The 144,179-nt window shown below is 40.9% G+C and overlaps 8 protein-coding genes, 2 long non-coding RNA genes and 4 pseudogenes across 12 annotated transcripts; 8 read left to right on the forward strand and 6 right to left on the reverse strand.

Annotated features, from left to right (window-relative positions):
• Nucleotides 1-1,666: 1,666 nt before the first annotated feature.
• LOC143586535 (uncharacterized) lies at nt 1,667-2,514 on the reverse strand. The gene is made up of 3 exons (XR_013144724.1): nt 2,503-2,514; nt 1,798-1,893; nt 1,667-1,705 (listed from the first exon to the last, which is right to left on the reverse strand). It is a non-coding gene; the product is annotated as an uncharacterized LOC143586535 (long non-coding RNA).
• Nucleotides 2,515-2,622: 108 nt separating this feature from the next.
• LOC143586528 (uncharacterized) lies at nt 2,623-7,673 on the forward strand. The gene is made up of 13 exons (XM_077068059.1): nt 2,623-2,676; nt 3,319-3,372; nt 3,453-3,533; nt 3,598-3,664; nt 4,352-4,429; nt 4,497-4,561; nt 4,664-4,732; nt 4,872-4,951; nt 5,037-5,214; nt 5,336-5,391; nt 6,348-6,470; nt 6,909-7,092; nt 7,327-7,673. The coding sequence occupies exons 1-13, from the start codon at nt 2,623-2,625 to the stop codon at nt 7,450-7,452; spliced, it is 1,215 nt and encodes a 404-aa protein (XP_076924174.1). The 3' UTR covers nt 7,453-7,673.
• Nucleotides 7,674-9,017: 1,344 nt separating this feature from the next.
• LOC143586536 (F-box/kelch-repeat protein At3g23880-like) lies at nt 9,018-10,172 on the forward strand (annotated as a pseudogene).
• Nucleotides 10,173-11,974: 1,802 nt separating this feature from the next.
• On the forward strand, nt 11,975-14,915 carry LOC143586529 (uncharacterized). The gene is made up of 7 exons (XM_077068060.1): nt 11,975-13,351; nt 13,428-13,514; nt 13,603-13,755; nt 13,839-14,002; nt 14,090-14,360; nt 14,435-14,522; nt 14,617-14,915. Exons 1-7 carry the CDS (start codon nt 11,975-11,977, stop codon nt 14,835-14,837), a joined length of 2,361 nt encoding a protein of 786 aa, XP_076924175.1. The 3' UTR covers nt 14,838-14,915.
• A 2,024-nt stretch (nt 14,916-16,939) lies between these two features.
• LOC143586530 (adenylate isopentenyltransferase pseudogene) lies at nt 16,940-17,860 on the forward strand (annotated as a pseudogene).
• A 5,501-nt stretch (nt 17,861-23,361) lies between these two features.
• On the forward strand, nt 23,362-25,617 carry LOC143586532 (uncharacterized). The gene is made up of 3 exons (XM_077068061.1): nt 23,362-24,799; nt 25,156-25,545; nt 25,605-25,617. Exons 1-3 carry the CDS (start codon nt 23,514-23,516, stop codon nt 25,615-25,617), a joined length of 1,689 nt encoding a protein of 562 aa, XP_076924176.1. The 5' UTR covers nt 23,362-23,513.
• A 5,783-nt stretch (nt 25,618-31,400) lies between these two features.
• LOC143586533 (7-hydroxymethyl chlorophyll a reductase, chloroplastic-like) lies at nt 31,401-46,745 on the forward strand. The gene is made up of 18 exons (XM_077068062.1): nt 31,401-31,485; nt 44,013-44,112; nt 44,198-44,282; nt 44,397-44,508; nt 44,579-44,663; nt 44,750-44,870; nt 44,944-44,995; nt 45,070-45,132; nt 45,240-45,337; nt 45,421-45,456; nt 45,528-45,589; nt 45,666-45,693; nt 45,772-45,851; nt 45,933-46,002; nt 46,069-46,126; nt 46,203-46,267; nt 46,338-46,432; nt 46,508-46,745. Exons 1-18 carry the CDS (start codon nt 31,401-31,403, stop codon nt 46,596-46,598), a joined length of 1,386 nt encoding a protein of 461 aa, XP_076924177.1. The 3' UTR covers nt 46,599-46,745.
• A 137-nt stretch (nt 46,746-46,882) lies between these two features.
• Nucleotides 46,883-53,850, reverse strand: LOC143586525 (myosin-6-like; annotated as a pseudogene).
• Nucleotides 53,851-64,519: 10,669 nt separating this feature from the next.
• LOC143586526 (uncharacterized) lies at nt 64,520-65,335 on the forward strand. Its single transcript, XM_077068058.1, has 2 exons — nt 64,520-65,010; nt 65,108-65,335. The coding sequence occupies exons 1-2, from the start codon at nt 64,686-64,688 to the stop codon at nt 65,314-65,316; spliced, it is 534 nt and encodes a 177-aa protein (XP_076924173.1). The 5' UTR covers nt 64,520-64,685; the 3' UTR covers nt 65,317-65,335.
• A 472-nt stretch (nt 65,336-65,807) lies between these two features.
• On the reverse strand, nt 65,808-69,293 carry LOC143586534 (uncharacterized). Its single transcript, XM_077068063.1, has 15 exons — nt 69,201-69,293; nt 69,041-69,105; nt 68,855-68,936; nt 68,700-68,767; nt 68,473-68,624; nt 68,321-68,385; nt 67,399-68,253; nt 67,270-67,332; nt 67,148-67,194; nt 67,032-67,077; nt 66,797-66,876; nt 66,558-66,674; nt 66,404-66,485; nt 66,006-66,134; nt 65,808-65,933 (listed from the first exon to the last, which is right to left on the reverse strand). Exons 1-15 carry the CDS (start codon nt 69,291-69,293, stop codon nt 65,808-65,810), a joined length of 2,070 nt encoding a protein of 689 aa, XP_076924178.1.
• A 761-nt stretch (nt 69,294-70,054) lies between these two features.
• LOC143586537 (uncharacterized) lies at nt 70,055-76,029 on the reverse strand (annotated as a pseudogene).
• A 537-nt stretch (nt 76,030-76,566) lies between these two features.
• Nucleotides 76,567-78,507, reverse strand: LOC143586539 (uncharacterized). Its single transcript, XM_077068066.1, has 9 exons — nt 78,399-78,507; nt 78,229-78,321; nt 78,031-78,114; nt 77,440-77,538; nt 77,273-77,329; nt 77,149-77,179; nt 76,986-77,032; nt 76,845-76,903; nt 76,567-76,767 (listed from the first exon to the last, which is right to left on the reverse strand). The coding sequence occupies exons 3-9, from the start codon at nt 78,091-78,093 to the stop codon at nt 76,569-76,571; spliced, it is 555 nt and encodes a 184-aa protein (XP_076924181.1). The 5' UTR covers nt 78,094-78,114; nt 78,229-78,321; nt 78,399-78,507; the 3' UTR covers nt 76,567-76,568.
• A 12-nt stretch (nt 78,508-78,519) lies between these two features.
• LOC143586538 (uncharacterized) lies at nt 78,520-79,714 on the reverse strand. 2 transcript variants are annotated; one of them, XM_077068065.1, is made up of 4 exons: nt 79,495-79,714; nt 79,260-79,428; nt 78,752-79,190; nt 78,520-78,673 (listed from the first exon to the last, which is right to left on the reverse strand). In XM_077068065.1, exons 1-4 carry the CDS (start codon nt 79,543-79,545, stop codon nt 78,535-78,537), a joined length of 798 nt encoding a protein of 265 aa, XP_076924180.1. In that variant the 5' UTR covers nt 79,546-79,714; the 3' UTR covers nt 78,520-78,534. The 2 variants fall into 2 exon arrangements, with proteins under 2 accessions (XP_076924180.1, XP_076924179.1); XM_077068064.1 differs by having other exon boundaries at nt 78,752-79,428.
• A 1,554-nt stretch (nt 79,715-81,268) lies between these two features.
• Nucleotides 81,269-94,885, forward strand: LOC143586527 (uncharacterized). Of its 2 annotated transcripts, none has more exons than XR_013144722.1 (2): nt 81,269-81,543; nt 94,787-94,885. It is a non-coding gene; the product is annotated as an uncharacterized LOC143586527 (long non-coding RNA). The 2 variants fall into 2 exon arrangements; XR_013144721.1 differs by lacking the exon at nt 81,269-81,543 and adding an exon at nt 94,385-94,553.
• Nucleotides 94,886-144,179: the final 49,294 nt, after the last annotated feature.

Below are 144,179 nucleotides of genomic sequence, written 5' to 3' on the forward strand. Positions count from 1 at the left end.
TAAACAAAAAAGGGTATTTTTTTGTGGGTTCAAACGGGTCGTTTTGGTTTGTCCCCAATACACGTTTTTGTCCAAAAACTAAAATCTCTTATACATTACTAGTAACAAAAGTAATTCATGTTTCAATGAATAATCTATTTTTATTGGATAAATTAATTAGATATATTATGCACTAAATACATCTTTGGGACACTTCGTCCAGTTTAAACCTTCCCATTTTCTTTGTTAAGCTGTATCTTTATTTACCCATTTCACCCGTTAGACATACAAAAAATCAACCCATTCATATGTGAACGGGTCAATTATGGCCACTTTGAACGGCATTTAGTGAAAGCAAAGTCAACAGAGTAAGAAAGTACAATGTATTCTGGAGCATCAGTTTGCTGGCACATAACCCATGGAACACCAGCTCCAAGTCCAACAGCCATTTTTTGCAGCCCATTTTACATAGTCTTTTCCTTTTGGCCATAAGAGTCTTCAATATTTCCATACCTCATTTTCAATCTGATACAAAACTCATGTCATAAAAATCCTATGATAAACAATACCAAAAAAAAAGAGAATAAACATTTATAGTTCTAGAACAACTTGTCCCAAGTGTTTAAAAGATTTCACAAAGGCCACACAAGTATCAAAATGTTTTACAGGGTAATGTTTATGCCAGTTCCAGCAAAAAAATAAAAAAATAAAAAACTTGCAAAAAATTGTAAATGACAAATATGTCCCTGGCTTTAGAACTTTAGCTATATCTTGACTCCATATTTGTATGATGACAAAAACGCCAACAAAATTTACTCAAAAACAATCAAACCTACATAGGTTAGCAAAAAATATTTTGAGTGGATTCAGGGGAGTTATGTCAACTTACAACTCTAGAAACGACATAAGTTTAAAAGCTATTCATTGTCTTCTTATTTTGTTGTTGTTGCTATATTCAACAATTTTTTTGGCTAGAGTTTGCAAAACCAAACTGATATCTAGGTGGCATGTTATGCTGTTTTGATATTTGAGTGTCCTTTTTAATATATAGGTGGCATATGATAAAATATCCCTAAACTTAAAACAACCTGTAGCATGATGATTGGACCACCTTGCCAAGAGAAGAGAGATTCTTCTCGCATCACATCTACTATCTTTTTAACAAAGCGTTTCATCTCTTCCTGCAACAAAATGGTGTGTGCCATTATTAGTGACAATCCATAACACAAAAGAAATTAACATAACCCTCAGAAAGGCAGTCCATCGTCTCAAGTGGTGGTGTTATTTCAAATATGGTGGTTTCTTAAGAAAATATCATAATAAATGTAACACAATAAAGAGGCCAAACGGCATCACTTTAAAATGCAGACTGAATTAAGGAAACACAACTGAATGAACAAAGATATGCATAAACTATCTGGTGTAGTTGTACCTTGAAGGGTTCGTTGTCTGTACGGAAATACAATTCCAGGAATATCACGAAGCCACACAGGAAAGCCACTGCAATGTCATGAACTTGATATTAATGCATATTGATTCGCCAACAAGTGTTACAAACAAAGGCTGACGCTGATTGTAAAATGTCAAATAGAATAGGGGAAATGTTGAGACCCGAAAGTTCCACTCTGCGCAAACATATGGACCGATTCGGAGATGTAGATAAAGGCCACTGGCTCCCACCAATTTTTACAAACTTGACGAGATCATATCTCCCCTCGAAATTATACTGAAAGCAGAATGATAAAAGAAAATAATAAAAACAATACATGAAGAGAATTGGCAAATAATAAAGTAATTAATTAGTTGGAAAGTAGCTACCTGTCCTCTTTGTGGCTCATGGCCACTCCAGAATACATAAGTTTGAATGACATCAGCTCCACCTTCTTTGCTCTTGGCAATCAAATCAGGCCACATCTAAAATTGATAGCACATATGAACAACATTGAACATCCATTACATGTTTAGTAAAAAGTGATCATAATACTCGGATGCAAATTGATGCAAGGTTTTTCTAATTATTATTGTTTCTATGTTAAAGGTGTTTATGGTATCAATATAGTTTGTCTATTGGAGTGCAAATGAGCCGCTCGGATCGATAAAAAGCACGAAACTCCTCAAAGAAGTTTCGTTTAGTTATCGAGCTCGAGATTTGTGTATATTTTTGTAAAAACAAGTTTTTTGGACTTGTATGTATGAATTTTACACTGCACAATCGAGTTCGAGGTGAGCTTTAGCTAGTTTAAGGTTTCTCTCAAAAGAGTATATAAATTAATAAATATCAAACGAGAGGTTGAGAAAACAAGACACGAGGCGAACTCATGTTTGAGGCTAAATGGAAAGTAGATGATCAATTATTTACTTATTTAATTCTAATAATAATAATAATAATAATAATAATAATAATAATAATGTTTGTATCTCCAATTTACTTACTTAGGATGATGCTAATAATAGAAAGAAATTGAAGAAGAAATAAGTAGTTGCGTTGTGAAGTGTAAAAAATGATTGATAACATTAACATACGTTGGGTGTGGCCTGGGATAGTGAATTCCTGCGGATATAAGCATTCTCCGTTGTCCATCGATTATTAGGGCTCTGTGATCGTAGCTGACATTGAACGCCTTAAAATACTCCTCGCCACCGATGACCACGGTCAACGCCGTAGCCAGCAGCAAGCAATATAAGAAGAGGTGTTATGTTAGCTGTACAGGAGGAGATTAACTGACTGACTGACTGACTGACTTTACACAGTGCTAGTAGTCTGTCTGTATGTATGATGAATTGATCATCGGTTGTGGGATAATAATGGTTGACGTTGCTTTTGCTTCTTCCTTCTTATCGCTTCCCCTTTGCTTATTAATTTGACCAAGTCAACCTGCCATGTCACCAAACCATTACATCCGCCAAAAAACACATTACACCTAAACAACAACTTGTACGCAAACTTTGATTGATACTTAACTTCTTGAAGTATTACAATAGCAGGAGAGTACGTGGTGAAGGGCACCTGATGACGTGTATTTGAAAAAATAATTGTTTATATGTTGCGATTGTGGATGCATTTTCATGGCTTATTGTGTTTGTTTTTATTGTGACACTATATCCAACCAACGCCACCGTATATGTATGTATGTATGTATATCTATTGCGTGCAAGTCTTTTTGCGATCATTGTATGGGGCCGTCCTGCAACCTTTTGACACGTGCAAGAAAGACAAATGACTCAGGAGTTGGAACTAATAAAAATTAAAAAAAAAACACAATAACATGGAAAATGAAATTGATAATAGGCTTTGTGAGTCATTTTATGATCATGTTAATATAAATACTATATTGACAGCAAACAAACAAACAAACAAACAATGGGAGATCCAACACTGTTGGCGATTCAGAGGTATATCTATCTATGTATGTATGTATTTCTCAAAAACCAAACCCTAGCACACTCATTTCTTATTATCATTTCATTTGCAGTCGAATCGAACAACTGGAAGCAGCAATTGCTGTGCTTCGGATGAGGAAGTATTGCTCAGAGAATGCGTATTACAGCTTCAGGTCACTTGCCTCAACCAATTTCTTTTATTATCATTTACTTACTTGCTTACCTTTGTTTGTTTAGGGTCAATTTAGTCAGATTATTGGAGAATACTCGGATGATGTCTCTTCCTTACAACCTCAGGATAAAGGTATATGTATCTATATATATATATATCACTTTTCTTTTGTTAACCGACAACCTTTCGCTTCACCAACACCTAACCAAATCATAAATTCTTATTCATTAACGAAATGAACTTGTTTACCAATGCTTCACCAACACAAAAAATGTTTTACTTCATTTGCCTTACCCAGAATGCTCAGTGTTGCTGTTCATATTCATTCATATTTTAATTTAGTCACATAATAATACTCATATATTTCTTAATGTTTTGTAGTTAACTGTTTTGCTTAAACGTGTATGATGAGATTACAAAAGTCATTAAAAAATATCAAAAACCTTTAATGGACGACAAATATCAACATACAAACGTTTACCGACACATTATCGAACGTTCACGTACACAATTGAATGAATATGGCTTGTATTCATGATCGTTCTTTATTAAATGTGAACCTCCGTCGAATGTTTGGTTCATTTACAGCCTTGCCAACTGATACAATCATTGAAAATGAAATAAAAAAGGATCAGCTGGATTTGAATTCTCTTTTTTTTAGCTCAGGCTAAAGTGTGGTGTTATTTGAATCCTCACGAGGGAAAATGTGGTACTATTTACACCCGTCGTGTTTGTTATGGTTACAATAATGTAAGTTTATTATCAATTGAACCGTTTGACATTTGTTTACATAGACACGTATTTGGAGAATCTGAAAAGGGGAGCTTTCCTCTCAAAAGGCCGAAAATGCCAAGCTTTCTGATGAAGTTGGTAATCTTACCGCAGCTTACTTTGAAGGTGAGAAAATATATTAAAGATGCATTGAATGTTGTTTTGGCTTTATAATAATGCATTTGGATTGCAGACTTTATCCGATTACAGAGTAAAATTGAGGAACAAAAGGCTTCACTAGAGTTCATTCAGTCACAAGTAAGTTGCCACCAACTCATCTATTTACTGTATGACTTCATTTACCTTACAGAACAGATCGATAACCTCACATTATTCTTTGTGTAAAATCTTATGTTCAAGGGCCTTAAAACAAACAGTGAAGAATATCAACTAGAATCTGAGGGTGCACATAACGCTTCCAAGTTTAAGGTTTGACAATGTGGCCTTTTGGCATGCAATAGCCATGATAAGATATGTTTTATGTAGCTTGTATTGTTTATGCTTTTTCCTATGTAATTACTGTCTACTGATTGGTTTATTCAATGGTTTCATTTTTTCTTCTCTAAAGATTTTAGAGCTCAATGGCCAGATTGAGAAGGGAAAAAGAATTCTAGCATCTTTGGAAAACCTTGATTACGCTAGAAAAAGGTACTGCGAGGATAATTGGAGTTGCAAGTGGTTTTAACTTTTCTTCGACTGCTATTAATTATATTCTTTTACCTAAAACACGCAGATTTGAAGGTCTTGTAAAGATGGAGGATGCGTTGACTGGACTTAAAGTCATTGAATATGATGGAAACCGAATCAGTTTGTCTATAAGAACATATCTTCCTGAAGTAGAAATGGCTGAGCAGAATCATGAGTTGGCTATAGAACTTTTGGATGACACATTGGAACTAAAGAATGCTGAGGTATTATTGTTTGTGTGTTTAATAAGTGAAATGGTGCTTTACAGACTTTTTCAAAATTGCTAATGTTAATTTTTATATACCATTTCATGCTTCTAACTTATGACACTCTACATCTTTTTAGATTTTTCCAAATGATGTGTACATTGGTGAAATTATTGGTGCTGCGCAGTCAATGGCGTAAGTTAATTCAACTTTTACTTTTGTTTTTAGTTTTCATATCAACTTTGTGATGATGATCATATTGTATATCAGACACAATGCTTATGTGGATCTTAATCATGTTGCAAATACTCAAAATAGATGCTCATCTAACAAGCATTGCCACATAAGGAAATACTTTTTTTAGCAGCCATAGCACCACTTTGCTTTAAATTTTATCATATTTATGCCAGAGGTGAGACCCGTTTGTATAATTCGGGTAGTATTTTATTGGTAACAGGTAAAATTCAATATTCTTAGCTAATAACAAAGACGGGCCAACTGTTGTGTAATGTTTGTTCAAGTGCTTACAATGTCCCAATTGTTTTAGTAACAGAAAACATAGTGTTATTTTAGATATCCATTATTGTAGTTTTTGATCATATATAATACATTAACTATGCGTAACATAAAACGAAAGGACGGAAAAGTGTTGGTGGGTTGGCATGACTTGACCACACATAAAAGTTACCCGTTTTGATCCAAGGCGGCAGTGTCAACCTCTATGGACAGGAATGTGTCAATTCGGGTAGTATATTAGTGCATGCTTTTAACTGATAGTGGAATTAGTTAAATGTGCCAAAACTCACCATCCTGACACTGTTTTAAATGGGTTTACGTAACCGAAGTTATACTTTTTCACTTGCATGGTTTTTGTAATCTAATCTAGGACACTAACTTCATACAGAAATTGTAGAGAAAGGACAAAACACCATCGGTAGGTTGGCCCACATATAGAATTGACCTGTTTTGACCCAAATCTATTTTACCTGTTACCCAATCCTACCTTCAGTCTTCATCTCCCTTTTGGCCATTTCTGCACTCTACATTTGATGGGCTCAACTACGTGTTATTTGTGTGGTGAAATGTAGCTTTATTTTGCATCCACGTTTGCATTTATTGAAATTTTGATTATTTTATTCTTACAATTACAGGCACCAGTTTTCTCTTCTTCCAATTTCTGAGAACTCACTGGGATTCTTTGTACAAAGAGTTCAAGAGAAAATTGTTTTAAGCACCTTGAGGAAATCTTTGGTTAAAGCTGCAAGCAAGTCAAGGTGAGATTTCGGGCAAAACTTGTAGTTCATTTTAGGAAAATTGTTGAAAAAATTCCTGTGGACTTTTGTTGAATTCTAAAATAAGGCCCTAGAGTTTAGTTTTACGTTTCTCGACTTATAAAACTTCCCTGCCTTTTGTTATGAAAATAAAAGTTTGTAATCCTTTGCATGACTAAAATTCATAAAACTTTTTAAGTCCTAAACAAAACTTATTTTTTTTGCACGATTAAGTCTAAAGATTGTTAGGGCTCTTCTTGTCAAGTTTTAAAAGTCTATGGACTTTAAGTTCAGAGATTTATGTGCAAAATCAATGAAACTCTACAGTTTTTTACCCGATCATTGCTCTTTACTTTTAATATACTTGTTTTACCAGATGTCTTGTAGCTGTTTTTTTTTTCGTTTTCGTTATATTACTTAAATGTGTTTGTTTGGATATAGACACTTCATTGAGTATGCTGACAAAGATGAGATAATAATAGCTCATCTGGTGGATGGAGTTGAAGCTTGTATAAAAGTATCACCAGGGTGGCCTATTACCAGTTCTCCCTTAAAGCTACTATCCTTAAAGGCTTCAAGTCAATCTTCAAAGGAGGTTACTTTCAGCTTTCTTTGCAAAGTTGAGGTCAGTTATGCATATCTCATGTATTTTTAACTTCCTCATATAAGGAATTATCTAATAGTAAAAACGGGTTATAAACTGTCTCTAACGGAGTAATAGTGCGTTAGTTAGTAGGTATTTATAAACCTAAAAATAGGACATAAGTGTTGAAATGTCATATTTGAAGTATCATATCTTGGTTTCAAATTTTATAACAGAAAATTAACTCTAGCTGGCTAATAATCTTTGTTCTTTCAGGAAAGGGTGAATTCCTTAGACGGACAAGTATGCCAGAACCTTTCTACATTTGTGGATGCAATTGAAGAAATTTACACACAAAGAATGCGTATCGAAATCCAATCCGATAGCAGCAATAACAAATGATGTATGTTCCATATCATTTTATAAAATTTAAAATTGATCTGCCCAAGACTAGTTGCTACTTAATATGTAACAAATGAATTAACCTTGATGGTTTTTTAATTCTGTAAAGGTTGGTGTGTTTAGGTTTCATATTCGTTTGTTCGCAGATAACCATAGGTTGCTAGGGGTGGGGTGGCAGCTCATGTCAGGTTTCAGGCTGACCCGAACACGGACCCAACCCAAATTTGATCACAATGGTTTGATGGATGTTGTACTAACATAGTAACATGTTGATGTTGCTATCCATTAGAAGTGTAGTGGAATTTTGGTTTCCTATTTTATATTAGGGACAATAAATTAAAAAAATATAAAAATGCTTAAATTTAATAAATAAATGTACAAAAAAATTTCATAAACAACATATACAAACGAATATGAATGAACACATTACCGAACGTTCATAAACATAATTGAACAAACGGGGCTATGTTCATGTTTATTTGTTTAACTAATTGAACATAATTTTTTTGTGTATGTTTGTTCATATATTAAACAAACAAACATAAACGGACTTTCCATATAGTACCCCTCAGGCCCCTCAACTTCCATTCAGTTACACCATTAACCCCATAACTTTTTTAAATGGTACACCCTCAAGTATAATTAACTACACAACTAATCTCACCACCTTTTAATGTTGGACAAAATGCATACAGTAACGAGTCGAACAAGTACCTCCCAAGTTCTCATCATTCACGTCTCTGCCACAACATGCGGATTTTAAGCTTTGCTAATTGATAATATGTTGGCTTGATATCATAATGTTTGATGCATGTGTATTATCATGTATTTATTCAAGAAACATCCTCAAACTTGAGGTTATTTATTTATTAAAGAGATTCAAGTTAAGTTTTATGAAAACTAGGCAAATACAAGAGGATTTATGAAAAGGGGGTATTGAATTTTAATACTCAAAACTAAAGGCTATTGGTCGATAATAATTCCAACTAAGTTTATTATCACAAGTGATTCTAAATTTAACAAAATTGGCTCTCAGTGGTTCTAGTTAAAAAAATTTAATGGCGTTAACTTTTTTCCCCTAATTTTAAACTGATTTTTAGAGCTTTTGATCGAAAGTAGGATATGAGTCCATTAATGTAATCTTAGCTCGAAACGATGCTTCAAACGACTTAATTAGTATTTCAAATCGGGTGTTTTGAACATCCAATTAACAAACATTAAGCCGTTTGTAGCATCATAAGTTTTACATCAATCGACTCGTATCATCCGTCTGATAAAAAAACCTTAAAAATCAGTTTGAATTTCAGAAAAAAACAAGTTATCGCTCTTAAGTTTTTTTATTTAACGGGAAGCATTGAGAGCCAGTAATATGGGTGCTCGCACCGGTAACGATAAACTCACTTGGGATTATTATTAACCTGTCATGAAAACTACAAGGAGTTTAATTGTAAATAAATATGCAGAAAAGCATATATTAACAACTACTGATCATCATAAGAATATTATTATACGGTATTTTCTTTTTCCCCAAATCAATTCAATTCAATCACGTAAGAACCCTAGAAATGTCAATTGAAAGCAGCAGCAATCAGAAGCAACAAAAGACATCAGACGATGATCCACCTACGCTTCTGCAGGAAATCATCGTCGAAATCCTCTCAAGACTCCCCGTCGAATCGCTGCTGCGTTGCACCTCCGTTTGCAAATCATGGTACTCTTTAATCTCCGATCCTCATTTCATCAAATCTCACCTCAATTTATCAAAAAGTAACAAACTTTATGCTCATCATAGACTCATTTACAGCACTGTGCCCAAAATTAACCTCAAAAGCTGTAATCTTTATCATCTCTTGTATCCTCATACTTCCGTTAATAATAATTCCGTTGAGCTTGATTACCCGATGAAACACCCTAGGAAGTCTGTTTGGATTGTCGGTTCGTGTAACGGGTTGGTGTGTGTCGCCATTGAGGAGGGATACTTTGTTTTATTTGGAACCCGAGTACTAGGCGCTCGAGTAGGTTACCGTATTGTGGACGGAAAGCGCAGCCGGGGGTGTTATGTGTTGTACGGGTTTGGGTATGATGCGTCGGGTGATGATTATAAGGTGGTTGAGATTTCGTGTGTGTTTAAAGACAGGGCAAAGTATTTTACTTCGGTTAGGGTGTGTACTCGTTGAGACGTGGGAATTGGAATAAGATTGGCGCGTTTCCGCATGGGATTCCGTTGGATGATTCGGGTAAGTTTGCGAGTGGGGGTGTTGCATTGGGCGGCTAGTAAGGATTTCGGGTCGACATATTCGTGGATGATTGTTTCTTTGGATTTGGCGACGGAGACGTATGGTGAAGTGTTGCAGCCTGTGTATGGTGAAGGTGAGAAGGATTTGACGTTGGGGGCGTTGGGGTGAAGGTTTGTGTGTGCTTTGTAATTATCGTGGGAGTCGAGCGGAGTTATGGGTGATGAAGGTTTATGGGGTGAGAGATTCGTGACTAAGTTGGTGTCCATCCCGTATTTGACGGATCCCGGGAGGGATCAGTTTTCTGTGCCTTTTGTTGTTTCGAAAGACGGGAAGATGTTGTTGCAGTTCGGGTCGAAGTTGATTGTGTATGATTCCAAGAATAGTGAATCCTCGGTGATTCAGAATGTGGATGAATGTCTCGAAGCGTTGTACTGTTGTTGAGAGTTTGGTTTCGCCCGAAGCCCCAACAGGCCTTGGAGATAGGTGAACATTGCTCTTCTTTCACTTTTTTTCTTAGCTGTAGTTAATTGTATGTTGTCTACTGTTAGAAGTTTGCATGCAGATTACGTGTTTTGACTTCTGAATAGAGGGATAATTTGTGTACTAGACTCATTTGGTGTAGTGAAAGTTCTTGCAATGTTAACATGTTATTGGGCCATTTAATGTGCTTCTAACTCGACAAAATGAGAGGAATAAGAATTTGCATTTTATTCAAGAGCCGGGCTGAATAATTATAATGTTACATGTAGTGCTAATATTTGTAATGATTACGTTGAACTTATATGTAGCCTTAGCTGCCAAAGTAAGAACTTTCCCGGATTGTTGTCCCTGGCTTGAATATGCTAGGAAATAGGACCCAAGCGGACTCTATCTTAGGTGAACAAATTTAAAGTGCGATAAGGATATGAATACTTGAGTAAATAAGTTTTCTTTTTCTTTCTCTATTAATACAGATTGCAATGGCCCCTAGCTTGAACGGATGGTCAATGGGTTTCGTTGTTGGCAGTATAAATAACCAAGAAAGGGGATGATGACCATTACTGCGAGCTAATCTTGGTGGTAGTGCAGGAATCTGTGTTTGTGCATTTGAGAAGCTCTTTTATATCTTTTGCTATTCTTGTATGTTTGTTCTGACTTGTGTTTTCAGACGCTTGTTATTCAAAAGCCAACTTTGTGTTTTTTTTAGTATGATGTTGTTTTCAAAATGGAGCATAAGCCAAGAAAACCATATGGTTCAACAATAAGCACATGATGTTAATTTAACCACATGTACACCAACTGTTACAAAATCACAGCCCTATGTAGTTGATGAAAAACTGTGATCTCATAAAATTCACCAACCAAACAAATTGATAGATCTTGGAGTCATAACATTACTATGAATAACCCTTTGGACTTGGCTAAGTAGCTCAACAACTTCAGGTGTGAGGGTGTGAGGAAACCAAAAGTGTCAAATGCAAAAGGTATAAATACCAATACAAACCTTCTCATGTTTAGTCACATTCGGCATCCTGTCTAGCTGTAAAGCCACTACTCCCCAAACCCATTAGAGAGAAAACCTGGTTAAATCCACACACATGTTTCCTTCACTCAATCCAAAGATCAAAATATCAGCTGAGCAAACACCAAAATTTCAACTAATAAAATTTTCCAACAATATATTCATTTCTATATTAAAATGACAATAATTTGTGCATACTACTCTACTCAATTGTCTAAACCTGAGGTTGCCAATTCATTCACATCTGATATTATATTTATTTAAAACTTGTGCTATAGATGCTTTTAAATTTATGTATATCCTTTTTAAACAATTAATTTAATTTCTTGTAAAGAAAGTATTTTAGGATGAGCTATTAGTTTAAAAATAGTTGATAAACAATTGGTATGCTTTTGCCAAGATAGATAGATGTTGATGGTTTAGAATGAAAGTATAAAAAATTTTGATGGTCAAAAATAAAATAGAAAACAACACCAACTAATTAACCTCCTAAACATATTAGATTTTTGTTTCTTGATTTGTAGCCAGCAGCCTCTAAACATCAACAATGCCAATGGCATTGGCTGCCCCTCCTCCTTTATTATTTGGTACGTAATTGTGATGCCCGCGATGAACTTTCTTCGTGTAATTATATTTTGTTGGTAGGACTAGGATGAATGAATGTCCATCCAAATGATGTTCATAATTGTATGGTTGTATGCAGGATTTGCATAGAGGTGAATCTGCAAATGGCTTCTATAATTAATTAAACCCTGGCTCATGTTACATAAGTATTGAGACAATTATGACACCAGGTAGTTCTGTCGTTCGACATGCGAATGACATAGATGTATACTCTTGCATACGCAATGTTTCCGTTCAGACAGGTGAAGAGTTTTCCCCTGAGTTTCTCCGCGAACGCAAGCCTAGATTAGAGCGCCAACCCACCGACGAATCATTTCACGAGTATCACCATACAACGTACGCAACAACAGACCAGAATCAACAATATTATGTTCCAATAGTGGTGGAGAAAAACACATATAATGATCATCATCGTCAGCCATACCCGTGTTATAATAGAAATAACTCGTTTTCGGGGAAATTAAAATTTTTATGCAGTTTTGGTGGGAAGATATTGCCAAGGCCAAGTGATGGGAAGCTTAGGTATGTGGGAGGTGAGACCAGGATTAAATCTATTAACAAAAACCTTAGTTATCAACAACTCATCAAGAAAACATTTTCCATATCGAACCAACCTCATATAATCAAGTACCAGCTTCCCGACGAAGACCTTGATGCGCTTATATCCGTGTGTTCCAATGAGGATTTGCAGCATATGATTGAGGAATATGATGAGCTGGATAAATCTTCTCAAAGGTTGAGAATATTTCTCGCGCCTTTAAACGAGCCCGAGAGTCTCTCTTCGTATGACTCAAGATCCGTTGAGCAAAGCGAGAGTGACTACGAGTATGTAATTTCGGTAAATGGCATGACAAGGCCAAGCCTTAGTAAGAGTTCTAGTAAAGACTTAGATAACCTTGAAGGGGGTAGAATGGACTTTTTGACACCGAATGTACAGTCAGCGTCACCTAGCATGCCAACTCGAATGATAGAGCAAGTGAACCAGCAACCAACGTACGAAAATGGACAACAACTAGGCAGGTATTCAGGAGAACTTGGAGGTGGAAATCATTCGGATATTAGCAAGCAGTACGTTGTATGGGAAGAGGATATGATAACATGGACCGAGCCGCAGAATTTAAACTTTTGCTCTGATTCAAGGGGAGCACTAGAAACTCAATATGCAAATCATTCTATTAGTAGGACACCAAGCAGTGATTTAATGTCTGTATCATCTTCAAGATTGCAGCATATTACGTCTCAGGACAATGTCATGCTAAGCTCAAACTTGAACGGAAGAAATCATTGTAGCAATGATTTAGAAACTCTAAATTATAACATTTTCTCTCCAGTTAGTAGCGGTGTCGAGAGCTTTGAAGTTAGTCTTGGTGGCAAAAGCCTATCATCACATAACTCAAACTGTGATTTGCCCGAATTTCCTGTTTTGGTTGAAGATGTAACTAATAATCTGCCACATGGCATCCCGTCATCGACGAAAGCGGTGCCATGTATACTAGAAGAACCCAATTCTGCAGTTGCTTCCCAGTTTGCCAGTGCGGTAATTTAGTTGTGAATGCTTGTGTTTATCAGTTAATATTTGTTTCCTAAAATTAATATTGTTTCGCCTTTTTTAGGATGTCGTGCATGAGAATAGACTGAATGTTGAGCTCGTTAGCGGTAAGGTAATAGCTGAAGTGGAAGCAGGGATACATGGTCTGCAGGTAATGTTGTTGTTGTTATTATTATTATTATCATTATTATTATTGTTACAGTTATAATTTGTTAATATAACCAAGATAAGCTGTGCAGATAATAGAAAATAGTGATCTTGAAGAACTTCGTGAGCTAGGATCGGGTACGTTTGGAACTGTTTATCACGGGAAATGGAGAGGAACGGATGTTGCTATCAAGAGGATAAGAAAAAGCTGTTTTGCAGGGAAATCATCGGAACAAGAACGCTTGGTAATTGTTTGATCTATTTGTGACAACAGTAAAAGAATACTTTTAACACATTTGAAAGAAATACATGATTTATTTTTTGACAGACCAAAGACTTTTGGAGGGAAGCCCAAATGCTGTCAAATCTTCATCACCCAAATGTGGTGGCATTATACGGTGTGGTGCCAGATGGGCCTGGGGGTACACTATCTACTGTTACCGAGTACATGACTAACGGGTCACTTAAGCATGTTCTGTTAAAAAACAACAGGTGGTGACTTATCAATTACTTACTTGCTTTTTGATTGAAATATATATTATTAAGCTTATATAAAGAATATATTTATTGTTGTTGTAGAGCGCTTGATTGGCGGAAGAAGCTGATTATCGCACAAGATGCTGCAATTGGCATGGAGTACCTGCATTTGAAGAAAATTATTCATTTTGATCTGAAATGTGTAAACCTGCTTGTGAGTCTTGGAGATCCTCATAGACCTATATGCAAGGTTGGTGATTTTGGTTTATCAAGAATTAAACGAAACACATTTGTTTCTGGTGGTGTAAGGGGAACACTTCCATGGATGGCTCCAGAGCTTCTAAACAGTAGCAGTACTCGCGTTTCTGAAAAAGTAAGGACAGCATTATAAATAGAAGCTACATGCTTTAATTATTATATTTGTGGTGTAACTATAAGTTGTGGCAGGTAGATGTATTCTCATTCGGGATTGCAATGTGGGAAATTTTAACCGAAGAAGAGCCTTACGCAGATATGCATTGTGGTGCCATCATAGGTAATAAATAGTTCCCTCGAGTTATTTTTAAAAATAGAATATAAATTATTAAGTACATATATATATATGTGTGTGTGTGTGTGTGTGTTTTAAGGGGGGATTGTGAGCAATATGCTGCGACCGACTATCCCGGATCAATGCGACGAGAGATGGAAAGGTTTAATGGAGGAGTGCTGGTCACATGATCCAACAGACAGGCCCACATTCACAGAGATAACAAACAGGCTGCAACTAATTATATCAATGGCTTCACATTCAAAAAGACAAAACAATAGTAATGTTGCTGCAAAAGATTTGATGGTCAAAATATTATAAACACATATACATAATACATGCTATGCTGTTGTTGATGTTGTTGATGTTCCTGGCAAGAATCGCCTAATATTATTAAATACTGATAATGTGTAACTTACATAGAGTTTAGTCACTAGTGTGTTATATATAAAAAGATTCATGTGAAATTGAGATATCTATATGTATAACAATGTGAAAGTTTAGTGACCAATAAATTTTGTTTAAACCCAACATAAATTTATTATGTGTGAACAAAACAAAGCAATATTCATTTAAATTCAAGCTTTATTTTCTATCTATATTCTATTATTGTATTAAGTTGGGAAACTCAATCTTGATATGTTCGCTATCTTGGCATTGTGAACATATTGAAGAATAGTAAAGCTAATTACTTGTGTAGATAGTGAAGAAGGTGATCGCTTCCTTTAAAGAGGGTGAGACAATGGTATCGGTGATCCCTAATGTTTATGAAGATGATAATGACGAAAACTCATGATTAGTGGATCAAGGAGAGGGAGTACGGTCCGTTAGTTAACATGCACTTGAATCTCTATTAATTTGGTTGTGTCATCTCAATCCCTAAATTATTTACTTATATGCACAGAATTAACAATATGTGTAGGCAATTTGTGATACCACATACGCAGTACATTAATAAACCTACACATAACAATAGATACTTTTTTTTTTATTTTACAAATAAAACTAAATATAATACATGACAAAAAATTTTAATAACATACATTTGTAACATTTCCGTATACACATTCAAAATGTCACCAACACACTATATGAATTTGTGTAGGCTATACACGAGTCTGGTATTTGACGAATTTAATGAATTATAAAGAAAATATTATTTTATTTTATTTATAATACTTTTAATTAAAAATAAATTAATAAAAAAATATTGATTTCAAATTTTAAGTTAATTTGTAATAAATGTCAATTAAATGTTAATGATAACTCCATTTTAACTTTATAAAAACCTGCACGACAAAAGTATCCTTTACATTAAAATCCTGATAAATAATATTTTTGTTAATTACAAGTTTATCATTTAATTTTAGACCATTGATTACAATTAATTAAATGTAAGATTCACTTCTCGCACTAATATCATTTGGCCTAATCCATCCCCTATATATATAATCACACATATTAAACATTATTACTTAAGACAGTTATTATATATGATATTATTTTTTTTAGTTAACAATTATATGATATCATTTTTCAAAAGTTATACTAGCCTACATCTCACCTTATTAAAACTCTATCAACAGCTTTGCTGTGAATGAGAGTTTACGGGGATATGATTGTTGTTGTTTATTTACAAAAGAGAAATTGCACTAATTTTGACGTTATTTTACTAATCTCGTGAAAATAACGTTAAAAGTGACGGACGGTTAATCAGGCATCATGTAGTGGCGTTGATAGCCGAAAGACAAGGGTACATGCACCGATCAGCCGGTGTCCCGATGATTGAGTGCTATGTGCCTTATGTCCAAGGCTTGATGCAAAACTACTATCGAGCCGGGGGTCTCACCGGAAGCAGCCTCTCTATCCTTATGGGGTAGAGGTAATTACCCTCCTCAGACCCTACTATAGCTTTGCTATTGGTGGGATATACCGAGTACGATGATGATGATGAATTATTTTCCAAAAGTTAAATAACAAATAAACAAAAGCCTAACTAACCAAGATAAATAACTATTTGATTTTAAAGAAACTTTATAAAAATTCATTAATACATGTGACATTAAATAGCAAAAGGGGAACATAATCAACTTAAATGAATATAAAATCATGATTATTGATATCATTAATATTAATTACCTTTTTGACATTAAATAACAATTAAATGATATCAAATTAATTAACTTAACTAACTAAGATAATTAATTATATATATTAATTTTTAAAGAAATTTAATAAAAATTCATTTATATTTGTAACGTCAAATAAGGAACATAATTAACTAAAATTTAATACTAATGATTTCATATACAAAACGTTTGTATTTTAAATGCTATAAAAACATGCTTACTAACAATAAACCATAACCAATACCCAACGTTCTCTTCTCTTCGTGATCAATATATATCACAGTCACGTTGAAGATGGAACGTGACAATAAGCCAAAAATTGTCGTAATTATGGGATCAACCGGCACTGGAAAATCACGTCTCTCAATCGATCTAGCTAGTCGATTTTTCGACAACTCTGAGATTATCAACTGTGATAAGATGCAAGTATATAACGGACTTGATGTTACCACCAACAAAGTCACAGTGCAAGAACAATCCGGTGTTCCACATCACCTTCTTGGCGGTATTGACCCGACCAAGTTCATCTTCATTGCTTCAGAATTTCGAAAAGTTGCATCCGAAATCATTTCTGAAATCAAATCCCGTCATGGGTTACCTGTTGTTGTTGGAGGGTCAAGTTCGTTAATTTACTCACTTGTTCAAAATCACTATGACCCGAATATGGACGTCTTGTTTAACGTGCATGGAATGGATCCAAGTACTTTGGAGTTTCGTTACGATTGTTGTTTCATATGGATCGACGTAAACTTACCTGTTTTGAACAAGTATTTATCAAAACGGGTAGATGAAATGTTGGAGTCAGGTATGTTCAAGGAGTTACAAGAGTTCTTTCGCTCAGGGGAACATATGAACGTGAAACGGTCCGGTTTAGGCCAGTCGATCGGAGTACCTGAGTTCGAGGCCTATTTTAAGAAGTTTTCAAGTGACTGCATTGGGTCCGAGGGGCAAAAGGAAGCGTACAATGAGGCTGTGGGAAGGATTAAGAAAAACACACATCAACTTGCGAAAAAAACAAGTGACTAAGATCCTAAGGCTTAGGGAGTTAGGGTGGGATGTAAAGAGAATCGATGCAACAGAAGCGTTTAGAGCAGCAATCGTGGTGGATACCGATAGAGAAAAGGTGGAAGATATTTGGGAGAAACATGTGGTGTTGCCTTCCATGAAGATTGTTAAGCACTTCTTGGATGAGTATTAATTGGGAGATGCTATTAAGGCACCCTTTAACCCTTTAAAGAGGGTATACGTAAAAGATAAAACGTGTCTAAAATGGGTGTCTGAATAGACAAACCCAATTAATTTCCTTTTTTTTTACCTTGTTACTCCCAAGGGTTTATGTAGGTCATCGCATGGGTACCCGATCGGCCAACTTTTATTTAATAAGAACCCTTTTATTGATTTATCTGGATGAAAATTCTATCGGTAACGTTCTTTAGTAATGCAAATCTTAGTTTGTTTGCTAAAAACAACAAACAAAAGGAATTGTTAAGTTTCTATAAATAGCCAACGTTGTACCCATGAGAAATCTCAGACCTATAAACGTCCAACTCTCTGTATTTCAGAACGTGGATGAATTAAATCCGTACAGGCTCGACCATGTCCTTTATATCTCGAATGATATGGTATGCGATTCCAAGGTAGATAATGATGTACAGTAGAGGGATTTTAATCGTGTGAAATTACCACTCTTGTTCATTGTTGTTGGAAGCATTTAGAGATCGAGGGTTGTATCGCCAAGTCTCTAGGATGCTTTATATTTTATAATAGCTAGTCATGTTCAAGATAGTAACACTATGTGGTTTGATGTTAATTAGAAGCCAAAGTGAATCAGTTAAAATGATATTGATGAAATGACTTGGCATATGATTGATTTCTATTTGAAATTTTGTACAATTGTTGTATATGATTTGATATTTTGAATAACAAGTTGCCATGAAACCTGTAAGAAAGAATGATAAACTACTATATAAGGTATACCTTCTTCCGTTATACAAACAAGTACTTTAATTAGTATATTGTTATTGTTTATATATAGTTATTATCAAATACGTACTAACTATGATATTATAATTATATATTGCATCACTACATATATATTAATATGCCAGTCACAACATGATCCCTGGCTACAAGTACGTACGTAGTGATGATAACATTTTATAACATCATCCATTACAATGTATATATATATATATATATATATATATATATGTTGGTCTAATCCGTTCGAACATGAGACATACATACATACGTTTATATAATTATATGAAACTTGTTTCGTAAAGAACAAGGGGAAGGGTTGACTAGGTAGCTACGTTAATTAAGTTTTCTCTTCTTTTCATGCACACTCACCGAACTCTGAAACCATGCAAGTATGCAACTCAACAACACTAATTAATTAAGCATCTCATTAATTAATTTGCAACTGTCCACCACCATTCTTTTTCTCTATAAAATCCCACCACCAGTATTCTAATTCGTGTGTGATTAATTAAATTAAAATAATTTGATGATGAAGTCTTTCTTTGTAGCATTGTGTGTTTGTGCATTTGTACTACTCTTTGTGCAAACCAATGCAAGAGACATACCAACTACTACCGTAACTCCGACCACCGCGGTACCAGCTGCCAATGTTAAAGACGAAAAGAATTTCATCGCCTTCGGTGGTGTTGGCGGTTTTGCTGGTGTAGGACATCCGGGCGTGCTTCCAGTACTTGGTGGTGTTGGTGGTGCAAGTGGGCTTGGTGGCATTGGTGGTGCTAGTGGTCTAGGTGGCCTTGGTGGTGCAAGTGGGCTAGGTGGGTTGGGTGGTATTGGCGGTATTGGTGCTGTGCATGGCGGTGGAATCGGTGGTGGTATCATTCATCCTTGAATTGGTTAAGTTATTTCGGGTAGCAAGAATGGCATGCATGCATGGTCTGTTTTTGTATTTGAACTTTTATTATTATTATTATGATGATGATGATGATGTCATCCTTTAATTTATGTTTTTGATGTTTTAAGTTGTTATGGTGTTGTACTTTGTTCTACTATGCATTTCCAAGATAATTTTATGTTTCTAGCTAGTCTTGTCTTATTATTATAAAAATAAACTTATCTATATCTCTTTCTATATAGCTATTATTAGTTTTGGTAACTTCCATTGCTCCACAAATGATTTTCTCACATTAAAAGGCTAGCTTTTCGATCTATGATATATCTAGATGACCATAATCATAAACATGTATGCGCACATAAAGAGAGAGCTAATTAAGCAAGTTGAGGCTTGAGAGGTTAAGTTTTGTTATATAAGAAAGTAATTAAGTAACTAAGAGCATTCACATTCTCAGGGTTCTCTCGGCTTTCATTTTTAACTATATTTGAAGGATCAACCTTTTAATAGTTCCTCCATGAAGAGAAAACACAAAACCACTTAGGAAAAAAAATCACTAGTTAACGCATCAAAACAACGTTAAACAATTGCTATTGTTTTCTTTTATTCTAAATTATAAAATGTATATATTTTAACTATATTATTATAACATTTATATCTTGATTACATTGTCTTTGTAATTATCATTATTATAATAACTATTGTGACTATGAGATTTTGATTGTTATGGATGAATATGGAGGTTAATAAAGCATAAAGTAAAGGTTATAGGGGTTGAACGTAATTTACTAGTTAAAAATTGCGGGAAAAAATCAAACTTCCAAATTACATTGCATACATACACAAAATAAGAAGTTAATTGCATGATTGGTTCATATGATATATAATTTTTACACTTTTGGTCCTCATAGTTCAATAGTTAAACTGCTGGTTGAAAAAATGTTCACAAATGAGCCCGAGAGTTTCGTTTTCAATTTTCATAACATAAATGATTCTTAGCAGCTAACATCTAAACCCTAATATGCCGACGTTCAACTGCAATACCATCGACTATACTTTTGTATGCCACAGACTATTTTAGTTCGGTCGCCAAGTTTGTTGGCTAGATTTTGATTAAATGTGTGGACGTTTTTTAAGAATCTAGTTAACTTTTATTTCGAATTGCAATTCAAGTTGTGAATGGCTGAATGCCATTGACTTATTTTAAAAGTAGTGACAAAAAGTGGTAAGATTCAAATGGTGCCATGGTGGTTGTGGGCGTGTAACTTTTACGAGAGAGAGAGAGAGAGAGAGAAAGGACGGGCCCATTATTCTTGTAATAATTAATTTATTGAATATTTTTAACATGAATGATAGTTTAATAACTTTATTTGTATGTAACTGAAAAATTTAACGACGTTAATCGTTAAGGACCATCTATGTTATGTAAACGTAACTCTCGTATTTAGGAGTGCAAAAAATTTAATAATTATATACTTTTTTATAATTATATATTAATATAGGGGGAATTATATATATAGTTAATAATTATTAATTGATATATATAATTTTATGAAAAAATAACTAAATAACATGTATTATTTTATATATTATAAATATATAAAAAATAATTAATAAGTATTAAACGAGCCGAGCTCGAGTTTTATAAATAAAGATCAAAACGAGCTCGGCTCGACTCGTTTTAGGTCATATCCAACCATTGAGATAAAATGCGTAATTATTTAACCATGAGGACCAACTATGCAATTAATAACTCTAAAAAGAAACAAATCGGCGGGAAAGTGAGTGAGGCAGAAGAGAAGAGAAGAGAAGAGAAGAGTAGAGGAGAGGAGAATGAAGAGAACGAGTTGTACGGAAAAGGACCTCGTGAGCTTGCTCGACTCCATTAAAGCTTCAGATGTATGCTTTCATTTTCCCCTTATTTCTTTATCTATTTGAGCTAACTACCTAGGTTAGGGTTTCATTTTCTTCCTAATTAATTAACCGACGGATGGATTGATTGTTTCTTCAAATTCAAATAGATGTATGCATGTGTGTTTAGGAAGTCGTAGTCACTATTATTATAATCCTTAATTATTTAGGATATAAGTAAGATTCATTTAATTCTACTCTTCCTGTTGGTTTCAATTATACCAACTGTGACTGTGAGTTTGCTCTATGACTCCATTTCATTTATTGGCTACATACAGGTGGTCGAGACGCGTACTCAACTCATTTCTCAGCTTGGAGGAGGAGACCTAGATCTTACTCATAATCAAATCCATTCTGTTCTCCAATGTTTAACGGTATTATGATTCCTCAAGCCTCTACACAAAGCCAGCTAGTATGAAATATATAGGATGATGTTTCTATTTTTGACTTGTTGATAAACAATTGAATGTTTTGTGTGTCTCCAGACATGTTACCAGTTTTATGAAAGATTATTACTATTCACCATGGTTGTTACCAACTTACCATCACTCTCATGTTTTCATAACTTTTGATTTTTGCATGTTCTGTCATCCATACTCGTTCTTCCATGAGAGAAATATTATATTATATTATATTCTGAATACTCGTTCCTGCCAATATGTAGCAAGCTGCTTATTGTATTCTATGTCTTTGATCGCTCTGTTTTTCTTAATTGTTATCTTATTAACTCTATGGTAGACATTATGGGAAGACTTCACCTGTTTGGATGTATCTCAGTGCATGCTTAACAAAACCATATTGCAAGTGGCTACTACATACCTAGACTCAGATATATCCACTCAATTGCTTGCTTTAGGAACCAAGGTACAGTTGACCTTTTTTTCTTTTCATTCATGTAGTTATTTTATATACCAATTACTCAGTTTATTTTGTAAACTAAATTTGCATTTTTAACTGTATACAAGGCAAGCATATGGTGTAGAAAACATATGAAGATGACACTCATGTCAAACGATGATTCTCAAGAAGAAGAACATTACAGCCTCTTTTTCCAGGTCAACCTTTCTTGTTTCTAGTTAACTTTTCATACCTTTCTATGACCTTAATGCTGTAAAAGTTAAATTTAAAGAAATCGATGTATGTTTTCAGGTTCTTTTGGACATGTTAAGCCATTCTGTTGCTGTTTTAAAAGCTTTGACAAAACTTCCAGTTTCAACAGATAAGGAATTAATGTCCTTAATCGAAACGTTCATCATGGAGCTCTTTAATCTGACAAAAGACTTGATATTAGAGAGTAAGGTGACTACTTTCCCATTTTTACTTATTCACTTGTGTAAGTCATATTTATTTTATAATACATGCACGCTGTGTGTGTATTATTGGGAACTTTCTGTATTAGAAAGTACGGGTGCTTCTAACTTCTATGTATTGATGCTTTGAACATGGTTTGACCAAGGGTATGGGACTGGGGATACGGTCAGTAAGATGTAAAAAGAGGAAAACCGAGATGACATCTCGTTACTTTTTTTTTTCAGTGTTGACTAGTATGAACACTCTAAACAAAATTAAAAGTGTTTTATAGGTGATGTTTTACCATCGAATGGTTTTACCTTGTTTGTTTATAAGTATCATAGAGCTTAAGGTTAGGGATGCCAGTGTTTTATTTATCAAATTAGGTCTTGTTACTTTTTATAACCGGAGATTCACCTATCTGGAATCAGGCCTACTATTTTAATTTTACTATCCCAGATTCTCGGTTCTTATCATATTCTTATCCTCATACTCATATCCCCGCAACAAAAGTTGCCTTGTAAAATTTAGTGGTAATTATATGGAACTGAAATTGTCTGCTACTTATGACAGAAAATTCATACATTTGGCCCAGAAGTATTAAAGGCGTCACAAATGGCTCTTGAAGCTGTCGTAAGTCTATGCAGTGCATATTGCAACAATGTGGATGCGAATTATGATGCTACAACTGAAAAAGATGATGTGAATCACATTATTAATATAGCAAAATGTGCAGTTGAAAATTTGGTTAATGTGGGGGTCATCGCTGCTAATGCTGGGGGAGATCTAGTCGGTATGCTGAATTTATCATGGAAAGGAGTTGTTACTTTGCTTCAACAATGCAGAGGGAGTCTAGCAGTAAAAATGAATATATCAGAGATTATTCTGTCTCTTATTTCCTTGGCCAAAGGATCTTTGAGTTGTGCAGGACAAACATGGTCAACACTGACGGAATCAGTCTCTATGGATGAAGCGAGAAGGATATTCGTTCCTGTTAAATTTTACTTGATAAATGCTGCCAGAATAATCTCTCACTACCCATCTCAAGCATTTTCAGTTTTTAAAGATATTACACTTTGCATTCTTATAGTATTAACTTTTCGAATCTTTTTGGGTCAACAAAAGTATCTTAAAACTGCAAGTGAAACTTTGGCTGACCTTTTAGAACCAACATCAATTCATCTTCTCAAGTCCTTGTTAAATTCAGCTCAACTGGAACACAATCATAAATGCCAAATGATTGATTGGCTATTTAGTGATATCCCCATTTCAAATTTAGATGAAAAATCAACTAGTGAGATCTTTTCTTCGTCCTGTGGGTCAAAAACATTGCAACTTGGTCAACTTTCTTTGTATGTTAATCTTCTGAGAAGTGGCCCTGATCTGGAAGATGATGTGAGGTTTGAGATTGCTAAAAAGCTGAATTGGTTATTGAATATTTTAATCGAGGAAAATGTTTATTCATCTATTCTTGCTTTTCCAGTACCTTTATTGCATAAATCTGGTCATCAGAGTATGTTTTCTTCTGTTATTCATGCATTAAAGACTTTTATGCTTGTAGTCTCGTCAACTTCAGTTTGGGTAGAAATCGAGTCGTTTTTGGTTGAAAATCTCTTCCATCCACATCATCTTTGTTGGGAGATTATTATGGAACTTTGGTGCTTTTTAATTCGACATGCTGAGTCTGACATGGGGAATGACATCATCTTTAAACTCTGCACAGTATTAAAAACTCCAGCTTCTTGGGAATCAGTATTATATCCTGATAGCGTTCTTCGTAAACTTGCTAAATCAATCTGCATGATTCTTAAAAATGGTTCACAGTCAATGGCAGATACGGTTTTTAACTTCATCATCAGCAATGATTTATCAAAGTTATCGTCTGCTATGTACATAGCATTGCTCATGGAAGGATTCCCTTTAAATTTTCTTTCCGATAAGGTCAGAAGTGTTGCCAAACAAAGATTAGTGACTGATTATTTTTGCTTCTTGGATGCGTTTGATGATGAGCCATCAAGGAAAGAAGGAAATGGAATGTTTGGTGCACCAGTTTTTGCATTATCTGCTGCTCTTCAATCTCTGTAAGTATCACTAAATTTTGGCACATTTTCATAGCTTAAAATGCTGATGATGTGGCAGCTTATATGACATTTTAGTGTATGTATATGCCTTGTGGCATCTGATGGGACATTTAGTGATTATTTTTAAATCGAACTTGGAAAATGAGATCATGTTTTCAAACATGTAAATACTTTTTTTCCCCTTCACATATCTATATTTTCCATGTGGCATTTGGCAAAAATGTTGAAGCTTGATTACCTTTAAATGCAATGAGCCCTTTTAACAATAGTATCATAGCTATACTGTTCTTATTTATGATATCTGTTACTCTTGATTACCGTTTAATTTTATATTTCTTTTCTCGTGTGGTGTGTAGGCAAGTGAACATTTCAGACACAGAAATGAAAACAATAAAGCTATCAACCGCCACAATTAATAGATACAACATTACTAGTGACAATTCTAAGGACAAGTATCTTAAGCTTCTGAGTGAAACTTTAGGGATTATATCTAGCATGAAGCATATATATTCATGTGATGAAATGGGAAAACTTCTGTTAGACCTTCAGAATCTTTTTATCTCAAGTTCCGGTATGGAGTTGACAAAATGCAAACCAAATCTAGCTGCTTTCGTGGCAGGACTTGGTGACATGGAATTTGAAGAAAGCGATAATAATTCAAAGGCTTCAGCTGCATGGGAACTGTTTCACATGTTATTACAAGAACGCCATTGGGCTTTAGCCCATTTAGCAATTACAGCATTTGGGTACTTTTCTGCGCGTACTAGTTGTAACGAACTATGGAGATTCGTACCAAAAGATGCAGCACTGTCATTTGATTTGGAGTCTGGTAAAGATACAAACGAGGAGAGGTTTATGTCCGAGTTTAAGGTCTTTCTTGACAAGGAAGCGGCTAATGTGAAATCTAGCCCTGTTGGTGAAAATGAAGTCGCCTTGCTTGCGAAAGAAGGTTTGATTTTAAAAGACATTGTGGTAAAGATGATAAACAATGATATTGATGGGATGGAGGTAGATGAAATAACAAGGGTTAATAAGAAAAGAAAGTTTCCAGATGGAATAAGCGAAGGTGTTTCGTTGTTGCAGAATGGGTTGAGGGTAATTGCTAATGGGATTACTTTATGGAAGCAAAACCGATTAGATTATTCGGATATTAATGGTGACTTTTTAACTCAGTTTTCCCATCTTGAAGAGGCTGTTGTACACATGGCTGCAAGCATTGAGTAAGTTTCTGTCTTTCCCGATCTTATAATGAAAGAATTTCTTCACTAGCAATCAAATCTTGTAAGTATCAGTACTTGTCTTTTAATATTTTTTCCTCATTTACTTAAAAAGAACCCGAAACATATCACTGATACCACTGAAGCAAAGCTAAGTCGACAGTTTGTTTATTTGGGTCTAACGGGTACTTGACAAAAATGAGAAGGGCTCAAACAGGTTGTGCATTCAAATTCATGAACATCTTAGATTGGTATATTATTATGGTATCTACATTAATCGTTCATATATATCTTTTTTAAAAAAAAATAGACAACAGAAGTGTTTTGTCTTTTAGTTATAGTGGGACAAAATAATAATTAGTAGATAGATGTATAAAAGAAAAAGTAGATTTGAAGAGGTCAAATTTTCACTATTTAGTAATGTGGTAGTTTTTAAATATAGTGGAGGGGAGGGCCAAAGTTAACAGATATGAACATAACACACACACACGAGTCACAGATGACAAATGACAAAACATTGAGTTGATTGGCGTACGGATTAAAAGATGACAAAATTCATGGTTGAGCTTAACCAAAACAGAATATTCTCTGAGGGTATGCTTATCTTTCTTTTGCATGCCTTATTTATTTTCTGTTTATTCATTATCAAAATTAACTTGGATAGTTAAAAAAACTGTGTGGGTGCACGCCTTGCACATCACTCCATCACCGATTCTTAACCTTCATTGCCCTTAGACCATCACCAACGCACGCTTTAGGAAGCGCCATTAGCTTAGGTGGAGCAAACCTTATTAGGGGTGATTTTGGAGTTACATGCGTTTGGAAATGATATCCTTGGAATGTATTGCTATATACAAAAGTTGGCGTGGCCTAAAATCCTGAATGAGACATTAGTGACTTGTACATCATATGCTTTAGTAATTTGTACATGACATTTATTTTTCATTTCCAGTTATTTTAAATGTGTAGTTGAGTAAAACAAAAAGAATATGTAACGTTATTATTTCATGAATGGTACTTCTAAAAAAGTTTAATGCAAAAGTTAATTTAAAAAAAAAAGTTAGTTTTTCAAACTAAAAACTCAATGGGCAAATGTGCTCAGACGATTCCTAATGCCGGTTATAGGGGTATGCATGAATCGGTTTACGCCTCAAAATGAACCAACAATGCGACCTGTTTTGCGTTGGAACTATAGCTAACGATATGTTTTTTTCTTCATATTCTATTAAAGTAAATGTTATATAACAATTATTTTGCATTAGCTTTGTGATAGAAATAAAAAAAAAAAACAGGCTAACAGCAAACATGAAAAGTTTGTCTTTATTGTTTAATTTTTTTTTTGAAGGCGACAACATTATCTCTCCCAAATTGTCATAACACTTTTCATACATTGTTACCGAAGTTTGAATCTCCCTTACAGTGGTGCTACCTACCATATTTCATTTAGAGCGTGTACATAAGCCGTGATTCGAACCTAGGACCCCTCTTGCAGAAGAACGAAATCCTCATGACCACCCCACCAAAGTGGTGATTGCCTTTCAATAGTTTTCACCACTTTTATGTTATCCCTTTGACATACTATTATTCCTATATATAGCCCATCACCTCCTTCCATTAGTACAACTCGATCTCCTCATTATTCATATGTAATCAATCTCCTTAGAATATTAAAAAATCAAAACTCCAAATGAAAAAATGGCAAATATTTTTGCTTCTCTTGTTGGTTTCATACATAGTTTTCATGCACCACCCAGCTGAATACCTATCCATCCATGGTATCACATACCAAATTCGTGTTGTTAACGGTTTCAGCAACAACTCATCTCTCCCTCTTGTCATCTGGTGTGCCTCAAGAGATGGTGATATAGGCGGCCGAGCTCTTCAAGAAGGGGACGACTAAGCTTGGGACACCAGCCTAAGTATCTGGAGCCCCAGCCCGGCTTACTCGTGCACCATGAAATGGGCCGCAACTAGGAAAAAGTTTGAAGCTTTTGATAGACCAAGGTGTGGAAGTCTTAGGAAATGTTCATGGTTGGTTAAGGAAGACGGGTTCTATTTCAGCAACGACGAGTTTAACTGGGTTAAGGATTTTTCATGGCCATAGTACCTACGTTAATGTCAGTCAGTTTTCTACGAAAACAAGATTTTGTTATGGGTGTAGTTATTTTGCGGTATGTTTAGAGTTAAACTAGCTAGTACGTTATAATAAATAAAAGTGTGGTACTAAGTATCCTGATCAGTGATTTGATATAATTAAAGTTATTACTGTTGATGAAATAGTAGTAATCCTGAAAGAAAGAATTAAATCATTAATGTCATTGTCTGGTGTGAGTGGCTCATGATAAAAAAGCTAGCCAGGTTTGTTGATAGTGAATGTTTGATGGTGTTTCTTCATGTGCTACATAGTAGAGCCATAGAATATTTTCATCATATTTTTACACTAATTATCAACCTAAAGAAGGAATATAACCATTAAACCGAACAAAAACTAAAAATAGACATAAAAACGTTGAACCATCCACGCACGTTAATTCCTTAAATTTAGACCAAAACGTAAAACATAGAAAAAAAATTACTAAGTCGAAACGGTAAATAACATAACATAGGCTACAAAGCTTAAGAAAAGTAACATGTTGCGATTGTCTCTCAAGAAAGTTTTAACAATATCGTTTCGTGATAGTGTATGGTATGAAGTAATGAAACATGAAATGATTTATTTTATTTTCTTGTTCATTCCATTATCAGACATGTCACCCCTTAATCTTCTTTTTAATTTAAGTTTACTTGAACCCATAATAATAATATTAAATGTGCTTTAGAAACAAGAAAACTTATTGTCATTTGGTGGATTTCAAGCACCAAGTCTCCTTTATACAACCCATTTAGTGATTATTTATTAATATCTTCCCCTTTTAATATTAACAAACAAGACAATTTAAAATATCAAGTGGGATAAAAAAAAGACTACGTTAAAAAATGAGAGAGATCTTTTATCATATCATTAATATTAGCTAGCTAGCTATAACAATTAAGAAGAATCTGTGACAAATGATTCTTAGTAATCAAATATATGATTTTTATAAGTGGGTGAAGTTAGAACAAAAAGAGAGTGTTTTCTGGTGTAATATTTTAGGAGGACATGCATGTCTCGTATTAACATGAAATGAAATCAAAATATATTGAATCAACCAAGCAATCTTAAAAAAACGTTTGTTTAGATATGAAGCCGTAAAGTTTGTAAACCATGATATAATTACAATACACTTAAAAAGGTTTGGAGTGGGAATGAATATAAAATTGTAAATGCAAAGCACTTTAACAAGTTGGCCAACATATTGATAAACTATTTAATTATTAGATATGATCCAAGTACCATCACCTAATTCCTTTTTTGATCTTGAAATCATATCATATATACTAATAATAATACACAATATGGTGTTTGTTACCTTTTCATTCCCACTTGTTTCTATCACCACATATCGAAAATCCATTTGCAAGCTTTTTATAAGTGTGTGTTTGTTGTCTTGTTGCTTGAATTTTGTATTTTGATGGGGACATGGAGACACATATGGCAAATATCTCATCTAAATCTTAATGAACAATCTTTTCATCTCATTCTTAATGGGCTTTAATCAATCTAGATAATGGGGTAATCATTTGGTTTCACAAGAAACACACAATCATGAAATTCAAGATTATCAGACATATAAGATAATGTTTTCATCGAGAGATACTATCTTATTGCAATCAAGTAACACATCTGTTGTAATACTTTATCTTAATATTTTATGCAAATCCTATTTGGTCGTGGTCAAGAGAGTTGTTGAGTTCCTAAGTAATATCTAACTTCTAATATCACTCACTAACACATTTTGAAAACAATGATTGCGGATGAGAGAAGGGATTTTACGGTTAACTAAGTGTGCTTGGTTGATATAAGTGGCCGCATTTTACATTTATAACTTATTCACACACAAAGTTTACTTTATAAATTACAACTATTATTATTAATAAATTTAATAAAAAGTCATTGCTTGATAGATTCAAGAAAGTTTACCTGATAGACTTGTCTTTTGTGTGGTGTATGTGTATATGATGAATGGGCTCGTCAACTAGACCAGGGTCAAGTTTTGAGTGGGACAACAACCAACAAGCATAATATCTAGTAAAATCGTGAATATTGGTAATTCTAGTCACGCATATCTAGTAAAATCGTGTCTCATACCTGGCCCAATAACAATCGGTCATTTTTAGGTAATTACATGTCAGGTATCGACCAACTAAGTAAAATCACATAACATATTAACATTTTATAATTTAAAAAAAATTATACTCAATTTAAAAGAAATAAAATGCTTATTTTTATGGTGTAATTAATTTTTTTTTAAATTATTAGTATGTGAAAAGGTTATGGTCATTAAAAAGTCGTATGAGTAGTTGGTTTTGAATAACAAGTAATGTGTAACTATTTTAAAAATAACAAAAGTTGATTAAAGATTTTTTTTTTTTTGGGGGGGGGGGGGGGGAGGGGGGGAGGATTATGTAAGAGTGTGAGTGAAAAGTCATGAATACCCCTTGAAATTTAAAATATTTATGCAACTAAGTTTCTATCTAATTAAAGAGCTAATCAATAAGGTAGAAAAATTATCTACTAACGAAAACCTAGAGGCTATTGCCGCAAAGATCATTAAGGATATCTTCGGAAGTTAAACTTCAAAAGCTAGAACTAAACACACTAAAATCTTTAATGAAAAAGGAAGATTTCAAAAATATTCTTTTCCTATAGGAAATCCGTCATTAAGAAGTTCCAAATGTCCAAATGCTTTAAAATGACATTTTGGTACAAAAGAACAATAAACAATTCCTCGAGAATTGTAAATATCCCGACAAAAATAGTCTACATCCACATGATAACATTTAAGAGCCATATGACGTGAGTTCCTTGATATTTAAAATATTTATGCAACTAAGTTTCTACCTTAAGCAACAACAAAAGTTGTACTTGTTTCTTTTGATTTGGTTTGTATAAATAAATATATATCTAAGGATTATTATTTAAGTTTAAGTTGAGTTGAAAGTATATATAAAAAATGCATGGTATAATAATCAAAGTTTTTCAGCCAATCATGGGGCCTGGGATTTAAGAAGTTATTAGTAAGGTAATAAGAGTCGGGGTGAGGCAGTAACGATTGAAAGAGTAAGTTAGTATTATAATAAGTGACACTTATTACTTAATTACTATAAGTCTAGTCTATTGCTGGTAGTACAAGCAGCATTAGCAGAGATACGATACGACGTCGTGTAGGGTGAAGAATATATATATATATTATGTGGCGGAAAATGAATGAATGAATTAATAATAGTTTGTTTAGTTGGGTGCCATGGGTGCCTTGTTCCAATCATCATCCGTTCTTCTTAATCTTAATGTTGTTTCTGCTTCTTCTTCTTCTTCTTCTTCATCTAAAGGTTCTGCTGCTGTTATTCTTCTTCTTCTTGCTGTTGGTGTTTGAAGAAACACTAAGTGAACCCTGGACAGATTATAGATAATCTGGGGGTTAAGTAATGTTTCCCACGGATGAGATCTAGCTGAGAAGGTTGTTCTTCAGGAGACCTGCAAAACAGACACCGTAAGCTCGTCACTGAGAAGGGGGGGTTCCTCCTTGTGACCACCCTCCGGCGTGAGAATCAGACTAGATTGCTCTGAATATAAGAGTATATTAAGAGATTGCTAGATAAGATTGAGATATCAGATGATGATCCTTACCATTCCAAGGTGTTGGAGTATTTATAGCCGAAGGTAGGTTTCCAAGCAGGTACAGCCGGCTGAATAGTATTCCTGTTCTACCAACAGTGGATCACGCACAAGCCATACTGGTTGGTGGATAGGTTACGGCCAACAGTAATAAGGTCGGCTGTATACTGTTCCTTTTACTGCCGGCTGCGCACTGTTCCACCAACTGTAGGCTGCGCACGTCCCATCGTAAGGGTTGGTGAGTAGGCAGCGGCTAATAGTGACGAACAGTACTAGAGGGTGCTCCTCCTCGTATTGTTGTCGGTGAGCTGTTACCCTGTGATTAGTTCATGGGCTGCTCTGGTCAAACTGTCTGTTCCGCCCATACCTTAGTAGGTATAGTACGGAAGACCTTCCAGAAGCATACGGACTGGCTCATTTAGGCGGGAGTGTTCCCGCCTTGCTCATTCCTTCATGTGACTACTGAACGAATGCCTTGTGCGTGTAGCCTTGCTGTTAGTGCGGGTAGCCTTCCCTGATGGCTTGTATCCGCAGCTGCGGGAACAGGCGGGGTACTTCACCATTGGGAGGCTTTCCCTGCGGGTACAGCTGGCGTACTGCGCGTAAGGTTCTTTGAGCATGGTGTCCTGCTGGAGCAGTTGGTTATTGCGCAGACGTCCCTGTTCAAGGTGAGTCTTGCGGGTCCAACTGGACTCTGCTGGGACCTACCTCTTCAAGTCCCCCCAGTCCAATGTTCTTCTCATGAATGTTTAATGAAGTGAGGTGAACTTTTGGACTTAGCAAGGGGTTTTGAAAAGGGTATAGTTTTTCGGTTTTCCGTGGTGATTCATCCCGCGGTTTTCCTGATGTCACGCAGAAATTCCCGACTTTTCTGCTTGATCTTTGGGTGTGAAGCGGGTAGGTTTGTAACCTCCTCGCGCGTTAGGAGCGTTGAGTCCCAATTGTGTGGATTCTCCATGGGGTTTTGGTGGTTTTCGATATAGTGATCATTTATGCTGAAACCACCAATTCCATCTTGGAGTTTCAAACAATATAGCTCTCGACGTTCCAATCGTGCGGGAATGTTATTCACGTTTCCGCAAGCATGGCCCAGAAGATCCTTCTTGGTTTGAATTCCCTGCAGAGTGCTAAGTACGTGAAGGGTTTTGCCTTGACACTGTACCCGCACTCGTCTTACGGTTACTTTACTTCCAAGGTATTCTTAGCTTCAATTCCCTGCGGGTGCTAGGTATGTGAAGGGTTTTGCCTTGACACTGTACCCGCATCCGTCTGACGGTTACTTGGTTGCCAAGTTATTCCTGGCTTCAATTTCCTGCGGGTGCTAGGTATGTGAAGGGTTTTGCCTTAACACTGTACCCGCGTCCGTCTTACGGTTACTTGGTTGCCAAGTTATTCCTGGCTTCAATTCCCTGCGGGTGCTAGGTATGTGAAGGGTTTTGCCTTAACACTGTACCCGCGTCCGTCTTACGGTTACTTGGTTGCCAAGGTAAGGGGTATTTTCCCGCTCACTTGAATCTTTTTGAATTTTGAAATTCGAAGAGTTGGTGAAAGGATAAGAACAGTCCAAACCTCAAACGTCGTGCGACGGTTTCTTCTGACTTTGTCAGGACGTGCAGGAAGTTATGGTGACGTGACAGTACATGGTCATTCCAGTCGCTTTTTCAGGCGCGTGGTCGCTTTTTTTCGGGCGCGTGGCCTCGAAATTAATGGTATGCGTCCTGTCAACAGCTGTTGCCAGCTTGCTTTTTGCCACGTGTCATAGTTTCATTGCACCTTTGTTTTCTCTCTCTTCCGCATTAATTTCATCGCATTAATTGCGATTAGTATATAAAGGGGGAGAGGGTTATTTGTAATTCACACTTTCACTCTTCTTCATCTTTTTTGCGATTTCCGGCGAATACTTATCCTTTTCAGGCAAGCATTCTCCCGAAATCGTTTTCTTCCTTTACAAGATGTCTCGTGATATCGATTCTACAGCTGACGACAGGAGTACTGCTGGTGAGTGACAGTGTGCTCTTCCTGGCGATCTGTACCGGTATGTTGTCAGGAAGTTCATGCTCGAGTCTCTCGAGCCTGAGTTTCCTGAACCCCATCAGACCGTGTACGATGCCCCCCGAGGCAAGATCGGGGTTTATGCAGCATTCTTTGTCTATGGGAATCTTAGGTTCCCACTGACAATGTTTGTTTACCGTGTCCTCGAGAGGCATGGTGTTCATTTGACCGAGTTGCACCCCATGGCGATCGCCAAGATTCGCCATTTTGAGTGGGTGTGCCGGATACTGGGCGTTGAGCCCTATGTTGACCGCCTGATGACCTTCTACACTTGGAGGTGCATCCAGGGGTGGTAAACGTTGACGACCCGGATTAAGGGTTTAAAGATCTGTGCGACCGAGCGCAGTCTTCGCGCGTGGAAGAGGGAGTTTTTCTTCATATCCGCCCGCGCCATCCCCATTGCTATGAAATTCAAGAATGGGCAGGCACTTCCCAGCCTTCACGCCTCCAGCTACCAGGAGGCGGAATGGTTTGCCAAGATATCTCGGGTCCAATCTCCGGTTTACCGGTTTGCGGAGTCCGGGATGGTGATGCTGGGGATGAGCCGGGTGTGGAAGGAGGCTGATGCGCGCAAGATTCCAATCGTCCTCGAATACGGTTCGAACTCTGTTCCTTACGGTATGCCTTTCTCCCTTTTGTTGATTTTGAATTTCTTCTAACTTTTTTCCTGTTTTATTTCAGAGGGGAACGACCTGCAGTCGCTCCTGAACCCGCGGGAGGCTGACGGTCCCGCACGGATGGGTACTCGCGCTCTAGATGAGAACGAGTTGCCCATCCTCGAACAAACCGCGGATCGGTTCGTGGAGGTCTATCCGCTAGGCCATGACATCCTCAGCGCCCGTCGGCCAGGTAAGGCGCTCTTCGACCCTCGACCCCTCAATGTTGAAACCTCTGCTGGAATTCCTCTAATCGTATGTTCTGATGAGGAATCCGCAGATGGTCCTCCGTTGGTGCGGAAGAAGAAGGCTGCCGGCGGGAAGGGGAAAGAGAAGGCCTCCACTGCCGATCCAGCGCCTCGGTCTGATTCGGAGACCGAGAGCGAAGAGGTGGCGGGGAATCCCGGTGGCGATAAGACCACTGCTCCGGAGGTTGCAACTGTCATTTCCGGAGAGCCAAAGAAGACGATGGTTACCGGCGCAAAGAGGCCGGCTCCATCGGGTCCGTCCCCGCCTCTCCGTACCTTTAGGCTCAAGAAAACCCGTAAGTACAACTTTCCTTTAGCTTTTATCTTCATAGCTTAATCCTTAGTCTTTTAACACTTTTCTTCTTTTACGCAGGCGTGGATGTTGGCGCATTCCAGGGTGAAGGGCCGAGTATTACCTCTTCGCCAATGACGGTAGGCTTGGTCAGCCTACCTGAGGCGTCGACCCAGGCGCCTGCGCCTGCTTCCGCTGGATCAGTTGCTCACTCCTTTGAGCCGACTGTTCCAGCCGAGATGACGTCACCGCCGGCTGTGAGTGCGATTTTTACAGCATCCTTCACAGAGCCGGCGGTTACGATTGCTGCGGATTCTGCGGCAGCGACCACGGCGGCTGCAAGCATGCCCCCACCATCGGCAACGACGGCCGGTCCATCAGGTACGCGTGGGGCTTCTCGCATCTCTCCGCCACCTTCCCATCTGCCTGACCTCTTGGATGGATTTCCATTGGGTTCAGGTGATGGGTTCGGCGGCTATCGGCCTGTAATTGACCCTACAGGTGCGTAGGGTTTTTCTGGCCCATTTTATACATATATATTTTATCATCTTTTCCTAACTGCTTTTTGTTTTTTGCAGTGTCGGATTCCAATGAAGTGTATGTTCCACGATGGAACATCCGCCGAGGAACAACCCTTCGTACCCCTGTGGAGTGCGTGGAATGGGCTCGCCACGCTGCTCCCCATGGTGCGTTGGGGGAAGCCATGGCTAGCTACCAGGAGGGTAGGCTAACCAACGAGCTTCGGGTTCTCCAGGCCCGGATGCAGCCGCGCGTCGAGCTGCTTTGTCGTGAAAACGACAAGTTAAAAGCAGCTCGCGCCAAGGAAGTATCTCAAGCGCGGGCTCTTCGGGAGGAGAACCAAAAGCTGTCCGCAGCTGCTGCGGAGAAGGAGAAGGCCTTCAAGGCCCTCGAGGTTGAGGTTCAAGCGCGACTCGAGGCCCGCTCCAAGGCTGCCCAAGCTGTTAACGAACAGCTTCGGCTGGCTAAGGAGACTGCGAGGAACGCAACCGAGAGGGCTACCAAGGCTGAAGCCGTTGCTGAGCCTTTACGCGTGGAGAATGAGGAGCTCAAGGCCAAATTAGAGGCTCTCCAACGTGCTCATGATGCCTTGGCGATGGAAGATGCCAAGAAGCTCCAGGAGATCTTGGACCAGAGGGGCGTGCTTGACCATACCGAGCGGAAGCTTAAGGGCGTCGAAGAGGCTGCCGCAAAGGAAGTGCTACTTGCCAACCTTAACAAAAGCGAAGCCGAACGTGCCTTAACCCAAGCTCAAGCCGCCCTTCAAGAAGCTCTGGTTGCCAAGGAATGGCTTCTTCGAGAAGCGTTGTCTCAGGTAAGTCTATCTTCATGTCTTCACGCTTTTCTTTGTAAATAGGGTGTTGACACTTGTATATTTTCTTTAGGTTGTGCATCGGGTCTTCTCAGAGACATCTTACGACGATGCTATGAGCGCAGCCCTCAACGCTTCTCACGAGGATGGGGAACGGGTCGGCTTCTTGCTTGGTCTAGGGTTTGTTGAGAAAGGCGTCCCGCCATCCAACTTCCCTTTGTACAATGTAGATACTGAAGCCATATATGACCAAGCAGTAAATCAATACGCCGCCTTCCCGCATCCGGTGGTGGAGAAGGTGAATGAAATTGCTGCTGCTGATGATGGGCTACCTATCCTTAAGGCTTTCCTTGAACAGCCACGCTCTACTGACGGCGCTGGTCCAAGTGGAAGTGGCCCTGAAGCCTGATCCTGAAGATCCCTTCCCGCTGCTAGGATAGATTTAGTTTGTATAGATTTACTTTCTTGTAGGCGGGTAGTTACCCGGCCATTCTTGTAACGAATATTTATGAAATGTAAATCTTTGTGCGGCTAAGACCGCTTGATTCATTGGATTCCTTGCTTTATAAACGTTATGACACATACTTTAGTTTAAATTAGCAATTTTCCAAGTGTTTAGAATAAGTTAACCTTTGAACGTGGTAGATAGGTGTGAAGTTTTGCTTCCTCTTCCGTGATTGTGCGGGTAGGACCGTCACTTGCACGTAGTAGGATGGCTAAACTTTACCATCTGACCTGCGTGTAGGTTTTCCTCATCTTTGAGGATAAGTTAACCTTTGAACGTGGTAGATAATAGGTGTGAAGTTTTGCTTCCTCTTTCGTGATTGTGCGGGTATGACCGTCACTTGCACTTAGTAGGATGGCTAAACTTTACCCATATCTGACCTGCGTGTAGGTTTTCCTTATCCTTTAGGATAACCTTTGAACGTGGTAGATGATAGGTTGAAGTTTTGCTTCCTTGTTCGTGATTGTGCGGGTAAGACCGTCACTTGCACTTACAAGGATGGCTAAACTTTACTTACATCTGACCTGCGTGTAGGTTTCCCTTATTTTTAACGTTGTGTTTATGCGGGTTTTGCCGCCTTCCACACGTAACGACTTACTTCTTCCCTCATTTATGCGGTGAATACCGGCACCAGTGGGAAGTTCATAAGTATAAAGGTAAACACATTATGAGAGGAGAATCATTTCCATTAGAAGTGGCTCTAGGCCTTTTCTTTACAAGTTTTGGAATTGATCTACATATAACATTTGCGTAATTGAGCTCCATTCCATGTTCTTGGGATGGGAGTGCCATCGAGCCTTTCGAGCCTGTATGCGCCCTTTCCCAGGACTTCTTTGATAATGTATGGCCCTTCCCAGACCGGGGCCAGCTTTCCCGGGCGCTCTTGGTTTGAAGCCTCGTTGTTACGCAGTATGTAGTCTCCTATATTGAAGTTGCAGAGTTTTACCCGCGTGTTGTAGTATTTTTGCATTTGTCGTTTGTAGTTCTCTTCACGCACTGCGGCTAAGTCTCTGCGTTCCTCGGTTAGCATAAGATCCAACCGTCTTTCCGCATCATTGTCTTCTGGCTGAATCAAGACCCTTGGTGAGGGTAGACCAATTTCGACCGGGACCATGGCTTCAGTGCCATAGGTGAGGCTGAACGGGGTTTCTCCCGTACTGGCCTTCTTCAGCGTTCTGTTTGCCCAAAGGACGTGCGGAAGCTCGTCTACCCAGCCGGATCTGTGTTCCAATAGTCTCTTCTTGATGCCTTCGACGATGCTCTTATTTGCTCTTTCCACCTCACCATTACCTTGCGGGTGTGCCACTGAGGTAAAGGTGTGGGTGATTTGAAGCTCTTTCAGCCACTGTTGTAGCTTCTTGTCAGCAAAGTTGGTGCCGTTATCGCTCACCAAATTCTGTGGAAGTCCAAAACGACAAATAATAAATTCCCAAATAAATTTTTTGATATGTTTCGCGGTTGTTTGGGCTAAAGGTTTTGCTTCTATCCACTTGGTGAAGTAGTCGATGGCTACCACTAGGAACTGAACATTTCCTGCTGCCGTAGGAAATGGGCCTGTCACGTCGATGGCCCACTTCTGAAATGGCCATGAAGAAGTGACTGGAACAAGTTCGTTCTTCGGGCGGTGCGTGTTGGGTGCGTAAAGCTGGCAAGATCTGCATTTTCTGATGTATGCCTGTGCATCCGTATGCATCCCCGGCCAAAAGTATCCCGCGTTGTTTAGCTTGGCTACAACAGCGCGGGGTCCTACGTGTACTCCACAGATGCCTTCGTGTACTTCCCTTAGGAGGTAGTCAGCATCTTGGTTGTCCACGCATCTTAAGAGTGGGCCAAGAAAGTTACGTCTGTAAAGGATGTCATTGACGAGTTGATAATTCAGTGCTTTACAGCGTAGTTTTCTTGCCTGCGTTTTTGACTCTGGTAGTGTTCCTGCTGCAAGGTAATTTATTATAGGTGTCATCCACGTTTCTGTACCGGTTTGGATGACACAAATTTCCTTGTGCGGGACTGATGGTGCTTCGAGGAGTTCAATGCGGATGTCCTTTCCCAAGTGGGTGAAGGCTAGTGATGCAAGCTTGCTTAACGCATCCGCAGATTTGTTTTCGCTGCGCTTGACGTGTATGACTTTACAATCATTAAAATCACGCATAAGGGTTTTTGCCTGGGCGAGGTACAGGGCCATTGTGTCGTTCACAGCCGTGTACGTCCCATTTATTTGGTTGGCCACCAGCATGGAATCCACGTGGGCTTCCAAGTTTTTCACTCCCATCTTACGCGCAATTCTCAATCCGGCCAAGAATGCTTCATATTCGGCTTCGTTATTCGTACTTGGAAAATCCAACCGAATAGCGTAAGTATATTCTTGGCCTGCTGGGTTGGTTAATTTTAACCCTGCGCCTGAACCCTCGTTACTGGTTGCTCCATCAGTGTAGAGTCGCCAGACATCATTGATGTCCTGTGCTGGGGAGGGTTGAGCCTCCCCCTGGCACTCTTTCTCCCGCGAAGCGGGGACTTCTGCAATAAAATCGGCCAGGACCTGGCCTTTTATGGCTGGTCTTGGCTTGTATTTAATTGCATATTCTCCCAATTCAATTGCCCATTTGGCTAGACGTCCCGATAATTCGGGTTTGCCTAGAACGTTTGAGAGTTTGAAGTTGGTGAGAATGGTGATTGGGTGGCCCTGGAAATATCGTCTTAACCTGCGTGAAGCGTGTATAATTGCTAAGACTAATTTTTTGAGGGTAGAGTACCGGGTTTCTACGTCTGTTAGGACACGGCTAACATAGTAGATTGGCATCTGGATGCCTTTTCGTTCTACTAACAGGACTGCCCCGGTTGCTCTATCTGTTGCGGAAAGGTATAGGATTAACTCCTCTCCCGTTTGTGGTGCTGTAAGTGTTGGGAGTTCGATCAGTCGTGACCGAATCTCCTGAAAAGCTGCTTCCGCTTCTGGTGTCCAGCGGAAGTGCGTTTTCTTTAAGCAGTTTCTCAATGTTGACACGAAAGGAAACGACTTATCCGCATGGTTTGCCAAAAAGCGATTAAGTGCGACTAGTCGTCCATTCAGTGTCTGAGCCTGTTTGATGGTGGTAGGTGATTCCATTTTAACAATGGCTTCGACCTTTTCAGGGTTCGCTCTGAAGCCATCTTTAGTAACAATGACTCCCAAGAACTTCCCTTCTTCCATCCCAAATGAACACTTGCTCGGGTTGAGCTTCATGTTTATCTTTCTGAGCGTGTTGAAAGTTTCTTCAATGTCTTTCAACATCGCTTCTGGCTCGGGGCTTTTGATGACCAAATCATCCATATAAACTTCCAAGTTTCTCCCGATTTGGGCATGAAACTCTTTGTCCATCAGTCGTTGGTACGTGGACCCTGCATTCTTAAGTCCGAATGGCATCATTTTATAACAAAATGTACCATCGGGCGTCCGAAATGCGGTTTTGTCCTGGTCATCTACGGCCATGTGGATTTGATGGTACCCCTTATATGCATCCAAGAAGCATTTAAGGCGAAATGGTGCCAACGAATCCACCTTAAGATCAATTTCTGGTAACGGATAACAATCTTTGGGGCATGCTTTGTTCAAATCTTTGAAATCTATGCACATGCGCCATTGTTTGTCATTCTTCGGTACCATTACGGGATTTGCAACCCATGTTTGATATCTACTAACGCGTACGATGCCTGCGTCAAGGAGTTCCTTGACTTGGGTTCTACACGCGTTAGTTTGTTCAGGCCCCATTACTCTGCGCTTTTGTACGACTGGCGTAACAGCCGGATCGCACTTGAGCTTATGCTCCGCCTTACTTCGGGGTACACCAGTCATGTCAGCTGGTGCCCACGCAAAGATGTCAGCGTTTTTCTGCAGTAAGCGTTTGAGTAAGGTGCGGGTGGGATCAACGATTGTTGGTCCAATGGTAACGGCCTGGTCGGGGTATTTGCCATTGAAGGGCCATTTTTCCGGTTCGGTGATGGTTGGTTTAGCCATTTTCGGTTTGGGTTTAGATGAGACAGATGCGATGCATACCTGGGGAATGCCAGTGATCATTGCTACACCCTCAGCTGTTGGCCATCCCATCATGCCGTGGACTGAAGATACCACGGCGTTGAATCTTGCCATCCCGTCTCTTCCGAATAGGATGTCGTACGTGTGGTGTGGCTTTTTCATCACGACAAAATCCACGTCTTCTGTGCGTGAATGATTCCCATCGGTAAGAGTAACGGGGAAAGATAGGATACCCAGGGGGGTTTCTGTACTGCCGTCAAACCCTTCCATTGAAGCGTAGACCGTTTCCAAGCGTTCTTTGTCTTCATCATCCAGCTTGTCAAAGAACTGCCTGTACATCACTGTCGACGAAGCGCCGTTGTCAGCAAGAGTGCGGGAAGTGATGTAATGCCCCAGCTGGCTTTTGATGACGATGGGGCCTTCTTTGCTGGGGCCTCCTGGCACTCGCGGGAAGCGCACCTCAGCTTCCTTCCACGCGCATGGTTCTGTCACTCGTCTTTTTCTTCCTCTGACCTTGCCATGAACCATGTTGATGCTGATGTCGACGGGCTTTCGTCCGTTACCTCTGTACCGGTTGTCATTCCTTCCTCCCTTCTTGATTGATGCCACGAGATGTGCAAGTCTTCCATCCTTGACAAATGTCTCAACAATATCCTTCAAGGATGTGCACTCTTCAGTACCATGACCCTTTGTCCCGTGGAAATCACAGGATTTGCTTTGATCCGCATTAGGTTTCTGCCGGATCAATGGGGCTTTTGGCCATGGCAATTTTTCCGTGGCAAATATCTCCGTGACGCTCTTGGTGAGTGGCGTCCACCGGTGTTTTCGGTTTGAAGGGTGTGTGTTGTCCCTTCCGCCAACAAGAGGGCGAGAGCTGGATGAGGTGTCAAAGTTTACCCTTGACTGCCAAATACCTAGCCGCCTCTTTTTGTTTTGCCGGGCGGTCCTAACGTTGTTCTTCCTTGTCCTCTGCGTGTAGAGGTGTGTACTCTGGTGAAGATCTCTTCCCAGCTGCTTCTCCGTCTCGGCAAAGCGCTTGGCTGCCGTCATGATGGCATCCCATGTGGATGGCATGCCGTCCTTACCCGTCAATGTGCGGATAAGCTCTGGGTACTCGGCGCCCTGGATGAAAGCGGCGCGAACAAGATCTTCACTTATGTTGCCCAGACTCAGCTTCTTGGAGTTGAAGCGGGTGATGAAGTCTAGTAAAGATTCATCCTCTTCTCTAACGCAGTTGAGGATCGTCCACTGCTCTTCAGTATACTTCCTCTGCTGGCTGAACTTGTTCTGAAAGTCCGCCCAGTCATATATGTGGTGGACCGGTAAACGATCGAACCATGCCCTGGCTGCTCCGACCAGAGTCATCTGGAACATGTAACACCACGTGGGTTCCGTCCAGTTACTGACGGTAGCCCCCGCAATGAACCTGTTCAAATGGTCGTCTGGGTCGGATAGACCATCATAAGTGCCAATGTTGGACATTTGTTTGGCACTTCTCGGGGCGATTGCTTCCGCAATGTCCCTTGCAAATTTTGACTTTCCTGCATTCGTAGCAGTTGGTCTAAAGGTTTTGGAGAAGTCACGCGGGTTTCTCTCCGCATTTGTTGGTTTAAAGGCTTCCCCAAAATTCCTTTTTGGCTGGGAGTCCGTTTCCTTACGCTTCCCTTTCGCCTTATGGCGAGGGTTTGCGTCGGTATCGGACTCCTCTCTCTCGTCGTCTGAGTACTCGCCCTCGCTGTTCATAATGAGGTGCTGGCGAGTACTGCCGAATTCGTCTGCCTGTTGAACTGAACGCAAGCGTTCGTCCAATTCAGCTTGGAACTCTTTCTGACGTGCTTCGGCCCACGCCTTCACTTGATATAGTGTTTGGCGAGGGACCCTCGTTCGTTTTTCCAGCTGGGTATCGGTGAACCCCAGTGGAATATTTACTGCACTTGCCCCGGCTTGGGTAGTCGGGGTAGTGTTCGTAAGGATTGTATAACCGCCGGTGTTCCCCCCAGTTGCTGGGGTTGTTACCGGGGTTTCTTGGTCGGTTACTGGCCTTTGGACCGGAGTAACGTTAACCATTTCTTCAGAAAATTTGAAAAAACTAAATTAGTTCTAGCTTTTATGCACGGATGGCGCCAATGAAGAAACACTAAGTGAACCCTGGACAGATTATAGATAATATGGGGGTTAAGTAATGTTTCCCACGGATGAGATCTAGCTGAGAAGGTTGTTCTTCAGGAGACCTGCAAAACAGACACCGTAAGCTCGTCACTGAGAAGGGGGGGTTCCTCCTTGTGACCACCCTCCGGCGTGAGAATCAGACTAGATTGCTCTGAATATAAGAGTATATTAAGAGATTGCTAGATAAGATTGAGATATCAGATGATGATCCTTACCATTCCAAGGTGTTGGAGTATTTATAGCCGAAGGTAGGTTTCCAAGCAGGTACAGCCGGCTGAATAGTATTCCTGTTCTACCAACAGTGGATCACGCACAAGCCATACTGGTTGGTGGATAGGTTACGGCCAACAGTAATAAGGTCGGCTGTATACTGTTCCTTTTACTGCCGGCTGCGCACTGTTCCACCAACTGTAGGCTGCGCACGTCCCATCGTAAGGGTTGGTGAGTAGGCAGCGGCTAATAGTGACGAACAGTACTAGAGGGTGCTCCTCCTCGTATTGTTGTCGGTGAGCTGTCACCCTGTGATTAGTTCATGGGCTGCTCTGGTCAAACTGTCTGTTCCGCCCATACCTTAGTAGGTATAGTACGGAAGACCTTCCAGAAGCATACGGACTGGCTCATTTAGGCTGGAGTGTTCCCGCCTTGCTCATTCCTTCATGTGACTACTGAACGAATGCCTTGTGCGTGTAGCTTTGCTGTTAGTGCGGGTAGCCTTCCCTGATGGCTTGTATCCGCAGCTGCGGGAACAGGCGGGGTACTTCACCATTGGGAGGCTTTCCCTGCGGGTACAGCTGGCGTACTGCGCGTAAGGTTCTTTGAGCATGGTGTCCTGCTGGAGCAGTTGGTTATTGCGCAGACGTCCCTGTTCAAGGTGAGTCTTGCGGGTCCAACTGGACTCTGCTGGGACCTACCTCTTCGGTGTTTAACCTAATTAATTAACTAATTCATATTATTATTATTATTATTATAATAATCAATAGATGCAAATGTTGTGAAGAAGAAGCAATTGAGAGAGGATTGGCGGCAGCGCTCCAAAGCAATACCTCCTGGAGCCACCTATCCAGCTAAAGACCACTGCAGGCAGGCAACTCACTCACACACTTTCTAATATTAATTATTATTATTATTATTAAGTGTGTTAGTTAAGTAAGTGTTGTGATTGCAGTAAGTGTGGTCTGTGTGATAGTTACTACATTGCTCATGCCAACAATGCCTGTGCTTTCTTAGGAGACGGAATGTCCAGGATTCAAGTCACTCATTCACTCACTCACTCACTGTATTATTATTATTATTATTATTATTATTATTATTATTATTTAACAATCCATCAATCAATCCTATCCATCTCATGTTCATGTTCTCAGGGTCTAGAACAAGTGGTTCATGGTAGAGGCCGAAACCCTGATTCTTTAGATGAAACATACTTCGGGGTCTACGAGGACCTTCTCTATGCTCGCAAGATTAACCCTCTTCAAGGTACCATTACTAACAAAACAAAACAAAACTTACTTTCATTTTCTGAAATCTTCTTGTTCTATTTGTTTAGGAGCTCAATGGACTGGGATTGTCACAACTATTGCTATTGAAATGTTAAAATCAGGCATGGTTGAAGCCGTTGTTTGTGTTCAAAGGTACCCTCCAATCAATCGACCCTATTACTATTACTATACATATGCTTCCTTTTTAATTATTATTATTATTGTTTTACGCTTTGCAGTGATCCAGATGATCGACTCTCCCCTAGACCTGTTTTGGCCAGGACCCCCGAGGAAGTTTTAGCAGCCAAAGGTGTTAAGCCCACATTGTCTCCTAACCTTAATACACTTGCTTTAGTTGAGGTACATACTTACCTAATTAACATCAATCATCATCCTAGGTTTTCCATTTTTACAACACTGACTGCTAAAACAGGCTGCAGGTGTAAAACGCCTACTCTTCTGTGGCGTCGGATGCCAAGTACAAGGTATGCCATCTATTACTATTATTAGTTTCATTTCTTCATTGTTATAATGCAGACTAGTTTCTTCATATATGCAGCACTAAGATCAGTTGAGCAGTATTTGAACTTGGACAAACTCTATGTCTTAGGGACTAATTGTGGTAACCTTCTATTTAGTACTCATTGTTACATGGATTGGTGATATAATATCAGTTGCTTTCCATTTGCGTTTAATTTAAAAGCGACTCCTAAATTTTGGGCTTCATAGTGGACAACGGAACACGAGACGGGTTAGATAAGTTTCTAAAAGCTGCTAGCAAAGACCCAGAAACAGTTGTTCACTATGAGTTTATGCAAGATTACAAGGTATTTGAAACTGGACAAATATTCTTGCTTTCTTTCTTGTATTATATTATGGACTTATGGTTATGTTGTTTCATGTTTAATAGGTCCATTTGAAGCATCTGGATGGTCATATAGAAGAGGTAAATCTTGTCATGTGTTAGTGTCATTAACATTTTGCTGTCATGACACCGTTAAATTGAAGTAAACACAGGTTCCATATTTCTCTCTGCCAGCAAATGATTTAGTTGACGTTATAGCGCCATCCTGCTACAGGTAATTGTTGTACAAATTTCTTGAGCTCTTAAACAGAGTAAAGATCTGATGTATCTTTTATGTTTGTTGGCTGCAGCTGTTTTGACTACACAAACGAGTTGGCTGTAAGTTAATTTCTTTTTTTTTTCTTTTCTTTTCCCAAGTGGGCATGGATGTTGTAGTTGAGATTTGATTTTGTTCAGGATTTGGTGGTGGGATACATGGGGGTTCCCAAATATTCTGGAGTGAGCATGACACAACATCCACAATATGTGACAGTGAGGTGAGTTAAAGAACCTTTTTATAAATAATGTTGTACCCGTGTTGTCATGTTTAATTTTTTTTTTCTCTTTTTAATGACTAGAAATGAACGCGGGAGAGAAATGTTGAATTTGGTGAAAAGTCTATTAGAGATCACGCCTACAATATCTGGAGTATAGCTCTAATCTCTTTCTTGTTTTTATATCATATTTTGATAACCGGAGAGTTATTTACTTCAGGGAGAGAGGCGTCCTTTTGTTATGGAAACTGTCAAGGCAGATGATAATGCTAAGCTTGGTATCTCTCCTTTTTCTTTTCTTTTTTTTTTCTCTTATTGTTATAAATTTGTAAATATTTGTTTGTATATTTTCAGGAAAGGGCCCTGCTCAGCCTGCTCCAAAGTTGATCGGCAACATTATTGCGTTTATACTAAATCTAGTAAGAGTTGTTATTATACATTGACAGTAATAATAAGAATTATACTAAGTTTGGTTTCGTTTCCTATCAGATTGGGCCAAAAGGTCTGGAATTTGCGCGCTATTCATTGGATTACCATACCATCAGAAACTATCTATATGTGAATCGCACATGGGGAAAAGAAAGGTATTCTTTTATTTACTGTCTTAAAACTTAGTAAATGAAATTCGTAACATGTTACGTTTGATTTAATAATAACAGAGCTGACAGACACATGCCATCATATGCGAAGAAACTTGTGTCATTGTATAATGACAACGGTGAGATTGATCGGATCCTTTCGAACAAATGATTGAGTCTCCATGTAATCCTAGCCTCTTAGTTAAAACAAACAAATATAGTTGGCCTCTTCTTTCTCTTAATAGTTAGTTATTATAAAAGAAATCCATTGTATGTATGTTGTCCAAAAGTAGCAATTAATTAAGTGTGCTAAACTTTCCTTTCTTTTGTACAAAATACATCTCCCGTTACATACCCTACACATATCTAACCCTAACATTACACTAAAGGCAACAAGTAGTAACCTAGCTGAACCTATAAATATATTAAAAAAACAAAAAAACAAAAGTGTTGGGCCTACTCCACTAAAAAATGGAAAGCTGGATTTTCAAGCAGTGGACCTTTTGGTTTTACATCTGCAAAATCCTTCTCATTGAAACACTGAGTAATCTCATCTGTCGAGAAAGGAACACTGCAAACATAATAATAATAATATTAATATTAATAATAATCACCTTGTGCTTGTTTTCTATTCTTACAAAAATAACTATGTATGTTTATCATATACATACCTACAGTTACCAACCAGCAAATAAGAGCTTTTCTCATTATCAGCAAAGACTTTGAGCTTGGAAATAACCTGTTTGTTTCAAACTGAGATTATTGGTGGAACTTTGAATCAAACTAAAAGCAACTAACTATGCTTATTAGTTTCTTACTTCTGGGGTTACACTTCCTGTACCGTGATCATCCGTGTAGAGCGTGCAGAGTCTGTAATGCTGATGAACACCTAGAACCTAATCAAAACAGAAATACGTTAATGTTAAGTTTACTTTATTATTTTACCGGATTCTCCAAATTGCATGCAGAGAGACTTACAGGACATAGCTTGGTTGTGAGTTCATCATAGCCAATTTTAGGTTTCTGCTGTATAACCTGCACAAAACGCAAAGACGTTAGGTCAAACTCACAGCGTTAAATAAACACTTGGCTTTAGAAGCATACCAGAAATCCAACTGCTTGCCTCGTGTGTTGAAGTTCATCTAGCGATTAGCCTACATACTGATTTAATTAAATGGTTAGACCTACCAACACCAATTAATTAATATTATTTGAGGTTATTGATTACCTACCTCACTTGAGGTCCGACCGCACCAATGCTCTAGCTCAACTAACCCTGCTTGCACATATTCCCCGTTTCTGTACGTGCAACATTCTTGGTACAAAAGAAAGCTGTGTGTATAAACGAGAGAAAATATGAATGAATGGGACATGCAACATAAAAGAAGGCTGCCTGCATGCATACCTGTTAAAAATCTGTGCATTGATGTTCGAGAAGGCTTCAATGATTATCTTTTGAATTAGAAGTGATGGTACCTGAAGTAAGTAAGTAATTAATTAGGTCGGTCAGCGTATGAATGGACAGACCGACATGTTACTTTTGCATAATAACATAATGCATACATAGTTTTCCTTCAATGTAGCGAGCGTGCCATTTAGGCATTCAATGACAATTCCCCAGTGCGTAGGTGGAGGCGGGTGATCTCGTGATGTTCTAGCTGCCTGAACCGTTGGGATAATATAAATTAGTGCCTTGTTTTGCCTGTTATTAGGACTAGACTTCATAAGAAAGCTATTATCTCGTTTAGATTAATTTAAGACGCTATTTGGTTGCACACACTATTATTTATTATTTGATAAAAGGATGTTTAAAGCAAGCAACCCATATCTCGTTTAGATTAAGATGCTCTTTGTGATTGATCTAAAATAACAAGGAATGTACAGGCTTTTGAAGTCGCATAAACACACCTGAATACAATAAGAGAGAAGTGATGATACGTCCTTCTTAAGATTGTGACGGAGAATTGCAAAGATTTTTTCAACGTAAGCCGTTAATTGTTGCTCAAAAAGCAAAGCTGGGTACTTGCCCTCCACATGTTGTACTAAGTCCTTAGATGATTTACTAAATCCCTGCAATTCAAATCATGATATTTTATATATATATATATATATATATATATATATATATATATAAAACATGCATGAAATGAAATAAAGTAACCATATTTACCTGTGTCATCCTTCCAAATAATGACGGTTTTGGTGATTTATGACCTGCTGCGGTTAAACTCTTCTGAATCAAAAATAGCAATGTGGATGTGGTAGAGAGCCAATAAGCCATATGCTTATTATCATTCTCTTTCTGGAAAACATTGTCTGAATGTTACGTGTCCGTATACACACAAATATATGTATATAACACTTGTTTGGATATAATTAACATACCTCTATTGAAGAACTGATCACCTGAATAAGACGATCAAATACACTCGTTTTTTCAGCTTCAAAATATTTCCATTGTAAAAGGCTTTTGTATATAATATATGTAGCAACCGGTTTTCCTTTACTGAACCCAAGATCATGTTTAATAGCTACCAGAAGGGCGTCAGCATTCTCCTGTAGCATCACATCACATATAAATTGAAAAAAAAATCATATCATCATCATCATAATTATTAGTATAAGTTGATGTTTACATTCTGCTTATCGGTGCCAGAAAGCTTCATGCTGCCATCTAATGTCTTTACATCTGGACTTCCAAGCTGCCCATTTTGTTGATCCTGAAATTGAATATTACATATTTTCTTTCAAATTAAGTCACAAGTATATATATATGTAATGTGGCATGTTAACTAACCTAAGTTGGCGTGTGACTAGGATGCATCATCACTTGCTGGCGCAGAAACTGTTCCTCAGATTCAATATCAGCAAGTTTTTCTTGAAGGCTACATAACCAAGGAACAAAATTACTAGTTTACCCTTGAATATCATGGTAAGTAAAAAAATATAATAAAATAAAAAAGTCAATCTAACATTGGTGTAACCTTTGCATTGAGGTCTTCAACTCAATTACCATTGACTCTGCATCCCTAGCCTGCTGTGACCGCTCTTCACACAGTTTTTGTGCCTCGTCGAATTTCCACTGAAGCGAGTTAACTGCATACTGCAAGTGTTCCAAAAAGGAATGATTTGATCACTCATGAAATAACATTGATGTTTATTTCAACTACCTTGAGTTTGACATTTTCAGCTGTAAGTTTATCGATTGTCTCGTTTCCGGTAACAGGTATCTCTTCAGGTTTAGGAAGTTGACCAGTTGGTATGTCCTTTGCCCCTTCTTCCTCTACTGAATATTCTGTAATTTCTTTCAAAAATGTCCGTAATTTTGCAATTTCCTTGTCTTTAGCTTCCAATTGGCTGGTCAAGTCTTTTATTTGTTCTTCCAGTTTGCCTGTTGACTTTGCAGCCTGCATTATAAAATTGGATATGGTCGGCATTATAATATATTAAGCCGAGTAAAAGATTATTATGTTCAAGATATAGTCACCAATCTAAGATTTGTTAGTTTCCCGTGTGCTAAATCCCTTCTGCAAACAGTCTGAGTGAGTATTGCTGCTTCCCTTGCCTTTAAAAAATAATTCCGTGTCAAATCATGTCGGCATTGAGTCTACAAGAAGAAATATCAGTTTTAAAAATAATAATAATAATAATAATAATAATAATAATAATAATAATAATAATAATAATAATAATAATAATAATAATTGGCACTTGTAAAAGAGAGCCACACATACTTGCAAAGCAACTGCAGCATCATTTTGCATTTGTTGAAGATGCAAATTAGATGCAGCCATCCCACGAATATTGGCCTGGAGTCTAATTACCGAACAATATAAGGCCCTGTAACCTTTCATCACTATATACATGCGTGCACATTTTTGGATAAACAGACATGCCACTTCTCTCCTTCGGCGCTCATACCAACTACGCGCCACTTGTCCTGCATCCATAGGTTTTAATTTCCTGTAACTATTATAAAGGATACAATATATATACATATATACCTCTGATAATAGTTTGTATTGGTATTGCTGAAGTGCGTAACAAGACGTATTTCTTCTTAGCAGCATATGAGAGATATTTTGCTTGAATTTTGGTTGCTGATTTCCCTAAAATCTCAGCTCTGCAAGCATCTAGTTCTGCCATTTGACCGGCTCGCAAAAAATTTTTGTTTTACCAATCTGTAACAGTTAATTTTATTAGTTAACTTGTCCTAATCAGGGTTTATTATTATTATTATTATTATTATTATTATTATTATTATTATTATTATTATTATTATTATTATTATGTATATTTTGGTGGTGTTGAAAAAGTACCTGATAACCTTTAAGGTTTGCTTTCTCTAATAGAATCACTGAACACTTGATTTCATCATCACTACAGTTGAAAATGAGAATGAAACTGAAAATCAACATATATTATATTATCAACTACTTTACAGTTAACACAATTACCATTTCTTGACAGCGTCAGGAGCAAGGATTTTGAACCGCTCTATAAAATCACGGAACGGTTTACGGGTAGGAAAACCAGCACAACTGATTCTGATTGCCTCCATAACTCCCTGAAAATAATATGAATTAATATTATTTGAAAACTATCTTCATAATGAAATTATTCAACGTACCCCACACCGAAGTTGTTGCAATATATTTTGATTCTCAAATATATCAGGTTTCAGAAGATTGTTAGGTTTGACACAACGGACATAATGCGGTTCTGTATGACTGAGTGTCTCAAGCAAAGATTGCAGTTGTTGCTGCGAAGACGACATGCATGAGTCACAGCTGGCATTGGGTGGATTAGAACAACAAATTATAAAAAAAGAAAACAATTAAACCTTGAATTTAGAACCTATTGATGAAAACTTTGATGATTTAGTTTCTTCAGCCACGGGTGGGAATAGGTTCGATACAAATGAGCATTTTGAAGCGTTTAAGAGTGCTTGATGCTCTGCAACAACATAGTCCTTGTTCTTGTCCAAAAAAAACTCGCTTTGATAAGTCACCTGAAATCATTTAGTGTACGTAGGTTTATCAACTTGCAATGAACATATGTAGAATTTAAGAAATTAGAACTGCATGCATCACCGGCATAGTGACAAATAGTGAAATCTGTTTTCGCCAGCTTCGGTTTATTAAACCGTTTATGATTAGTGAATGTTTGGTAGAGCTTTTCTGCAAATGTTTCATGTGTAGATCTTGGAAACATGCTGCATAATATTCAAATTTCATCATTATTTTCTTCAGAGTAGAGGCAAAGACATATATGTGCACAGAATTATAACTAATATTAAATACTTTCTGCAAAAAAAAAAAAAAAAAAATCCCAAACATTGATACATTGATTATATAAGAAAAAGAGACGAAAGTAGTTATTTTTCACATACCAAGCCTCATCCAAAAGAGCAAGGATCCCCCCAGGTTTCTGAAGTAAAAAAAACCGTGTAAAAATTTGAAGCACGATAAACGAAAGCAAAATACAGAAAATAAATATTAGAGACCTTTTCAATGAGATCTAAAATATCTTGATTATCTTCAAACTCTATGTAACTCCAGTCTATTTCCTCCTTAGTATACTCTTCTTGCTCCATCTTAAAAACATGCTGGCAAAGATATTATAATATAAGCATTTATTGTTTGATCAAATAATTACATCTGTACTGATGGATAAAATTTCACAGACCTGATTAAAATGTTGCTGCAGTTTCTCCTTAGTAAGATTAATGCAAAACTGCTCGAAACTGCAACGGGCCGATTTGAATAATTTATGTTAAACAAGAATAATAGGCAACAACAATGAAATAACCCTAGTCTAAATGATGAAACCAAAGGCGTACCAGTTAAGCACCTGTTTGTCTTAAAACTTTCAAATCCATAAATATCCAGAACCCCAATGAAGAATTTTGAGTCGGCATCTTGACCGATGGTTTTATTAATTTTGCTCACAAGCCTGGATCAGTCGTTGAACAGTGATTCAGAAACACATGAATTTAATAACACAGAATATATATTAATATTAATAACCTACCAGTCAAATATTTGTAAATAAACTATTTTAGCAAATGCATCTCTACAGATAGCTGCAGCAGCTGGATCAAGGCACTTTTTGATGCTTTCGCCACGAGTTACAATCACACGTGTGCAAAAAGAATCTTCAAGAGCGGTCTTATCGCACCTAAAGTAACATAAGTAGTTGCATCAACCAGCTGCTGATTCATAAAACATGCTATTTATTATGAATAAATAAATAATTAATTACATGAAAAGCTCAGCTGCAGTCTCTAGATGAAATCGAGATTGATCGTCTTTGGGTTGAGAGGAATCTGGTTCACTCCCTTTAGTGAATTCAATGTTACCTAAGTGAAGAATCGCAGCAACAACACGAAATATAGCGTCCTGTTCATCAGAGCTGATTCCAACAACTTCCATAGCTTTCTTTGTAGCAAGATACTCCTGAGACTCGTCTACGCCGCTCAGTTCAAAAAAGTTTGATTGATTAAGGTAATGAAACTTTCTTGGATTTCTAACTTTGTACTTTTCAGACTCCTCAGGTGGTGCAGCACATAGCATGTAAAAACAATGATAATTTCTCTCAGGGTCAGAAACTTGACAGACGCGTGATCTTTCAAGCAAATAAGTTCTTATAGCAGCACCAGAGATTCTTCCTTTTTCATTAAATTGGATCTCGACAAACTTACCAAAACGACTGTCACAAAGCCACATTTTTTATATATATTTCTTTAAAAAAGAGTTAATCAACTTAAAAGAAGAATCATTAATTATATATTCTCTGGTACCTTGAATTATTGTTTCTGACAGTCTTTGCATTGCCAAATGCTTCAAGAACCGGATTAGACTGCCAAATAGAAATGAATTTGTAAAATAAAAACAAATCACTAGTCAATAGTAAGTAACCAAGTTTCATCAATATATAGTATATATACTTCTAGAACTTGCTGTTCGACACTTCGTTTGCCCTCAGATGAAGGGCCACCGCCCATATACGCAAGATACTGCATAAGATTCTTTGTGCTTTCCGTTTTACCAGCACCACTTTCTCCACTAACAAGAATGGATTGACTTATTTCTTCATTGACCATCTGCTTGTAAGCAGCGTGTGCGATAGCATAAGGATGTGGACTGAATTCCCCAAGGGCTGCGCCTTTGTATTTTGCCATGACTTCAGTAGAATAGTAATGAGGCAATCTTTTGAAAGGGTTGACAGCGATTAAAATATTACCGGTGTATGTCTGCAATGCAAGTAATGATGAATGAGTTTCCGGTGTATGTATTAAAAGGCATGTGTATGTATATATATATACTTACGTATATTTCATCTTGATCATATCTACATTTTAAATTTTGTAAAACCCCAGGCTCATGAAGATAAGCCAACTTGGTCATATCATCAACTCCAAGTTCAGGGAACTCGGGATCTTTAGCATGCACACTCGATGCGTTTATAACTACCTGTCAACAAATGATTATGAGATGATATATTCTTATAATAATAATAATAATAATAATAATAAAGGATGAATTACTTGTTTTCCTGTTGATAATAGAACAGTGAGTTGTTGATCGTTGATCTCGGATACTTCACCATCAATCCAAAGGACCTCGGGATCTTCAAGCCAAACTTGAGATCCAACGACTTTGGAGACACCAGCCTAATCAAAATGAATCAATTTATATATTACACTTAATAATTAGCTAGCTAGCTAGGAGCTAGGTTATTTAATTATGATTATTGATCATATATATATATATATGGAAACAACATACATATATAATATAAATGATTGATTGATTTATATATGCATGCATGCAAGTGGTGATGAGTTGATTGAATTAAAAGCAAGCTATCTTACCATGGTATGAAAACCCTAAACAAAAAGCCACCCCGGCCTAATTCACAATTTGTATCATGGCTGTCAAATCAATTCCAATTCCAATTCCAATTCCAATTCCAATTCCAATCCAGTATTATTTATTCATCGATCTCATAGGTAGCATTTGCATTTGCAATTGTTTGTTTGTTTGTTTTCAGCGTCAAAGGAGATCGATCCAAGGAAGAATAACGCACAAACCAAACGTTAATTCGTTTGTCCTTTTTTCTATTGTACCCCCTCAATTCATCATTCTAATTAAATCATATGCAACCAAAACAAAAACCCGAAGGTTTATGAAGAGGTAGGCCCAGCAGAGCCCAGTTGGACCCGCAAGACTCACCTCAAATAGGGACGTCTGCGCAGTTGAACCCGCAAGACTCACCTTCAACAGGGACGTATGCGCAAAGGCTAAACTCGCAAGACTCACCTTGAAGAGAGACGTCTGCGCAGAAACCAACTGGATCCGCAGGACCCACCATGCTCAGAGACGTGACGTCCTTACGCGCAGTACGCAAGCTGTTCCCGCAGGAAAAGCCTCCCAATGGTCGACGTACTCCGCCTGTTCCCGCAGCAACGGATACTAGCCATCAGGAAAGGCTACCCGCGCAGCAAGGCTACACGCACAAGGCACTTAACTCTTAAATAATTCAGTAATGTCACCTGAAGAAGGAGTGAGCAAGCCGGGAATACTCCCGCACAAAGCTGGGAAAACTCCCGCCCAAATGGGCCAGTCCGTACGATACTGGAGGATCTTTTGTACTGTACCTGACGAGGTATGGACAAAAGATCTGACCAAAGATACGACAGCTCACTGACAACAGTTTGACGAGCAGCACGCTCTTGTACTGTATGTCACTATCAGCCGCTGCCTACTCACCAACCTGTCGGAGGACGTGCATAGCCTGCAGTTGGTGGAACAGGAATAGTACACAGCCGGCCTGGTCACTATCAGTCGCTGCCTACCCACCAACCACCAGCATGGCATGTGCGTAGCCCACAATTGGCAGAACAGGAATACTATTCAACCGGCTGTACCTTCTTGGAAACCTACCTTCGGCTATAAATACTCCAACACCTTGGAACGGTATTATCATCTTATCTCATACCATCATATCTGCTCTAGCAATCTCTTAATATACACTTATATTCAAGAGCAATCTAGTCTGATTCTCACGCCAGAGGGTGATCACAAGGAGGTACCCCCCCTTCTCAGTGACGAGCTCACGGTGTCTGTTTTGCAGGTCATCAGAAGAACCATCTTTGCCGGACCTAACCCCTCATGGGAAACATCTATTTTACCCCCAGATTATCCGTAATCTGCCCGGGGTCAATTAGTGTTTCTTCATTGGCGCCATCCGTGGGTAAAAGCTAGAACTAATTCTCTAAGTTTTTTCAAAACCTCCGAAAAGATGGTTAACGTTACTCCGGTCCCCAGGCCAGGGAGTAACCAAGAAACCCCGGTAACCACAACCCCAGCTACTGGGGGGAACACCGGCGAATACACACATTTTACGAACGCTACCCCGGTTACCCAAGCCGGGGCAAGTGCAGTAAATTTTACGAACACTACCCCGGTTACCCGAGCCGGGGCAAGTGCAGTAAACAATCCTCCCCTGGGATTCATTGATACCCAGGTGGAAAGACAACAGACGAGGCCCCCCCGCCAAACACTTGAACAAGTTAAAGTATGGGCGGAAAAACGTCAAAGGGAATTCCAAGCTGAGTTGGATGAACGCTTACGTTCACTCCAACAGGCTGACGAATTCGGAAGCACTCAACAGCTCAACATGAGCAATGAGTGCGAGTACTTGGACGATGATTCGGAGGAATCCGACACCGATGCAAACCCTCGCCATAGGGCGAAAGGGAAGCGTAAGGAAACGGACTTCCAACCGAGAAGGAATTTTGGAGAAACTTTCAAACCAAAAAACGCGGGTAGAAACCCACGTGACTTCTCCAAAGCTTTTAGACCAACTGTTGCAAATGCGGGAACGTCCAAGTTTGCAAGGGACATTGCGGAAGCAATCGCCCCGAAGAGTGCCAAGCAGATGCCCAACATCGGCACTTATGATGGTATATCCGACCCAGACGATCATTTGAACAGATTCATAGCGGGGGCAACCGTCAGCAACTGGACGGAACCCACGTGGTGTTATATGTTCTAGATGACGCTGGTTGGAGCAGCCAGAGCGTGGTTCGACCGTTTACCGGACCACCACATCTACGATTGGACAGACTTCCAACAGAAGTTCAGCCAACACTTCAGTCAACAAAGGAAGTACACTGAAGAACAATGGACAATCCTCAACTGCATCCGAGAGGAAGATGAGTCTTTACTAGACTTCATCACGCGCTTCAATTCAAAGAAGCTAAGTCTGGGCAGTATTAGCGAAGATCTTGTTCGCGCTGCTTTCATCCAGGGCGCGAAGGACCCAGAGCTCATCCGCACCTTAACAGGTAAAGATGGCATGCCATCCACATGGGATGCCATCATGACAGCAGCTAAATGCTTTGCGGAAACGGAAAGGCAACTGGGTAGAGATCTTCCCCAGAGCACAAACCTCTACACCCAGAAAACAAGAGAAAACAATGTCCTTACCGCCCGACTAAACAAAAAGAGGAAGCTAGGCATTTGGGAGTCAAGGGTAAACTTTGACACCTCATCCGGCTCTCGCCCTCGGTTAGGCGGAAAGGATAACATGCGGTCGTCAAACCGGAACTCCAGATGGACGCCACTCACCAAAAGCGTCACCGAAATATTTGACACCGAGAGGCTCCCATGGCCAAAGGCTCCAATAATCCGAAAGCGTCACAACGCCGATCAGAGCAAATTCTGTGACTTCCACAGGACAAGAGGCCACAACACCGAAGAATGCTTAGACTTGAAGGACATTGTCGAAGCATTTGTCAGAGATGGGACGCTCGCACACCTCGTGGCGTAATGAACGCTGAGCAGGCAATGCGTGTAGAACCCCGGTTGGGGAATACAAGAAGGAAACTGCAGCTTCAATGTTGGAGACTACATACTGCGTAAACAACGAGATCCCGAACCAGGTGCATATCGGCTCGATGGCACTCCCATCCCAACAACATGGAAGGGAGCTCAATTACACAGTCTGCATGTAGATCAATTCCAAACTTGTAAAGAAAAGGCCCAGAGCCACTTCTAATGGAAATGATTCTCCTTATCACATTGACACTGATAATCTTACATTTATACTTATGAACTTTTCACACTGATATGCCGGTCTTCACCGCATACATAAGTGGGGAAGTAAGTCGTTGCGTGTGGAAGGCGGCAAAACCCGCATAAACACAAAAAACGGCAAACCTTCACGCAGGTCAGTCATAGGTGAAGTTCGGTCATCCCACTAAATGAAAGTGCCGGTCCTACCCGCACAATCATCATAGAGGAAACTGAACGTTAACCTTTTGACAACCACGCGTCGAACGGTTAACTTATCCAAAACACTGATATGCCGGTCTTCACCGCATAAATAAGTGTGAAGAAGTCGTTGCGTGTGGAAGGCGGCAAAACCCGCATAAACACAAAAAACGGCAAACCTTCACGCAGGTCAGTCATAGGTGAAATTCGGTTATCCCACTAAATGAAAGTGCCGGTCCTACCCGCACAATCATCATAGAGGAAACTGAACGTTAACCTATTGACAACCGCGCGTCGAACGGTTAACTTATCCAAAACGCTGATATGCCGGTATTCACCGCATAAATAAGTGTGAAAAGAAGTCGTTGCGTGTGGAAGGCGGCAAAACCCGCATAAACACAAAAAACGGCAAGAATTTCTAAGGAAAAGATGAGGAAAACCTTCACGCAGGTCAGTCATAGGTAAAGTTTGGTCATCCTACTAAATGCAAGTGACGGTCTTACCCGCACAATCATGATAGAGGAAACTGAACATTAACCTATTGACAACCGCGCATCGAAAGGTTAACTTATTCAGAACACTTAGAAAATCTCTTAAGGAAAAAATGAGGAAAACCTCCACGCAGGTCAGATATAGGTAAAGTTTAGCCATCCTACTAAGTGAAAGTGACGGTCTTACCCGCACAATCACGAAAGAGGAAGCAAAACTTTAACCTATTATCTGCCACGTTGAAAGGTTAACTTATCCAAAGTACTTAAGAAATTGCTAAGTTAAATTAAAGTATGCACAAGCGAATCATATATTGTTTATGCGGCAAAACAAGTGCCAAATTAAACTATAATATGCATGAACAAGTCGTATAACGTTTATAAAGCAAGAGTGACGGTCCTACCCGCACAAAAGATTTATATTCCATAAAAATTCAACTGTTACAAGAATGGCCGGGTATCTACCCGCCTACAAGAATATAAATCTATACAAAGACGTAAATCTATCCTAACAGTGGGAAAGGATTTAAAAGATCAAGCTTCAGGGCCACTCCCTCCAAACCCACTTGTACCCGCACCATCAGTTGGCTGTGGCGGTTCAAGGAAGGTCTTGAGAATGGTTAGCCCATCATCAGTAGCAGCAACTTCGTTCACCTTCTCCACCACCGGGTGCGGGAAGGCGGCATACTGGTTCACTGCTTGGTCATATACAGCTTCAGTATCCACATCATATAAAGGGAAGTTGGAAGGCGGGATGCCCTTCTCAATGAACCCTAGACCAAGCAGGAAGCCAGCTTTTTCCCCATCCTCATGAGAAGCGTTGAGGGCTGCGCTCATGGCATCGTCATATGATGTGTCCGTGAAGACCCAATGCACAACCTACAAAACAAAAATACAAGTATCAAAACATTTTCTAAGTACAAAGAAAAGCGTAAAGATATTATGAAGCTATGCATACCTGCGACAACGCTTCTCGTAGAAGCCATTCCTTGGTAACCAGAGCCTCCTGGAGGGCAGCTTGAGCTTCATTACGGGCGCGTTCGGCTTCGTTCTTTGTAAGGTTGGCAAGCAACACTTCCTTAGCAGCAGCCTCTTCAACGCCCTTTAGCTTACGCTCAGTATGGTCAAGCATACCCCTCTGGTCCAAGATTTCTTGAAGCTTCTTGGCGTCTTCCATAGCCAAAGCATTATGAGCCTGCTGAAGCCTCTCTAGTTTGGCTTTGAGCTCCTCATTTTCGGCGCGCAGAGGTTCAGCAACGGCTTCAGCCTTGGTGGCCCTCTCAGTCGCGTTTCGCGCAGTTTCCTTAGCCAACCGAAGCTGTTCGTTAACAGCTTGGGCAGCCTTGGAACGGGCCTCGAGCGGGGCCTGCACTTCAACCTCGAGGGCCTTGAAGGCCTTTTCCTTCTCCGCAGCAACTGCGGAAAGTCTCCTGTTCTCCTCCCGGATAGCCCGCGCCTAAGTTACTTCTTGGATACGCGCGGCCTTTAACTTGTCGTTTTCACGACAAAGCAGCTCGACGCGCGGCTGCATCCGGGCAAGGAGAATCCGAAGCTCATTAGTCAGCCTACCCTCCTGGTAGCTGGACATGGCTTCCCCCAACGCGCCACTTGGGGCCGCGTGACGCGCCCACTCGACGCAGTCTACAGGCGTCCGAAGGGTTGTTCCCCGGCGGATGTTCCACCGTGGAACAAACACCTCATTCGAATCCGACACTGCAAAAACAAAAAGCAGTTAGGAAAAGATGATAAAAAAAATATATAAAAAGGCCAAATTCACCCTACGCACCTGTAGGGTCGACAACAGGCCGGTAGCCGCCGAACCCATCACCTGAACCTAACGGATATCCATCCAAGAGGTCAGGCAGATGGGAAGGAGGCAGAGATTGGCTAGAAGCCCCAAACATACCTGCTGAACCGGCCGGGGGCGAAGTAGTCGCCGGTGCCGGAGGCACGGTTGAAGCCGCCGCGGTAAATACCACCGGTGGTGAACTCACTGGAGGTGAACTAACAACCGTGGCCGCCGCTGCGGAGGAACCCGCAGAAAAACTCACCGCCGGCTCAGTGAAGGACACAGTGAATATGGCACTGACAGCCGGCGGAGACGTCACAATTGGAACAGTTGCCTCAACCGGATGAGCAACTGAACCAATGCTGCAAACAGGCGCAGCAGCCTGGGTCATCGCCTCGGGTAGGTTGACCAAACCTACCGTCATGGGTCCAGAGCTGCTCCTCCCCGCATCACCTTGGAATGCGGTAGCATCCACGCCTGCATGAAGAAGATATTAAAAACAATGGCGGAAAGAAATTGCGGTTAAGATTAATTTATACTTACGAGTTCTCTTCAACTTGAAGGTTCTGACCGGCGGGGACGAACCCGACGGAGCCGGCCTCTTCACGCCGGTCATCGTCATAGAACTTGGTCGCGCGGCAGTGGCAGCTGTCTCAACCTCCGAGACTGTTGTCTCACCACCACCAGGGTTCCTCGCCACCTCCTCGCTTTCGGTCTCTGAGTCAGACCGATTCGCCGGATCGGCAGTAGAGGCAACCTTCGCCTTGCCCTTCGCGCCAGCAGCCTTCTTCCTCACCAACAAAGGACCATCTGCGGATTCCTCATCAGAAGATGACAAGATTAGAGGAACTCCAGCAGAGGTTCGAGCATGGAGAGGGGGGGGGGTTAAAAAGTTCCTTACCTGGCCGCGTGGCACTCAAAATCTCGTGGCCTGGCGGGTAGACCTCCACAAACCGATCCGTTTGTATGCTCCAAGATGGGCAACTCGTTCTCATCAAGAGCACGGGTACCCATCCGAGCGGGACCATCAGCTTCCCGCGGATGCAGGAGCGATTGCAGGTCGTTTCCCTCTGAAAATAAAAAGAAAAAACAGTTTAGCGGAAAAACCCTAAATCAGCAAGAAGATATGAACCATACCGTAAGGGACAGAGTTCAAACCGTATTCGAGGACGATGGGAATCTGTGGCGCCTCCGCCCCAGCATCCTTCCACACCCGGCTCATCCCGAGCATCACCATCCCGGACTCCGCAAAGCGGTAAACCGGAGACTGGACCCGGGAAATCTTGGAGAACCATTCCGCCTCCTCATAGTTGAAGGCGTGAAGGTTCGGGAGAGCTCTCCTGTTCTTGAACGTCATCGCTATGGGGACGACGCGAGCGGAGATATAGAAGAACTCCCGCTTCCAAGACCGAAGACTGCGCTCGGTAGCGCAGATCTTCAAACCCTTGATCCGAGTGACCAAGGTATACCACCCCTGGATGCACCTCCAGGAATAGAAGGTCATCAGGCGGTCGACATGGGGCTCCACGCCCAGAATGAGGCACACCCATTCAAAATGGCGAATCTTGGCGATCGCCATTGGGTGTACCTCCGTCAGATGTACACCGTGTCTCTCCAAAACACGGTACACAAACTTCGTCAATGGGAACCTGAGATTCCCATAGATGAAGAATGCAGCATACACCCCTATTTTGCCCTTGGGGGCATCGTACACCGTTTGGTGTGGCTCAGGAAACTCAGGCTCGAAAGGCTCGAGCATGAACTTCCTGACAATGTACTGATACTGGTCGACGGGAAAAGCACACTGGCACTCGCCAGCAGTACTCTTATCGTCCCTATCAGAAGTGGACGTCGGGTTCTCGGAATACACGTCCGACTCTTCAGCAGTAACTTCAAGATCATGAGAAGACATGTTTTGAATGTAAAGAACGATTTCAGGAGAATGCTCGACAGAAAAGTTAGAGTATTCGCCGGAAATCGTTTAGAAGAAGAAGAGAGGTGAAACTGTGAGTTGAGATGCATCCTCTCCTCCCTTTATATACTCATCGCAATGAATGCGATGAATTTAATGCGGAAGAGAGAGGAAAGCGCAGGTGCAATGAAACTATGACACGTGGAATATGCAAGCTGGCAACAACTGTTGACATGACGCGCCCGAAAACTCGCGCCCACGCGCCTGAAAAAGCGTCTGGAATGACCATATACTGTCACGTCGCCATAACTTCCTGCACGTCCTGAAACTGTCAGAAGAAACCGTCGGACGACGTTTCAACAGTCTGGACTGTTCTTATCCTTTCACCAACTCTTCAAATTTCAAAAAGATTCAAAAAGATTCAAAAAAGATTCAAAAGTAAGCGGGACTATACCCCTTACCTTGGCAACCAAGTAACTATAAGACAGGTGCGAGTACAGTGTTAAGGCAAAACCCTTCACATACTTAGCACCTGCAGGGAATTGAAGCCAAGAATACCTCGGCAACCAAGTAACTATAAGACGGGTGCGGGTACAGTGTCAAGGCAAAACCCTTCACATACTTAGCACCCGCAGGGAATTGAAGCCAGGAATACCTTGGAAGTAAAGTAACTATAAGACGAGTGCGGGTACAGTGTCAAGGAGAAACCCTTCACATACCTAGCACTCCGCAGGGAATTGAAACCAAGAAGGATCTTCTGGGCCATGCTTGCGGAAACGGGAATAACATCCCCGCATAGCGGGAACGTCGAGAACTAGATTGTTGGAAGCTCCAAGATGGAATTGGTTGTTTTAACATAATTGATCACTATGTTCAAAACTACCAAAACCTCATGGAGAATCTATACAAGTGGAACTCAACGCTCCTGACTTGCGAGGAGGTTACAGATCTACCCGCATCATACCCAAAGATCAAGCAGAAAAGTCGGGAATTTCTGCACGTGACATTAGGACTTCCGCGGGAAGAATCCCCATGGAAAACCTTAAAACTAAACCCTTTTCAAAACCCTTTGCTTAAGTCCAAAAGTTTACCTCGCTTATTAACAATTCATGAGAAGAACATTGGACTGGGGGGACTTGAAGAGGTAGGTCCCAGCAGAGCCCAGTTGGACCCGCAAGACTCACTTCAAAGAGGGACGTCTGCGCAGTTGAACCCGCAAGACTCACCTTCAACAGGGACGTCTGCGCAAAGGCTAAACTCGCAAGACTCACCTTGAAGAGAGACTTCTGCGCAGAAACCAACTGGATCAGCAGGACCCACCATGCTCAGAGACGTGACGTCCTTACGCGCAGTACGCAAGCTGTTCCCGCAGGAAAAGCCTCCCAATGGTCGACGTACTCCGCCTGTTCCCGCAGCAACGGATACTAGCCATCAGGGAAGGCTACCCGCGCAGCAAGGCTACACGCACAACGCACTTAACTCTTAAATAATTCAGTAATGTCACCTGAAGAAGGAGTGAGCAAGCCGGGAATACTCCCGCACAAAGCCAGGAAAACTCCCGCCCAAATGGGCCAGTCCGTACGATACTGGAGGATCTTTTGAACTGTACCTGACGAGGTATGGACAAAAGATCTGACCAAAGATACGGCAGCTCACTGACAACAGTATGACGAGCAGCACGCTCTTGTACTGTATGTCACTATCAGCCGCTGCCTACTCACCAACCTGTCGGAGGACGTGCATAGCCTGCAGTTGGTGGAACAGGAATAGTACACAGCCGGCCTGGTCACTATCAGCCGCTGCCTACCCACCAACCACCAGCATGGCATGTGCGTAGCCCACAGTTGGCAGAACATGAATACTATTCAGCCGGCTGTACCTTCTTGGAAACCTACCTTCGGCTATAAATACTCCAACACCTTGGAACGGTATTATCATCTTATCTCATACCATCATATCTGCTCTAGCAATCTCTTAATATACACTTATATCCAAGAGCAATCTAGTCTGATTCTCACGCCGGAGGGTGGTCACAAGGAGGTACCCCCCCTTCTCAGTGACGAGCTCACGGTGTCTGTTTTGCAGGTCATCAGAAGAACCATCTTTGCCGAACCTAACCCCTCGTGGGAAACATCTATTTTACCCCCAGATTATCCGTAATCTGCCCGGGGTCAATTAGTGTTTCTTCAGTTTACTTTTGTAAAAACCAAACTTATGGTTCGATGTTGGTAATTTGCATGTAATAAAAACCAAACTCAACAGAATATATTTCTTTATTTTTATTTTTTGAGTAACTAATTATAAGATTTTTTTGACTCAAATACTTTTGGCCAAATATATATATAATAGTCATTTAGTTAATAATTAACAAACTAAACCATTAGTTTAAGCTAACCTTTTTCTCAGACTAAAATTTTCAAGCTCAAATGGCAAAATAAAAACAATCGAAACCGAGCTGAAACCAAAAACCAAACTGACAAAACAACCAAAAGTGAATTAGATTTGTTACGAGACAAATTGATGAATATTGCAAGGGGTGGTGTTTTTTTTATTTAGAAAAAAAGAAAGAAAAACAATTGATAGTTTTATTATTACTTTTTGTAATGTAATGCATAACATGACCTCTCATAACCAAATTCACAAGTCACAAGAGTATTCATTAATTTATTAACCGCTCCTGATTCTTGGAGGAGCCTACACGCATTTATGACATAATATGCCATTTCTACACTTATTATTTAAATCATGAGATCTTCACCATTTCAAATACATACATTTGAACAAGATCATGGGTGCTTCACAAACCAAGTACTGTGAGACCAACAGGTGTGCTGAGGTAAAGATGCTGAGAGACAAAACCAAGATTCTGCAGCAAAAGTTGGATGAGATGATGCGCCTACGAGAAACCGAAAGCCAAGTGCATGACCAAGAACTGATGGTCCATGCACTTAAAGAATCCGAGTGGAAACAGGAGAGGAGATGGCTGCAAAGGGAACTCAAGAAACAAAAAACAAGAAAGAGAGAGATGATGGAACGGGACGAGGCTGTCAAAAAGTGGAAAAGATTGTATCTTGCAATCAAGACTGAACTCGATCAACTCATCGCACATCAAGGTAAGCTGAGCTAACCTGGTATGTAATTATGTAATATGCATACATACATGAAACATATATAAAATCTTGACTAAATATTGCATTTTATGACACCCAGGGGGGTGTGGATGTTGTAGAGAGGATGAGCTAAAGAGAGATCAGGTGAAAGCAAAGGATGAAACAATTCAACTTTTACACGCGCATATAGCATCACTACAGCAGCAATGCTTGAGGAGGGAGCGTGAGCTCGACATATTAAGACAAAGCTTGCGCATCATCACTCACAGCAACAACAAACCAAGCAAGTCCATAATATACATACAGTAATACTTGTGCTTCTCATTTTCATTATGAGTAAAGAAACATGTTTCCTACAATCCAGTTATATATACATATTTGTTTGTTCATCAATTGTTATCTACAAATGAACATTTTGCAATCAAATACAATAACAATCTCCAGACATATTTATTATGCTTCTGCAGCTGACGAGCTACCTCCGCTAACAGATTTTGTTTGCTTAACATTTCGGTAGCATGACCTCACGTGCTGAAAAACAAAATTGAATCCAAAATTTCAAAAGACAAAAACAATACAAATTAGGTATTTTTTAATCCATCACATATATACCTCCAGCAAAGACACGTAATAAAAATCTTCCATATGCTGCATAAGAGCAGTCCCGTCTCTAATTGCCCGGAAGATATTTATTTCAGTGTTTAATATTTTCTCAATCAGTTCTCTCTCCTTTCATCTGCCACACACAAAAAAATAATAATAATAAAAATAAAAAATTAAAGTCCTAATTACCATCTAGTTCATCTTCTATCAGCATCATGATAACCGTGATCTAGAAAACTTACAAATTCATTTACAAGAGCATCAGGAGTGGATTCCCCAATAACATCGCCTTCATAACCATCTCCCAGGAGCTCTATATTTTCCTGCAACAAATACTTACTACAATTAGACCAACCACTGTATATTTACTCGCTTCGTTTGTTAGAAGCACTCACCATGGCATCCTCATGTACATCTCCAGCAGTTAGATATATAGGTTGCGCCACGTGGCAATAACCCATTAAACGAGGGACGGAAGGAATAATATCTCTGTGATTTACAACTCGCCAGCTGTCTTTAACTCCCTGCAAGCCAAGCACAAATTATGACATGTCACCCAGTGAAATAAAAAATATAATAATATATACTGAAAAAAATATGATAAAATCCAACTCTATTACGGTCATTTCTATCTTAAAAAAAAATACGATACAACTTTAATCTTGGTGGGTCTAATCACTTTATTTATGTTTTGTGCAGCAATTTCTTTGTTGTTCTTGTTTCATTGTTATCGAATCTCATCCCCACTTAAATTTCATATTATAAACCTAATTAACAATAGACATGAAATTACCTGATTATAAACCTCAGCAAACTTTTTGTTACCAACTCTAGGAGATCCAAAATTGTACATAGTTACAGAAATAACCCCACGCCTGCAAAAATATTACAATTAATAATTCTTGTACCATTATACTGAAACGATTGGTTTGCTAGTATAAACTCACTTTGCTAATTGACTGGAAGTTAATTCAAGAGCAAGCAAGGTTGCCAGTGCACCACCTAAACTATGGCCTGTCACATAAACATGCCATTTGGACACCTGCTGATCAGCATCCTCCTCTCTGCCATAAAAATAGTCTCTTTTTTTATAATGCAATGGAAAGCAAAAATGGTCACCACACAATATAGTTTTTTTTTAAATATAAAATGAAGTGATATCATTCACAAATTCATATCAACTTACTGATATCCAGTAGCTGTTTTAATGAGAGACAAAATTCTCGTCCTGACTGAATCATATGCACTTAAAAACCCTGAGTGAACCTGAGAATAACATCACCTGATTATAAACCTATTATGAGAAACGTAACATCTCCATGCATTTACACACACAAAAAGTACATTATCTTGGTGTAAAAAGAGCATATTGTTGGAACACCAAATGTAAGCAAAAAAAAAATATATCGGAGATGGGATACCTGAACTTCTTCCTTAAAGTCACCACCAATTCTTTCTGGATTTAGCCTAAAAAATAAAACAAGTAATCTAAGAAAACAATAGTCATAAAACACAATTTCTTAAGCGGTTTAATTACCCAGCTGGAACCATCATTAAATCAGTTCGCAGGTCCTTCCATCTAACCTAAATCATCCACCAAATCACAGTTCTAACTATATAAATAAATTTTCAATAAATGAACTGAAATTGACCTCCTACTTGTTCTGTTCCCCTGAAAGCAACAACCAATCTATTTCGTGCAGAATCACGCCAAATTGCCACCTGCAAGTCATTTCTTAGAAAAAAAAATCTTACCATACCATACTAGCAAATAAGAATTAAGTTGACCTGTGTATCGGTGACGGGGTTATCCAAGAAACATATTTTCTCAAATTCTGATTTAATAAAGCTCGGGTGCCCCAGTGCAGTGGCTAACATAGCCCAAGCTTCCATTGCACTCTCGGCTGTTGAAGACAGAGCTCTCATTTCCTCCGCTTTTTTCTCATCTAATACTGGTATATCATCCAGGCCAATCTCTTCATCCTTTTTTTCATCGTCTTTGGTCAGCTCAGTAACTGTAGCATTCAAAACCATCAAAGCTCCAAATATAGAATCAGTTTGTTTCAATAAGTCCTGCGTGGCCTTTTTAATATCAGATAATGACGATTGAATATTGCTAATAGCTGAACTTTCAGTATTCTTGCTGCTTGGAGTTGCAAGCCCGGATTCTACATAACCTTCTTCTGCAACAGTTTGTGAGTGAATTCCAATTTTGCTCAATAAATCAAATCCTTCCCATTTAATCTTTTCAGGAGCAGGAAGACCGAGCTTGCTAACAATATTCTGATTAACGGTATTGCCAAAATTCTTCCAAAAGTCTTTGTCTGATTGTGTGATTTCAGAGTCTAGGAAACCTTCTGGAACAATGTCAATGTCTGTCTGTTCTATGTCTGACTTGGAGTTAGAATTCTCTGTACTTCGCTCGTCATCATTTGAAGACTCATCGTGTTGGATGTTTGCATCGCTTATAGACTTTAACTGCCCAAAAGCATACTCAACAAACTGACGTGCCTGTACAGGTTCTGACCCGATAACTTTCCTTAAAGCAGATTCAAAACCATTATTTCTAAGGAATTCTGCAACAAATGGTAACCTCCACCAGTTCTTTTCTTCCTCAATTGTATCAAAACTCTTATATTTAACCTGAACAATGTTATATGTTAAGCTTATGAGAAACATAGAGATATGACATACATTTATGAAAATGTACCTCCAGCTGTACTTTTCCGCCACCTCCCATTCCCTCCAATTCAACTAGGACCTCGTGTGAATTTCCTGTTGTACATAAGACGAAGAGTGGAAATATTAATGATTACGTGAGTGAAGCTAAAAGTGTTGAAAAAATAAAGGAAAAGAATTTACCATCACATAATGATTCCAAACTGAGACTAGAATTACCCATACTTTTATGGGGGGCGACAAGATTAGCATCCCAAGCGGCAACGTGCAGAGTATTGGTTGGTGGAAGCTTGATGTAGAGTGTGAGTTCCTCATTCCAAGTTGGTTCCTTAGTCCTAATAACAGAATAGATAGATAGATTATGTTTAGAAGTTAGAAAAAAGAAGATTAAGTTTGGTATAGATACAAACCCCCATTTAACATTGGTTTTAACAATCTGAGTATTCAATTGGAGTACCACATAAGGATCACTTGTTCCCTGTAAGAAAGCAGGTATTATTAATTTATTATATGGAATAAATATATAAAGGGAAAAGTAAGTGAAGTATAAATAAATGTAAACAACCCATGGATCCATTGCAGGAAAATCGTAGCCCTTGTGAATGGTTATAAACAACTGTCCATCATAAATCTCACGGAGAAATGACCTGAAGAGAAGAAGCATATGAATAATAATAATGAAAAGCAGCAGCAGGAGCATAGCATATATATGATTATACTGATAGGGATAGGGATGCATAATAATACTGACTCTGAAAGAATGAGAGTTTGACAACCAGCAGCATCCACCTCGCTCTTTCTAGCATTATTATTTTCCTACACATACATACATACATACATACATAGATATAAACAACAAATAAAAATACATGTATAGATAATAGATACTAGTAGTAGAGGTAGATAGAGACAGTGGTTGGAGTAGTATATGCTTCAAATGCAAATCCAGCGAGAATGACGGCCAGATTAACATCAAACGGAGGACGTTGCTGTTCCATCTCCATCTCCTTCTCCTGGATAGATGATGATGATGATGATGATGATGATTTAGTACTATGTCTATGTGCTGTATTTGAAGTTAAAAGCATCCTCCGAGGTACTGCGATGAAATAATAATAATAATAATAATAATAATAATAATAATAATAATAATAATAATAATAATAATAATAATAATAATAATAATTGGGGTTCCGAACAAGCTTGGGAGTATTATTAGAATTAGAATTAGAATTACAAGAAGAAGAAGAAGAAAGGAAATGAGATTGAAGATTCACGGACGCCATTCAATTCACAGACGGAATTCAGTTCAATTGTATGTACGTATATGTGGTCAGTCTGTCAGTATGTTATGACTATATTATTATTAATTACACAGACCATTCTGGCATGGCAAAAGCAAAACAAACTCACGGTGGTCAATTTACCACGCTTTAATTAATATCAATACTAATACTGACCACTCCACCCATTCATCTCGATATGTTACCACTTACTATATATTGTATTTGTGTTTTCTCAACCATACTTACTTTTCTACTACAAATCCATCTGAATTTTCCATTTAATACCTAAGACTAATAGTAGGCCCTTATTTTTATTATTATTATTATAATTACATAACCTTTTAACTTTTTATCAAACAAAAGATCGAGTGTACATGAACTTAAATTAAAACTAAGAGTTTTCATTCATTGTGGATTACTAACAAAAACAAAGGAGCTAGCTAGATCATATCTTTAAACAGACACAATACCAATACCACCTAGCTTATGACTCTGCCTGCAAGCATGAAGCCCTTGTACACAGCATGCCTAACCACCTCGGACCCGCCCCAAACACGTTCGACTTCTTTCATCACGTCTTCACCCAGCAGATCAACCCCTCTCTCCTTAGCAGTCGCAACCGCAGACCAAGACTCGAGCATGCCCAATACCCCTTCAAAAGATACTTCTTTCGGCATATCCAGCTTCAGCGGCTGACCTTCACACCCCAACCCGGGGATGCTGTCATACGGGAAAGGCAACGTCTGGTAACCATCATTTAAATACGTTATGCTTTGGTTCCAGTAAGGAACTGTAGTCTCATGAGCACGCTTGAGTGCGGCATCAATTTTGTGCGTTATGACCCACTCATTGTACCCCCAAACAGCCAGCACACCATCTGGTTTTCGGAGTACGCGATTGACTACCGAGTAGAATCTAGGGAGGTCAATCAAGAATGATAAACGATAATTAACGCACAACTTAGAAATAACCGACTTATATTATAACCAGAAAATATAACTCAAAAAACTGATTACAATAACTTTGGTAGTGATGGTGGTGATTGTTGTGTTTGTTGTTGTGTTGTGTATCTAACACTAACTTTGTACATCTATTTATACTAGTAACCCAACTTGGTCACCAAGCATAATATGTGGTCACCACTCAACTTGGCCACCAAGGTGAACTTGGGTAACAAGGTCAACCTGGCCAACAAGGTGAACTTGGCCACCAAGCATATGGAATGTTTCATAATACCCCTTAGACTTTAACCGACTTGTTAAAACCTCTTAGGCCCGGTTCACCGACTTGTGACCCGGAATAGAAATTAATCCAACATTCACCCCCCTAATTTCTGATTCGGATTAGAAAGGTCTTCAACTCCAAGTAACTCGCGCATCTCCGTGAACTTGATTCTTGCGAGTGCTTTAGTGAGGATATCGGCTCGTTGCTCTTTCCCGCTAATGTGCTCAACATCAACCTCGCCGTCGTTGTAGCAATCTCGGATAAAATGAAAGCGAGACTTTATATGCTTTGTTCGGTTGTGAAAAACCGGATTTTTCACAAGGGCTATTGCGGACGTGTTATCAACTTTCAACATAACTTTCTGCAATGCTTCTCCAGTCAACTCACTTAACAACTCTCGGAGCCATACAGCTTGACATGCGGCTGCTGAAGCCGCCATGTACTCGGCTTCACACGACGAGAGTGCAACTGTCGCTTGCTTTTGTGAGCACCATGTAATTGGAGATTGCCCGTAATAAAACACGTGGCCAGTGGTACTTCTACCATCATCCTCATCTATATTGTGACTATTATCACTATAACCTACAAGTCGTTTAGACCCGTTTTTCCCGTACTTGATCCCGTAACTCATCGTTTTCTTCAAGTATCTCAATAGGTGTCGTATTGCCATACCATGAGATTCTCGTGGGCTTTGCATATATCGATTAACAATACCCACGGAGTACGCCATATCCGGACGAGTGTGTAATAGATACCGTAAGCAACCCACTACCTTTCGATACTCGGTTGCATCGAGTTCGACTTCATTCTCGGCTTTTGAGTATTTCACACCATGATCCATTGGCACTTGAGACGGATTACAGTTTTGCATACCGGTCTCCTTTAGAATCCTTTTGGCATATCATTATTGTGTAATTACTATCCCGTCCTCTTGTTGGACTACTTCGATTCCGAGATAGTAGGTCAACTTCCCGAGATCCGACATCTCAAACTTGGTCGCCATACCCTTTTTGAAATCGGAAATTATACTCGAGCTTGTACCTGTCACAAATAAATCATCCACATACACGTCTATGATCAAAAAATGTTTTCCATCCGTCTTTCGGTAAACCGATTGTTTCTTGGAACATTTTTGAAACTTCATGTCTCGTAGGATGTTATCGAGCTTTGTGTTCCAAGCTCGGGGAGCTTGCCTTAACCCGTACAAGGCCTTTGACAACTTGTAAACTTTTGCCTCCTCGCCTTTTTTCTCGTATCCTTCGGGTTGTGAAACGAATACAACTTCTTTCAATTCACCATGTAAAAATGCCGTTTTTACATCAAGATGGTGGATTTCCCACCCGTTAGATGCTGCCAATGCAATTAGTAGCCGAATGGTCTCGATTCGGGCTATCGGAGCGAAAACATCATCAAAGTCAATCCCGGGTTGTTGCACATAACCCTTTGCAACCAACCGAGCTTTGTACTTGTTTATCGTTCCATCCGCATTTCATTTGATTTTGAACACCCACTTCAACCCGATACATTTTGCACCCTTTGGAAGTTCGACTAACTTCCATGTTTCATTCTTATTTATCGAATCGATCTCGGTATTCATAGCACGAACCCATTCTTGGTTTGACTTAGCCTCAAAATAGCTACTCGGTTCACCACTTGCTGTAAGAAGCAATTGCTCATAGTTAGAGTCAATATGTAACACAATTTCTTCTTGTAATCTTCTTGGTAAAACCGAGACTCGGGTTGAACGTCTTAGACCCGTTTGGGCCTCATTTTCACCCAAATGGACCTGTGACTCATTACTCGTCGACTGAACTTGAAAGCGGGTTGAGGAATTAGGCCCGATATGACTTGGTTCGGCTGAGTCGTTGGACTCGGGTTGAACCAACGATGCAGGTTCAGAGCTTGGGCTACCCGGGTTGCTTCCAGACATTTCTTCAATAGTGGGTTCGATTTGACCAGTTCCATTGTCAATCACACCCCCCAAACAATAGAAAACATACCCGGCTTGTAGTCATTCTTCTCGACTTTCTTTACCCAATTCCACCCTTTGTTTTCGTCAAACACAACGTCCCGACTAACAATAATTTTCCGGGTGTTCGGATCGAAGAGACGGTATGCTTTTGAACCCGTCTCCGACCCGAGATAAACGAGCTGTCTTGACCTGTCATCAAGTTTCTTTAGATGTACACTATCAACTTTAGCATACGCCATGCACCCAAATACTCGAACGTGTTCAATAATCGGTTTCTTTTTCTTGAACCGTTCACATGGAGTTTGATCAACCAAGGCCCGGGTTGGGACCCGATTGATTAAAAAGGTTGAATGTCGGACCGCTTCTCCCCACATATAATTCGGTACCTGCATTGCCTTTAGAATACTCCGCACCATCCCCATTAAAGTTCTGTTTCGCCTTTCTACCACGCCATTTTGTTGCGGCGTGTACGGGGCGGTAAAATGCCGAATAATCCCACTTTCATCGCAGAACCGATTGAAATCACGTGAAGTGAATTCTCCACCCCGTATCGGTTCGAAGAGTTTTCATTGGTAAACCCGCCTCCATCTCGATTAGGGCTTTAAACCTCTTAAAACTTTCAAACGCTTCACCTTTTTCTTTCAATAAAAACATCCACATATATCGTGAGTAATCGTCTATAATAACAAAGACATACCTATTACCCGAGATAGTGGATGGGGTTATTGAACCGCACAAATTACCATGAACTAACTGCAAAGGTTGGGATGCTCTAAACGAGGATGTAGCCGGAAACGAACGTCTCGTTTGTTTACCCACCAAACACGATTCACACAACTGATTTTCGTGTTCAACATGTGGTAAACCTCGTACAAGATCCTTCTTAGCCATCGATTTCATTAACTCGAAATTAATATGCCCAAGTCTTGCGTGCCAACTCCATGCATCATCTTCAATCTTCGATTGCAAACACACGGGAGCTCCAATTTCCATTTGTATTTTGTAGAGTCGGTTTTCGGATCTCTTAACCTTCATGAGTAACCTCCCGTTCTCATCGTACATGGTCAGAAGATCGTGTTTCATCCGAATGTTACATCCGGACTCCGTTGCTTGACCGAGACTTATTATATTATTTTTTAACTCCGAATATAATAAATCTCGGTTAGCAAGTCTTGGTCACCCGATTTTCCTTGGAAAAGAATTGAGCCTTTTCCCTTGATTTGAACAAATGACCTATCTCCGAACTTAACCCTCCCGGTTATGTTCTCGTTTAACCCTAAAAAATATGACCGGTTTCCCGTTATATGATTACTTTCCCCATTATCCAAATACCATACATCATCTTCGACCCGCTCGGTCTCGTATTTCTTTGGTATTAGGCTTTGTTCATTTAAGAACACAACTTGATGCATATACGCCGCATCATCAAAAGTTTCATGGGCTTTGGTTTTGTTTGCTTCTTGACCCTTTTGAACTCGGTCCGGGCAACCGGATGCAAAGTGACCAAACTGGTCACATCGGTAACATAAAATCTTTGACCGATCTTTCTTCACCCTTACTTTTCCCCGACTTGATGACCCTTGTGCGGTACTAGGGGTTCGGTATTGGCCATTGAAGCAGCCTCGACCTCGACCTCGACCTCCTCGTCCTCGTCCCCCATTAGATTCAAAACTTCTATGACTTGATGAATCATATTTACCAAATAAAAGTTTACCTTGGTCACCCTATTGAATTTCTTCTTCTCGGATTCTCTCCTCATAGGCTCGGAGTCGGCCTACAACATCTTAAAATCCCGTTTTATTGAGATCCAACATTTGCTCAAGCGAAGCAACCATTTGAATATACTTCGATCTTGGGAGACTTTTGAGAAACTTCTTTACCAACCTTGCTTCATCTATAACTTCGCCGAGAGCCGCTGATTTCGAGGCAATGCTCGATAACTTTCCCGCAAAGTTATCTATAAAATCTGACTCGTTCATCTTCATATTGTCAAATTCCATTGACAAGGTTTGGAGACGTGCTTCTCTAACCCGTTCGGCACCTAAGTGTCGGGTTTTAATCGAATCCCACATGGCATTAGCAGTTTCTTGATCTCCAATTTGCATGATCAAGGTTTCAGGTATGGATTGAAACAACAAGGCCATAGCCATGTCATTTTTGTCTTCATCGGGGACACCCGAGTTGATGGTGTCCCAAACTTTGTGAACTCTTAGGACTACTTTCATCCTCATAGCCCAGACGGTATAGTTTGTTGCAGTTAACATTGGACATTGAACGAAGGATGGCCCGTTCTCTTTCCCCTTTGGTGGCGGCGGTGGAGTCATGTCACCCATGGCTACTCAAACCCAACTTGTTTGAATAAAGTAACATATCGACAATGACAACAACTTCTTTGGGAGATCGAACCAACTTGTTCGATCAACCACGATAACAACTTCTTCAGGAAATCAAACCAACTTGTTCGATCGAGACACCTTCTTTGTTGGCCGTTAATTATCGCGTTCTTGAACCGAGCTCTGATACCAATTCAAGAATGATAAACGATAATTAACGCACAACTTAGAAATAACCGACTTATATTATAACCAGAAAATATAACTCAAAAAACTGATTACAATAACTTTGGTAGTGATGGTGGTGATTGTTGTGTTTGTTGTTGTGCTGTGTATCTAACACTAACTTTGTACATCTATTTATACTAGTAACCCAACTTGGTCACCAAGCATAATATGTGGTCACCACTCAACTTGGCCACCAAGGTGAACTTGGGTAACAAGGTCAACTTGGCCAACAAGGTGAACTTGGCCACCAAGCATATGGAATGTTTCATAATACCCCTTAGACTTTAACCGACTTGTTAAAACCTCTTAGGCCCGGTTCACCGACTTGTGACCCGGAATAGAAATTAATCCAACAGTCAAACCAGTGTACGGCTTGAGCAACAGTGACTAGATCCACACAGTTTTCACCGCCTATTAACTTAACTAATTCATCGTCTGACAATGATAGAGGCGTGTGAAGGTATTTAACACGCGGATGAGGCTTGGCGAGCTTCAGTTGAGCCTGGCTGACGTCAGTTGCGATCACTTGGTCGTAATGTTCGGCTAGAGCGATGGCAGCTTGACCGTTGCCGGTTCCGACATCCCAGGAAAGGGAGTGATGAGAAGTGTGGTGAGCTAACATAGAGTACCAGTGGGAGGGATAAGTTGGTCATGCATCGGAATATGCCTCTGCCTGCTTCTCGAATAATCCTGCCATTTTTTCTCTACTTGTCTTCTCTTCTCTTCTCTTGTGTGTGTGTAAGTGTATGCTTCAGACCATCAATAATAATAATAATTTTGATTTTTGTATAACATGCATGTCATGCACATGTCAAGTTTATGAGATTGAATTCACATATTATATTACTTACTTTTCTACTACAAATCCAACTAAATTTTCCATTAAATACCTAATAATAAATCACGTTCATGTCACCATAATCGATTCAAAACTTAAGTTGGAGTGGAACCAACCAAATTGCTTTCATTCGTCATATATATATATATATATAACATGACCAAAGAAAGAATGCAATGAAACTTCATTTATAAATAAATTCACACAAGACACGGGACTGAGGCCAAATGGTTGTAGTTAGTTTAGGAACAACATCTGCATCCATCATTCCCTTTTTTTAATTCATTTTTCAGAAAAAAGAGTAATGTAGTTGGTATAAATGAACAAAAAGAAAACCCTTATTATTATTATGCAGCTATACAAAACATAATAATAATAATACTAATGGCTGTACGTGTCTATGCTGCTTCAGAGAGATTCTCTGCGTTCGGACTAACTTCTTCACCCTCAACTGGCTGAGACCCATGCTTGGCAGCAGCTTGCAACACCCTGCTCTGGACATTTACAGACGAAGGCAAAGTCGGTAATCCATTGCAATTCGTTTCCAACTTTCCAGCTGCCCACGATATTCCCAGTTTAACAGGCACAACAAGTTGCCTGATCAACCACCACTTACTGTTACTTACTAATTAAAAATCAAAGCTAGCAACCAAATAACATAACTTACTACTTACCTCACATCTCTGTTGAAATCATTAGAGTTCTCGTAAGAAGCCACCCGTCGATATATACTCTGAAATCTCATACAACATCAATAATAATTCTGGTGTATGTTGCCAATTGCTAAAACAACAAATGTAAAAGAGAGTGAGTACCTGACTAAGACCAAAAATAGCAATGAGTTGCAGTGTTGTCTCCCACTCTGAAATAACCACAGCCGTACGTGAAGAAAGAATGAATCACTAACTAATTACTTATACATCTCCTCTTGCTTAAAACCATAATAATAATTCAGAAAGAAAAGAATCAGTAACTTACCTAACAATGCATAAGCAGCCGCTAGGAAACCCTGTAGACATACATACAAATTAGACCAAAACTGGCCTTAAAATACCATGATAACAATCTCCACACATGCATATTCTAAAATAGATAGCCTTACCACACCATACCCGAGAACTTGCAGGAGGGTTACATCCTCTAGAATAGCCTCAGCTTCCTGACATTCACCACTTAACTTTTTTATAAACCATCATCACATCTTATATTTCTAATCACTTGCTGAAGCAATAACATATATATAACAGACAAGATGAAAAGAGAAAAGACCTCGTTGAGTATAGTAAACGTTGTCTCAGGTTTTGGCTCTTTAACACGCAAACCCTCTTGCACCCAAGAGCGGTAGCCACCTTGGACTAAGTATGGTCTCTGCAATTTCAAAATTATGTAAATTAGTAATATTTGAATCACAGTAACCAGCTAGCGTGTAGCAACACCGAAAGAATGAATGTATTAGCCTATGATTATCAGTTAGTAATATTTTGTTATTATACTTGTCGTTCGCTTGTTTAGTATTCGTGATTTATCTAGAACTTGTATTTCATTCTAGTCATTATTTTGTAACTTATACACCTCCATTTTTTTTTGTTAAATCAATAATGAATTCTATCAATATTAAGTAAAGTGCAACCAAGTATGTGAATGTTAAATTTTGGATATAAGTTAGATATTTGCAACACTTTCTGTTAACTTACATGATGTTGAAAGCCAGTTAGTTATAACATATCAGAATCTCAACAACCTAAGTGTAATTGACCATGCCAGCATTTACAGCTATTGTTGCTAATCAATGGTGTGTGAAGGTTGACATAGAGTATAACAATGAAAGCAATAATTAAAGTGTATAGCAATATTACTTACCTTAACCCCAACTTTCCGTAGCGCTCTTGCGATTCCTTTAGAGCGCGAACCATCATTATCCATTACTATTACCTTGGACCCTCCCTATACAGTAAATAATTAGTTTTAATCTATGATACTTGTGATAGAACAAAAAACATATTTCTTCTATGCTGGCCCTAGGAATCTAAACCTCTGACAAAGAATAATGTTACATACTTGAACAACTTTCAAGTTCCGAATGACAGCAGTAATCAAGGCATCATCAAGATCTTTACCACTCTTAAGTACCTTTTTGACGTTGGTATCAACCTGAAAATCCAAATCAAATGCTAATTGGAGTTTTGTCAATTAATCAATAAGACGACAACAACAACGACAACACCAACCTCAGGAAATGCCACACTAGCATATCGAAACCGAGCTCCTCTTCGTAGATCAGGAATTCCATCTCTTTATCTGGATTCCATCAAACGTCCCGATACGAGTCAGAAATCATAACTCAGAATAATATAAGTATTAAGGCTAGAAAAGATTACAGCCTCTTGCCTCAGGGCGGACGTCAATTAGCGCGATGCCTTCTTTCTCGTTGAGCAGGTCCAATGTTATCTTTGGGGACAAGTCTCCGGCGTATCCAGCATATGTCAACCTCCAGTACGAAACCCTGTTCAAAGCTCATCATGTCAACCTTAGATACATACAGTTAAGAAACAAAGAAAAAAACATACTCCATAGTCCATACCATAAAGTGGTTGATGTGCCAAGCAAAATTACAAACGGGACAATCGGGTCGGTGGGATCAATGCCTACACTTTTCTCAAATCCTTCAAAGACGATATAAACCTGTTGGAAAGCGGTCCCGACTGGGCGCAACACATAATCTTCAGAAGAATTTAACACGCTTTGTAGGTCTGGAGGGAGCGTATCCTTGACAGATGCATAACCGTAAACGACAAGCGTCACCCCTCGTGCCAGGAGCTCCTCAAGCGCAACGATCACGTGCCTCAAGCCATCGACAGCGATAACCCCTGCTTTGCTGGAGACCCCCTTAGAGCTATTAAACAACCCTGAGAGTGTAGTGCTAAAAGAGAGCTTCATGTTGTTAAGAGACGCATCAAGTGAATCATGAAGACCCTTTGATGCAAGTTGTAGTGTTTTGAATGTGTTGGTGATAGCAGTGTCTGTGTTACACACTAGAGCACTAAGGGATTCATTCATTCTAGCAAATAAAACATCATTATCTTGTTCACCTGTTTTCAAAAGGTATTCTGGTGGTTCATTTGTTGCAATAATAAATGATGTGTTTGGAAGATGCAAAGGCTTGCTCCGGTTGATGTCTGCAAGTTTCAAGAAATGATGAAGTTTGTTGTTTTCCATGATGCACTTTGCTGCTGTGTGACGGTGTCCATATAGACAAACCTGGTGCAATCACTAATTTTATAAACTGAAAGAAAGAATCTTGAATAATAATTTTAATAATAATACCTGGGGATGTTGGTAATAATAAGCAGCAGTTGTTGAGCAAAGGGGCAGCATTTTGAAGCAAGCTAGAGCATAAGCATAAGCATAACGTTGGTTGTGTTGTGTTGTGTTTCATGAAATTCAAAGAAAGAGATCAAGTGGTGTGCTTTGGTTTGGTTTTATCATAAGTGAGAGGTTGTTGGTGACTCGGGAGATCCTGTGGATTTGATTCTCATCCTTGCTACCTTTCCTCTTTATTATTATTATTATTATTATTATTATTATTATTATTACTATTATTATACCAATGGGATGATTTATTGGCAAAGACAAAAACTTTAAATAACTACGTTTGAAAAGAGGAGGTTTTTGGGTTCAAGTCTCATAGACAATAAAGATTAAAAATAAATCACAATTCAAAATTATTATTGTTATTATCCTTTAACCAACTTTATTTTCCTTTAACACGAATGATATTTTGGTTCCTATAAAATGGTTCATCTGCGTTGTGTTTCGGTTAAGTTTAAATCAAGTGACTAAACTAAACAAATTTTGTGGCTTTTCTTACTATACACTTATATGTTCAAACTTTTGAATTGCCTACCAACATTTGTGTTGATAAACTTTATTTTATGAAATGTTACAGGTTTGCATTTAGGTTGATTGTGGAGCTTGAAGAAAACGTCACAAATACCTCTAGGATATTAGCAAAAATGAACAGTATTTATTTTGCTATATTTTGTTATATGTTGTTGTATTGACTTATGAATATTGTTATGTGACATTTTCGATGTTGTAAAATGAAAAGAGTTTGCTAAATATTGTCGCTTTAAATATCGTTGCACCCCGGTATGTTCTGCCGCCTTTGGTCGGGGTGTGACAAAATTGATCAAAAAACATAACTAAAAATGTTAAACCAAAAACTCGTTGCAATTCGATGCGAAGTCAGTTTGTATCAAGTTACGACATCGAAACTAAACAAAAGAAATAAACCCGACAATGCCAAAATACAACAAATTATCATATGTAGTACCAAAAAAACCGACACATTACAACTGCAAACCAACACAAATTTGATTAGTATCAGCGGTGCCAACACAAATTCGTAAGCATGAATTAGTAAGCCAAAAAAAATATTTTAAAGGTGAGGTATTAAACCTTGAAACACGGATATAAAACCATGCGACGATGGAATATTTTTATATCATAAAAAACGTTTCGGTCATTGTATAGACGGACTATAAAAAGTATGAAACCAAAGTCTAAGAAAATCGTTTAACCAACAAATAAAATATGTAAAGCTAACTCTTGTCAAAGTTTAGTGTTTAAAAATATAGTTTGTTAAATATTTTAATTAGTTAAAAAAAAAGTAAAATTAAGGAAATAAAAACCATTATTATTATTTATGAAATTCTCTAGTAGTGATTTATGTTAAAATAATTAATAAAATATTAAAATATTAAATAGTAAATGGAATAGTAAGTTTGTGAGAATGATTCAATCCTCTTTTTAATATATAAAAGTTACTTTATAATTATGCCAACCTCCTCGATTAGGGCTAATAAGTTATATTTTCAAACAACTAATTTAGATGAATAATCACGTACTTAATGTTCTATATTATTCACTTATGAGCTACTGTGACTTTATAATTATGCCAACCGGCTCGTGTACTACCCCCTTTAGTAATACTGGCAAAATTTCGAACGAGCCACGAGGTGGCGTGAGGACATAATTATTAATCCGATTCTTTCGTAGGGCCATAAAATATTGTATGGCTGTCTGCATGAACGAATTTATTATACGATTCAGCGGTTCGACCCAGACTCAGTTTTTCCTCCGGCTCGTGTACTACCCCTTTGGAAATACTGACAAAATTTCGAACGGGCCACGGGCTGGCGTGAGGGCATAATTATCGATCCGATTCTTTCTTAGGGTCACAAAATATTGTATGACAGTCTTCATGACCGAATTTATGGTCTGATTCAGTGGTTCAACCCATACTCAGTTTTTCCTCCGGTTTGTGTACTACCCCCTTTGGCAATACGGGCAAAATTTCAAACGAGCCACGGGGTGGCGTGAGGGCATAATTATTGATATGATTCTTTCTTAGGGCCATAAAATATTGTATGACAGTCTCCATAACCGAATTTATGATCCGATTCAGTCGTTCGACCCATACTCAGTTTTTCCTGCGGCTCGTGAACTACCCACTTTGGCAATACTGGCTAATTTTCGAACGGGCCACGGGGTGGCGTGAGGGCATAATTATTGATCCGATTCTTTCTAGGGGCCACAAATATTGTATGGCAGTCTCCATGACCGAATTTATGATCCGATTAAGTGGTTCCACACATACTTAATTTTTCCTCCGGCTAGTGTACTACCCCTTTTGTCAATACAGGCAAAATTTCGAACGGGTCAAAGGGTGGCGTGAGGGCATACTTATTGATCCGATTCTTTCTTGGGGCCATAAAATATTGTATGGCAGTCTCCATAATCGAATTAATGATCCGATTCAGTGGTTCAGCTCATACTCAGTTTTTCCTCCGGCTCGTGTACGGTACCCCCTTTGGTGGCAAAATTTCGAAAAGGCCATGAGGTGGCGTGAGGGAATAATTATCAAGCCGATTCTTTCTTAGGGTCACAAAATATTGTATGGAAGTATCCATGACCGAATTTATGATTCTATTCAGTTATTCGCCCCATTCTCAGTTTTTTTTCCTTCGGCTCGTATACTACCCTCTTTGGCAATACTTCCAAAATTTCGAACGCGCCACGGGGTGGCGTGAGGGCATACTTATTGATCCAATTCTTTCTTAGGGTCTTAAAATATTGTATGGCAGACTCCATTACCGAATTTATGATCTGATTCAATGGTTCAACCCATACTCAGTTTTTCCTCCGGCTCGTGTACTACCCCCTTTGGCAATACTTGCAAAATTTCGAACGGGCCACGGGGTGGCGTCAGAGAGTAATTATTAATCTGATTCTTTCTTAGGGTCATAAAATATTGTATGACAGTCTCCATGACCGAATTTATGATCCGATTCAGTGATTCGACCCATTCTCAGTTTTTCCTCTGGCTCATGTACTACCCCCTTTGGCAATACTGGCAAAATTTCGAACGGGCCACGAGGTGGCGTGAGGGCATAACGGGCCACGGGGTGGCGTGAGGGCATAATTATTGATCCGATTCTTTCTTAGGGTCATAAAATATTGTATGGAAGTCTCCGTGACCGAATTTATGATTTGATTCAGTGGTTCGACCCATACGCAGTTTTCCTCCGGCTCGTGTACTACCCCCTTTGGCAATACGACCAAAATTTTGAACGGGCGACGTGGTGGCGTGAGGGCATAATTTATTGATCCGATTCTTTCTTAGGCCCATAAAATATTGTATGGCAGTCTCCATGACCAAATTTATGATCCGATTCAGTGGTTCGACCCATACACAGTTTTTCCCCCGCCTCGTGTACTACCCCGCTTTGGCAATATTGCTAAAATTTGAACGGGCCACGGGGTAGCGCCAGGGCATAATTATTGATCCGATTCTTTCTTATGGTCATAAAATATTGTATGGCAGTCTCCATGACCGAATTTATGATCCGATTCGGTGGTTCGACCCATACTCAGTTTTTCTTCCGGCTCGTTTACTACCCCCTATGACAATACTGGCAAAATTAATAACGAGCCACGAGGTGTCGTCAGGGAATAATTGTTGATCCGATTATTTCTTAGGGCCATAAAATATTGTATGGCAGTCTCCATGACCGAATTTATAATCCGATTCAGTGGTTAGACTCATCCTCAGTATTTCATCCGGCTCGTGCACTACCCCCTTTGGCAATACTGGAAAAATTTCGAACGGGCCACTAGGTGGCGTCAGGGCATAATTATTGATCCGATTTTTTTTTAGGGTCATAAAATATTGTATGGCAGTCTTTTAGACCGAATTTTTGATCCGATTCAGTGGTTCCACACATACACAGTTTTTCCTTCGGCTCGTTTACTATCTTTTTGGCAATAGTGTAAAAATTTCGACCTGGAGGAATAATTATTGATCCGATTATTTCTTAGGGTCATAAAATATTGTATTGCAGTCTCCATGACCGAATTTATGATCCGATTCAGTGGTTCGACTCATCCTCAGTATTTCCTCCGGCTCATGTAATACCTTCTTTGGCAATACTGGCAAAATTTCGAACGGGCCACGAGGTGGCGTCAGGGCATAATTATTGATCCGATTCTTTCATAGGGTCATAAAATATTTTATGGCAGTCTTTTAGACCGAATTTATGATCCGATTCATTGGTTCGACCCATACTCAGTTTTTCCTCCGATTCTTGTACTACCCCCTTTGGCAATACTAGCAAAATTTCGAACGTGCCACATGGCGGCGCGAGGGCATAATTATTGATCCGATTATTTCTTAGGGTCATTAAATATTGTACGACAGTCTCCATGACCGCATTTATGATCCGATTCAGTGGTTCGACCCACACTCAGTTTTTCCTCCGGCTCGTGTATTAACCCCTTTGGCAATACGGGCCAAATTTCGAATGGGCCACGGGCTGGCATCAGGGAATATTCCGATTATTTCTTAGGGTCATAAAATAATGTATGGCAGTCACCATGACCGAATTTATGATCCGATTAAGTGGTTCGACCCATACTCAGTTTAATCTCCGGCTCGTGTACTACCCCTTTTTGGCAATACTAGCAAAATTTCGAACGGGCCACGAGGTGGCGTCAGAGCATAATTATTGATCCGATTCTTTCTTAGGGTTATAAAATATTGTATGGCAGTCTTTTAAACCGAATTTATGATCCGATTCATTGGTTCGACCCATACTCAGTTTTTCCTCCGAGTCGTGTACTACCCCTTTGGCAATACTAGCAAAATTTCGAACGTGCCACGTGGTGGCTCGATGGCATAGTACTTGATCCGATTCTTTCTTAGGGTCGTAAAATATTGTATGGAAGTCTCCATGACCGAATTTATGATCCGATTCAGTGGTTCCACCCATACTCAGTTTTTCCTCTGGCTCGTTTACTACCTCTTTGGCAATAGTGTCAAAATTTCGACCTGGAGGAGTAATTATTGATCCGATTATTTCTTAGGGTCATAAAATATTGTATGTCAGTCTCCATGACCGAATTTATGATCCGATTCAGCGGTTCCACCCATAATCAGTTTTTTCTCCGGCTCGTTTGTTACCTCTTTGGCAATAGTGTCTAAATTTCGACCTGGAGGAATAATTATTGATCCGATTATTTCTTAGGGTCATAAAATATTGTATGACAGTCTCCATGACAAAATTTATGATCCGATTAAGTTATTTGACCAATACTCAGTTTTTCCTCCGGCTCGTGTACCCTTTTGGCAATATGGGCCAAATTTCGAACGGGCCACGGGGTGGCATCAGGGAATAATTATTAATCCGATTCTTTCTTAGGGTCATAAAATATTGTATGGCAGTCTACATGACCGAATTTATGATCCGATTAAGTGGTTCGACACATACTCAGTTTAATCTCCGGCTCGTGTACTACCCCCATTGGCAATACCGACAAAACTTCGAACTGGCCACGGGGTGGCGTGAGGGCATAATTATTGATCCGATTAATTCTTAGGCTTATGAAATATTGTATGACAGTCTTAATGACCGAATTTACGATCCGATTCAGTGGTTTGATCCATCCTCAGTTTTTCATCCGGCTCGTGTACATTGACAATACTAGCAAAAAATCGAACGGGCCACGGGGTGGCGTGAGGGCATAATTATTGATTCGATTCTTTCTTAGGGTCATAAAATATTGTATGGAAGTCTCTATGAGCGAATTTATGATTCGATTCAAAGGTTCAACCCATACGCAGTTTTCCTCCGGCTCGTGTACTACCCCTTTAGCAATAAGACCAAAATTTCGAACGGGCGACGTGGTGGAGTGAGGGCATAATTTATTGATCTGATTCTTTCATAGGCTCATAAAATATTGTATGCCAGTCTCCATGACCAAATTTATGATCCGATTCAGTGGTTCGACCCATACACTGTTTTTCCCCCGCCTCGTGTACCACCCCGCTTTGGCAATACTGCTAAAATTTCGAACGGGCCACGGGGTGGCGCCAGGGCATAATAATTGATCCGGTTCTTTCTTATGGTTATAAAATATTGTATGGCAGTCTCCATGACCGAATTTATGATCCGATTAAGTGGTTCGACCCACTCAGTTTTTCTTCAGGCTCGTTTACTACCCCCTATGACAATACTGGCAAAATTTCGAACGAGCCACGAGGTGTCGTCAGGGAATAATTGTTGATCTGATTATTTCTTAAGGTCATAAAATATTGTATGGTAGTCTCCATGACCGAATTTATGATCCGATTCAGTGGTTCGACTCATCCTCAGTATTTCCTCCGGCTAGTGTACTACCCCCTTTGGCAATACTGGCAGAATTTCGAACGGGCCACGAGGTGGTGTCAAGGCATAATTATTGATCCGATTCTTTCTTAGGGTCATAAAATATTGTATGGCAGTCTTTTAGACCGAATTTATGATCCGATTCATTGGTTCGACCCATACTCAGTTTTTCCTCCGAGTCGTGTACTACCCCTTTTGGCAATACTAGCAAAATTTCGAACGTGCCACATGGTGGCGCGAGGGCATAATACTTGATCCGATTCTTTCCTAGGGTCGTAAAATATTGTATGGCAGTCTCCATGACCGAATTTATCATCAGATTCAGTGGTTCGACCCATACTCAGTTTTTCCTCCGGCTCGTGTACTAACCCCTTTGGCAATACGGGCCAAATTTCGAACGGGCCACGGGCTGGCATTAGGGAATAATTATTGATCCGATTAATTCTTAGGGTCATAAAATAATGTATGGCAGTCTCCATGACCGAATTTATGATCTGATTTAGTGGTTTGACCCAAACTCAGTATAATTTCCGGCTCGTGTACTACCCCCTTTTGGCAATACTGGCAAAATTTCGAACGGACCACGGGGTGGCGTGAGGGCATAATTATTGATCCGATTCTTTAGGGTCATAAAATATTGTATGGCAGTCTCCATGACCGAATTTATGATCCGATTAATTGGTTCGACCCATACTCAGTTTAAGGTCACAAAATATTGTATGGCAGCCTCCATGACCGAATTTATGATCCGATTAAGTGGTTCGACCCATACTCAGTTTAATCTCCGGCTCGTGTACTACCCCCTTTTGGCAATACTGACAAAATTTCGAACGGGCCAGGTGGTGGCGTGAGGGCATAATTATTGATCCGATTATTTAGGGTCATAAAATATTGTATGGCAGTCTCCATGACCGAATTTATAATCCGATTAAGTGGTTCGACCCATACTCAGTTTAATCTCTGGCTCGTGTACTACCCCCTTTGGCAATACTGGCAAAATTTCGAACGGGCCACGAGGTGGCGTCAGGGCATAATTATTGATCCGATTCTTTCTTAGGGTCATAAAATATTGTATGGCAGTCTTTTAGACCGAATTTATGATCCGATTCATTGGTTCGACCCATACTTAGTTTTTCCTTCGAGTCGTGTTCTACCCCCTTTGGCAATACTAGCAAAATTTCGAACGTGCCACGTGGTGGTGCGAGGGCATAATACTTGATCCGATTCTTTCTTAGAGTCGTAAAATATTGTATGGCAGTCTCCATGACCGAATATATGATCCGATTCAGTGGTTCCACCCATACTCAGTTTTTCCTCCGACTCGTTTACTACCTCTTTGGCAATAGTGTCAAAATTTCGACCTGGAGGAATAATTATTGATCCGATTATTTCTAAGGGTCATAAAATATTGTATTGCAGTCTCCATGACCGAATTTATTATCCGATTCAATGATTCGGCCCATACTCAGTTTTTCGTCTGGCTCGTGTACTACCCGCATTAGCCACACTGGCAAAATTTTGAACGGGCTACGAGGTGGGGTGAGGGCATAATTATTGATCCGATTTTTTCTTAAGGTCACAAAATATTGTATGGCAGTCTCCATGACCGAATTTATGATCCGATTAAGTAGTTCGTCCCATACTCAGTTTTTCCTCCTACTCGTGTACCACCCTCTTTGGCAATACCGGCAAAATTTAGAACGGGCCACGGGGTGGCGTCAGAGCATAATTATAGATTCGATTCTTTCTTAGAGTCAGAAAATATTGTATGGCAGTGTCTTAGACCGAATTTATGATCCGATTAAGTGATTCGACCCATACTCAGTTTAATCTCCGGCTCGTGTACTACCCCCATTGGCAATACTGACAAAACTTCGAACGGGCCACGGGGTGGCGTGAGGGCATAATTATTGATCCGATTCTTTCTTAGGCTTATGAAATATTGTATGGCAGTCTCCATGACCGAATTTATGATCCGATTCAGTGGTTTGATCCATCCTCAGATTTTCCTCCGGCTCGTGTACTACCCCCTTTGGCAATACTAGCAAAAATTCGAACGGGCCACGGGTGGCGTGAGGGCATAGTTATTGATCCGATTATTTCTTAGGGTCATAAAAAATTGTATGGCAGTTTCCATGACCGAATTTATGATTCGAATCAGTGGTTCGATCCATACGCAGTTTTCCTCCGGCTCGTGTACTACTCCCTTTGGCAATACGACCAAAATTTCGAAAGGGCGACGTGGTGGCGTGAGGGCATAATTTATTGATCCAATTCTTTCTTAGGCTCACAAATATTTTATGGCAGTCTCCACGACCAAATTTATGATCCGATTCAGTGGTTCGACCCATACACAGTTTTTTCCCTGCCTAGTGTACTACCCCGCTTTGGCAATACAGCAAAAATTTCGAATGGGCCACGGGGGTGGCGTGAGGGCATAATTATTGATCCGATTATATTTTAGGGTCATAAAATATTGTACGACAGTCTCCATGACCGCATTTATGATCCGATTCAGTGGTTCGACCCACACTCAGTTTTTCCTCCGGCTCGTGTATTAACCCCTTTGGCAATACGGGCCAAATTTCGAATGGGCCACGGGCTGGTATCAGGGAATATTCCGATTATTTCTTTGGGTCATAAAATAATGTAAGGCAGTCACCATGACCGAATTTATGATCCGATTAAGTGGTTCGACCCATACTCAGTTTAATCTCCGGCTCGTGTACTACCCCTTTTTGGCAATACTAGCAAAATTTCGAACGGGCCACGAGGTGGCGTCAGAGCATAATTATTGATCCGATTCTTTCTTAGGGTTATAAAATATTGTATGGCAGTCTTTTAAAAAGAATTTATGATCCGATTCATTGGTTCGACCCATACTCAGTTTTTCCTCCGAGTCGTGTACTACCCCCTTTGGCAATAATAGCAAAATTTCGAACGTGCCACGTGGTGGCGCGATGGCATAATACTTGATCCGATTCTTTCTAAGGGTCGTAAAATATTGTATGGAAGTCTCCATGACCGAATTTATGATCCGATTCAGTGGTTCCACCCATACTCAGTTTTTCCTCCGGCTCGTTTACTACCTCTTTGGCAATAGTGTCAAAATTTCGACCTGGAGGAGTAATTATTGATCCGATTATTTCTTAGGGTCATAAAATATTGTATGTCAGTCTCCATGACCGAATTTATGATCCGATTCAGCGGTTCCACCCATAATCAGTTTTTTCTCCGGCTCGTTTTTGCTACCTCTTTGGCAATAGTGTCTAAATTTCGACCTGGAGGAATAATTATTGATCCGATTATTTCTTAGGGTCATAAAATATTGTATGACAGTCTCCATGACAAAATTTATGATCCGATTAAGTGATTTGACCAATACTCAGTTTTTCCTCCGGCTCGTGTACCCTTTTGGCAATATGGGCCAAATTTCGAACGGGCCACGGGGTGGCATCAGGGAATAATTATTAATCCGATTCTTTCTTAGGGTCATAAAATATTGTATGGCAGTCTACATGACCGAATTTATGATCCGATTAAGTGGTTCGACACATACTCAGTTTAATCTCCGGCTCGTGTACTACCCCCATTGGCAATACCGACAAAACTTCGAACTGGCCACGGGGTGGCGTGAGGGCATAATTATTGATCCGATTAATTCTTAGGCTTATGAAATATTGTATGACAGTCTTAATGACCGAATTTACGATCCGATTCAGTGGTTTGATCCATCCTCAGTTTTTCCTCCGGCTCGTGTACATTGACAATACTAGCAAAAAATCGAACGGGCGACGGGGTGGCGTGAGGGCATAATTATTGATTCGATTCTTTCTTAGGGTCATAAAATATTGTATGGAAGTCTCTATGAGCGAATTTATGATTCGATTCAGAGGTTCAACCCATACGCAGTTTTCCTCCGGCTCGTGTACTACCCCTTTAGCAATAAGACCAAAATTTCGAACGGGCGACGTGGTGGAGTGAGGGCATAATTTATTGATCTGATTCTTTCATAGGCTCATAAAATATTGTATGCCAGTCTCCATGATCAAATTTATGATCCGATTCAGTGGTTCGACCCATACACTGTTTTTCCCCCGCCTCGTGTACCACCCCGCTTTGGCAATACTGCTAAAATTTCGAACGGGCCACGGGGTGGCGCCAGGGCATAATAATTGATCCGGTTCTTTCTTATGGTTATAAAATATTGTATGGCAGTCTCCATGACCGAATTTATGATCCGATTAAGTGGTTCGACCCACTCAGTTTTTCTTCAGGCTCGTTTACTACCCCCTATGACAATACTGGCAAAATTTCGAACGAGCCACGAGGTGTCGTCAGGGAATAATTGTTGATTTGATTATTTCTTAAGGTCATAAAATATTGTATGGTAGTCTCCATGACCGAATTTATGATCCGATTCAGTGGTTCGACTCATCCTCAGTATTTCCTCCGGCTAGTGTACTACCCCCTTTGGCAATACTGGCAGAATTTCGAACGGGCCACGAGGTGGTGTCAAGGCATAATTATTGATCCGATTCTTTCTTAGGGTCATAAAATATTGTATGGCAGTCTTTTAGACCGAATTTATGATCCGATTCATTGGTTCGACCCATACTCAGTTTTTCCTCCGAGTCGTGTACTACCCCTTTTGGCAATACTAGCAAAATTTCGAACGTGCCACATGGTGGCGCGAGGGCATAATACTTGATCCGATTCTTTCCTAGGGTCGTAAAATATTGTATGGCAGTCTCCATGACCGAATTTATCATCAGATTCAGTGGTTCGACCCATACTCAGTTTTTCCTCCGGCTCGTGTACTAACCCCTTTGGCAATACGGGCCAAATTTCGAACGGGCCACGGGCTGGCATTAGGGAATAATTATTGATCCGATTAATTCTTAGGGTCATAAAATAATGTATGGCAGTCTCCATGACCGAATTTATGATCTGATTTAGTGGTTTGACCCAAACTCAGTATAATTTCCGGCTCGTGTACTACCCCCTTTTGGCAATACTGGCAAAATTTCGAACGGGCCACGGGGTGGCGTGAGGGCATAATTATTGATCCGATTCTTTAGGGTCATAAAATATTGTATGGCAGTCTCCATGACCGAATTTATGATCCGATTAATTGGTTCGACCCATACTCAGTTTAAGGTCACAAAATATTGTATGGCAGCCTCCATGACCGAATTTATGATCCGATTAAGTGGTTCGACCCATACTCAGTTTAATCTCCGGCTCGTGTACTACCCCCTTTTGGCAATACTGACAAAATTTCGAACGGGCCAGGTGGTGGCGTGAGGGCATAATTATTGATCCGATTATTTAGGGTCATAAAATATTGTATGGCAGTCTCCATGACCGAATTTATAATCCGATTAAGTGGTTCGACCCATACTCAGTTTAATCTCTGGCTCGTGTACTACCCCCTTTGGCAATACTGGCAAAATTTCGAACGGGCCACGAGGGTGGCGTCAGGGCATAATTATTGATCCGATTCTTTCTTAGGGTCATAAAATATTGTATGGCAGTCTTTTAGACCGAATTTATGATCCGATTCATTGGTTCGACCCATACTTAGTTTTTCCTTCGAGTCGTGTTCTACCCCCTTTGGCAATACTAGCAAAATTTCGAACGTGCCACGTGGTGGTGCGAGGGCATAATACTTGATCCGATTCTTTCTTAGAGTCGTAAAATATTGTATGGCAGTCTCCATGTCCGAATATATGATCCGATTCAGTGGTTCCACCCATACTCAGTTTTTCCTCCGACTCGTTTACTACCTCTTTGGCAATAGTGTCAAAATTTCGACCTGGAGGAATAATTATTGATCCGATTATTTCTAAGGGTCATAAAATATTGTATTGCAGTCTCCATGACCGAATTTATTATCCGATTCAATGATTCGGCCGATACTCAGTTTTTCGTCTGGCTCGTGTACTACCCCCATTAGCCACACTGGCAAAATTTCGAACGGGCTACGAGGTGGGGTGAGGGCATAATTATTGATCCGATTTTTTCTTAAGGTCACAAAATATTGTATGGCAGTCTCCATGACCGAATTTATGATCCGATTAAGTAGTTCGTCCCATACTCAGTTTTTCCTCCTACTCGTGTACCACCCTCTTTGGCAATACTGGCAAAATTTAGAACGGGCCACGGGGTGGCGTCAGAGCATAATTATAGATTCGATTCTTTCTTAGAGTCAGAAAATATTGTATGGCAGTGTCTTAGACCGAATTTATGATCCGATTAAGTGGTTCGACCCATACTCAGTTTAATCTCCGGCTCGTGTACTACCCCCATTGGCAATTCTGACAAAACTTCGAACGGGCCACGGGGTGGCGTGAGGGCATAATTATTGATCCGATTCTTTCTTAGGCTTATGAAATATTGTATGGCAGTCTCCATGACCGAATTTATGATCCGATTCAGTGGTTTGATCCATCCTCAGATTTTCCTCCGGCTCGTGTACTACCCCCTTTGGCAATACTAGCAAAAATTCGAACGGGCCACGGGTGGCGTGAGGGCATAGTTATTGATCCGATTATTTCTTAGGGTCATAAAAAATTGTATGGCAGTTTCCATGACCGAATTTATGATTCGAATCAGTGGTTCGATCCATACGCAGTTTTCCTCCGGCTCGTGTACTACTCCCTTTGGCAATAGGACCAAAATTTCGAAAGGGCGACGTGGTGGCGTGATGGCATAATTTATTGATCCAATTCTTTCTTAGGCTCACAAATAATTTATGGCTGTCTCCACGACCAAATTTATGATCCGATTCAGTGGTTCGACCCGTACACAGTTTTTTCCCTGCCTAGTGTACTACCCGGCTTTGGCAATACTGCAAAAATTTCGAATGGGCCACGGGGTGGCGTGAGGGCATAATTATTGATCCGATTATATTTTAGGGTCATAAAATATTGTATGGCAGTCTCCATGACCAAATTTATGATCCGATTCAGTGGTTCGACCCATACGCAGTTTTTCCCCCGCCTGGTGTACTACCCCGCTTTGGCAATACTGCTAAAATTTCAAACGGGCCACGGGGTGGCGTGAGGGCATAATTATTGATCCGATTATATTTTAGGGTCAAAAAATATTGTATGGCAGTCTCCATGACCGAATTTATGATCCGATTCAGTGGTTCGACCCATACACAGTTTTTCCCCCGTCTCGTGTACTACCCCCCTTTGGCAATACTGGGAAAATTTTGAACGGGCCACGGGTGGCGTGAGGGTATAAATATTGATCTGATTCTATTTTAGGGTCATAAAATATTTTATGGCAGTCTCCAAGACCGAATTTATGATCCGATTCGGTGGTTCGACCAATACTCAGTTTTTCCTCCGGCTCGTGTACTACCTCCGTTGACAATACTGGCAAAATTTCGAACGGGCCACGGGGTGGCGTGAGGGCATAATTATTGATCCGATTCTTTCTTAGGGTCATAAAATATTGTATGGCGGTCTCCATGACCGAATTTATGATTCGATTCAGTGGTTCGACCCATACGCAGTTTTTCCTCCAGCTCGTGTACTACCCGCTTTGGCAATACGTCCAAAATTTCGAACGACGACGGGATGGCGTGAGGGCATAATTATTGATCCGATTCTTTCTTAGGGTCATAAAATATTGTATGGCGGTCTCCATGACTGAATTTATGATTCGATTCAGTGGTTCGACCCATACGCAGTTTTTCCTCCAGCTCGTGTACTACCCGCTTTGGCAATACGTCCAAAATTTCGAACGACGACGGGGTGGCGTGAGGGCATAATTATTGATCCGATTCTTTCTTAAGGTCATAAAATATTGTATGGCGGACTCCATGACCGAATTTATGATCCGATTCAGTGGTTCGACCCATACACAGTTTTTCCCCCGTCTCGTGTACTATCCCCCTTTGGCAATACTGGGAAAATTTTGAACGGGCCACGGGGTGGCGTGAGGGTATAAATATTGATCTGATTCTATTTTAGGGTCATAAAATATTTTATGGCAGTCTCCATGACCGAATTTATGATCCGATTCGGTGGTTCGACCCATACTCAGTTTTTCCTCCGGCTCGTGTACTACCTCCGTTGGCAATACTGGCAAAATTTTGAACGGGCCACGGGGTGGCGTGAGGGCATAATTATTGATCTGATTCTTTCTTAGGGTCATAAAATATTGTATGGCGGTCTCCATGACCGAATTTATGATTCGATTCAGTGGTTCGACCCATACGCAGTTTTTCCTCCATCTCGTGTACTACCCGCTTTGGCAGTACGTCCAAAATTTCGAACGACGACGGGGTGGCGTGAGGGCATTATTATTGATCCGATTCTTTCTTAGGGTCATAAAATATTGTATGGCGGTCTCCATGACCGAATTTATGATTCGATTCAGTGGTTCGACCCATACGCAGTTTTCCTCCAGCTCGTGTACTACCCCCTTTGGCATTACGTCCAAAATTTCGAACGGGCGACGGGGTGGCGTAAGGGCTTAATTATTGATCCGATTCTTTCTTAGGCTCATAAAATATTATATGGCAGTCTCCATGACCGATTTTATGATCCGATTCAGTGGTTCGACCCATACGCAGTTTTTCCTCCGGCTCGTGTACTACCCCCTTTGGCAATACGGGCAAAAGTTCGAACGTGCCACGTGGTGGCACGAGGGCATAATACTTGATCCGATTCTTTCTTAGGGTCGTAAAATATTGTATGGCAGTCTCCATGACCGAATTTATGATCCGATTCAGTGGTTCCACCCATACTCAGTTTTTCCTCCGACTCGTTTACTACCTCTTTGGCAATAGGGTCAAATTTTCGACCTGGAGGAATAATTATTGATCCGATCCCCTTTAGCCACACTGGCAAAATTTCGAACGGGCTACGAAGTGAGGTGAGGGCATAATTATTGATCCGATTCTTTCTTAAGGTCTCAAAATATTGTATGGCAGTCTCCATGACCGAATTTATGATCCGATTAAGCGGTTCGACCCATACTCAGTTTTTCCTCCGACTCGTGTACCACCCTCTTTGGCAATACTGGCGAAGTTTCGAACGGGTCACGGGGTGGCTTCAGAGCATAATTATAGATCCGAATCTTTCTTAGAGTCAGAAAATATTGTATGGCAGTCTCTTAGACCGAATTTATGATCCGTTTTAGTGGTTCGACCCATACTCAGTTTAATCACCGGCTCGTGTACTACCCTCTTTTGGCAATACTGGCAAAATTTCGAACGGGCCACGGGGTGGCGTGAGGGCATAATTATTGATCCGATTCTTTAGGGTCATAAAATAATGTATGGCAGTTTCAATGACCATAAGATGCTCAGCTCCGCACAACATAGGGATTAGCACGCTTTCGGGAAGAACATAGAATAGAATAGGATCCAGCATGCGGAACACGGCGATCATTAGAAATTCGCGAATTAGAGATGCTGTAATATACTCATTCCCATAACTTCTCATACCAGACCAACCCACTAAAATGAAAATAGGGATCCGAAATGTGGTCAATATCACGAAGAATAAAGAGATACCGTCTATACCCAAATAAAAATGGATGTTTTCATAAGGAAGCCATCGAAGGATATGATCCAATTCATTGGTTCAACCCATACTCAGTTTTTCCTTCGAGTCGTGTACTACCCCCTTTGGCAATACTTTCAAAATTTCAAACGTGCCACGTGGTGGCGCGAGGGCTTAATTATTGATCCTATTATTTCTTTGGGTCATAAAATATTGTATGACAGTCTCCATGACAAAATTTATGATCCGATTCAGTGTTTCGACCAATACTCAGTTTTTCCTCCGGCTCGTGTACCCCTTTGGCAATAAGGGCCAAATTTCGAACGGGCCACGGGGTGGCATCAGGGAATAATTATTAATCCGATTCTTTCTTAGGGTCATAAAATATTGTATGGCCGTCTACATGACCGAATTTATGATCCGATTAAGTGGTTAGACCCATACTCAGTTTAATCTCCGGCTCGTGTACTACCCCCATTGGCAATACTGACAAAACTTCGAACGGGCCACGGGGTGGCGTGAGGGCATAATTACTGATCCGATTCTTTCTTAGGCTTATGAAATATAGTATGGCAGTCTCCATGACCGAATTTATGATTCGATTCAGTGGTTCGACCCATACCCAGTTTTCCTCCGGCTCGTGTACTACCCCCTTTGGCAATACGACCAAAATTTCAAACGGGCGACGTGAGGGCATAATTTAATGATCCGATTCTTTATTAGGCTCATAAAATATTGTATGGCAGTCTCCATGACCATATTTAAGATCCGATTCTGTGGTTCGACCCATACACAGTTTTTCCTCCGCCTCGTGTACGACCTCGTTTTGGCAATACGGCTAAAATTTCGAACGGGCCATGGGGTGGCGCCAGGGCATAATTATTGATCCGATTCTTTATTATGGTCATAAAATATTGTATGGCAGTCTCCATGACTGAATTTATGATCCGATTCAGTCGTTCGACTCATCCTCAGTATTTCCTCCGGCTCGTGTACTACCCCCTTTGGCAATACTGGCAAAATTTCGAACGGGCCACGCGGTGGCGTCAGGGTATATTTATTGATCCGATTCTTTCTTAGGGTTATAAACTATTGTATGGCAGTCTTTTAGACCGAATTTATGATCCGATTCATTGGTTCGACCCATACTCAGTTTTTCTTCCGGCTCGTTTATTAACCCCTCTGACAATACTGGCAAAATTTCGAACGAGCCACGAGGTGTCGTCAGGGATTAATTGTTGATCCGATTATTTCTTAAGGTCATAAAATTTTGTATGGCAGTCTCCGTGACCGAATTTTTGATCCGATTCAGTGGTTCGACTCATCCTCAGTATTTCCTCCGGCTCGTGTACTACCCCCTTTGGCAATACTGGCAAAATTTCTAACGGGCCACGCGGTGGCGTCAGGGCATAATTATTGATCCGATTATTTCTTAGGGTCATAAAATATTGTATGGCAGTCTTTTAGACCGAATTTATGATCCGATTCATTGGTTCGACCCATACTCAGTTTTTCCTCCGAGTCGTGTACTACCCCCTTTGGCAATACTAGCAAAATTTCGAATGTGCTACGTGGTGGCGCGATGGCATAATTATTGATCCGATTATTTCTTAGGGTCATAAAATATTTTATGACAGTCTCCATGACCGAATTTATGATCCGATTCAGTGGTTCGACCCATACTCAGTTTTTTCTCCGGCACGTGTACTAACCCCTTTGGCAATACGGGTCAAATTTCGAACGGGCCACGGGCTGGCATCAGGGAATAATTATTGATCCGATTATTTCTTAGGGTCATAAAATATTGTATGGAAGTCTCCATGACCGAATTTGTGATCCGATAAAGTGGTTCGACCCATACTCTGTTTAATCTCCGGCTCGTGTACTACCCCCTTTGGCAATACTGGCAAAATTTCGAACGGGCCACGAGGTGTCGTAAGGGCATAGTTATTGATCCGATTCTTTCTTAGGGTCATAAAATAATGTATGGCAGTCTTTTAGACCGAATTTATGATCCGATTCATTGGTTCGACCCGTACTCAGTTTTTCCTCCGAGTCGTGTACTACCCCTTTTGGCAATACAAGCAAAATTTCGAACGTGCCACGTGGTGGCGCGAGGGCATAATACTTGATTCGATTCTTTCTTAGGGTCATAAAATATTGTATGGCAGTCTCCATGACCGAATTTATGATCCGATTCAGTGGTTCCACCCATACTCAGTTTTTCCTCCGACTCGTTTACTACCTCTTTGGCAATAGTTTCAAAATTTCGACCTGGAGGAATAATTATTGATCCGATTATTTCTTAGGGTCATAAAATATTGTATTGCAGTCTCCTTGACCGAATTCATGATCCGATTCAGTGATTCGGCCCATAGTTAGTTTTTCGTCTGGCTCGTGTACTACCCCCTTTAGCCACATTGGCAAAATTTCGAACGTGCTACGAGGCGGGGTGAGGGCATAATTATTGATCCGATTCTTTCTTAAGGTCACAAAATATTGTATGGCAGTCTCCATGACCGAATTTATGATCCGATTAAGCAGTTCGTCCCATACTCAGTTTTTCCTCCAACTCGTGAACCACCCTCTTTGGCAATACTGGCAAAATTTCGAACGGGCCAAGGGGTGGCGTCAGAGCATAATTATAGATTCGTTTCTTTCTTAGAGTCAAAAAATATTGTATGGCAGTGTCTTAGACTGAATTTATGATCCGAATAAGTGGTTCGACCCATACTCAGTTTAATCTCCGGCTCGTGTACTACCCCCATAGGCAATACTGACAAAACTTCGAACGGGCCACTGGGTGGCGTGAGGGCATAATTATTGATCCGATTTTTTCTTAGGCTTATGAAATATTGTATGGCAGTCTCCATGACCGAATTTTTGATCCTATTCAACGGTTTGATCCATCCTCAGTTTTTCCTCCGGCTCGTGTACTACCCCTTTGGCAATACTAGCAAAAATTCGAACGGGCCACGGGGTGGCGTGAGGGCATAATTATTGATCCGATTATTTCTTAGGGTCATATAATATTGTATGGCACTCTCCATGACCAAATTTATGATCCGATTCAGTGGTTCGACCCATACGCAGTTTTTCCCCCGCCTCGTGTACTACCCCGCTTTGGCAATATTGCTAAAATTTCGAACAGGCCACGGGGTGGCGTGAGGGCATAATTATTGATCCGATTATATTTTAGGGTCATATAATATTGTATGGCGGTCTTCATGACCGAATTTATGATCCGATTCAGTGGTTCGACCCATACGCAGTTTTCCCCCCGTCTCGTGTACTACCCCCCTTTGGCAATACTGGCAAAATTTCGAACGGGCCACGGGGTGGCGTGAGGGCATAAATATTGATCTGATTCTATTTTAGGGTCATAAAATATTTTATGGCAGTCTCCATTACCGAATTTATGATCCGATTCGGTGGTTCGACACATACTCAGTTTAATCTCCGGCTCGTGTACTACCCCCATTGGCAATACTGACAAAACTTCGAATGGGCCACGGAGTGGCATGAGGGCATAATTATTGATCCGATTCTTTCATAGGTTATAAAATATTGTATAGCGATCTCTATGACCGAATTTATGATCCGATTCAGTGGTTCAACCCATACTCAGTTTTTCGTCCAGTTCGTGTACTACCCCTTTAGCCATACTGGCAAAATTTCGAACGGGCTACGAGGTGGCGTGAGAGCATAATTATTGATCCGATTCTTTCTTACGGTCACAAAATATTGTATGGCAGCCTCCATGACCGAATTTATGATCCGATTCAGTGGTTTGACCCATACTCAGTTTAATCTCCGGCTCGTGTACTACCCCCTTTGGTAATACTGACAAAATTTCGAACGGGACACGGGGTGGCGTGAGGGCATAATTATTGATCCGATTCTTTCTTAGGCTCATAAAATATTGTATTGCAGTCTCTTAGACCGAATTTATGATCCGATTCAGTGGTTCGACCCATACTCAGTTTTTCCTCCGCCTCGTGTACTACCCCCTTTGGCAATTCTGGCAAAATTTCGAACGTGCCACGAGGTGGCACGAGGGCATAATACTTGATCCGATTCTTTCTTAGGGTCGTAAAATATTGTTTGGCAGTCTCCATGACCGAATTTATGATCCGATTCAGTGGTTCCACCCATACTCAGTTTTTCCGCCTACTCGTTTACTATCTCTTTGCAATAGTGTCAAAATTTCGACATGGAGGAATAATTATTGATCCGATCCCCACTGGCAAAATTTCGAACGGGCTACGAGGTGAGGTGAGGGCATAATTATTGATCCGATTCTTTCTTAGGGTCTCAAAATATTGTATGGCAGTCTCCATGACCGAATTTATGATCCGATTAAGCGGTTCGACCCATACTCAGTTTTTCCTCCGACTCGTGTACCACCCTCTTTGGCAATACTGGCAAAGTTTCGAACGGGCCACGGGGTGGCGTCGGAGCATAATTATAGATCCGATTCTTTCTTAGAGTCAGAAAATGTTGTATGGCAGTCTCTTAGACCGAATTTATGATCTGATTTTATGGTTCGACCCATACTTAGTTTAATCTTCAGCTCGTGTACTGCCCCCTTTTGGCAATACTGGCAAAATTTTGAACGGGCCACGGGGTGGCGTGAGGGCATAATTATTGATCCGATTCTTTAGGGTCATAAAATATTGTATGGCAGTTTCAATGACCATAAGATGCTCAGCTCCGCACAACATAGGGATTAGCACGCTTTCGGGAAGAACATAGAATAGTAGAGGATCCAGCTTGCGGAACACGACGATCATTAGAAATTCGCGAATTAGAGATGCTGTAATATACTCTTTCCCATAACTTCTCATACCAGACCAACCCACTAAAATGCAAATAGGGATCAGAAATGTGGTCAATATCAAGAAGAATAAAGAGATACCGTCTATACCCAAATAAAAATGGAGGTTTTCATAAGGAAGCCATTGAAGGATATGATCCAATTCAGTGGTTCGACCCATACTCAGTTTTTCCTCCGAGTCGTGTACTACCCCTTTGGCAATACTTGCCAAATTTCAAACGTGCCACATGGTGGCGCGAGGGCTTAATTATTGATCCCATTCTTTCTTTGGGTCATAAAATATTGTATGACAGTCTCGATGACAAAATTTATGAACCGATTCAGTGTTTCGACCAATACTCAGTTTTTCCTCCGGCTCGTGTACCCCTTTGGTAATACGGGCCAAATTTTGAACGGGCCACGGGGTGGCTTCAGGGAATAATTATTAATCCGATTCTTTCTTAGGGTCATAAAATAATGTATGGCAGTCTACATGACCGAATTTATGATCCGATTAAGTGGTTCGACCCATACTTAGTTTAATCTCCGGCTCGTGTACTAACCCCATTGGCAATACTTACAAAACTTCGAACGGGACACGGGGTGGCATGAGGGCATAATTATTGATCCGATTCTTTCTTAGGCTTATGAAATAATGTATGGCAGTCTCCATGACCGAATTTATGATCCGATTCAGTGGTTCGATCCATCCACAGGTTTTCCTCCGGCTCGTGTACTACCCCCTTTGGCAATACGACCAAAATTTCAAACGGGCGACGTGGTGGCATGAGGGCATAATTATTGATCCGATTCTTACTTAGACTCAGAAAATATTGTATGGCAGTCTCCATGACCGAATTTATGATTCGATTCAGTGGTTCGACCCATATGCAGTTTTCCTCCGGCTCGTGTACTACCCCCTTTGGCAATACGACCAAAATTTCAAACGGGCGACGTGGTGGCGAGAGGGCAAAATTTATTGATCCGATTCTTTCTTAGGCTCATAAAATATTGTATGGCAGTCTCCATGACCAAATTTATGATCCGATTCAGTGGTTCGACCCATACACAGTTTTTCCCCTCCTCGTGTACTACCCCGCTTTGGTAATACTGCTAAAATATCGAACGGGCCACGGGGTGGCGCCAGGGCATAATTATTGATCCGATTTTTCTTATGGTCATAAAATATTGTATGGAAGTCCCCATGACCGAATTTATGATCCGATTCAGTGGTTCGACCCATACTCAGTTTTTCTTCCGGCTCGTTTACTAACCCCTCTGACAATACTGGCAAAATTTTGAACGAGCCACTAGGTGTCGTCAGGGAATAATTGTTGATCCGATTCTTTCTTAAGGTCATAAAATATTGTATGGCAGTCTCCATGACCAAATTTATGATCAGATTCAGTGGTTCGACTCATCCTCAGTATTTCCTCCGGCTGGTGTACTACCCCCTCTGGCAATACTGGCAAAATTTCGAACGGGCCACGCGGTGGCGTCAGTGCATAATTATTGATTCGATTCTTTCTTAGAGTCATAAAATATTGTATGACAGTCTTTTAGACCGAATTTATGATCCGATTCATTGGTTCGACCCATACTCAGTTTTTCCTCCGAGTCGTGTACTACCCCCTTTAGCAATAGTAGCAAAATTTCGAACGTGCCACGTGGTGGCGCGAGGGCATAATTATTGATCCGATTGTTTCTTAGGGTCATAAAATATTGTATGACAGTCTCCATGACTGAATTTATGATCCGATTCAGTGGTTCGACCCATACTCAGTTTTTCCTCAAGCTCGTGTACTAACCTCTTTGGCAATACGGGCCAAATTTCGAATGGGCCATGGGCTGGCATCAGGGAATAATTATTGATCCGATTTTTTCTTAGGGTCATAAAATAATGTATGGCAGTCTCCATGACCGAATTTATGATCCGATTAAGTGGTTCGACCCATACTCAGTTTAATCTCCGGCTCGTGTACTACCCCCTTTTGGTAATACGGGTAAAATTTCGAACTGGCCACGGGATGGCGTGAGAGCATAATTATTGATCCGATTCATTAGGGTCATAAAATATTGTATGGCAGTCTTCATGACCGAATTTATGATCCGATTAAGTGGTTCGACCCATACTCAGTTTAATCTCCGGCTCATGTACTACCCCCTTTGGCAATACAGGCAAAATTTCGAACGGGCCACGAGGTGGCGTCATGGCATAATTATTGATCCGATTCTTTCTTAGGGTCATAAAATATTGTATGGCAGTCTTTTAGACCGAATTTATGATCCGACTCATTGGTTCGACCCATACTCAGTTTTTCCTCCGAGTCGTGTGCTGCCCCCTTTGGCAATACTTGCAAAATTTTGAACGTGCCACGTGGAGGCGCGAGGGCATAATACTTGATCCGATTCTTTCTTAGGGTCGTAAAATATTGTATGGCAATCTCCATGACCGAATTTATGATCCGATTCAGTGGTTCCACCCATACTCAGTTTTTCCTCCGGCTCGTTTACTACCTCTTTGGCAATAGTGTCAAAATTTCGACCTGGAGGAATAATTATTAATCCGATTATTTCTTAGGGTCATAAAATATTGTATTGCAGTCTCCATGACCGAATTTATGATCCGATTCAGTGCTTCGGCCTATACTCAGTTTTTTCGTCACACTAGCAAAATTTCGAACGGGCTACGAGGTGGGGTGAGGGCATAATTATTGATCCGATTCTTTCTTTTGGTCACAAAATATTGTATGGAAGTCTCCATGACCGAATTTATGATCCGATTAAGCAGTTCGTCCCATACTCAGTTTTTCCTCCGACTCGTGTACCACCCTCTTTGGCAATAGTGGCAAAATTTCGAACGGGCCACGGGGTGGCGTCAGAGCATAATAATAGATTCGATTCTTTCTTAGAGTTAGAAAATATTGTATGGCAGTCTCCATGACCAAATTTATGATTCGATTCAGTGGTTCGACCCATACGCAGTTTTCCTCTGGCTCGTGTACTACCCCTTTGGCAATACGACCAAAATTTCAAACGGGCGATGTGGTGGCGTGAAGGCATAATTTATTGATCCGATTCTTTCTTAGGCTCATAAAATATTGTATGGCAGTTTCCATGACCAAATTTATGATCCGATTCAGTGGTTCGACCCATACACAGTTTTTCCCCCGCCTCGTGTACTACCCCGCTTTGGCAATACTGCTAAAATTTCGAACGGGCCACGGGGTGGTGCCAGGGCATAATATTGATCCGATTCTTTCTTACGGTCATAAAATATTGTATGGAAGTCTCCATGACCGAATTTATGATCCGATTCAGTGGTTCGACCCATACTCAGTTTTTCTTCCGGCTCGTTTACTAACCCCTCTGACAATACTGGCAAAATTTCGAACGGGCCACGGTGGTGGCGTCAGAGCATAATTATAGATTCGATTCTTTCTTAGAATCAGAAAATATTGTATGGCAGTCTCCATGACCGAATTTATGATTCGATTCAGTGGTTCGACCCATACGCAGTTTTCCTCCGGCTCGTGTACTACCCCCTTTGGCAATACGACAAAAATTTCAAACGGGCGACGTGGTGGCGTGAAGGCATAATTTATTGATCCGATTCTTTCTTAGGCTCGTAAAATATTGTATGGCAGTCTCCATGACCAAGTTTATGATCCGATTCAGTGGTTCGACCCATACACAGTTTTTCCCCCGCCTCGTGTACTACCCCGCTTTGGCAATACTGCTAAAATTTCGAACGGGCCACGGGGTGGCGCCAGGGCATAATATTGATCCGATTCTTTCTTATGGTCATAAAATATTGTATGGAAGTCTCCATGACCGAATTTATTATCCGATTAAGTGGTTCGACCCATACTCAGTTTAATCTCCGGCTCGTGTACTAACCCCATTGGCAATACTTACAAAACTTCGAACGGGCCACGGGGTGGCGTGAGGGCATAATTATTGATTCGATTCTTTCTTTGGCTTATGAAATAATGTATGGCAGTCTCCATGACCGAATTTATGATCCGATTCAGTGGTTCGATCCATCCACAGGTTTTCCTCCGGCTCGTGTACTATCTCCTTTGGCAATACGACCAAAATTTCAAACGGGCGACGTGGTGGCATGAGGGCATAATTATTGATCCGATTCTTTCTTAGGCTCAGAAAATATTGTATGGCAGTCTCCATGACCGAATTTATGATTCGATTCAGTGGTTCGACCCATACGCAGTTTTCCTTTGGCTCGTGTACTACCCCCTTTGGCAATACGACCAAAATTTCAAACGGGCGACGTGGTGGCGAGAGGGCATAATTTATTGATCCGATTCTTTCTTAGGCTCATAAAATATTGTATGGCAGTCTCCATGACCAAATTTATGATCCGATTCAGTGGTTCGACCCATACACAGTTTTTCCCCCGCCTCGTGTACTACCTCGCTTTGGTAATACTGCTAAAATATCGAACGGGCCACGGGGTGGCGCCAGGGCATAATTATTGATCCGATTTTTCTTATGGACATAAAATATTGTATGGAAGTCCCCATGACCGAATTTATGATCCGATTCAGTGGTTCGACCCATACTCAGTTTTTCTTCCGGCTCGTTTACTAACCCCTCTGACAATACTGGCAAAATTTCGAACGAGCCACGAGTGTCGTCAGGGAATAATTGTTGATCCGATTATTTCTTAAGGTCATAAAATATTGTATGGTAGTCTCCATGACCGAATTTACGATCAGATTCAGTGGTTCGACTCATCCTCAGTATTTCCTCCGGCTCGTGTACTACCCCATTTGGCAATACTGGCAAAATTTCGAACGGGCCACGCGGTGGCGTCGGTGCATAATTATTGATCCGATTCTTTCATAGAGTCATCAAATATTGTATGGCAGTCTTTTTGACCGAATTTATGATCCGATTCATTGGTTCGACCCATACTCAGTTTTTCCTCCGAGTCGTGTACTACCCCTTTTAGCAATACTAGCAAAATTTCGAACGTGCCACGTGGTGGCGCGAGGGCATAATTATTGATCCGATTGTTTCTTAGGGTCATAAAATATTGTATGACAGTCTCCATGACTGAATTTATGATCCGATTCAGTGGTTTGACCCATACTCAGTTTTTCCTCCGGCTCGTGTACTAACCCCTTTGGCAATACGGGCCAAATTTCGAATGGGCCACGGGCTGGCATCAGGGAATAATTATTGATCCGATTATTTCTTAGGGTCATAAAATAATGTATGGCAGTCTCCATGACCGAATTTATGATCCGATTAAGTGGTTCGACCCATACTCAGTTTAATCTCCGGCTCGTGTACTACCCCCTTTTGGCAATACGGGTAAAATTTCGAACGGGCCACGTGATGGCGTGAGAGCATAATTATTGATCCGATTCTTTAGGGTCATAAAATATTGTATGGTAGTCTCCATGACCGAATTTATGATCCGATTAAGTGGTTCGACCCATACTCAGTTTAATCTCCGGCTCGTGTACTACCCCCTTTGGCAATACTGGCAAAATTTCGAACGGGCCAAGAGGTGGCGTCAGGGCATAATTATTGATCCGATTCTTTCTTAGGGTCATAAAATATTGTATTGCAGTCTTTTACACCGAATTTATGTTCAGACTCATTGGTTCGACCCATACTCAGTTTTTCCTCCGAGTCGTGTACTACCCCCTTTGGCAATACTTGCAAAATTTCGAACGTGCCACGTGGTGGCGTGAGGTCATAATACCAGATCCGATTCTTTCTTAGGGTCGTAAAATATTGTATGGCAGTCTCCATGACCGAATTTATGATCCGATTCAGTGGTTCCACCCATACTCAGTTTTTCCTCCGGCTCGTTTACTACCTCTTTGGCAATAGGGTCAAAATTTCGACCTGGAGGAATAATTATTGATCCGATTATTTCTTAGGGTCATAAAATATTGTATTGCAGTCTCCATGACTGAATTTATGATCCGATTCAGTGCTTTGGCCCATACTCAGTTTTTTCGTCTGGCTCGTGTACTACCCCCTTTAGCCACACTGGCAAAATTTCGAACGGGCTACGAGGTGGGGTGAGGCATAGTTATTGATCCGATTCTTTCTTTAGGTCACAAAATATTGTATGGCAGTTTCCATGACCGAATTTACGATCCGATTAAGCAGTTCGTCCCATACTCAGTTTTTCCTCCGACTCGTGTACCACTCTCTTTGGCAATAGTGTCAAAATTTTGAACGGGCGACGGGGTGTTGTCAGAGCATAATTATAGATTCGATTCTTTCTTAGAGTCAGAAAATATTGTATGGCAGTCTCCATGACCGAATTTATGATTCGATTCAGTGGTTCGACCCATACGCAGTTTTCCTTCGGCTCGTGTACTACCCCTTTTGGCAATACGACCAGAATTTCAAACGGGCGACGTGGTGGCGTGAAGGCATAATTTATTGATCCGATTCTTTCTTAGGCTCATAAAATATTGTATGGCAGTCTCCATGACCAAATTAATGATCCGATTCAGTGGTTCGACCCATACACAGTTTTTCCCCCGCCTTTAGTACGACCCCGCTTTGGCAATACTGCTAAAATTTCGAACGGGCCACGGGGTGGCGCCAGGGCATAATTATTGATCCGATTCTTTCTTTTGGTCATAAAATATTGTATGGAAGTCTCCATGACCGAATTTATGATTCGATTCAGTGGTTCGACCCATACTCAGTTTTTCCTCCGGCTCGTTTACTAACCCCTCTGACAATACTGGCAAAATTTCGAACGAGCCACGAGGTGTAGTCAGGGAAGAATTGTTGATCCGATTCTTTCATAAGGTCATAAAATATTGTATGGCAGTCTCCATGACCGAATTTATGATCCGATTCAGTGGTTCGACTCATCCTCAGTATTTCCTCCGGCTCGTGTACTACCCCCTTTGGCAATACTGGCAAAATTTCGAACGGGCCACGCGGTGGCGTCAGTGCATAATTATTGATCCGATTCTTTCTTAGGGACATAAAATATTGTATTGCAGTCTCCTTGACCGAATTCATGATCCGATTCAGTGGTTCGACTCATACTCAGTATTTCCTCCGGCTCGTGTACTACCCATTTTGGCAATACTGGCAAAATTTCGATCGGGCCACGCGGTGGCGTCAGTGCATAATTATTGATCCGATTCTTTCTTAGAGTCATAAAATATTGTATGGCAGTCTTTTAGACCGAATTTATGATCCGATTCATTGGTTCGACCTATACTCAGTTTTTCCTCCGAGTCGTGTACTACCCCCTTCAGCAATACTAGCAAAATTTCGAACGTGCCACGTGGTGGCGCGAGGGCATAATTATTGATCCGATTGTTTCTTAGGGTCATAAAATATTGTATGAAAGTCTCCATGACCGAATTTATGATCCGATTCAGTGGTTCGACCCATACTCAGTTTTTCCTCCGGCTCGTGTACTAACCCCTTTGGCAATACGGGCCAAACTTCGAACGGGCCACGAGCTGGCATCAGGGAATAATTATTGATCCGATTATTTCATAGGGTCATAAAATAATGTATGGCAGTCTCCATGACCGAATTTATGATCCGATTCAGTAGTTCGACTCATACTCAGTTTAATCTCCGGCTCGTGTACTACCCCATTTTGGCAATACTGGTAAAATTTCGAACGGGCCACGGGATGGCGTGAGGGCATAATTATTGATCCGATTCTTTTGGGTCATAAAATATTGTATGGCAGTCTCCATGACCGAATTTATGATCCGATTAAGTGGTTCGACCCATACTAAGTTTAATCTCCGGCTCGTGTACTACCCCCTTTGGCAATACTGGCAAAATTTCGAACGGGCCACGAGGTGGCATCATGGCATGATTATTGATCCGATTCTTTCTTAGGGTCATAAAATATTGTATGGCAGTCTTTTTGACAGAATTTATGATCCGTTTCATTGGTTCGACCCATACTCAGTTTTTTCTCCGAGTCGTGTACTACCCCCTTTGGCAATACTAGCAAAATTTCGAACGTGCCACGTGGTGGCGCGAGGGCATAATACTTGATCCGATTCTTTCTTAGGGTCGTAAAATATTGTATGGCTGTCTCCATGACCGAATTTATGATCCGATTCAGTGGTTCCACCCATACTCAGTTTTTCCTCCGGCTCGTTTACTACCTCTTTGGCAATAGTGTCAAAATTTCGACCTGGAGGAATAATTATTGATTCGATTATTTCTTAGGGTCATAAAATATTGTATTGCAGTCTCCATGACCGAATTTATGATCCGATTCAGTGATTCGGCCCATACTCAGTTTTTCGTCTGGCTCGTGTAGAACCCCCTTTAGCCACACTAGCAAAATTTCGAACGGGCTACGAGGTGGGGTGAGGGCATAATTATTGATCCGATTCTTTCTTAAGGTCACAAAATATTGTATGGCTGTCTCCATGACCGAATTTACGATCCGATTAAGAAGTTCGTCCCATACTCAGTTTTTCTCCGACTCGTGTACAACCCTCTTTGGCAATACTGGCAAAATTTCGAACGGGCCACGGGGTGTCGTCAGAGCATAATTATAGATTCGATTCTTTCTTAGAGTCAGAAAATATTGTATGGCAGTCTCCATGACCGAATTTATAATTCGATTCAGTGGTTCGACCCATACGCAGTTTTCCTCCGGCTCGTGTACTACCCCCTTTGGCAATACGACCCAAATTTCAAACGGGCGACGTGGTGGCGTGAGGGCATAATTTATTGATCCGATTCTTTCTTAGGCTCATAAAATATTGTATGGCAGTCTCCATGACCAAATTTATGATCCGATTCTGTGGTTCGACCCATACACAGTTTTTCCCCCGCCTCGTGTACCACCCCGCTTTGGCAATACTGCTAAAATTTCGAACGGGCCACGGGGTGGCGCCAGGGCATAATTATTGATCCGATTCTTTCTTTTGGTCATAAAATATTGCATTGTAGTCTCCATGACCGAATTTATGATCCGATTTAGTGGTTCGACCCATACTCAGTTTAATCACCGGCTTGTGTACTATCCCCTTTTGGCAATACTGGTAAAATTTCGAACGGGCTAGGGGATGGCGTGAGGGCATAATTATTGATCCAATTCTTTAGGGTCATAAAATATTGTATGGCGGTCTCCATGACCTAATTTATGATCCGATTAAGTGGTTCGACCCATACACAGTTTAATCTCCGGCTCGTGTACTACCCCCTTGGCAATACTGGCAAAATTTCGAACGGGCCACGAGGTGGCGTCAGGGCATAATTATTGATCCGATTCTTTTTAGGGTCATAAATATTGTATGGCAGTCTTTTAGACCGAATTTATGATCCGATTCATTGGTTCGACCCATACTCAATTTTTCCTCCGAGTCGTGTACTACCTCCCCCTTTGGCAATACTAGCAAAATTTCGAACGTGCCACGTGGTGGCGCGAAGGCATAATACTTGATCCGATTATTTCTTAAGGTCGTAAAATATTGTATTGCAGTCTCCATGACCGAATTTATGATCCGATTCAGTGGTTCCACCCAAACTCAATTTTTCCTCCGACTCGTTTACTACCTCTTTGGCAATAGTGTCAAAATTTCGACCTTGAGGAATAATTATTGATCCGATTATTTCTTAGGTTCATAAAATATTGTATTGCAGTCTCCATGACCGAATTTATGATCTGATTCAGTGATTCGGCCCATACTCAGTTTTTCGTCTGGCTCGTGTACTACCCCCATTAGACACACTGGCAAAATTTCAAACGGGCTACGAGGTGGGGTGAGGGCATAATTATTGATCCTATTCTTTCTTAAGGTCACAAAATATTGTATGGCAGTCTCCATGACCGAATTTATGATCCGATTAAGCAGTTCGTCCCATACTCAGTTTTTCCTCCGACTCGTGTACCACCCTCTTTGGCTATACTGGCAAAATTTCGAACGGGCCACGGGGTGGCGTCAGAGCATAGTTATAGATTCGATTTTTTCTTAGAGTCAGAAAATATTGTATGGCACTGCCTTAGACCGAATTTATGATCCGATTAAGTGGTTCGACCCATACTCAGTTTAATCTCCGGCTCGTGTACTACCCCCATAGGCAATACTGACAAAACTTCGAACAGGCCACGGGGTGGCGTGAGGCATAATTATTGATCCGATTCTTTCTTAGGCTTATGAAATATTGTATGGCAGTCTCCATGACCGAATTTATGATCCAATTATGTGGTTTGATCCATCCTCAGTTTTTCCTCCGGCTCGTGTACTACCCCCTTTGGCAATACTAGCAAAAATTCGAACGGGCCACGGGGTGGCGTGAGGGCATAATTATTGATCCGATTATTTCTTAGGGACATAAAAAATTGTATGGCAGTTTCCATGACCGAATTTATGATTCGATTCACTGGTTCGACCCATACGCAGTTTTCCTCCGGCTCGTGTACTAACCCCTTTGGCAATACGACCAAAATTTCGAACGGGCGATGTGGTGGCGTGAGGGCATAATTTATTGATCCGATTCTTTCTTAGGCTCATAAAATATTGTATGGCAGTTTCCATGACCAAATTTATTGTCACACCCTCAAAATCCACTAACGGAGTTTTACCGTCAGAGGGTGTGAACTAACAGGATCGGAATCATTAGTTATAATCAAACCATAAAAACGTTTGAATTAAAAATAAGTGCTGAAGCGTAAAAACCAAAGACAAAAGTTACGTCACGCAGGACGACTTAAAAACCCAAGTAATAATAGTTAAAAACATTTTTGCATATCAGAATGTTCGTAAACCATGCATGATCCTATACCGCGCGCCCGCCTCGGCTACCTGAGAATAACATACTAAAAGTGTCAACACAAGGTTGGTGAGTTCACAAGTTTAAATAAAATAAAGCGATTAGCGTTTGCATTCAGCGTTTAGCGTTTTGCGTTCAGCGTTTTGCGTTACCAGATAGTGTTAAATCAATTATATATCGATAGGTAGCTAGCCAATACAACAAGTATTACTAAGTGTTCGACACCGAAGCTGACTGTTTATCAAGTGCCTTGTCACCAGGTCATCCAGACCATGGTGCGTGTTAGCCAAAATTACACCCGCTCGACCTCCAGTCGAGTTTAGCGTTGGGTGGGGTTTGTCAAACCCAGTAGTACTACTCAACAGTGACTCGCTATTCCAAATATTAACCGGTTCGATGTGTAGGACTTCAAATGTTTCGTTTGCCACTTAGCCTTTACAAGTGATATATAATTTACTAACAAAATCTTAAATGCGTTTATCGGAGTATGTTATCTCCCCCAAGTGAAAAGCGTTTAAAACAGTTTAAAGGGGTAGATGAAACTCACTGTTTGCGAAGAATTCCCAAAAATAAATCACCAAGTGATGCGCGTCACAGAAAACTCTCTCTAGCGTTCTAAAACAACAAAGAGATTTTCTAAGTGTCGGAACTATTAATGAGTCTCTAGACCCGGCACGTAGTACCTATGCAAATTTCACGTTTCGTGTTTGTTTGTGAATCGTGTGTGACTTAACAAGCACATTTGTGATACGCTACGTGTGTGAACAATCGTTTACGTGTCATGTATTAATAATGTACATCACTAGCAACTATTCCCCGCAGGGGCAATTTGGTCAAAACACCACAATTATTTAGCAAGTATTCCCCGCAGGGGCAATTTGGTCAAAACATAACAATTAACTAGCAATTATCATGTTTCATGCATTTTCACAAAATTCAGCAGCTAGTTTCACCGAGACAGAAATTCTACTTGAAAGATTGTACTATTCCACTGATCATAGCATCTCAATTAATTTACCAAAAATCATCACAAAAGCATGTATGTCTTAGGTTTCCAGAACATATTTTATTATATTTTTATTCCACCTAGGTTTCTCACAATAATCAAATCATTACAGCAACTCATAACAGTCAAATTCATGCGCAACAGAATGTTATTTGAAATTCCCGTTAAATGAAAAATCCAATAAATGCAAGACCACTTGGGTTAGGTTCCTAACTCAACAAGTCAACTTCCAGAAGTGGAACCAACCCAATTGGTCTCGTAGTTCATGAGATATAACATTTACAAAACAACCTAACAGCAGGTCTAAAAACTCAGCTTTGCACAACGTTTTTGTAAAATCATAAAGGTTAACTTTTACACGTCCAAAAATTGCAAATTTATATTCTTTAGAAACTAGACTCAACCTAGTTTACTGTAGTATCAATAATCTCAACCAATTTTCAAATTTACACCCCGATACATTCAATTGAACATCAACAACACAATCTGTCCAGAAACTGTTTGCAACAAAACTCAACATATTAGCCATTTATAAACCATAATTCCTTCATATAACATCCTAGACACCATAATCACTATCCATGCACATCAATTACACATTACATCCATGGTTAGGGTTTTATTTGAATTCAAAATCAAGAACACAACGATTAACATGTAATAATACCAATTCTAGTTATCATGTCACAATCAATCCATCATCAAATCAAGATAAAACATATGAACACATTACATATGAAAATCGGACCTAGGGTTTGTAATTATACCTTCAAAAACACCAATACAAGCAAGAGGAAGGTAGAAGATGGCTAGAAACGGATGTAGGATGCTTCAATTGTGAAATACAAGATCAAAATCAAGAGATATGTGTGTGTGTGAGCCGATTGTGAGGAGAGGGGGGGGGGGGGGGTAGGCTGCCGTCGGGTTTGGGAGAAGGGAGAGGGAGAAGAGGTTAGGGTTTATATTTAATAATAATAATAATAATAATAATAATATGTTACACTTTAGTCCATCAACTTCTAGTTTGTACTTTTCTAGCTTAATTAACTAGTTCTAGCACATTGAGTTAACGTTTATAACAATGTTATCACATAACACATAAGTCTAACACATAATTATCACATAATTATTGTTTTGACGTTTTTCGTTTATTCACCAATTGTTTGCGTCAACTCGTTTGCGTTTCGGTGCAATTCCCGAAAGACTACACATGTAGTAAGTGTCAAGCGTCATTTAAACCCTAGTTTAAATGTAATGAGGTGTGCGTTATAGATTCAGTGATCTTTAAGTTTGAATTGACGGAGTTGAGTTAACGGAGTTAACGGAGTTAACCTGAAATTGACGATTGTCACATCATTCCCATGTTAAAGAATTTTCGTCCCGAAAATTTGAGTCAAGTCGTGATGAGTGTCTGAAAAAGTAAGAAAAATTTTCAGTTTGTCATATCATCCCCTAGTAGAAAGAAATTTCGTCCCGAAATTTAATTCATACCTCCGGTGAATTCTGATGGTTTGTCGGGTTTCACGGTTTTCTGTGCTTGGTCAGCCCTTCAAAAAGGTGAGGATACTTTTTTCATCATTTGATCCTCGTGTTCCCACGTGAACTCCGGTCCACGTCTCGAGTTCCAACGAACCTTATCGATTGGAATTTGCTGTGCTTGAGTGTTTTGGTTTCCCAATCCAAAACTTCGACTGGTTCTTCAATGAAGCGTAGCTGTGCATCAACATGCAGTTCGTCCAAAAGGACTGCTTGGGTTTCATCAGATAGGCATTTCTTCAAATTGGATACTTGGAATACATTGTGTACGCCACTGAGTTCCGTTGGTAGGTCCAGTCGGTACGCCACTGGACCATTGCGCTCAGTTATACGATAAGGACCAACATATCGGGGGTTGAGTTTGTTTCGCTTTCCAAAGCGAACCACACCTTTCCAAGGTGAGACTTTGAGTAACACTTGATCGTTCACTTGAAATTCGAGAGGTTTTCGGCGCTTGTCGGCGTAACTCTTTTGGCGATCTCGTGCTGCTGCCATGCGGTTTCGGATTTGAACAATCTTTTCCGAAGTTTCGAGTACCAGTTCTGGACCAGTGATTTGGCTGTCACCCACCTCTGCCCAGCAGAGAGGTGATCGACACTTCCGTCCGTACAACGCTTCAAACGGCGCTGCTTTAATACTTGCGTGGTAGCTGTTATTATATGAAAACTCTACCAATTGTAAGTGAGGTTCCCAACTTCTTCCGAAATCCAACACACATGCACGCAACATGTCCTCTAAGGTCTGAATGGTTCGTTCACTTTGTAGTGACTTCCAAAAGTGCGAAGTGAAACGAGAATCTCGATCAGAAATGATAGAGACAGGCACTCCGTGTCTAGACACTACTTCCTTCATGTAGACACGAGTCAGTCTTTCCATTTTGTCCGATTCCTTAATCGCTAAGAAGTGTGCAGACTTAGTCAACCGGTCAACGATCACCCAGATGGTATCGCATCCCGTCAGTGCCTTAGGTAATCCCGTGATGAAGTCCATTGAAATGTGTTCCCATTTCCACATTTGAAGTTCCGGTTGCTGTAGTAGGCCAGATGGTTTCTGGTATTCTATCTTGACTCGGGCGCAAGTCAAGCATTTGCTAACGTAGGTGGCAATGTCGGCTTTCATGTTCGGCCACCAGTAAAGTGCCTTTAAGTCATGATACATTTTATCTAAGCCAGGGTGGATAGAATATCGGGACTTGTGTGCTTCGTCCACCACCAGAGTTCTCAACTCTCCGTACCGTGGAACCCAAATCCGGTTCTCAAAATATCGTACCCCGTCCGATTTGGTTTTAAGTTGCTTGTTCATGCCCCGCATGAGTTCCGATGGAAGATTATCATCTTTCAAAGCTTCGAGTTGCGCCTCGCGAATCTGATCGGGTAAGTTGGTATGAATCGTGAGTTACAATGCTCGCACTCGTCTGGGCTTATCTGTTTCTTTTCTGCTGAGGGCGTCGGCCACTACATTGGCCTTGCCAGGGTGGTACTTGATGGCACAATCATAATCCTTAAGTAGCTCGACCCAACGACGCTGTCGCATGTTCAGCTCCTTCTGATCGTAGATATGCTGGAGACTCTTGTGGTCGGTGTAAATGGTAAACTTGGTACCGTACAAGTAATGCCTCCATATCTTAAGGGCAAACACCACAGCTCCGAGTTCCAAATCATGGGTCGTGTTGTTCTTCTCGTGAACCCGTAGTTGTTGAGAGGCATAAGCTATAACCTTCTAGAGTTGCATCAGCACACAACCGAGACCTTGTATCGATGCGCCACAATGTACCTCAAAATTATCTGTTCCCTCGGGGAGGGCTAGAATAGGGGCGCTACAGAGTTTGGTTTTCAACAGTTGGAAAGCGGATTCTTGCGCGTCACCCCAATTGTACTTAGTACCCTTGCGAGTCAAAGCGGTGAGGTGTTGAGCAATCTTTGAAATTCCTTTAATGAAACGCCGGTAGTAGCCGGCCAGTCCTAGGAATTGCCGCACCTCAGTCGGGGTCTTAGGTGCTTCCCAGTTTTTGATGGCCTTTACCTTACCGGGATCGACATGGATACCATTCTCGTTGATCACATGTCCTAAAAAGTGAACCTCGCGAAGCCAAAATTCGCATTTCGAGAGTTTAGCATACAGTTGTTCCTTCTTCAATAATTCCAGAATTACCCTTAAGTGTTCCTCATGGTCAGCCTTGTCCTTGGAGTAGACCAGGATATCGTCAATAAACACAATCACAAACTTATCGAGGTACGCCTTGCATACTCGATTCATGAGATCCATAAATACGGCTGGTGCGTTGGTTAGTCCAAAAGGCATAACCGAAAACTCATAGTGACCATACCGTGTTCTGAAAGCCGTCTTTGAGATATCTTCTTCGCGCACTCTTAATTGATGGTATCCAGATCGCAGATCGATCTTCGAGTAATAACTCGATCCTTGAAGCTGGTCAAACAAATCATCAATTCGGGGTAAAGGATAACGGTTCTTGACCGTCACCTTGTTCAACTCCCGGTAGTCGATGCACATGCGGAAAGTCCCGTCCTTCTTTCGGACAAATAAGACAGGGGCTCCCCATGGTGATGAGCTAGGTCGGATAAAACCTTTATCCAATAAATCTTGCAACTGAGTGGACAGTTCCTGAAGCTCCGCCGGTGCGAGCCGATACGGGGCTCGTGCTATGGGTACTGCACCGGGTGTCAACTCGATTTGGAATTCGACTTGACGAATAGGAGGGAGTCCAGGCAAATCCTCCGGGAAAACTTCTGGAAAATCTCGCACAATCGGTATATCTTCAATTCGTTTCTCCTCCGCTGGTTTCTCAACAATCTGCGCCAAAATTGCCGGATGACCCTTTCGAAGATACTTCTGCTCCTTCATGAGGGTAATAATGCTGGTGGTCATGCCTCTTCTCTCGCCTCGGATCAAAATAATCTCGCCGGAAGGGGTAGTAATGTGGACTATCTTGTCATGACATATAATCTCCGCCCGGTTCTCGGATAACCAGTCCATGCCTACCACGACATCAAAACTACCAAGCGTAAAAGGAATAAGGTCGATATCAAAAACATGACCTGACAGTTTTAACGGGCGACGGGGTGGCGTTACAGCATAATTATAGATTTGATTCTTTCTTAGAGTCAGAAAATATTGTATGGCAGTCTCCATGACCGAATTTATGATTCGATTCAGTGGTTCAACCCATACGCAGTTTTCCTCCGGCTCGTGTACTACCCCCTTTGGCAATACGACCAAAATTTCAAACGGGCGACGTGGTGGCGTGAGGGCATAATTTATTGATCCGATTCTTTCTTAGGCTCATAAAATATTGTATGGTAGTCTCCATGACCAAATTTATGATCCGATTCAGTGGTTCGACCCATACACAGTTTTTCCCCCGCCCCGTGTACTACCCCGCTTTGGCAATACTGCTAAAATTTCGAACGGGCCACGGGGTGGCGCCAGGGCATAATTATTGATCCGATTCTTTCTTATGGTCATAAAATATTGTATGGAAGTCTCGATGACCGAATTTATGATCCGATTCAGTGGTTCGACCCATACACAGTTTTTCTTCCGGCTCGTTTACTAACCCCTCTAACAATACTGGCAAAATTTCGAACGAGCCACGAGGTGTCGTCAGGGAATATTTGTTGATCCGATTCTTTCTTAAGGTCATAAAATATTGTATGGCAGTCTCCATGACCGAATTTATGATTCGATTCAGTGGTTCGACTCATCCTCAGTATTTCCTCCGGCTCGTGTACTACCCCTTTTGGCAATACTGGCAAAATTTCGAACGGGCCACGCGGTGGCGTCAGTGCATAATTATTGATCCGATTCTTTCTTAGAGTCATAAAATATTGTATGGCTGTCTTTTAGACCGAATTTATGATCCGATTCATTGGTTCGACCCATACTCAGTTTTTCCTCCGAGTCGTGTACTTCCCAGTTTAGCAATACTAGCAAAACTTCGAACGTGCCACGTGGTGGCGCGAGGGCATAATTATTGATCCGATTGTTTCTTAGGGTCATAAAATATTGTATTACATTCTCCATGACCGAATTTATGATCCGATTCAGTGGTTCGACCCATACTCAGTTTTTCCTCCGGCTCGTGTACTAACCCCTTTGGCAATACGGGCCAAATTTTGGACGGGCCACGGGCTGGCATCAGGGAATAATTATTGATCCGATTATTTCTTAGGGTCATAAAATAATGTATGGTAGTCTCCATGACCGAATTTATGATCCGATTAAGTGGTTCGACCCATATTCAGTTTAATCTCCGGCTCGTGTACTACCCCATTTTGGCAATACTGGTAAAATTTCGAACGGGCCACGGGATGGCGTGAGGGCATAATTATTGATCCGATTCTTTAGGGTCATAAAATATTGTATGGCAGTCTCCATGACCGAATTTATGATCCGATTAAGTGGTTCGACCCATACTCAGTTTAATCTCCGGCCCGTGTACTACCCTCTTTGGCAATACTGGCAAAATTTCGAACGGGCCACGAGGTGGCGTCAGGGCAAAATTATTGATCCGATTATTTTTAGGGTCATAAAATATTGTATAGCAGTCTTTTAGACCGAATTTATGATCCGATTCATTGGTTCGACCCATACTCAGTTTTTCCTCCGAGTCGTGTACTACCCCCTTTGGCAATACTAGCAAAATTTCGAACGTGCCACGTGGTGGCGCGAGGGCATAATACTTGATCCGATTATATCTTAGGGTCGTAAAATATTGTATGGTAGTCTCCATGACCGAATTTATGATCCGATTCAGTGGTTCCACCCGTACTCAGTTTTTCCTCCGGCTCGTTTACAACCTCTTTGGCAATAGTGTCAAAATTTCGACCTTGAGGAATAATTATTGATCCGATTATTTCTTAGGGTCATAAAATATTGTATTGCAGTCTCCATGACCGAATTTATGATCCGATTCAGTGATTCGGCCCATACTCAGTTTTTCGTCTGGCTCGTTTACTACCCCCTTTTGCCACACTGGCAAAATTTCGAACGGGCTACGAGGTGGGTGAGGGCATAATTATTGATCCGATTCTTTCTTATGGTCACAAAATATTGTATGGCAGTCTCTATGACCGAATTTATGATCCGATTAAGCAGTTCGTCCCATACTCAGTTTTTCCTCCGACTCGTGTACCACCCTCTTTGGCAATACTGGCAAAATTTCGAACGGGCCACGGGGTGGTGTTACAACATAATTATAGATTCGATTCTTTCTTAGAGTCAGAAAATATTGTATGGCAGTCTCCATGACCGAATTTATGATTCGATTCAGTGGTTCGACCCATACGCAGTTTTCCTCCGGCTCGTGTACTACCTCCTTTGGCAATACGACCAAAATTTCAAACGGGCGACGTGGTGGCGTGAGGGCATAATTTAATGATCCGATTCTATCTTAGGCTCATAAAATATTGTATGGCAGTCTCCATGACCAAATTTATGATCCGATTCAGTGGTTCGACCCATACACAGTTTTTCCCCCGCCCCGTGTACTACCCCGCTTTGGCAATACTGCTAAAATTTCGAACGGGCCACGGGGTGGCGCCAGGGCATAATTATTGATCCGATTCTTTCTTATGGTCATAAAATATTGTATGGAAGTCTCGATGACCGAATTTATGATCCGATTCAGTGGTTCGACCCATACACAGTTTTTCTTCCGGCTCGTTTACTAACCCCTCTAACAATACTGGCAAAATTTCGAACGAGCCACGAGGTGTCGTCAGGGAATATTTGTTGATCCGATTCTTTCTTAAGGTCATAAAATATTGTATGGCAGTCTCCATGACCGAATTTATGATTCGATTCAGTGGTTCGACTCATCCTCAGTATTTCCTCCGGCTCGTGTACTACCCCTTTTGGCAATACTGGCAAAATTTCGAACGGGCCACGCGGTGGCGTCAGTGCATAATTATTGATCCGATTCTTTCTTAGAGTCATAAAATATTGTATGGCTGTCTTTTAGACCGAATTTATGATCCGATTCATTGGTTCGACCCATACTCAGTTTTTCCTCCGAGTCGTGTACTTCCCAGTTTAGCAATACTAGCAAAACTTCGAACGTGCCACGTGGTGGCGCGAGGGCATAATTATTGATCCGATTGTTTCTTAGGGTCATAAAATATTGTATTACATTCTCCATGACCGAATTTATGATCCGATTCAGTGGTTCGACCCATACTCAGTTTTTCCTCCGGCTCGTGTACTAACCCCTTTGGCAATACGGGCCAAATTTTGGACGGGCCACGGGCTGGCATCAGGGAATAATTATTGATCCGATTATTTCTTAGGGTCATAAAATAATGTATGGTAGTCTCCATGACCGAATTTATGATCCGATTAAGTGGTTCGACCCATACTCAGTTTAATCTCCGGCTCGTGTACTACCCCATTTTGGCAATACTGGTAAAATTTCGAACGGGCCACGGGATGGCGTGAGGGCATAATTATTGATCCGATTCTTTAGGGTCATAAAATATTGTATGGCAGTCTCCATGACCGAATTTATGATCCGATTAAGTGGTTCGACCCATACTCAGTTTAATCTCCGGCCCGTGTACTACCCTCTTTGGCAATACTGGCAAAATTTCGAACGGGCCACGAGGTGGCGTCAGGGCAAAATTATTGATCCGATTATTTTTAGGGTCATAAAATATTGTATAGCAGTCTTTTAGACCGAATTTATGATCCGATTCATTGGTTCGACCCATACTCAGTTTTTCCTCCGAGTCGTGTACTACCCCCTTTGGCAATACTAGCAAAATTTCGAACGTGCCACGTGGTGGCGCGAGGGCATAATACTTGATCCGATTATATCTTAGGGTCGTAAAATATTGTATGGTAGTCTCCATGACCGAATTTATGATCCGATTCAGTGGTTCCACCCGTACTCAGTTTTTCCTCCGGCTCGTTTACTACCTCTTTGGCAATAGTGTCAAAATTTCGACCTTGAGGAATAATTATTGATCCGATTATTTCTTAGGGTCATAAAATATTGTATTGCAGTCTCCATGACCGAATTTATGATCCGATTCAGTGATTCGGCCCATACTCAGTTTTTCGTCTGGCTCGTTTACTACCCCCTTTTGCCACACTGGCAAAATTTCGAACGGGCTACGAGGTGGGTGAGGGCATAATTATTGATCCGATTCTTTCTTATGGTCACAAAATATTGTATGGCAGTCTCTATGACCGAATTTATGATCCGATTAAGCAGTTCGTCCCATACTCAGTTTTTCCTCCGACTCGTGTACCACCCTCTTTGGCAATACTGGCAAAATTTCGAACGGGCCACGGGGTGGTGTTACAACATAATTATAGATTCGATTCTTTCTTAGAGTCAGAAAATATTGTATGGCAGTCTCCATGACCGAATTTATGATTCGATTCAGTGGTTCGACCCATACGCAGTTTTCCTCCGGCTCGTGTACTACCTCCTTTGGCAATACGACCAAAATTTCAAACGGGCGACGTGGTGGCGTGAGGGCATAATTTAATGATCCGATTCTATCTTAGGCTCATAAAATATTGTATGGCAGTCTCCATGACCAAATTTATGATCCGATTCAGTGGTTCGACCCATACATAGTTTCCCCCCCCCGCCTCGTGTACTACCTCGCTTTGGCAATACTGCTAAAATTTCAAACGGGCCACGGGGTGGCGCCAGGGCATAATTATTGATCCGATTTTTTCTTATGGTCATAAAATATTGTATGGAAGTCTCCATGACCGAATTTATGATTCGATTCAGTGGTTCGACCCATACTCAGTTTTTCTTCCGGCTCGTTTACTAACCCCTCTGACAATACTGGCAAAATTTTGAACGAGCCACGAGGTGTCGTCAGGGAATAATTGTTGATCCGATTCTTTCTTAAGGTCATAAAATATTGTATGGCAGTCTCCATGACCGAATTTATGATCCGATTCAGTGATTCGACTCATCCTCAGTATTTCCTCCGGCTCGTGTACTTCCCCTTTTAGCAATACTGGCAAAATTTCGAACGGGCCACGTGGTGGCGTTAGTGCATAATTATTGATCCGATTCTTTCTTAGAGTCATAAAATATTGTATGGCAGTCTTTTAGACCGAATTTATGATCCGATTCATTAGTTCGACCCATACTCAGTTTTTCCTCCGAGTCGTGTATTACCCCCTTTAGCCACACTGGCTAAATTTCGAACTGGCTACGAGGTGGGGTAAGGGCATAATTATTGATCCGATTCTTTCATAATGTCACAAAATATTGTATGGCAGTCTCCATGACCGAATTTATGATCCGATTAAGCAGTTCGTCCCATACTCAGTTTTTCCTCCGACTCGTGTACCACCCTCTTTGGCGATACTGGCAAAATTTCGAACGGGCCACGGGGTGGCGTCAGAGCATAATTATAGATTCGATTCTTTCATAGAGTCAGAAAATATTGTATGGCAGCGTCTTAGACCGAATTTATGATCCGATTAAGTGGTTCGACCCATACTCAGTTTAATCTCCGGCTCGTGTACTACCCCCATTGGCAATACTGACAAAACTTCGAACGGGCCACGGGGTGGCGTGAGGGCATAATTATTGATCCGATTCTTTCTTAGGCTTATGAAATATTGTATGGCAGTCTCCATGACCGAATTTATGATCCGATTCAGTGGTTTGATCCATCCTCAGATTTTCCTCCGGCTCGTGTACTACCCCCTTTGGCAATACTAGCAAAAATTCGAACGGGCCAAGGGTGGGCGTGAGGGCATAATTATTGATCCGATTATTTCTTAGGGACATAAAAAATTGAATGGCAGTCTCCATGACTGAATTTATGATTCGATTCATTGGTTCGATCCATACGCAGTTTTCCTCCGGCTCGTGTACTAACCCCTTTGGCAATACGACCAAAATTTCGAACGAGCGACGTGGTGGTGTGAGGGCATAATTTATTGATCCGATTCTTTCTTAGGCTCATAAAATATTGTATGGCAGTTTCCATGACCAAATTTATGATCCGACGTGGTGGTGTGAGGGCATAATTATTGATCCGATTCTTTCTAAGGGTCATTAAATATTGCATGGCAGTCTCCATGACTGAATTTATGATCCGATTTAGTTGTTCAACTCATACGCAGTTTTTCTTCCGGCTCGTGTACTACCCCTTTGGCAATACGACCAAAATTTCGAACCGGCGATGGGGTGGTGTGAGGGCATAATTATTGATCCGATTCTTTCCTAGCCTCATAAAATACTGTATGGCAGTCTCAATGACCGATTTTATGATCCGATTCAGTGGTTTTATCCATCCTCAGTTTTCCTCCGGCTCGTGTACTACCCCCTTTGGCAATACTTGCAAAAATTCGAACGGGCCACGGGGTGGCGTGAGGGCATAATTATTGATCTGATTCTTTCTTAGGTCATAAAATATATGATCCGATTATGTGGTTCGACCCATACGCAGTTTTTCCTCCGGCCCGTGTACTATCCCCTTAGGGAATACGACCAAAATTTCGAACGATTGACGGGTGGCGTGAGGGCATAATTAATGATCCGATTTTTTCTTAAGGTAATAAAATATTGTATGGCAGTCTCGTAGACCGAATTTATGATCCGATTCAGTGGTTCGACCCATCCTCAGTTTTTTCCTCTAGCTCGTGTGCTACCCCCTTTGTCAATACTGGCAAAATTTCGAACGGGTCACGGGGTGGCGTGAGGGCATAATTATTGTTAGGATTCTTTCTTAGGGTCATAAAATATTGGATGACAGTCTCCATGACCGAATTTATGATCCGATTCGGTGGTTCGACCCATACTCAGTTTTTCCTTCGGCTCGTGTACTACCCCCTTTTAGTAATAATGGCAAAATTTCGAACAGGCCACGGGGTGGAACAAGGGCATAATACTTGATCCGATTCTTTCTTAGGGTCGTAAAATATTGTATGGCAGTCTCCATGACCGAATTTATGATCCGATTCAGCGGTTCTACCCATACTCAGTTTTTCCGTCGACTCGTTTACTACCTCTTTGGCAATAGTGTCAAAATTTCGACCTGGAGGAATAATTATTGATCCGATCCCCTTTAGCCACACTGGAAAAATTTCTAACGGGCTACGAGGTGGGGTGAGGGCATAATTATTGATCCAATTCTTTCTTATGGTCTCAAAATATTGTATGGCAGTCTCCATGACCGAATTTATGATCCGATTAAGCGGTTCGACCCATACTCAGTTTTTCCTCCGACTCGTGTACCACCCTCTTATGCAATACTGGTAAAGTTTCGAACGGGCCACGGGGTGGCGTTAGAGCATTATTATAGATCCGATTCTTTCTTAGAGTCAGAAAATATTGTATGGCAGTCTCTTAGACCGAATTTATGATCTGATTTAGTGGTTCGACCCATACTCAGTTTAATCTCCGGCTCGTGTACTACCCCTTTTGGCAATACTGGCAAAATTTCGAACGGGCCACGGGGTGGCGTGAGGGCATAATTATTGATCCGATTCTTTAGGGTCATAAAATATTGTATGGCAGTTTCAATGAACATAAGATGCTCAGATCCACACAACATAGGGATTAGCACGCTTTTAGGAAGAACATAGAATAGTAGAGGATCTAGCATGCGGAACACGGCGATCATTAGAAATTCGCGAATTAGAGATGCTGTAATATACTCTTTCCCATAACTTCTCATACCAGACCAACCCACTAAAATGCAAATAGGGATCGGAAATGTGGTCAATATCACGAAGAATAAAGAGATACCGTCTATACCCAAATAAAAATGGTTGTTTTCATAAGGAAGCCATCGAAGGATATGATCCAATTCAGTGGTTCGACCCATACTCAGTTTTTCATCCGAGTCGTGTACTACCCCCTTTGGCAATACTTGCAAAATTTCAAACGTGCCACGTGGTGGCGCGAGGGCTTAATTATTGATCCCATTCTTTCTTAGGGTCATAAAATATTGTATGACAGTCTCGATGACAAAATTTATGATTCGATTCAGTGTTTCGACCAATACTCAATTTTTCCTTCGGCTCGTGTACCCCTTTGGTAATACGGGCCAAATTTCGAACGGGCCACATGTTGGCATCAAGGAATAATTATTAATCCGATTCTTTCTTAGGGTTATAAAATAATGTATGGCAGTCTACATGACCGAATTTATGATCCGATTAAGTGGTTCAACTCATACTCAGTTTAATCTCCGGCTCGTGTACTACCCCCATTGGCAATACTGACAAAACTTCGAACGGGCCACGGGGTGGCGTGAGGGCATAATTATTGATCCGATTCTTTCTTAGGCATATGAAATATTGTATGGCAGTCTCCATGACCGAATTTATGATCCGATTCAGTGGTTCGATCCATCCTCTGTTTTTCCTCCGGCTCATGTACTACCCCCTTTGGCAATACTAGCAAAATTTCGAACGGGCCACGGGGTGGCGTGAGGGCATAAATATTGATCTGAATCTATTTTAGGGTCATAAAATATTTTATGGCAGTCTCCATGACCGAATTTATGATCCGATTCGGTGGTTCGACCCATACTCAGTTTATCCTCCGACTCGTGTACTACCTCCTTTGGCAATACAGGCAAAATTTTGAACGGGCCACGGGGTGGCGTTAGGGCATAATTATTGATCCGATTCTTTCTAAGGGTCATAAAATATTGCATGGCAGTCTCCATGATTGAATTTATGATCCGATTTAGTGGTTCAACTCATACGCAGTTTTTCCTCCGGCTCGTGTACTACCCCTTTGGCAATACGACCAAAATTTCGAACGGGCGACGGGGTGGCGTGAGGGCATAATTATTGATCCGATTCTTTCTTAGGCTCATAAAATACTGTATGGTAGTCTCAATGACCGAATTTATGATCCGATTCAGTGGTTTGATCCATCATCAGTTTTCCTCCGGCTCGTGTACTACCACCCCCTTGGCAATACTTGCAAAAATTCGAAAAGGCCACGGGGTGGCGTGAGGGCGTAATTATTGATCTGATTCTTTCTTAGGGTCATAAAATATATGATCCGATTAAGTGGTTCGACCCATACGCAGTGTTTCCTCTGGCTCGTGTACTACCCCCTTTGGCAATACGAGCAAAATTTCGAACGGGAGACGGGTGGCGTGAGGGCATAATTAATGATCCGATTTTTTCTTAGGGTAATAAAATATTGTATGGCAATCTCCTAGACCGAATTTATGATCCGATTCAGTGGTTCGACCCATCCTCAATTTTTTCCTCTAGCTCGTGTTCTACCCCCTTAAGCAATACTGGAAAAATTTCGAACGGGTCATGGGGTGGCGTGAGGGCATAATTATTGTTACGATTCTTTCTTAGGGTCATAAAATATTGGATGACAGTCTCCATGACCGAATTTATGATCCGATTCGGTGGTTCGACCCATACTCAGTTTTTCTTCCGGCTCGTTTACTACCCATTTTGGCAATAATGGCAAAATTACGAACGGGCCACGGGGTGGCGTTAGGGTATAATTATTGATCCGATTCTTTCAAAGGGTCATAAAATATTGCCTGGCAGTCTCCATGATCGAGTTTATGATTCGATTCAGTGGTTCGACCAATACGCAGTTTTCCTCCGGCTCGTGGCAATACAAACAAAAATTTCGAACGGGCGACGGGGTGACGTGAGGGCATAATTATTGATCTGATTCTTTCTTAGGGTCATAAAATATTGTATGGAAGTCTCCTAGACCGAATTTATGATCAGATTCAGTGGTTCGGCCCATTCTCAGTTTATCCTTCGGCTCGTGTACTACCCCCTTTGGTAATACTGGCAAAATTTCGAACGGGCCATGGGGTGGCGTAAGGGCATAATTATTGATCCGATTCCTTTTTAGTGTCATAAAATATTGTATGGTAGTCTCCATGATCTAATTTATGATCCGATTCAGTGGTTTGACCCATCCTCAGTTTTTCCTCCGTCTCGTGTACTACCCCCTTTGGCAATATTGGCAAAATTTCGAACAGGTCACGGGGTGGCGTGAGGGCATAATTATTGATCCGATTCTTTATTAGGGTCAAAAAATATTGTACGGAAGTCTCCTAGACCGAATTTATGATCCGATTCAGTGTTTCGACCCATACGCAGTTTTTCCTTCGGCTCGTGTACTACACTCTTTGGCAATACGACCAAAATTTCGAACAGGCGACGGGTGGCGTGAGGGCATAATTAATGATCCGATTCTTTCTTAGCGTCATAAAATATTGTATGGCAGCCTCTAAGACCGAATTTATGATCCGATTCAGTGGCTCGACCCATCCTCAGTTTTTTCCTCTGGCTCGTGTACTGCCTCGTTTGGAAATACTGGCAAAATTTCGAACGGGTCACGGGGTGGCGTGAGGGCATAATTATTGATACTATTCTTTCTTTGGGTCATAAAATATTTTATGGCAGTTTCCTAGACTGAATTTATAATCCGATTTAGTGGTTCGACCCATACTCAACTTTTCCTACGGCTCATGTACTACCCCCTTTGTAAATACAGGCAAAATATAGAACGGGTCACGGGGGTGGCGTGAGGGCATAATTATTGATCCGATTCTTTCTTAAGGTCATAAAATACTGTATGGCATTCTCCATGACCGAATTTATGATCCGATTCATTGGTTTGATCCATCCTCAGTTTTCCTCCGGCTCGTGTACTACACCTTTGGCAATACAGGCAAAAATTCGAACAAGCCACGGGGTGACGTGAGGGCATAATTATTGATCCGATTATTTCTTTGGGTCATAAAATATTGTATGGCGGTCTCCATGACCGAATTTATGATCCGATTAAGGGGTTCGACCCATACGCAGTTTTTCTTCCGGCTCGTGTACTACCCCCTTTGGCAATACGACCAAAATTTTGGAACGGGAGACGGGTGGCGTGAGGGCATAATTAATGATCCGATTCTTCCTTAGGCTCATAAAATATTGTATGGCAGTCTCCATGACCGAATTTGTGATCCAATTCAGTGGTTTGATTGATCCTCAGTTTCTCCTCCGGCTCGTGTACTACCCCCTTTGGCAATACTGGCAAAAATTCGAACGGGCCACGGGGTGGCGTGAGGGCATAATTATTGATCCGATTCTTTCTTAGGGTCATAAAATATTGTATAGCGGTCTCCATGACCGAATTTATGATCCGATTAAGTGGTTCGACCCGTACGCAGTTTTTCCTCCGGCTCGTGTACTACCCCCTTTGGCAATACGACCAAAATTTCAAACGGGAGACGGGTGGCGTGAGGGCATAATTAATGATCCGACTCTTTCTTAGGGTTATAAAATATTGTATGGCAGTCTCCTAGACCGAATTTATGATCCGATTCTTTGGTTCGACCCATCCTCAGTTTTTTCCCCTGGCTCGTGTACTACCCCGTTTGGCAATACTGGCAAAATTTCGAACGGGTCACGGGGTGGCGTGAGGGCATAATTATTGATACGATTCTTTCTTAGTGTCATAAAATATTGGATGACAGTCTCCAGGACCGAATTTATGATCCGATTCGGTGGTTCGACCCATACTCAGTTTTTCCTCCGGCTCGTGTACTACCCGTTTTGTAATAATGGCAAAATTTCGAATGGGCCACGGGGTGGCGTTAGGGTATAATTATTGATTCGATTCTTTCTAAGGGTCATAAAATATTTCTTGGCAGTCTCCATGACCAAATTTTTGATTCGATTCATTGGTTCGACTCATACGCAGTTTTTCCTCTTGTTAATGTACTACCACCTTTGGCAATACGACCAAAATTTTGAACGGGTAACGGGGTGGCGTGAGGGCATAATTATTGTTCCTATTCTTTTTTAGGCTCATAAAATATTGTATGGTAGCCTCCATGACCGAATTTATGATCCGATTTAGTGGTTCGACCCATACACAGTTTTCCTCCGGCTCGTGTGCTACCCCTTTGGCAATACGAACAAAATTTCGAACGGGCGACGGGGTGACGTGATGGTATAATTATTGATCCGATTCTTTCTTAGGGTTGTAAAATATTGTATGGAAGTCTCCTAGACGAGTTTATGATCCGATTCAGTGGTTCGGCCCATTTTCAGTTTTGATTTCGGCTCGTGTACTACCCCCTTTGGTAATACTGGCAAAATTTCGAACGGGCCATGGGGTGGCGTGAGGGCATAATTATTGATCCGATTCCTTTTTAGGGTCATAAAATATTGTATGGTAGTCTCCATGATCGAATTTATAATCCGATTCAGTGGTTTGACCCATACTCAGTTTTTCCTCCGGCTCGTGTACTATCCCCATTGGCAAAACTGGCAAAATTTCGAAAAGGTCACGGAGTGGCGTGAGGGCATAATTATTGATCCGATTCTTCATTAGATTCATAAAATATTGTACGGCAGTATCCTAGACCGAATTTATGATCCGATTCAGTGTTTCGACCCATACGCAGTTTTTCCTCCGGCTCGTGTACTACCCCATTTGGCAATACAACCAAAATTTCGAACAGGCGACGGGTGGCGTGAGAGCATAATTGATGATCCGATTCTTTCTTAGCGTCATAAAATATTGTATGGCAGCCTCTTAGACCGAATTTATCATCCGATTCAGTGGTTCGAGCCATCCTCAGTTTTTTCCTCTGGCTCGTGTACTACCCCGTTTGGAAATACTGCAAAATTTCGAATAGGTCACGGGGTGGCGTGAGGGCATAATTATTGATACTATTCTTTCTTTGGGTCATAATATCTTGTATGGCAGTTTCCTAGACTGAATTTATGATCCGATTTAGTGGTTCGACCCATACTCAGCTTTTCCTCCGGCTCATGTACTACCCCCTTTGGCAATACTGGCAAAATTTAGAACGGGTCACGGGGTGGCGTGAGGGCATAATTATTGATCCGATTCTTTCTTATGGTCATAAAATACTGTATGGCATTCTTCATGACCGAATTTATGATCCGAGTCAGTGGTTTGATCCATCCTCAGTTTTCCTCCGGCTCGTGTACTACACTTTTGGCAATACTAACAAAAATTCGAACGGGCCACGGGGTGACGTGAGGGCATAATTATTGATCCGATTCTTTCTTTGGGTCATAAAATATTGTATGGCGGTCTCCATGAACGAATTTATGATCCGATTAAGTTGTTCGACCCATACGCAGTTTTTCTTCCGGCTCGTGTACTACCCCCTTTGGCAATACGACCAAAATTTCGAACAGGTCACGGGGTGGCGTGAGGGCATAATTATTGATACGATTCTTTCTTAGGGTCATAAAATATTGGATGACAGTCTCCATGACCGAATTTATGATCCTATTCGGTGGTTCGACCCATACTCAGTTTTTCCTCCGCCTCGTGTACTACCCCTTTTAGTAATAATGGCAAAATTTCGAATGGGCCACGGGGTGGCGTTAGGGTATAATTATTGATTCGATTCTTTCTAAGGGTCATAGAATATTTCATGGCAGTCTCCATGACCAAATTTTTGATTCGATTCATTGGTTCGTCTCATACGCAGTTTTTCCTCCGGTTCATGTACTACCACCTTTGGCAATACGACCAAAATTTTGAACGGGTGACGGTGTGGCGTGAGGGCATAATTATTGTTCCTATTATTTTTTAGGCACATAAAATATTGTATGGTAGTCTCAATGACCGAATTTATGATCCGATTCAGTGGTTCGACCCATACGCAGTTTTCCTTCGGCTCGTGTACTACACCATTGGCAATACGAACAAAATTTTGAACGGGCGACGGGGTGACGTGAGGGTATAATTATTGATCCGATTCTTTCTTAGGGTCGTAAAATATTGTATGGAAGTCTCCTAGTCCGAGTTTATGACCCGATTCAGTGGTTCGGCCCATTCTCAGTTTTTCCTTCGGCTCGTGTACTACCCCCTTTGGTAATGCTGGTAAAATTTCGAACGGGCCATGGGGTGGCGTAAGGGCATAATTATTGATCCGATTTTTTTTAGGGTCATAAAATATTGTACGGTAGTCTCCATGATCGAATTTATGATCCGATTATGTGGTTTGACCCATCCTCAGTTTTTCCTCCGGCTCGTGTACTATCCCCATTGGCAATACTGGCAAAATTTCGAAAAGGTCACGGGGTGGCGTGAGGGCATAATTATTGATCCTAGACCGAATTTATGATCCGATTCAGTGTTTCGACCCATACGCAGTTTTTCCTCCGGCTCGTGTACTACCCCCTTTGGCAATACGACCAAAATTTCGAAAAGGCGACGGGTGGCTTGAGGGCATAATTAATGATCCGATTCTTTCTTATGGTCATAAAATATTGTATGGCAGTCTCATAGACCGAATTTATGATCCGATTCAGTGGTTCGACACATCCTCAGTTTTTTCCTCTAGTTCGTGTACTACCCCTTTTGTCAATACTGGAAAAATTTAGAACGGGTCACGGGGTGGCGTGAGGGCATAATTATTGATCCGATTCTTTCTTAAGGTCATAAAATACTGTATGGCATTCTCCATAACCGAATTTATGATACGATTCAGTGGTTCGACCCATACGCAGTTTTTCCTCCAACTCGTGTAATACCCCCTTTGGTAATACTGGAAAATTTCTGACAGGTCACGGGATGGCGTGAGAGCATAATTATTGATATGATTTTTTCTTAGGGTCATAAAATATTGTACGGCAGTCTCCTAGACCGAATTTATGATACGATTAAGTGGTTCGACCCATACGCAGTTTTTCCTTCGGCTCGTGTACTACCCCCATTGGCAATACGACCAAAATTTCAAACGGGAGAAGGGTGGCGTGAGGGCATAATTAATGATCCGATTCTTTCTTAGGGTTATAAAATATTGTATGGCAGTCTCCTAGACCGAATTAATGAACCGATTCAGTAGTTCGACTCATCCTATGTTTTTTCCTCTTGCTCGTGTACCCCCTTTGGCAATACTGGCAAAATTTCAAACGGGTCACGGGGTGGCGTGAGGGAATAATTATTGATACGATTCTTTCTTAGGGTCAAAAAATATTGGATGACAGTCTCCATGACCGAATTTATGATCCGATTCGGTGATTCGACCCATTCGCAGTTTTTCCTCCGGCTCTTTTACTTCCTCCTTTGGCAATACTGGCAAAATTTTGAACGCGTGGCCTTAGGGCATAATTATTGATCCGATTCTTTTAAGGGTCATAAAATATTGCATGGCAGTCTCCATGGCCGAATGTTTGATTCGATTCAGTGGTTCGACTCATACGCAGTTTTTCCTTCGGCTGGTGTACTACTCCTTTGGCAATACGACCAAAATTTCGAACCGGCGACGGAGTGGCGTGAGGGCATAATTATTGATCCGATTCTTTCTTAGGGTCATAAAATATTTCATGGCAATCTCCATGACCGAATTTTTGATTCGATACATTGGTTCGACTCGTACGCAATTTTTCCTCCGGTTCGTGAACCACCCCCTTTTGGCAATAATGGCAAAATTTCGAACGAGCCATGGGGTGGCGTTAGGGCATAATTATTGATCCGATTCTCTCTAAGGGTCATAAAATATTGCTTGGAAGTCTGCATGACCGAATTTTTGATTCGATTCAGTAGTTCGACTCATACGCAGTTTTTCCTCCGGCTCGTGTACTACACCCTTTGGCAATATGACCATGATTTCGATCGGGTGACGCGGGGGCGTGTGGGCATAATTATTGTTCCAATTCTTTTTTTTGGCTCATAAAATATTGTATGGTAGTCTCCATGACCGAATTTATGATCCGATTCAGTAGTTCGACCCATCCTCAGTTTTTCTTCGGCTCGTGTACTACCCCTTTTGGCAATACGACCAAAATTTCGAACGGGCCACGGGGAGGCGTGAGGGCAAAACTATTGATATGATTCTTTCTTAGGGTTATAAAATATTGTATGGCTATCTCCATGACCGAATTTATGATTCGATTCAGTGGTTCGACCCATACGCAGTTTTCCTCCGGCTCGTGTACTACCCCACTTGGCAATTCGAAAAAAATTTCGAACGGGCGATGGGGTGACGCGAGAGCATAATTATTGATCCGATTCTTTTTTAGGGTCATAAAATATTTTATGGAAGTCTCCTAGACCGAATTTATGACCCGATTCAGTGGTTCGACCCATTCTCAGTTTTTCATTCGGTTCGTGTACTAGTCCCTTTGTTAATACTGGCAAAATTTCGAACGGGCCATGGGGTGGCGGAAGGGCATAATTATTGATCCGATTCCTTTTTAGGGTTAAAAAATGTTGTACGGTAGTCTCCATGATTGAATTTATTATCCGATTAAATGATTTGACCCATCCTTAATTTTTCTTCCGGCTCGTGTACTACCCCCTTTGGCAATACTTGCAAAAATTCGAACGGGCCACGGGGTGGCGTGTGGGCATAATTATTGATCCGATTCTTTCTTAGGGTCATAAAATAATGTACGGAGGTCTCCATGACCGAACTTATTATTCGATTCAGTGGTTCGACTCATACGTTTTCCTCCAGCTCGTGTACTACCTCTTTTGGCAATACGACCAAAATTTCGAACGGGCGATGGGGTGGCGTGAGTGCATAATTATTGATCCGGTTCTTTCTTAGGCTAATAAAATATTGTATGGCAGTCTCCATGACCGAATTTATGATCTGATTATTTGGTTCGACCCATACATAGTTTTTCCCCCGCCTCGTGTACAACCCCTCTTTGGCAATACTGGAAAAATTTTGAACGGGCCACGGGGTGGCATGAGGGCATAACTATTGATCATATTCTATTTTAGGGTAATAAAATATTGTATGGCAGTCTCCATGAGTGAATTTTTGGCAATACTGGCAAAAATTCGAACAGGCCACGGGGTGGCGTGAGGGCATAATTATAGATCCGATTCTTTTTAGGGTCATAGAATATTGTATGGCTGTCTCCATAACAGAATTTATGATCTGATTCAGTGTTTCGACCCATACGCAGTTTTTCCTCCGGCTCGTGTACTACCCTTTCGGCAATACTGGCAAAATTTTGAACGGGTCACGGGGTGGCCTAAGGGCAAAATTATTGATCCGATTCTTTCTTAGGGTCATAAAATATTGTACGGCAGTTTCCTAGACTGAATTTATGATCCGATTCAGTGGTTCGAACCATACTCAGCTTTTCCTCCGGCTTATGTACTACCCCCTTTGGCAATACTGGCAAAATTTAGAACGGGTCACGGGGTGGCGTGAGGGCATAATTATTCATCCGATTCTTTCTTAAGGTCATAAAATACTGTATGGCATTCTCCATGACCGAATTTATGATCCGATTCAGTGGTTCGAACCATACGCAATTTTTCCTCCAACTCGTGTACTACCCCCTTTGGTAATACTGGCAAAATTTCGAACAGGTCATGGGGTGGCGTGAGGGCATAATTATTGATCAGATTTTTTCTTAGGGTCATAAAATATTGTACGACAGTCTCCTAGACCAAATTTATGATCTGATTCAGTGGTTCGACCCATACGCCGTTTTTCCTCCGGCTCGTGTACTACCCCCTTTGGCAATACGACCAAAATTTCGAACGGGCGACGGGTGGCGTGAGGGCATAATTAATGATCCGATTCATTCTTAGTGTCATAAAATATTGTATGGCGGTATTCTAGACCGAATTTATGATCCGATTCAGTGGTTCGACCCATCCTCAGTTTTTTACTCTGGCTCTTGTACTACCCCATTTGGCAATAATGGCAAAATTTCGAACGTGTCACGGGGGGCGTGTGTAGGTTCCTGAACGCGGATCGTACACGGGAAATCTCTAACAACGCAGGTGCGGAATCCCTGCGTATATAGGTACGAGTGTAGATATTGTAGAGATTGAATACACGAACAATGAACACGAGCTATAAGGTAAACACGTTATATTGAATAACTAAACACGTGACAGTAAGTCACTGTTACAGAGAACAAAACGAAACAAAGCGTAACCAAAAACCCTAACTCACGTCCTCTTCTGTTTCGGCTGAAACAGTGTATTTAAACACGACAACTTCGCCACTGGCGAAGTTGTCAGTAACCTCGCTAAATCAGCAAGTTCGCCATAGCGAACTTGCTGATAACTTCGCTAGTTTACAAAACAAAACATAAACAAACCATTAACTATATTACAGACTCGATAACAAATACTAGACTATGAACTACTGACAAACATGTACCAACAGACTCCCCCTTGGCAGTAGCTTCATATCTTGATCTCTGAGTCTTGTAATCTTGCACTTTCACGCGTGCGCCCCTTCTCTCACACAAACCGACACAACTCCTTGATATTTCCTCGCTTGATCCTTCCAAGCAGGAATGTAGAAGATCTTCTTGTTGTTCAGCACTTCCAGATCAGCCTGCGATAGATTAACAAGATGCATCGGGTCATAAACCCGAAGAACTTCTTGTTCGTCCTCATCTTCCATAACCGCCTCAGCTGTCTCGCAATCCACATACCACCATTTCAGATCTGTTAGGACATTCTTGGGCATGACTCTCATTGGTACTTCCTTCAGATGTCGGACTGGTTTATACTTCATAACCATCCATGGTTTTCCGTCAGCCCTCATTCCCCTATCTTTATCTTCTATCAATCTTCCTTTCTGAGGCTTTAGCAGTTCAAACTTTTTGTCTTTGATGGCTTCTTTCCAGACGATCTTTTCAATAATTCTCGCCATATTATCGTTACTTCTGTTAATTAGCCCCAGTCTTGCTAACTCTTTCACCTCGCATTCCGGTAGGGAGTTTAGAGATCTCAATAATCTTTTAAAGTATTGAATGCCGTCGTACCTTTTGATCACAAATAATTTCAACTCTTTGTCGTACAACCAGCATATAATACCTTTCTTCGACTCTGCATAGCCCTTTATATTATACGTCTTTCTAAACATTGTTGGCACTGCAGGCTTCTTAGTTTTAACAAACCATTGAGCACACCCTTCTTTCCAATTTGGTTGCTCCTCCCATACCGTATCATCTACCACATTCTCATCTCCCAAATCTGCTCTTTCAACAGCTGGAATCTCATGTTCCACTGCGTCATCCACGATCTCTCCTTCTTCCAACACATTCACCACATCAATATTTTCTCCAATCCTTTCAATTTCCTCCACGGGCAACACATCATCGTCATCATCATTCACAAAGTCATCAACCTCCTCCTCATCTAACTCCTTCAAAGCATCGATGACGTCTTCAACATCAGCATCGTCATCAACATCCACAACATCATCACCCGCTGCATCAGTTGACTCCCCCTCAGCTGTGGAAGCCCCAAGATCCTGAGAGGTTCTTGGCAGCTCACCACCTGCACCCGAAGGTGCGTTGGGATCATCGTCATGATCTTGTCGTCTCTTTGTCCTCAACTCATCGCCCCTGCAAGTCGTCTCCCCCTGAGATGCCAAGAATTCCTTGAAGGCATCGATAGTTCGTCCGTGTTCTACCAGGAGGGCGGCTTGGATTTGATTGGCTTCCACCTGGCGGTCAATGGTCTTCGATTGTTCAGCAACAATACGCTCCAGCGAAGCAATCCGTTCAGAGTCTGAAGCAGGCGTTGGAGTTGGTGGAAAAGTAGCAGCTGAAGTGACCGCAGGTGGTACACTAGGTAACCCTGCAGTTGTTGTAATTGTTGAGTCGACGAAGCGTGCAACTACCACCGGGGGATCAACCAGTTGGGGTGGTAGCGACACAACTGCTGGTGCCGACGCCTCGACCGTAGTAACCTGTGCAGTAGTAGGCAATAGAGACATACCTGACAAGGCAGGCGGAGCAAATCGTACGAACCTTGAAGTCTCCCCCGCTCCAGTGACCATACCTTGTCGTTCTCGACGTGAGCGTTTCAGCACAAGTCGGACTGCCTCTTCCTCATCTTCATCATCTTCATCCTCATTCACAGCCCTCGGTCGCTTACCCGATATCCTCTCCCGAGTCACCAACAACCGTCTGGCCTCAGCAAATGTTTCATCCAGCTCGGTTTCAGCTACCGAAGTAGCCGCTGAGGTAGTACCCAAAATCTGAGAACCCGAGAGATCCATATCGAACAGACCGTGTCCACTGAAGGCAGCATCCAGATCAATGTTTGCAGCAGCAGACACAGCCTGCGATGAAGTAGCTGGCACAGCAGCAGAAGTGACAACAGGCGCAGCTGATACAGCATGAGGTGCTGCCGCCTGATGTGGTTGGGGATCCCTGAACTCATCCCCGCCTGCATGGACATACTCTGGGTTAATTAGATACCCGAAAAGAGGAGTATGCCTGGGACGACGCTCAGGGTTGCTCCGAGCGCTTGACGTCCTGCACTGAGCGAAGATACGCTTAGTGACACACTCAACGAATCGTATCGGGCGCCTTTGCGGTAGAGACGGAGCAATGTGATTGATAATCATCTGCAAGAAGCGCGGATACATAGTGAATCGCTCGCGCGCCGCAGCCCGTATTTGGCGATCAATCTCATAGAATATCATCTGACTAAATGAGTATCTGCGATTATAAGTCAGCGCAAGCATAGCCGATTGCATCGTTGCCCCCATTCCGTCTGTCCCTCCCTTCCTGCCGGACATGCAAACAATCAACACATGCATCAAGAACCGCCATTGGTCCAGCAGAAAGCCTTTCCTCCTTTGTGAGTCCCCCAGCGGACCCGAATAACCCATTCTCAAATATGCTCCATCACGGAAAGGAGCTGTGAATTCCGTAGGGTCATCTCTGGTTTCTGCACCGAACTGCAGAGCCAACCGTATATCCTCAGAAGAGAATTGTATGTTTTGGCCATTTACGGTTGCTCGTATCACCGAAGGCTCAGCCCTGCAATCAAGGTAAGCTGTCTTCCAGAAGTCCTCAATGTTTGGCAGGGAGATGGGCAGTGTTGTCGTTAAAGCATGAAATATCCTTGATCGCTGGAGAAATGTGATAATCTCCCTGAAATCATCTAAGCCTCGTGCATCTGGATCTAAGGTGATATATTGGTTGTGGGATGGAAAGAATTGTCGTTGGTCATCACCGTCATTACCACCAGTTCCTCCAACAGCAGCCATATCTGCACCAAACAAGACAAGTTAGAGAGCAGTAGTGTATTCCACAAGTTCGCATAGAACCAAGTGCGAAGTTGTGAGGTAACCAGTACAGGCGAAGTTAAGGGTGAGGCGAAGTTGGAGACAACTTCGCTTCGTCCTTAAGTTCGTCTGAAAACTGATAAGGCATTTGAAATAGGCGAAGTTAAATTCTTGGCGAAGTTACGGTTAACATCGCCACTGGAGAACTTAAGCCGAGGGCGAAGTTGGGGACAACTTCGTCATTGGCGAACTTCAGCCACTGGCGAAGTTGAGGATAACTTCGCCAAAACCTTAACTTCGCCAGAACCAGAACCAGCGACTGTTCAGATTCAATCGATTTTGTCCGATGATTTTCGGACAAAATCGATGATTTATAAGTGAAGAACAACATATTTCAAAGGATTTGAGACGTAAGGCTCGTCCATGATCACGTAACAAAGGGTCGGAAAAACTTGGTTTTGAACGACCGACGATCCAAGGTCTCGAACCGGGTAAACTATTACGAACGAGAGAGGTAAGATACAAGTGATAACACATACCACAAGAATAATAGTAACAAGAAACACAAGATCGAAAAGACGATTGAGTATAAAGATCGCCGAAGGATTTGAGGTTTTATGTTCGCCGGAAGATTCATGAAAGAGCTACAGTGTTGAAACAGAACATATATAGGGCGGAGTTGTGTCTGGCGAAGTTACGAATAACTTCGCCATGGCGAAGTTAAGCACAACTTCGCCAAATTCAACAACTTCGCCAAATTCAACAACTTCGCCAGTAACTACAAAATCAGCCCTTTAAGTTTGAAAAATTTGTCATTTAACCTTGGAAGCTTCCAAAAATAGTTATAACTAAGATGGTCATGTCCAAGTAACCAGTCAAAATTAATACAACTTAAAAAATAGGAAAAACTTATTTTACGAAACAAGGGATCAAATTTCAGTCTAGTCAGGGGACCACCATGTTTTAGAAAAGATCCTAACAGGAATCATACTAACTACGTGACTGTCACTTGGATCCGTGTTTGGCTGTATTATGACATAGAGAAGCAGGTTATAAGCATGTAATAACTTAAATGGTTTTCATTGTTTCTGTGATACGGATTAAGGTTCAGTTAAGCTCAAAAATTTAAGTTGGCAACAACTCAGAGGTAATGATGCCTTCTATCTATTCTCAAAGCGTATTTGGCTATACCCAAGTCACCCCGAATTGACTTCGACCCATAGTGTCTGATTAACTTGTAGATACTCGTTGTCTGCTTCCCGTTTTCTTCTTACTCCAAACTTGAGAAATCTTGAGAAGTGTCGGTTCTCGTGTTTATTGTCACTACTTCTCATAAGTACATTTTTTTTTTTTTTTTTTTTTTTTTTTTTTTTTTTTTTTTTTTTTTAATCACACATAAGAGTTTTCATCGGAGTACTAAACTACTGCAAGTCCCGAATCTGGATCACTGCAGTGTCTTGAAATGCTTTCTTCACGGGAATCAGAACACTCACGGGCTCGTGTATGACTGGGTAGTTGCTTTTCTGCCTATCCTTCGAAAAGATATGTATGAAGACATGCAAAACTCTTAAGGAGTTTCCACATTAAATTCGAGTAAATTTAGGTTAGTATCACATACACTTTTACGCACCATTAAAATTACCATGACATACAATGACTGTTCTAAAGCCTTTTAAGCTTAATAACTTCACTAGTTAGGCACACATAGTCAGTATACATATCATTTTCCAAGGGTGGATCAATTTTCTTTTAAACACAGCAAAGAACTTCTTACGAAGTAATAGACTTGAAAAGTAATTTCATTTCCCAAAATAAAGTTTTGAATTCAATTGCCCCAATCATGTCAAAGTCATCAGGTAAACGGCTATCCTGAAGATCCATTGGATCAGCTGGACCGACCACATGCAAGTATGTGTCCTTCTTACTAAGAATGACCGACTAATTTTCAGCAACTGAAAGAAAAACATGTCAACACTGCCCCAGTTACTTTCAGTCTTCCGGTTAATGGCTATCCTCATTTCCTAAGTCGAAAACAAGGACCAAAACATATCCGAGGAGATGTCCATCAAACCGAGGTAACCGACTAATTTTAAGCAATAAAGACTCATTTTTTTTTTTTTTTTTTTTTTTTTTTTTTTTTTTTTTTTTTTTAAATCAAAAACAAAGACATGGTTACTCGGGATTGATCATCCCATTTAGTTCAATTAGGTTTTGAAATCTGGATTTATCAAACGCTTTTGTAAACAAGTCAGCAAAATTTTCAAGTGTATCAACTTTTTCGATCTTGATCAGTTTCTTCTCAGCACAATCCCGTATGAAGTGATGACGAATGTCAATATGCTTAGTTTTACTGTGCTTCACGGGATTGTTAATTACTGAGATGGCGGCAGTGTTATCAATTAAAATAGGAGTGAGTAAGAAATTCAGACCATAGTCGCGCAATTGTTGCTGAATCCATAAAACCTGAGAGCAGCAGTTGGATGCTGCCATGTATTCAGCTTCGCAAGTTGAAATTGCGACTGATGTCTGTTTCTTGCACTGCCAGGAAACTAATCTTCCTCCAAGAAACTGACAGCCTCCTGTTGTTGACTTCCGACTCTGATTACAACCTCCATAATCAGAATCAGTATATGCCACCAGTTCAACGTCTCCTCCCTTTGGGTACCACAATCCTAGTTTCGGCTTGCCCTTGAGATACCGCAAAATCCTCTTCACACCTTTCATGTGAGATTCCTTTGGGTTTGCCTGAAAGCGAGCACAAAGACAAACAGAAAACATTATATCAGGCCTAGAAGCAGTTAAATACATTAAAGAACCTATTATCGCCCGATACAGAGTAGGGTCCACATCTGCGTCACCATCTGATTCAGCTCCCAATTTGTGATTGACGCAGATTGGAGTGTCATATGGAGAACTGTCCTCCATCTTGAATCTTTTCAGCACATCATGAACATACTTTGTTTGATGAATGAACATTCCATCTTTCTTCTGATCAACCTGCAATCCTAGAAAGAAAGTTAGTTCACCCATAGCACTCATCTCGAATCGTTTCTTCATGACAGCCTCAAAATCTTGACACATGGATATTCTTGATGCAGCAAAAATGATGTCATCCACGTAGACTTGAACCAGTAAGAAGTCACATCCTTCTCTCTTCACAAACAGCGTACTGTCGATCAAACCCCTTTCAAAACCATTTTCCAGCAAGTAGTCCGATAACGTTGAATACCAGGCACGAGGTGCCTGATGTAAACCATATAACGCCTTGCTCAACCTGTATACATGATCAGGAAAGTCTGGGTCAGGAAAACCCGGTGGTTGCTCAACATACACAACCTCGTCAACTTTCCCGTTAAGAAACGCACTCTTTACATCCAACTGAAACACCTTCATCTTTTTGAAAGCAGCAAACGCCAAAAACAATCGAATCGCTTCTAACCGGGCAACAGGAGCGAAAACCTCATTGTAGTCAATACCCTCTTGCTGATTAAAACCTTTAACAACCAGCCTCGCCTTATTTCTCACAATAATTCCCTTTTCATCTCTCTTGCACTTGAACACCCATTTCGTGCCTATAGCGTGCACATTCTTTGGTTTTTCGACCAAAGTCCAAACTTCCATTTTCCCGAACTGAGCCAACTCTTCTTGCATAGCTTCGACCCACGAGCTGTCCTTCAAAGCCATTTGATAATTTTTCGGTTCAATTTGGCTTATAAAGCAGGAGTACAAACATTCATTCATTATACCTGTTTCTTTTATGCTTGAATAAACACAGGTGTGCTCATTCAGGCTACTTCTGGTTTGTACACCCGAGGACACATCACCTATAACATTCTCCAAAGGGTGATCTTTGTGAATTCTCGTGGTCGGAACAGCACCGACATGTAAATTGTCTTCCAAGTTTGAAGAGATCTCATCTATGGTAGTTTCAGGCTGAGAGTGAAAAGGATTAATAAACTCATCTTCAGTTGAGGCCGCAGGGGTATCGATAGGGTTTGATGTGGAAGGCTGAGATTTTTCTGTCATCTGATGTTGCACTAGCTCCTCTTCCTCATCAAATATCATCTTCGTCACAACTCTTTCGTCTTCTTCAGCAATTTCCAAATTAGGTACGTTAAACGACTTAAACAGTTTAACATAGTCAAAAAGCTCAGCAGGTCCATTGCTTGGTTTTGGCGGTTGATAACTAGTAATGTCGGTGTTACAAACCACCTCCACCTTGCAAGTTGTCGTATTGAAGACCCGTCTGTTGGGAGTCCCAACAACATAACCGACTAGAATTCCCTCATCGGCTACTTCACCAAATTTCGAGTTAGTCTTCAAAATCGAACAAGGAGACCCAAAAGGTTCAAGACCACACAAGTTGGGCTTCCTTCCGTGCATAAGCTCGTAACAAGTTTTTCCAAGTCTCTTAACGGTTAACACCCGATTCAGAACATAGCAGGCTGTAGCAACTGCTTCAGCCCAGAACATCACAGGAAGCTTTGAGTCGGCCAGCATAGTTCTGGCTCCTTCAATCAACGTTCGGTTCTTCCTTTCAGCTACTCCGTTCTGTTGTGGAGTATACGGAGCGCTATATTGATGCTCAATACCCTTCTGAAGACAAAAGATTTCCATCTCAAAGTTCTTGAACTCTGTCCCATTGTCGCTTCTGATGAATTTAACTGATTTACTCATGACGTTCTCGACTTTTGTAATTAGATTCTTCACCATCTGAGTCGTCTCGTCTTTCGTTTTCAGAAAATATACCCACGAGTATCGTGAGTAATCATCAGTTATCACCAAGCAGTAAGAAGTACCGCCTAGACTTTGTACATTCACCGGACCGAAGAGATCCATATGAAGTAGTTCTAGAGTACCAGCAATTGAGTTGATCGTCTTGGTGAGATGGCTTTTCTTGTGTTGTTTTCCCTTCTTGCACGCTATGCATTTATCTTCAAAGTTAAAACTCTTTAAGGGAACACCCATCACAAGCCCATTTTTGACAATGAAGTTCATCTTACGAAGATGAATATGTCCCATTCTCCTGTGCCATAACTCTGATTCTGATTCGCTTGCCTTTGTCATTAAACAGGATTCTCTGGTGGCCATTTCAGTAGACCTCATATCCATCACGTATGTATTCGTTTCACGTGGAGCTTTCATTACTATCCATTCTTCTGGTATATGAAAACCAGGCTTCAATACAATTGCTTCATTCTTAGTGAAATGGACAGTATATTCTTTATCACAGATCTGCGACACACTCAGCAGATTGTGCTTTAATTCCTCCACAAAATTTACATTTTCAAGTGTCATTCTCCCATTCGACACTGTTCCTCTCCCAGTTATTCTTCCTCCGCTTTCACCAGCAAAACTAACTCTAGCTCCCTGAACAGGTTTTAAATCTTGCAACAAGTGTTTGTTGCCAGTCATGTGCCGGGAACAGCCGCTATCTACAATCCAAAGATTGTTGGCAGCCCTGTTCAACTGTTCCTGCACAATAAAACAATGAGTTAGAATCTTGGGACCCAAGACCAGTTGGTCTTGGATCGATACATCCCGTACCCTGGCTTTCTCAAGTTAGCGTCAGGATAATTTCTGTACGTCCTGTTAGGGAATCTCCCTGCAGATTGAGTGTAATGCCTTCCAAACCTTTGAGAATAGAAAGTGTTATTTCTTGTGGTTTGGTTGTAAAAATGAGGTTGGTTTTTATGAAAACTTGAATTCGTTACATTTTGGCAATTTTTAAAGTTTTCATTTTTAGCTGGAATAAAATGACGCTTATTCTCATTTTTATTTGGCTTCACATCTCTAAATCTCGGTTTCAAAGGACAATCTGCAACAAGATGTCCTAACCTGTTACATCTAAAGCAACATCTACTCTCCATTTTCTTGTCAAATGTTGGTTTGGATGTAGAGGTAGTATTACCAGCCGTTCGTCTCACATAAGGTGGGACGTACGGATTGAGTGGAGAACTCTTTTTAGAAACTTTATCATTATCTCCACTGGTGGGTAATTCTACCTTTTCTTTTGTCTGACCAGATTCGGACAACATATCCGAATCTGATGAGACTGGACTTGATACGGAAATATTCACACTAGAAACAGGCGAACTTGTTTCGCCACAGCTAACACTTGGTTTGACACTAGTAATTCTAATTGGGGTTGACTGAGCAATCTCAAAATCAACAGATTTCTGAACACTTGGATTATAAGTGTAATTATGGTTAAAGGGTGGTGGAACCTCGTGGTATCCGATTCCTGCCCTCTTTGCAGAGGTACTTGGATCACTCACAAGGTGATCAAGGATAGCCGAGGAGTTTCTGAACTGCTCAAGTTTGCGGTTCAGTTCCACCACCTTTACCTGGTGGTCAGCAATCTGTTTATCTCTATCAGCAATCAATTTTGTCTTTTCTTCCAAAACCTCATAACTAAGATCAATAATTTCTATTTTCTCAGCAAGTTTAGTTTTAAGACTTTTAATGTCTTTTTCACAAGCCTTTATCTTAACTTTATAACTGTTTTCTCTTGCTTTAATGAAATGGTGATCTTCTTTAACAGTTTTAAACTCAGCATCTAATTTGACATACTGATCAGTTATATTGGTTAGTTGCTCAGTCAAATTTTCACAATTAGCA

This window comes from Bidens hawaiensis, unplaced genomic scaffold (genome assembly GCF_021521415.1).
Source record: "Bidens hawaiensis isolate Kalapana, Puna unplaced genomic scaffold, B.hawaiensis_p1.1 tig00034688_1, whole genome shotgun sequence".
Taxonomy (NCBI): domain Eukaryota; kingdom Viridiplantae; phylum Streptophyta; class Magnoliopsida; order Asterales; family Asteraceae; genus Bidens; species Bidens hawaiensis.

Coding starts and splice junctions, on each gene's coding strand:
- LOC143586526 (XM_077068058.1), top strand. CDS start 64,686: ATGGGTGCTTCACAAACCAAGTACTGTGAGACCAACAGGTGTGCTGAG. Junction 65,011..65,107: donor TCAACTCATCGCACATCAAG/GTAAGCTGAGCT, acceptor TATGACACCCAG/GGGGGTGTGGATGTTGTAGA.
- LOC143586534 (XM_077068063.1), bottom strand. CDS start 69,293: ATGGAGATGGAACAGCAACGTCCTCCGTTTGATGTTAATCTGGCCGTC. Junction 69,106..69,200: donor CATATACTACTCCAACCACT/GTCTCTATCTAC, acceptor ATGTATGTGTAG/GAAAATAATAATGCTAGAAA. Junction 65,934..66,005: donor ATGTACATGAGGATGCCATG/GTGAGTGCTTCT, acceptor TATTTGTTGCAG/GAAAATATAGAGCTCCTGGG.
- LOC143586532 (XM_077068061.1), top strand. CDS start 23,514: ATGCTGAATTTATCATGGAAAGGAGTTGTTACTTTGCTTCAACAATGC. Junction 24,800..25,155: donor TCTGCTGCTCTTCAATCTCT/GTAAGTATCACT, acceptor TGTGGTGTGTAG/GCAAGTGAACATTTCAGACA.
- LOC143586538 (XM_077068064.1), bottom strand. CDS start 79,545: ATGCTGCCCCTTTGCTCAACAACTGCTGCTTATTATTACCAACATCCC. Junction 79,429..79,494: donor ATTATTACCAACATCCCCAG/GTATTATTATTA, acceptor TGATTGCACCAG/GTTTGTCTATATGGACACCG. Junction 78,674..78,751: donor GGCACATCAACCACTTTATG/GTATGGACTATG, acceptor AGCTTTGAACAG/GGTTTCGTACTGGAGGTTGA.
- LOC143586528 (XM_077068059.1), top strand. CDS start 2,623: ATGACCACGGTCAACGCCGTAGCCAGCAGCAAGCAATATAAGAAGAGG. Junction 2,677..3,318: donor AATATAAGAAGAGGTGTTAT/GTTAGCTGTACA, acceptor CTATATTGACAG/CAAACAAACAAACAAACAAA. Junction 3,373..3,452: donor ACACTGTTGGCGATTCAGAG/GTATATCTATCT, acceptor TTTCATTTGCAG/TCGAATCGAACAACTGGAAG.
- LOC143586533 (XM_077068062.1), top strand. CDS start 31,401: ATGGGTGCCTTGTTCCAATCATCATCCGTTCTTCTTAATCTTAATGTT. Junction 45,338..45,420: donor AGTTTATGCAAGATTACAAG/GTATTTGAAACT, acceptor CATGTTTAATAG/GTCCATTTGAAGCATCTGGA. Junction 46,433..46,507: donor CGCACATGGGGAAAAGAAAG/GTATTCTTTTAT, acceptor TAATAATAACAG/AGCTGACAGACACATGCCAT.
- LOC143586529 (XM_077068060.1), top strand. CDS start 11,975: ATGACACCAGGTAGTTCTGTCGTTCGACATGCGAATGACATAGATGTA. Junction 13,515..13,602: donor CAGGGATACATGGTCTGCAG/GTAATGTTGTTG, acceptor TAAGCTGTGCAG/ATAATAGAAAATAGTGATCT. Junction 14,003..14,089: donor GTTCTGTTAAAAAACAACAG/GTGGTGACTTAT, acceptor TTGTTGTTGTAG/AGCGCTTGATTGGCGGAAGA.
- LOC143586539 (XM_077068066.1), bottom strand. CDS start 78,093: ATGGATAATGATGGTTCGCGCTCTAAAGGAATCGCAAGAGCGCTACGG. Junction 76,904..76,985: donor CTATTTTTGGTCTTAGTCAG/GTACTCACTCTC, acceptor ATGAGATTTCAG/AGTATATATCGACGGGTGGC. Junction 76,768..76,844: donor GATTTCAACAGAGATGTGAG/GTAAGTAGTAAG, acceptor GTGGTTGATCAG/GCAACTTGTTGTGCCTGTTA.